A 119,332-nucleotide genomic window follows, 5' to 3' on the forward strand; every position below is an offset into this window, starting at 1 on the left:
AGTAAGCGACGCACCTCCACGTTATCAGTGCTAGTGTACAGTAATTAATAAATTATAAACAGCATAGTTTGTGCCTGTATAACGTTGCCCATAGGAAACCGTTTCATGGCCGAATATCTCAAGAGAGCAGCCAGACGCCTCTCGAATATCTTCGGAACGGCTCCAAATTACCAACAACAAGCAGGGGTGAGTAGAAGATCATGTTATAATGTGAAATCAAGGGCCCAATGTCAAAAAAACGGTCTTGTCCTTTAAATATACTGCAGAAAGTAATGTGTGGAACCTAAAAATATGTGTCCTAAGTGATCCAACTGGGGCAAAAAGGACTCCGGTGCGTTTTTCTCCATAGGCTTTAATAAGAAAACACAACAGCACGCCTCAGAAAACAGTTGTGTGTCAGTTGCACTGACAGACAGTAGAAGCATAACACAAAGTTTATTCAACATACAAAATGAACAAACACACGTTACACACACCAGAGACCTGACCCGAGGTGAGAACTCCACATCAGCTTTTTACCGGCCGTTACACTGACATCACAACAACACAACGTAATGAATTTGCTAAAAAACGGTAGCGTTACGATAACGTAAAACTCACAATAACAGTCATTTAAAAATATTGTGGTTTCAGATGCAGTTAACCGAGAACCTCGCTCTTATTCTAAAGGCGAATGTTATGCACGTGTTAGATGAAAACAAAGTCAAGCCAATCTAATATAAACAGGGAACAAGCAATTTTGAAACAATTCATTTTCCGCTCACGTAACAAAGGCTTTCTTTATTAAAACGTTTTGGTTTTTTTTGTTTTGTCTCCACGTCGCTGAGGTCAAAGGTTACGTTTTCTTTGTGCGGCAGCGGTAAGAGAGGTTATAAAACAAACGTTTGCACACGATTATTGAGGGCTCCAAAATAACACGGCCAAACAAACGTAGACTTATAAACTGGAAAGAACATTCACCACATGAGACTGAACCACCTGTTTCACCCGGTGTTTTATATCTAAAACCTGTATTTCAGTTTATGCAAAAACAAGAATGAGCTTGCGTTGTATCTGACTTGCAGTTGACAAATGAAATAGCAAAAAACTGACCTCTGACTCGACTATAACAAAATACACCACCATTTCCTTTGTTTCCCAAAAAGTTCAATAAAGTCAAACATGCTAAATACCAAAACAAAAAAACATCTCATACCAAGGGCTTGGAGCCAGTGAGGCTTACATAAACCCCAAAGAAATATTGTCGATAAAATTCTGGCCCGATATAGGAGATATCAATTTCCAATTTTCCAAGTCCATGATATGTTTTTAATTTCATTTATTGCACCACGAGATAATATTGCATAGGATGTAAGCTGATACCAGCTCCTCATTGCCCAGCCATGATACTGTGTGTGTGTGTGTAAAATATTTTCCACAAAGCTCTGATGCAGACAAATTTACAACTGAGAGCCAATTTGTTTCAGCTTGAATGGTTGGAAGTCCATAAATGCAACTGAAAAACAATGTATTTCAAGACATCTCAGACATGTATGCCAGCGGGCGTTTGTATTTACACAAGCCCCAATGTGCCAGTGGGATCATCGCAGATGCACTGTGCTATAAAGATTTTAAAATAGAAGGGGGGGGGGGGGATGCGTTGTGCTCATTGCATCCTCAGAGAGATGGAAAGTTGGTGACCTTGTCAGAGTCTATCTAGCACTCCTGATTATCGCTGCAAGTGGAAGTTCTTCCGGCCTTGGAAAGGAAGAGCTTCCCGCTGGGACAGACGCAGACCTCGTAGAGACTCTGAGTGTTTCCAGAAAGCTCTTCCTTGCTCAGGGGCAGGTTTGGCATGCGCACCGTCTCAGCATCCAACACCAGCTGCACAGCGGGGAGAGCAAGGATGTTTAAAGTATTCATTTAAAGCAAGGCCACACATGCGCATCAGGACAGACAGTATGGAGTTACCAACAGGGTTGTGTCCAAGTTGCAGACTAAACAATGCACTGGTAACTTAAGATGTTATGATAAACAGAATGTGTCGGTAAATAAAGCATAGAAACCATAGAGCATAACAACTTAAACGACTTTTGATATTATCATGTACAACATGCACAGCTGAGATTAACACACAGTTATCTCCCAACTGGACTTAATGCACCACAGAAGTTAATCAGCCCTGATTCAGTCAGACTCGATTACCAAAACTTGTTGTTCACAGACATGGGGGGGGGGGCCCTGCACCAAAACAGGGCCCACATCAATGTCTAAAGACACTGAACTCACTTCAGCCTATAGACGAGGAGCTAACTGTTCTTTTAATGGCTAGATTATAATCTCATTTCATAAATACAGGATAATGTTGCTGGAAGTGCACAGATATACCAAAACATAGTGTAGCATGAGGCGGAAGTGGTGAAACAAGCTCTCTGAAGACAATCTCTTCAGTATTTCGGACATAAGTGTTCAGTAAATGTGAAGAGCTAAGATCTTGCACCAGAGCTCCAAAGCGAACGAGCCTGACCATGGCATGTGGCAGAGTGAAGTGGTGTTCTTACCAGCCCCGTACTTGACTGCAGGATAACGTCCATGGTAGAAGCTGCTTCAGTGTTTCCAGCCAGGGCTTTGATGTGAACTCCTCTTGGTGCGTCCATAGTCAGAGAGCGGGTGGGGCACTCCAACCTACAGAAACACATCTCAGCTTAAGAAACATATCTGTGTGCTCCAGAATCCAGAATGATGTTACAGAATAAGACTAAAGTGTGCTGGGTGAGCTTAAACAGACCGCAGGTCTTTGAAAAGTTCGGACTTGAGCTGGGGCACCTCCACTGAATGCTGGAACAGAGCTCCCTCTGGACCTGACGGACAAACACACGCAGACAGCGAGACTCGGTCAGGATATGCTTTGTTGTTTTGCCCACTGCAGACTGAAGGCGCCTGCTTGCAGACGGACCTTTTAGACACCTATGCGTAACACTTTTCATTTCTGATCTGCCCTTGACTGAAATACTAGGATTTTTACCAGATGAAGATGAAGGTATGAGGATGAAAGGACTTAAACGAGTCGTTCGCATTGGGAGCCACGTGTGATGGATGTAAACGCAAAATCTGTGTTTCGCAAGTTTGGTTGAAGAATTTGAGAAAGCAGCTCTTGGACCGCTGCGGCCGGCTGCACCCTCCATATCAGGCTGACCGCAGGCGATGTGAGGCCATCAGCTGACTCTCTGTTCAGCATTAATCAGTCATCACAGTGTGCGGTCAGTGGCACAAACCACCGCCAAGAAACACTGACTCGGAATGCAGGACGGAAATATGTGAAAATATTTACCCTTCAGCTCCTTGCTGTGTAATGTGATGTACTATGTGGTACTGTCACATGTTGGCTCAAAACTCAGGCGGATCCCATTTCCCCAGAGGTTAATGAATACGTGCATATTAATTCAGTGAGACCAGCCAACGGCTCCAAAACATTCTCTAACCCACCAAATTAGGACCATTTTGGCAAAAAGGTCAGACAAGTGTTCTCAAATAGCTCTCACTGGAAGGTTCCAAGGAGCTCAGAGCTTTCAAACAACTGCTGCTTTAAAAACCATCGACACAACCATACAGACATACAAGTTATTGGAAGGGGGCTGCCACTTTACCAACATCTGGATGAAGACCAAAAGTGTCATCCATAGCTTTGTTTGATTTGTCAAGAACAACCGAGGAACCACAAAGGCAAAAAGAAGGAGGACCAGTTCTGAATTCTGAAGCAAAACCAACTCTATAACACAAGATGGGCACAACGAGACTGATCTCCGACACAGATCAAAGCTGGTTGTCGAGTGGATGAAGCAGGTTAACTCTGAGGTTCTGATTCTTCACAAAGTGGGCACCCCAAAGAAAATGAGTGTTTAAAAGTCTAATCTGTGCTCGGAAAATATATATAGACAAATAATAAAAATAAACGACCAAAAATAAAGGAAGATTTATACAAATGCATGTTTTTCTGTATTGAATAGCCGAATAGCTATATAGTTACTCTAGATGGTATTTCCTTGGCTTCTAGTTCTACAGTGAGGAACCTTGGAGTTATTTTTGACCAGAATTTATCATTTGACTCGCATATAAAACAGGTTTCTAGGACTGCCTTCTTTCATCTTTGTAATATTGTTAAAATCAGGAACATCCTGTCTCAGAGTGATGCAGAAAAACTAGTCCATGCATTTGGTACTTTAAGTTTGGACTACTATGTACTCTTTATTTTTGGGCTGTCCCACAAATTCTCTGAAAAGCCTTCAGCTGATCCAAAATGCTGCAGCCAGAGTTCTGATGAGAACTAACAGGAGAGATCATATTTCTCCAGTTTTAGCTTCTCTTCATTGGCTCCCTGTTAAATTCAGAATAGAATTTAAGATTCTTCTCCTCACATATAAAGCTCTTAATGACCAAGCTCCATCATATCTTAAAGATCTCATTGTAAGATATTTTCCTAACAGAGCATTTCGCTCCCAAACTGCAGGTTTACTTGAGGTTCCCAGAGTTTCTAAAAGTAGAATGGGAGGCAGAGCCTTCAGTTATCAGGATCTCTCTTGTGGAATAAGCTGCCAGTAAATGTCTGGGAAGCAAACACCCTTTCCACTTTTAAGACCAGGCTTAAAACTTTCCTTTCTGATAAAGCTTATAGTTAGGGATCGTTCAGGTGATCATGAAGCATCCCATAGTTCAGCATTCATGTCCATGATGAGCGGACATCAGCTTCTGAGTAGGGCTGTACTGTCTTGTGTTCTTGAGAGACATCCATGCTCTAAACAAATGATAATGAAAATGACTCCATTAGTCTTTGCCCTTGGCCTCTTGATAGTTGCGCAGGTATCTGCCTCCAAACCAGACTACTATTGATTTAACATCTGACGTCGGTGTTGTGTTTTTCCAAAATGTTTCCAACACACCCCCACGCCAACAGGTGTGCGCCGTATCCAAGGTAACAGCACGTAGCCTGCGTTGGTGTACCTGTGACTCGTAGTTTGTCTGGTCCGATCACAGTCTGGTCGCCATCTGCACTGAACAGCATGTTGCCATTGTGGGAGTTAATGAGCAGATTTTCCGTGTGTCCCTGAGCCTCTTTTGGACCTGCAACAACAGCAAAAATACCTGAAGGGGGTTGGCAATAATACATACATAAATCTGAAAATACATAATCTTCCTCTCCCCGTGAGTCTTTTCAATCAGCAGTGCTGAAAAAGTTATGTGACGCAGTTTCACAGTTTGCAGCGGTATTGTGGTTAAAAAAAAGGGTGAACAAACAGCCACCCGCTGAGGAGAGTTGCATGGATTAGTTTGTCTAAATTCAGGAGGGAAATGAGAAAATAACCTCGTGCGAGGCTGTTTCACTTTGCCCTTCACTACATCTGCACACAGATTTACAGCCGGTAGATGCCTCTTTGAGATACCCACATCTGCACCTACAGCTGTGAACCAACACGCAGTCTACCCTAACAAGCATTTCAGTTTTATGCTCAGAGGGCCGAGAGCATGCCGGCTGCGCTTTTTACAGCTTAATGATCAAGGACACATAATGGCACTGTGGAACACAGTAATTAGTTAGGTCATTTGCTGGCCTTTTAATTATGACAAAATACCCTAGCGTGGCCATTGGTGAGCCATAAAAGATGTGCATGCACGACCCCCCACAAGCCTCAGGCCCTCGGTGTAAGATAGAAAGATCCAGAAGCGGGGACAGACAAAGGAATGCTGCGTATGATGGGTTTTAAATGGAAATTTTAGGAGATTTTAAATTGAAAGATGGCCTCTTGTCACTCCTAATGAGGGATGAGAAATGCCCACAGGACAAGTATATGAATGTCTTTACTGTCGCGCTCATACATCAAATGGATGTGAGGCGTGAGCGCTGTATGCGTCTGTAGTGACATGCGAATCCTTACCCACAGATATCCTTCCTCTAACATCACCGTTCTCATCGCGGGCATTAAGGGAAACATTTTCCGACGAGCGTGCTACAAGTGAGGAATCCTGTGAGGGGGAGGGAAAAACAAAACTGCCACATTAGCTTGAATCTGCAGCAGGAAGATGGCAAAAATTTCAAATGGTTTTGATCACACAAAATTGTGTTTAAAACTTGGACAAACAGTGTGGCTCTGTTTTCGGGCAGGATGAAACACCCGAACAGCTTATTAAAGGCCAATGTCTGTCATTTTGCTGAAGTCAGGTTCGGTTACATCAAAGTCTGGAAAACTAATGACATACCCATCGGCCTCAGCTGTTCTTTGCCTCTTCCTGAGCCTTTTAGCATGCTAACAACTGCATTTCACAAATAATTAAAGGAATGTTTCTCTCTACATCTTTAGTCTTGTGCTATGATAGAGATGCCACACAGAGCTCCCTCAGCCAATGCTAGCATGCCTATCTGTGTGGTAGTTTAGCATTTAGCACTAGCTCATTCTTGGACTCAATTAGCATGATGCCGCTGAATAATAATTAAGTATTTGAATAATTAAATTTCAGTTAAGTACTTGTACTCTGCCTTATGGCAAACACATTTGAAAGAGCCATTTGATGGACTGGCAGCCTGTCCAGGGTGTAGGCCTGTCCAGGGGGCTCCAGCCCCCCTGCGTCCCTGAGTTGGATTAAGCGGGTTAGAAAATGGATGGATGGATGGATGGACATAGAGATACATAATAAAGAGATAAACAATGAGAACGTCGACACAAATTGTTTTTGCTGGAATGAACAGCTGTTTTGTCCCTTAGTTCATCAAGAGTTTTCCTCTGTTTCATAATTGAATTGGAATCATTTGAATTATACATTATTAGTTCCCAAAAGGGAAATTATTTTTGCAGCATGAAGAATCAATAATTGATACTTACTAAACACTAGTCACTGTAAAAAAGTAATAGTGTGGATCTATTGCTGTGGACAGGAATGACCTCCAGCACTGCTCTTTGAAGAAGCTGAGCACGCTCGATCACTGTGTTGGGATGAGGGTGTGTATTGTTGTCCAATATATGAAGCACCTTTTGCAACATTCTCCTTTGCATAATCATTTCTACGGGGTCCAGAAGTGCCTCTAACACAAAAGATGCCTTCTTTATGTTTTGTTCAGTTATGTTATGTATTAGATTGATATTAAATTTTACTGCAAACTTGCATTTTGCTCCTTAATGTTAACTGATGACTGCTCATTATTATCTAACATCCTGATGGAAGAGTACTAGCAAGACAAAATCACTGTTAAATTAAGGCTTTAGTCTGTCTACTCTGGATCTTCTGTCTTACACAGAGGACTTGTCGGGGTTCATACTTTTATGGCTTTTATGGTTCACCAGTTGCCACACAAGAGTATTTTATCATAATCAAAAGACCAGTACAGCTACGACCTACTGCTTATAAACTCAGTAAACTTATAAAACAATCAGTATGGTAACAGGTGAGCGGAGCTTGTAGAAGATCATTGTACACGTAAGCATAGCTAAAGTCATTGCACAGATGTTGAACAGTGATTTTGTCACATGCCACTGCAGTTTTAACAGCAGGATTTTATGGGACCGACAGTCTGGAAATGCTTTAAGTGACCGCTAGTCGATATTTATTCTAATCACAATTTCTGTCGTGCTTAGCTGTCTGACAAAAGATCATCGAAAGATTTCTGATTTGGGTTGGACTAAACATGTCAACATCTTTAAAAAGTCAGATTTTGGTCAGACTAACACAATAGTTTTTTTTAGTCTTATGTTAACGTAGTGAGTCATGAAACATAATGTGATTAAGATTGAGATTAGGATTAAATCTAAGGCCAACTGGGGTGACCCCGAACTATCCCTTTAGTTATGCTGCTGCAGTCCTAGACTGCTGAGGGACCTCCTATGATGGACTGAGCACCTTTACTCTTTACCCTCCATGTATATATGTTCCATTTATGTCGTCATTAACCTCCCTTTCGCTTTCTTTTTTTTCCCATAGCAGGTGTCAGTGTCTTGGTGTTGTGTTTATTTGTGTAAGTGTCCTGTTCCCAGTGGGTTACGGTGGTTTGAAACTGGTTCTGCTGGAGGTTTCTTCCTGTTGAAGGGGAATTTTTCCTCCTTCCTTTGTTGCCAGCAGCCCCGTTCAGGGCTGGGGATTGAATTAAACTGATGATTCAGTGCAATTCTCTGGTTTCCTTAGCTAGGCAACTTTTTATGAATAGGCTAGATACGAGTACAATCATATCAATTTGACTGAATGAGATTCTAATGCAATGAATTGGGCCGTTTATAATTTCTCAAAACAAAACAAAACTAAGCGGAAAATAATGGGGTCTTGCTTTCATAAAATGTTGAAATATGTCAGCAAAGCAATAAATCACTTCTGTTCCTGTTTGGTTTTGAGAAAGACATGTTCATGAAGAATAATTTGAGCAACTTACTTTTCATATTGAAATTGACAGGTTTAGTCACTAAAGACTAATTCTCATAAGAAAGCGATATAACGCATTAGAGCATATGTCCATCCATAAATGAGTAATCCATTGCTTCTTTAATGAGGGCCATGAAGTAAGGATAAAATGCTTTTAAAAAATTGCTGTTGTGTGCAAGAAAAGACATAACATGTAAACAACTGCAGCAAAGTGTTCCCATCTGCTGCAGACCATAAACTACTCCCCACCACAAATATCCCTGAGGTAGGTTCATGGGGAGCCGAGCGCTCCACCATGTGCACTGTGTGAGACCGCCAAATCCAGTTTGTTCTGACACATCCCTCCCAAAAAAAGAAAAGTACAGAACAGCTTTAGAAAAAAACTGTTTGAGTGTTTGCAAGGAATTAGATTAAGATGATAAAAAGCACATACCATCTGCACACATCCAACTCGCACGCAAGTTCTACGTTTTGGTATGCAACAAGACGTTACAATGGCCAGGCTGTCGAGCTACACTGAAGCAAACAGCTGTTTGAGAATTAACTGGGAAACAGAACGTAGAGATCTACGGTGAAAAAAAAAAAAGTATAAAACAGCAAGGGAGACTGTGGAAAGAGGAAAGTGTTTTTGATTATCCTACTTCTCTGGAGTGGATTTCCTGAGCGTAGACGGGGAAAAGAAATTCAGAGTCGCCCTCCTCCAGCTTGACCCCATCAGCATGTACTTGTAGGAGTCCCATCCCCTCCTAGACACGACACAAGAAAATGGATTCTTCATAAAGATTCAAAGATAAAAGGTCTAACAACAATGATCCACCTGAAAACAAATGAACAGCTTTGTCTTCAGGCCAGATTAATACGCATGTAGTAATGATCCTTGTCGCATTTAAGACTATCATACAATAGAATAGTTGCAATGGGCTCCTATGTAAGCTCTTCACTAGATACTGTGTCAACATATGTGTGTCTGTGATTGTTGGCTTGTTTTGTTGCATCTTTGTTTTTGCATAAATCCACAGTTGCCATCTGGACTTGAGACAGGAAGCTGAAATAACAGATGCAATGTCCTGTTTAGACACCAAGTACCAGCTAATGATGAATAATACTAGTGTTACGACTGCAATATCAATAAGCTTGTTATTGCTACACTTTGTTAGTGTAGTATAGCGATGATATAGATCATAGATTGCTTATACTAAAGACAAAAAGAAAAAAGGCCAAAGATCCATCTGACTGTGCTATTTTCTATGTGAGCCACACGTACCGTATTGAACCACATCACCCGGAGGATCCAGATGGTGAGGGCAAAGTTGACCACCAGAATGACGATGAGCAGAAGCACAAACAGGTAGAGGCAACGCTTCCTCCAGCCATAGATGCCGATCTTGTAGATGTGGTCAGGCACCGACCTGGGTGAGCTGCTGCCCTGGGTGGTGGTGACATACTGCTCTCGTACCATCTGTTGGTTGAGCACAACACATGCTGACAGGTATGCAGGCAATAGAAACAGGTGCTTTTCAGTGAGATTGGACATGGCATTCCACAAAGTTAGTGTGGTGGGGGATCAGAGTGAGGAGGCCATGGAAAATAACTTTTTATACGCGTTGGTCAACTGGTTAAAGCTGCTGGGCTCCACATAGAAACTTTACTTTCAAATCACTTCAGTGAAGCTGTTGCTTATTTAGACTCTTGCAGATGAACAAGTATAATTTGGTGTAATTTGAACCCTGTATTCGGTCTCTTGCTATTCTTGAGAGACTAATTTCAAACTCACCAGCTGGACCCATTTTCTGCTAAACAATGCACCATGTTCTTCATCTGGTCATCAGTCAGTGTCTTTTGGTACCAACACAGACAGCACTTGCCCCCACGTTTTGCCCTGCTCACACAATAACCTCAGAAATCTGTTACTGGTGTTACTGGTCACGGCTCAGCTGGCTGAGTTTGCTAGCAGGCTCATTTAATTGTCAGCTTGTTTCCTTAAAGATATTTGAGAACTTCATGAAGTTTTAAGAGATGTTGTTTTTGACTGAAAATACATACAAATAAACCATTCAACAATTCAAACTTTCTTCTTCTTTTCTTACTATGAAACGAGACGGAATGGCCGGTGGGTGATCTTGCCATTGCACCAACTGTTAGTGAGTGCTGCAACAGCACAGTGAGTTATTTGCAGATCAAATCTTGAGAGTTGTTAAAAGTCTTTGTGAAGATTAGTGCAACTGCTGCAATATAATGACATTTCCTTTTTTTTAACAACCCCCCCTCCTTACTTGTAAGGCAAGGCAAGTTTATTTGTATAGCACAATTCAACTACAAGGCGATTCAAAGTGCTTTACAGATATATTAAAACAGTAGAAATAAAAAGCATGATTTAAGTTTTAAACAAAAAAGAAAGAAATAAGAACAATAGATAAAATCAGATAAAATCAGTAGTTAAAATGTGATTAAGTTTTGAAACTCAAGCTTCAGATCTGGAACTTTGTTCAAATGCAGCTGAAAATAGGTGTGTCTTCAACCTGGACTTAAATACACTGAGTGTTTCAGCTGATCTGAGGCTTTCTGAGAGTCTGTTCTAGACATGTGGAGCATAGAAGCTGAATGCAGCTTCTCCATGTCTGGTTCTGACTCTGGGAAGACCAGATCCAGATGACCTGAGTGGTCTGGAAGGTTCATACTTGGTCAGGAGGTCACTGATGTATTTTGATCCTAGACCATTCAGAGCTTTATAGACCATTATCAGAACTTTAAAGTCTATCTTCTGATGGACAGGCAGCCAGTGTAAATACCTCAGAGCTGGACTGATGTGGTCCACTTCTGTGGTCTTAGTGAGGACTCGAGCAGCAGAGTTCTGAATAAGCTGCAGTTGTCTAACTGACTTTTTAGGTAGACCTGTAAAGATGCTGTTACAATAATCAAGCCTACTAAAGATGAATGCATGGACTATTTTTTCCAGGTCCTGCTGAGACATCAGATCTTTTAACCTTGATATATTCTTAAGGTGATAGTAGGCTGACTTTGCTATTGCCTTAATGTGTTTTTCCAAGTTTAGGTCTGAGTCCATCACTACACCCAGATTTCTGGCCTGGTTGGTAGTTTCTAGGTGTATAGATTGAAGTTCTGCGGTGACCTGTAATCGTTTCTCTTTGGCTCCAAAGACGATTACCTGAGTTTTGTTTTGTTTAGCTGGAGAAAGTTGTGGCACATCCAGTCATTAATCTCCTCAATGCTTTACCAAGAGCCTGTACAAGGCCTCGGTCTCCTGGTGACATTGTAATATATATCTGCCTGTCATCTGCATAGCTATGGTAGTTTATTTTGTTGTTTTTTTATAATCTGTGCCAGTGGGAGCATGTGTGTTTTTTTCTTAAAAGTTACAAAATTCACATAAAAGGGAGTCATTCCCTCTGACAGAAGACTGCTTGAAATGTCTGAAACACACTTTTGGTGGTCTTGAGTTTTCTTCATTTACTTATCAACATAGACATAAAACCCATTCAGATCATTCCTACCAAGTGGCTAGTTTGGCACTTGTCAAATGTGGGATAAGCAGGTGCTTTTCATCCAACTTTTGGCCAATCGGCCATGAGGGGGTCTTAAAGACAATGAAGCTGATAATATAATATATATATATATATATATATATATATATATATATAATATAATAATATAAGAAAAAATAAAGAAGCACATAAACAGGCTCAAGAAGGCCACTATGACCAAATCATGAACATATAAAATGATCCAAATATGGGCTCTGAATATAAAAATATTGATAACATCGACAAAATTTGAATGATTTGCAAGAGCAATTAAAAGAGGTGGCTTCATAGAGATGAACACAGAAGTACAAAAAAATGTAAATCATTTCAATCTCGCTTCATTTATTCCAAAGAAAAACTGTGCAGACTGCAGCATTCATCAGACTTGCTTTGTAATCATCTTAAACACAAAGAACATTACAGAGCCTCAGTTCGGTCGCATCAATAAATCACAGGAACTTCTACAGAATTAGAGATAAAAGAAGGCATATTTTTCTGCGAGGCCAGAGTGAGGTGCATGACGTATTTAGGCAACAAATAGCTTTTGCTGTTGACTGTAGCAGCTTTAAGTGCACAATCAGTGATTAATAGCATACTTACACATATTTCCAGAAAACTGTTTGCCAGTTCCAAATAGGACTTTTCATTTAGTCAGTTACTATATCTGATGTTTGTCTATTTTTTTTTTTTTCCCCATCTAGGGTCATATAGAGGACTCACGCCATATATCTGCCACCATCATTAGAATGAATGCTGGCATTTAGAAAAACAAAATCAGACATGAGTAAAATGTGACCAATGATATTGCAAGACAATAGATGCATGCGATCAGAGCTTTTGTTCGTTTGTGGTCACGGGTTTCTTTCCAGTTAATCAATAAAGTTGTTTGGTGGCTTTATCATTGCTGACACTCTGAGTTTAGAGTTATGGCAGCCTCCAAGTAAACACTGCCCAAGGCCGCCTGCCTAATATGCATTTTTTTTATGAATATAACCTGCTTAATGGCACCTTCACATAATGCCTTGCTCACACAGTGTGCAGCCTGTGATTTATGATCCCAGAGCTCATGCACAGACGAGGGGAATATCTGGATCACTGTGCCAGTGGAAAACTTGACATAATTTCCAGGAGTTTCTCAAAAAGGCAAAGAAAAATGCCACTTATTAAAGAGCAGAGGCGGTGTACTTTCTGGTGACGCAGCAGCAGGCTATCAGTGACTAAAACCTTGCTGATGAATGTCAGCCTGTTTCAAAAAGCAGCGAGTATTATAAGTTATGGCACACGAGTTGTTTTCTGTGTCCTCCGTGAGGGCAGAATGAGCTCTAACTGCAGAACCTGTGAGTAAGCCCCCCGGTCAGCACATTAGGACCATCTGAAACAGTGACAGCAGGGACCCTTGGGGAAAGATTTCACGACGACAAGGAAAGCATGTGTCCGAGGAAAGTGGAGCAAAGTAGGGCTGCAAAGAGAGAAGTGGTGTCACTTTCTGTTGAATAATCTGTGTTAATAACCAGAAACAGGCTGCAGAGAATGATTCTGTTTCTCAGGAGAAAGCCTGAAGAAAATGAAGAAACTGTTTTCAGTTTTAGGCAATCATAAGTCAACAAAACGCCCAGAACAAGCAGAAGCACGAAGACAAAACTGCTCCAGATCTTCATTAGTTCTTTAGAGCCACGAGGCCTAAATCTTGTAGAAAAAGTGTGCAAACATATTCCCGTCTTGTCTCAGCAGTGTTTTGTGAACTTGACAGGAGCCAGGCTGGAGAGACTTGACTGATTTACATACAGATGTACAGACATCCCAGATGTTGCATCCTAGAAAGGGAGTTTTCCATCATGTTAAAGGAGACATTTCTCGAACCGAAAGGCTATTCTTCTTTGGCATGAACAGATGTTCCGCTGAGCACCTTGCCCTGCCTGGACCTCATGTGGGCCGAGGATGATGCAGGCAGGAGACGGAAACTAACAGAATCTGCATGCATTGGCAAACTGCTGAAACAATCTCAAATAAGTTTCTGTGAATAATGAAGGTATGCGCCGTTCCACCTGCACTCCAAGGGGTGATGGATAAAAGCAAAGGAGCTTGCTGCTGCGCTCCGAGAGGTCTCTGAGGTCCAGGAGAAGAAGGCGCGCGGCTCGTCTCGTGCTGTTTGCCGTAAACACTGAGAGCAGGCGTGATGGAATAAAAGGCTGAGAGAGTTTCTGTGACCAAATCTGCCTCTCCACAGGACCTGTCACATGGCTTGCAAGCCTGGTCGTGATGAATAGCCTCTATTTCACAAGCAAACAAATAAATGCTGCCTGCAAATAGGAGGGAAAAATGACTGAATGTGATATCTCCACAGGGGCAAAGGAGAGTGAAGCTTGATAAGGAATAAGTTATTGTGGAAATGCTCATTTTTCTAGCCTATATCTCACCTCATTTATATTCATTAATCAGATGTGTACGGGTGAGTTATAATGAGAAACTGAATCCCAGCACTGCTGCAGAGCAACAGCAACTTTTAAGAACATGGCTTAACTCGGCTGAATGTGTGAACGCGGATTCATTCGAGTTTTAATGTTAGGTGGGTTTTTTTTTTGGTTTTTTTAAGGGAGTCCTCCACTGAGGCTTGAAAGAGGAAAAAGAGTGTCGGTTTCAATTAAACCACTTCCAATATCCCCACACTGCACCTCTTAACAGGCACAGACATTTGTGTGCCAACATGTAGATCGACTCGTGCACTTTGAGCAAGTGAGCAGTCAGCATGAAAGAGCTCTTGCTTTGTTCATTATGATGTTAATGAATTTGCCGTAACCCGGTCTAATTACTTTAAACAAACACATTAAGAGGCCTCGGTACCTCTGGAGCAGTGCGAGCAGGAGGCAGCTTTGAGGCCAGATCTTCAGCTCCAGTTTCAGTCTCACTGTCAGCCCTTCAGCCACAGACAGATCCTTCCATGGCAACCCAAATAAACACTGCCTGAACAACTTCCCAGCCCAAGTGCCAGGAATGCTCAATGTGTGGGATGTTATAACCGGAATATTCACTTTTTTTTTTTCTTTAGTTTTCAAGCTTCCTTGTGACCGATTTCTGGTTGTTTTAGACAAGATTCTAAATCTTGACATGACATCATAAAAAGAGGCAGCTCGAAAGAAAGAAAGCTCCACACAACCTGTGGAGATGAAAGGTAACTGGTTCAGCACAGTTAGCGGGGCTGTTTACCCTGAGGCACCCTGACCTCTAACAAGTGATGCCCCCTGCCTGTTTTCCGTCTCTGGCCCAGGGATGAGAATGAGAGCCGGGGACGGGTTAACGGCTCACTTATAATCCAGAGGGCCAGGTTGTAATTTAGAATCCAGGTTTACAACTGAGTCCAGAGCTTGAGCTGATGGCACGCCACAAGTTTCAGCCAGTCAAAAGAGCTCAAAGTTAGTTTAGGCAAAGGACGTTCACAGGGAAATACTCAAGAGGGGCTCTGGGTTGGAGTTTCTTTCTGTCTGCAAAGTAAGTGCCGACCTCATGTCTCCACTCTGCTGTGATGCCTTAACTTCTAAAAATAGGACACAGCAGTGTGAACTAAATTTAAGAAAGCACTAGAAGAAACAGACGTACAGGACTTGTCGAGTTTCAACTTATGGACAATGACAAGACAGCAGCGTTAATCGTAACACACAAACACAACATTTCTGTCAAATTATTTTGTGGTTGTTCTTGTATTTCAGCACTGCTGGCCATGTATGGTAAAAAACTGCTGACAGCTGGCTGACTTAAAGCATATTTTCCGAATCCCAAGCAACCTCTGAAAAGGATTGGAAAGTAATCACAGTACAATATAAAACACAAAGGAGGACAAAAACTGAAAACGTGGACAGTAGGTGAAAGGTTGCCACCACAAAGCCCTTAAAGTTTATCTCTCAGCGAGGCTGTGGGAGACACAGATGACTAAATGAATATTACTGGAAGAAAAGGCAAACTACTCACCGTTGTGTGCTCAAACGCAGCAGCCCTCTTTCCAAAGCAACAGCAAGCACAGCCCGAGCTGGTGAGGCAGCTTGAGAGGCAGCAGCGCCTGAGCTCCTCACACGTCTGTCAGCCGCTCAACAGCTGCGTGCCATAAATCCGGCGCTGGAAGTGCAATGGCTGGTCGCCATGAGACGGCGCTCCCACTCCCCAGCATGGCCACTCTGACTCCCTCTGCCTTCTGAGCTGTACTCCACACATTATCAACAGAGTAAGTGAGAGAGACAGAGAAGAAGAGAGGAGGAGAAGGCAGAGGTTCAGGTTCTCTACCACAAACACACACACAGAGAACCATCCATACTGAACAGAGGCAGATGTTTGTCATGCACTGAGTCCCTTTCACTGCCCAACTCAGGGCTTGATGCAAGTGTGGGCTCATATGGGACTACAGTCGTAGCTCTGATCATGAAGCATAGCTGGTATCTCAAACACTTCTGCCAGGTGGTAAGTCAGACAGGAGCAAGAGACAGGGAGCAGGCACAAAAATGTCATTGAAATGGAAGTAGTTTGGTGGCCACTTAGATATGCAGTATCTAAAAACTTCTTTTCCAGACTTGATAAAAAGCCACCAGTAACTGAAAGAATAATTGTATTATGTGTATATAGATGTAAATGTATATAGATGGATAATCAGGTAAAAACATATTCCATCCTAATTCTACCATTAAACACTAAAGAGTTTTTTTTTTTTTTTTTTTTTTTAAATGGGTGACCTAGTAAGTTATGCAATATTTACATGTATTTTGTTTGTGAATGCTCCTGTTTGAATACTAGTAGGTGGAAATCAATTATGACAACGCTTAAACAATTAAATTCAAATTCAAAAACACTTTAGGGAAATTATATTGCTGCAGTTTTAATTATTATCAAAGACATGCTATTGTTTTAGATAGATAACCAAATAGAACAGAAATCGGAGGGGAGAGGGGAAGGTGTGGCAGAAATCTTCAGGGGTCCCCATCAGAAGGTTGGGGTGTTCCAGTAGAGTGGCAACAACTCAGTTGATGAGTGTACAGCTCAACATCTGGGGTGCAGAGACGCTCCCTCTCAGCGACATGTCCAGGATCACACCGTTAACAGGCACTGTGATCCTCCTCCTTCACTGTTACCTCTCTGTCTGCAGTCTCTGTCTGCCTGTAGAGTCTTAAAGCTGAGAAGAGAGGTGTTGGAGTTATTCCTGCAGCCGTGTCTCAATGAAAAAATTAAATTGCCTTCCTGAACTTCCTGCTGTGTCCTGTCAGGGGTCCAAGCTTGTCCATTTTTTTCTGCCAGTGATATCACACTTCCCATGATGATCAGGGAAAAAATGGTTTAACCCTCTTTCATCTTTTTTTCTATTTTGTTCCTGCTCTGTATCCTAGACGTCTCCCCTTCAATAAATCTGGATTTGAGGTCTTATTTCAGGCATCACTTGGGCTTTGGAAAGCTCATTTAACTGCTCCAACAGGTTAACAACTTTCCAGTTAACGTGGTTATGCATCATAACAGATGTTAACAAAAATAATAATAATAATTCACAGCGTTACCAGCAGAAATCCTTCCTGCAGCACAGCATCCAAACGGGACAAAAATGTTTCAGAAATTTGTTTTCTCACAGAAAAAAAGCTCAGCAGAAATTCTGAAGAAGATGCAAAAAAAAAAAAAAAAAAGACACAGTATGTCCAGAGCCACTGCAGCCGGCTGCCTGCCTCTAGGTTGGCACCACTCAATAATACAGGGATTTCCCTATTTTGACCCTCAATTATCATCTCAGTTCCCATACTTGTGTTTCCTCATCTTCTCACTCCTCCTTCTTTCCACCGATGACCTCAGCGCAACAAAACGAAGGATGGGTGCGGTCAGATGGTCAAAAAATGATTTCCATGAGGAGTTTATCTTACTTTCTACCCTTAATACCATTCCCCCACTGTTTTCCAACGTGGTAAAGGCAAAGGGCTTAGAAAAAGACGATAGCAGGTCATTTTGCTGTTACTTTTCGCCTGGACTCCGCCATAGCAGGAACAAAATCACAGGTGTTGCTAATATTAACGATGGCTTCGTTCTTTTGAAGCGTTTTACCATGAACAGCCCGCAGAAACTGGGAACCTGAAACCGAGGCAGCTAATTGGAGTTTGGCTTTCATTAATTTAATTTCTTACAATTGTATGGAAGTTTTTCTGTGCCATCAGAGTTTGAATACGAATTTCTAATATTGAATTTTTACAGCATCAAAATCAGACTTTGAATTTGAAAAACCAACAGTGTAAAAAAAAAAATCAATTTCTAAAAACAAAAATCAGTGTAAAAAAAATCAACATCTAATATGAGTGGCCGTACAAGCCATAAATCATACTGCCATTCCCATATACATATATTTTACCTCTCACATACGTATATTCTCCTCTCACATACATATATTTTATGTCTCACATGTATGTATGTATGTATGTATGTATATCTTACGTTCACATATTTGATCTCCTCCATACATATATATTTTGTCTTACATTCACATATTTTAGCTCTTACTTACATGTATTTTATCTCCTAATATTCATTTATTTTATCTCTCACATACATGTATTTTATCTCTTACATAAAAATGAATGAAGGTGTTTGAGAGTAAGAATGTATGTGTATGAGAGAAAGTATAGTAGAAACGGAAGTTGGAAAATTTAGTGAACTCTGATTGGCTAAGATCACACAGGGTCATGTTCATCGATTCGCAGAATGCCACTCAACATGGAGAGGCCAAATGAGCCAGGAGCCCTGCTGCAAGCCATTGGGGTTTTAAGAAGTATTTTATCATCTCCTGAAACTGTCACAACGTTGTCCTCATCTCTTGGGCAACAAAGGGCAAGCTCATCTGCCTCTAATGTCACTCAGAGCGCGATTGAAGACGAAATGAGTAAACTTTTCAGACCCAGCAACGCCTCAGGCGGACAATCAATCCAAACACCAGGCCAAACTGCAGGGATGCAGCAGTCATTATATCATATGACTGGATGATCATCAGATATCAGAGTCAGAGACACTTTGGAAAGTGGAGCTCCCAACCGAGGAAAAGGTAAGAAATAAGTTACTGCATTTTTGCGGCACCGTGTGTGGGTGTGTATGTGCACGCATCCGCTGACACCGTGGTGAAGTTGGTTTGATATTGGATATTCGACAGATATTCACAATAAGGAAATAAGGTGTCTTTTTTTTCCAATACCTCCCAAGCCATGTGACCTAGTGACTCCAAACCAATGCAGAATAGTTCCCCTATGTAGTACCAACCACACACACCTTTTTGTACACCAATTGAATGCACACTCTATTTTATATTAATTTCTTTAAACGAACTTTGTTTTGTTAATTATATTTTTTGTTTCAGATCTAGGAAAGGACACTGGCAAGATTATTAGTGCCACATAGCAGAACAGTTCTTCATTGGTCTGGGGTGTTTGGGTTCCATGACATGGAAGCTATTGAGCAAAAAGCTGTTTTCCACAAGAAATGAATGGAATTCTTAAAAAAATAGAGGATGCAAACTATTACTTCATATTGAGGTGTCTATGGCTGGTACTACATAGGAGAACTATTCTGGATTGGTTTGGAGTCACTAGGTCACAAGGCTTGGGAGGTATTGAAAAAAAGAGACCATTCCCTATAGGAAATAATGGCTTTTCCTTAAAAAAAAACAAACATATAAAATAGCGTGTGCATACAATTGATGTAAAAAAAAAAGAAAAAAAAAAGGTGTGTGTGGTTGGTACTACATAGGAGAACTATTCTGCATTGGTTTGGAGTCACTAGGTCACAAGGCTTGGGAGGTATTGGAAAAAAAAGACACCTTATTTCCTTATTGTGAATATCTGTCGAATATCCAATATCAAACCAACTGTCATGGGATTCTGGAAGTAGAATATTAAATAGGCTGTTTAGGAAAAATAACGAAATCTGTAGCTCCCTCTGGAGCCTGTAATCATGCTTGCAAAAACCGAGCGCTCCCGGCTGTTTTTAACCAATCAAGTTAGGGTGGAGGAATCCTACCTGTCAATCACAGCTTGTGCACACGCTGCTGAGCGTGAGTCTGCCCCAGCTTGTGTGCGCTCACACTGGTGTGAACTCACGTGCACAACCTCGTCCACAGAGGGGGAGGGGTTTGGGGGGCGATTCGGAGCTTGTTAGAGGTTGGGGGAGGGACCTGAAAGTTGTATCAGTTCGAATTTTCCGACTTTAGACTCGCAATTTTGAAAACCTGCCGACTGCAGCTTTAATGATGAGCCATCAACAAAACTAAAGCTAGCGCAAATTTTTCATGAACTTCTGAATGCAGTCTATAAAGTTCGTAGTGTTGTTTGTTAACTATACTTTCCACTGCATTAATATTTCAGAATATTTCACTATTAGATTTTAAATCATGACGGCGTCTGTAAATGTGCTTTATATATCAGCTTTGAACAAATTAAAGAGTCGCTTATGCCTATTATATAAAATCCAACAACTTTTTCTTCTATCTATTTCAAGATCACAGAGAGACAATCTTTTGAAGATTTGCTAACAACAACAGAGCCCCTTGAGGAGTATTTGGCTAATGCTGGCTGTCTGAGACCGCTGAAGAGACTGGAAGACAAGGATCGGCTTGTGGATGACATTCTAATGTTCCAAGTGATACACAGAGTACGTGGACCTTTTGAGAGGTACGTAGTTATTCCCTCTAATCATTTCTAAGTAGCTAAATTCTGAAAAAACAACCACTAAATATAAACTGGACTGAATTACCTGTTGAATGCATCAAATGGTATGGAGGTTTTGCGTTTTCCCTGAACTTAATATGGAAGAATAAACATAAGAAAATTCTATTTTTTGAAGTTTGCAGCAGAAGTTTCTATGATTTAAGTAAAAGTGATAAATGCAAGATGACACTGGATGATAATTATAAACCATTAAAAAAAAGTTATTATAGCTATCATATGTAAACCTGTTACATTTGATGTTAAAGCAAACAGTTATCTAGCTTCATCTGGAACTTATTTTAATTAAAAAGTGATTCAAGAATACTTTTAGTTTGTCTTCCTTTTTGTTTAAGGTTTCGGGATGGACTGAGGACACTTGGAGTGCTAGACAAAATTCAAGCTCACCCAGAGAGTTTTCGACCACTTCTGTACCGGTCTCCTTCAATCCTGTCAGCTGACCTGATTGACACTCTCTTCACAATCCACGGTTGGCAGCAACAAAAGAAATGCTGAGGAAATTGTAATCCCATTCTGGAGAGATATACCTTTTTGATGCTGAGGGTAAATTGACAAATTATTGAAGTCTTTCTTATAATTAAATATTTTGTTTACTTGATTTCTCATCTATTGTATTTTCTTTAGATCAAGAGGGCACAAAGAAACCTGGAATGATTTTGGCCTTTGCCACTGGAGCTAGTACTGTTCCAGCAATTGGCTTCTCTCCTCAGCCGTCAGTTGAATTTCTTCACCATAAAGCTGGTTCTGGAACCCCGTCTAAGTTCCCCAAAGCAAACACTTGCATTAATTGCTTGAAATTACCCTTGCATACATCCTACAAAGACTTTCAGGAACATATGGACTTTGCATTGGGCAACACCCATAGCTCTGGTATTGTCTAATTTCTTTTCTGGTCTCCACCACAGTTGTTTTAACTCTTAAGTTTGCACACTAAAGAAGTACTAAATGTAAAAACACTAAATGTTACGCACTGATCTTAAAGTGGAAAATCTTTTTTCCCTTTTTTTTTTATTTGTGAATGTTTCAATGTATGAGCGTTATTGTCACTGAGCTGGTTAGTATTTACAGTGTTTAACCAGGACAGGGATGCCCCAGGTCAGTCCTCGAGAGCTACTGCATCCCTTTTTCTACCCCTCTGAATCAAATAAAGGCTAATTACCTGGCCTCTGCAGGGCTAAAAGAGCCATTTGATTCAGGTGTGTTGGAGAAGAGTTGCATCGAAAAGTTACAGGATGGTAGATATTGAGGACTGGACTTGACCTTTTCCTATTGAGAGGAGTACCGTATTCAGGTGTTTTTCAAAGTATCTTTACATTTCATTTGCAATACATTCACTGTAAAATTGTATCTGTTGTCAATAGTTTCTAACATTTGTTAACTTTTCCATATAGCACAAATTTTAAATTTTTTTTTTTATCATTTTCTAGTTTTCTAGAAATTCAGATGTTTTGCTTTACTTATTTTTTTCCTTTTTTTGTCTTTGATTCATCCTCACAGTCCGAGGACAAAATGGTCCGTGTACCTTCCGATCATTCAATTATTCCATTCATCTGGCAAACAGAAAAACGAGTCAAAATTTCGTTTTTCTGTTTAACCAAAAAATGGAATATTGGTGTTTGTTTTCCTATTTTCGGCTCAAAACGGAACAAATAATAAACAGGGAAACCAAAACGAAATAATAAATCTAATTTACGTTTTTGGGTTATTGGTTTCCCGGTCATCCGCTCCACTCAGTGTAATCTGGCTGGCTGGCGCAATGAAGTGTCAGCTCATTTAATCAATCATAACTCGCTTGAATACAAAACTGATTTTCGCGGGGGTTTTGTTTCTGCAAAATTCATATATGTAGGCATGATACGAGACACATGATTCAGCGTATTTTAATATTCATAGTAGGCTTAACAGTAATAGAATATCCTGGTATGTAACATATGTGATGTAAGATAGGTTATTTTGCAAAAGACATACGATATATAAAATATAATACACACACACACACACACACACACACTGTAGAAAAGGCTCCAAAGTTGAGACATGTTATGTTTAAAGTGTGACGTTTATAGACAGTGTTGGTCAGTTCATAGCGGAGCGGCCCCCTGCTGGTCATGTAGCGTAACTGACGGCGCTCGGTTAGAAAGGCGTGTGCTCTGTCGAGTCCACAGAGTGAGGATCGAGCAGTTAATTAACGTCCCGGCAAGTGGTGTGTGCGTGTATGAAACAAAAGCACACATGACCTAATTGCCTGCAAAGGAAAGAAATAAACCACCTGAGCCATCCCTAACCTGCGTATTCATTTGGACCCTCTGGGAGTCTGATTGGCCTTAAGGTGTTCTGGCCGGGCGGCACCCCAGTGTGAACTTTGTGTTAACCCCTGAACTAACGCCTGATACAGTTTAGCCCAGTGTCTTTACTACACACACAAAAACATATACATATATATAAATAAACACTAATATATGATAGAGAAGCAGATTGTGTACTACTCAGCTATTTTATTAAGTTGAAAAATGAAGAAATAATACATTATACATATAAGATCAAACACAATAGACAGAAGTTATATATCAGAAAAAATAATATCTATATCTAGCCTACATATATCTCAGAAGAAATGAAAATCTATATCTATATCAGGATTGATTCAAATTGTCTTTATTAGATTTCTCAGAATCTGCCGGACAACAAACCCTGCGATGTAGACCAGAGCAATTTCCACTAGAGCACCAAACCTAGTGGGAAGATGGCTCATAGACATTTCCTCCTCAAAGCAACTTCCTACTCTTCCTCATATCTTTGTCTTTGGGAAACCTTCAAAATAAAAACGTGAGATTCGACAAAGTCAACACAAAAACATTTTAAAAAGGAGGTCAAGCTTATTTTCTTCCTTCTTCTGCCTTCACATTTCTTAAGAGGGTTTGGGTCAACAAACTGTTGATAATAAACCAAAGCTGCTGAAAGTGTAAGTAAGCTTGTTTGCAAACTATTCTACAGTCAGATGTTGTGTTGTCTGTATTTTTAAGTAAGTGGGGTGGGTGTGAGACATGAGAGGTATCTTACTCTTGTTAGGATGAAAGAATTACATGTGAATAAACAGCCTGTGTCATCTGTAAAATTTGCTGATCAATGTTATACCACCAATATTTGCATTATTTCTACAATAGCATTCTTGTGTCAGTTGTAATCTAAGCCTGTGTTATGGAATTTATGATTCATAAAGTCTCCGTTGGCCTAATAGCCGGGTGAACACCGGCTATAACCATAGCTTAGCTTAATGTTTGCTGGCTACGATTTCGCTGGCGGACATAAGTACAATACAATAATATTTTATTCACAAAATACAACCAATAATAAAGTTGAATCTTACTTGTGAAAAGTAATCCCCCGAACCCTGTTCGCAATCGTCTGCCGATTTGCACAGGAATACGCCGCACAGTGCTCTGGCATGTTGAATACTCTATGGGTGTCTATGGGTAGGATGACCGGTCCAAGAATGCTGTTTTTTGCAAGCAGTCTCCGGACACTGCTCTTAGAGCATCCCCGCTGGACACCCATTTCTTGCCATTTCTGTGAGATATCATGATGTGTCTCTCCATTCATGAACATATCATTGATTATATGGATGTATGGCTCGAGTGAGGCCATTATAACGTGCTCTGGACCATACCGTGGAACTTTCTGTAGCTTCCACTTTTGGTGCGAGGACAGGTCTGTTTCATCTTTCCCCATGGTAACTGTCGCTTTTGTTGGACATGTACAGTTAAGCCAAAAAAGATTCATACCCCAGGCAGATTTAGGTTTAAAGTAGTCTTATTTTAACATGTTTATTGTGAATTGAAGAAATAACTTTTTGGAGTGGCCCATCCAGACTTCTGACTCAGTTCTGATAGAGATTCTGTGGAGGGAGCTGAAGACTAGAGGTTCTAAGAGGGCCATCAAACCTCAAAGAGTTGACGTTTATAAACTAAGAAATCATCAACATACCAGTTGTAGCATGCAAAAAGCTGAGGGAAAATTTTTATACTACTTTTACACCATTTTCTGTTTTGAGAAATGTCTTATTTCCTATCGAAACCATTACAGTGAAGATCATTTTTAAACTACATCTGCCATGGGTAAGAACAATTCTAGGCTCATCCATATTTGGCATGAGTGATTCTTTATCTCCTTTATGGAAATGGTCTTAGGAATGCCTTCTTTCAAGGAAACATACTAAATTGCAAAACAAATCTATACCATAGTTTCCATCATCTTCAAATGCATCAAAGGTTTGTTAAAGAGAATCCATTATACGATCACTGATGGTGATATTAATAGATGGAACAACAACATTATTACGACTCTGTAACTGACAAATTGGTGTGTGGTCATCAAAGCCATGGTGACTGTATATGTCACAAATACCATTCATACTTGGATTGTGTATTCCTACATTGTTGACTATGCCCCTTTGCCAAAGTTGAAGAGGGGTTTGCCCTCCTTGTGTTGAAAGTCCATGGTTATTCCACTGATTCTCAAATTCAGTTGCAGCTCTCTGAATCCGTGGCAGAAAGATGTAATGAAGACAAAACAAATGCAGTTCATTAAGTGAATCTAATACACCATGCTCCTCCATGAAGTTAAAAAGATGAATATAATGGAATGACACAACTCTATTTAACTCTGCCCACAATCTCTCTATTCTCTGATTATGCACTGACCGGCCAGTAGTAACACTATTTCTGTTTAATCCTCTCCAGTAAAGCATGAAACGAGCAACTCCAGTGTTTTCTAGTCCATGGTCACATCTTACTCTGGATGGTATTCCAAAGTTATGAATGCCACTAATAAATAGTGACAAAATACTTGACGCTCTGTTGTTGTCTAGACAAGCAAGATAGATGATGGTCCGGCTGAACCCGTCTACACATCCATGGAACACCATTCTCCATCTCACAAGTTTGTGGTTTCCATCTATGTGCCTAAGAAAACAATTAAACCAAGGTAACTCATAATTGAAAAACTTAAAGCCAAAAATGTCACAATCATTTAATAAAACAAAATAAAAAAAAATTCATATTTGACTTGTTTTATTTTTGGTTTTTAACAAATAAGGTTATTTAAGTTAGTGAACTATAACAAATTTGTTCAACAACAAAAACTGAAAATATTAATCAGCAGTACTGTAGAAGACTTGTTTTTTGGTTAAAAAAAAAAATTAACAAACTTCTCACCATAATTGATTAGAAGTTGAAACATGGTAAATCCGTTGTTATATTGCATGGCGTCTTCTAAAGCATCGACCAACAGGATCAATTTCTAGCAGACTTTGTCTAACACGCCATCTTTGAATGCGTAATCCATGTGACCTTAAGCTCCCATGTACATACGTTTCACCGGCTGCGTTGGTGGTTGATTGAAGAATTTCTGCAACAAATCTATTAAGTTGGACATCAGAGATTGCTGTATAAGCCAGTGGTTGAATTCCAAGCCGATCTCTGTGCCTATAGAGGGTCCGACTGCTTACCCCTAAGCATATTGCAATATTTTGCCAGTTCATTCAGTAAATGAGATATTTGCTCCTCTGAAATGTTGTAAGGAGGCCGGCCTTGGTGTCCTGTCATGACTCTTGGGGGCAAAAAGACTTCACTGTTTTCAGATCTGCTCCTTTGATTCGATTCAGATGCTGCCAGCACAATCTGCAGACTTGCATGCAAAGACTGTAGTGTATTGGCTACTTCTCTGTTCCTTGAATCCTGGATGATTCTTGATTGTGACAGAAATACAGATAAAATATTTACATGGTCACAAAGTTCTCTTTGGAGCCTCTCATGAACAAAGGAATCTGCAGAATCTTGTTGCATTCGTTCCAAATAAAATATATGTATGTGAGAGGTGATATGTGTATGTGAGATGAGAATATATGTGTGTGAGAGATTAAATATATGTATGTGAGAGATAAAATATATGTATATGGGAGTGGCAGTATGATTAATGGCTTGTACGGCCCCTCATAATCTAAAAAAAAAAAAAATCCAGTGGAAAAAAATTCAACATCCAAAAATTCAGTAGAAAAAAAATTCAACTTAAAAAAATTAAATGGAAAAAAATTCAGTAGAAAAAGAACCAGACTCAACATCCGGGTAAACAGGGAGAAGCAATCGAACCCTGTCTCATCATCCTAATGGTTATATAAGGTTGTTATTTAATCACATGGACTTTGTATATGGTTAGGGTTGATTCTTGACTCTACTAAACTACTCTACTAGCTGACTTCCTTCCAAACCTGACCAATGCTGACCAAACCTGTGAATGACTTATTTTTCCCTCGTGTCTGTAACTTGCCGTCATTCTGCTTAAAATAACAATGTCACAGGCATGCTCTCTGACCTTCTGAATCACTCGTATCCTGGTAAGCACACCCACCAAGACTGAAGCAGATTAAACATTTGTGGAAACAGACACTTTGATTTATGTGTGATTTTGTAATTGGTAGTTTATTCTGATTATGTCCTATACAGAGTTATCAACATTCTCATCTGCTTCACCATGAGAAACAGAAAGTGCATAATCAAACCAGGACCTCATAATAAATAAAGGTTTTTAACAGTGTTTGGGAAAGTAGAACCGTATAACAGGCTGTAGAGCGACACTGAAAGTTTCCCATCATTTGAAAACATTCCAAGTTTGCGAAGCGATCACACCGTCTCTCTCAGACATACTTTCTTTCTAATTTATTGGTTGCACTTCTGCAATCTTCCTGTGACCCAGAATGCATTGCATATTTCTTCCAATGTGAATTATGTCAAAAAGAACATTTAACCAAGTCATTACTGACAAACTCTCTATCAGAAACAAAGCTATTAGAAAAAAAGCATGAATATATAAGTATGTATGTATGTATGTATGTATATATATATAGATATATATATAGATATATATCTATATATAGATATATAGATATATATATAGTAGACAGATTTCTAAAAAAAATATTGTTTTTATTTATATTTATTGATTTATTTTTTGTGGATCCTAAGTAACGGTTGTGCTTTCAGGTAACTCTCCTGGTATGGTCATTAAAAACAGCAGTGCTGCTTTTATTTGTTTATCAGGGCTGAACTACCTTATGTGCAGTATGACCTGCAAATGTCCTAACATAACATCAGGAACGCAATTTTAATGGGATTTAATATAGATTTTTTTTTTTTTTTACATGTGAATATATATTCACACTGAAGTTTTAACTATCCAGTCTTTGAAAGGTGTTTCTGTAAGAGATCAATACTAACAATACTAACAAATTAACTTTACGTAAAGCAAACTTGTCAGTAAGAAATCATAGCTTTCATCATTGGTTGAATAAGAATAATTAATCACCACTTCATAGCACCATAGAAAAAAGCCTTACTATAATATCCTTAGTATCAAAGCAAAACTCCTATACTTGGAAGCTACTTGGTGGTGAATTTCTCTTGTTGGAAATTATTGGGAGAGGGCTGTAATGATTTAGTGTGGGGGAAATTGGTGGGAGTTTGATTGTCTCTTTGGTCTTACTTTTAAGTAGCTCCTCTACTCTAAACCTCTTTCTAATCGGTCCTACGAGAGGTGGCAGATTGTTGAGATTTTTGTTCGGCAGATGGACATTCATGCTCTTGAGTGCCTGACTGTATTTTACATGACGAGTCTGGTCAGTCCCAAGTAGGGGTAATGGGTCCCCATGCGGAAATGCACCACGAGGCAGGAAGGCACTGTAATCCAATTCAGGATCTTCTCCATTGAGAAGCATCCCGTAAGATCCCACATTTGTTGAAAGGAGAGGTTTTAGATTTAGTCCACTTTTTTTAGCCTTGGCAAGTTCAGACTGCAAATATGCCTTCAGGTCCTTGGTTTTTTCATCATGCCGTTCTGCTAACTTCACTGCGGCTTCCTGTTCAGCCAGTTTCAGTTTCAGTTTCCGGGCGCTTCTTTCTGCAGCGAGGGCGATATTGTCGTAACCAAATGAGGCTACATGTTCCCTCTCAATTTGATCCTTTTTCTTTTTTTCAATTTTGTATAATCGATCAGACTCAAATAGGGCTTTCCTTTCCTGGAGGTTCATCTGTTGTTCTGTCTTCCTTTTAATCTCTTTTTCTCTTAACTGGCCTTCAATATTTTTAAAGTGGGCCTCTTTCATCGCAGCCTTCTTTTTATTCTCCTTCTCCTGTCGTTTTGCGTCTTTGTCATTTTGCTCCTTGGAAGCCTTATTAAATATCCGCTCCTCCATCAGAGTTGTCCTGTCAGCCTCTTCTCTCAGAGTGACTGCCAACTTTTCTGATGCAATTTGTATCGGAATCTGGTGTTTTTTTAAGATTTGAGCTCGACCAGTGTTTCTGTCCTGCTGTTTCCTCTTCATTACCCAACGAGCAAGTTTTCTTTGAGCCTCTTCATCATTAAGAGTTTTCTTCATCTCTCTTTCTTCATCTCTTTTGAGCTTTATTGACTCATTTTCCAGGAGTGCTTTCTTTGTTGCTTCCTTTTTCTGTGTCACTTTTGCATTGTAGTTTTGCACGTCTTGTACATCCTGGAGCTTTAGTTTTTGAAGTTCCTTCTTCTTCATTTCTCGTTCCTTCTCTGCTCGTTCTTTCTTTTCCCTGCTCAGCTCCACGTTATGCTGAACAAAAGCCCTGTCATTAACTCGTCGTTGATGAGCTTTATCTTGCAGTTGTTTCCAAGATTCGGTATGTCTACGTGACAGCTCTTCATCGATCTTTCTGTTGTGCTCATTTAGATTTTTTTCTCTCTTTTTTCTAAATTGTATTAGCTCTTCATTATCTTTTTTCAGCCGTTCGCTTTCGAGAGCTCTGTCAAACCTTTGGACACACGGATCTAGCTTTAAAAACTTTGGTTTGGTTATTTCATCATGGGTACGCTTATACTGTTTTTTTAACTCTATTTTCTCTGCGTCAGACGTCTTCTTCACTTGCCGCTGCTCCCTAATTCCTTTCATGGATAGCCCATTTTTCCTCGTCGCTTCATTTCCATATTTTTCCTCAAGTAGCTTTTTTTCAAAAATTTGATAATTTTTGTCAACAATTTCCTGTCTTGTTTGCTTTGCCTGGGGTTGGGCCCGAGAACGCTGGATTCTTTCCCAGGTAGATCTTGACAAAGTGATCTCTTCTGATTCAGCCATTTCTGTTTAAGCAGATTGTGTTGATGTAGTTTTATGTTGCAGTAAGATATTTCTGTTAGGTTAATTTCCTTGTCTTACTGTTAGTAAGTTAGTGTTAGTCAGTGACTTGTAAAACAGTACTGGAATCACTAAATGTGCGTAATCTGTGAGCTACTGACTCCTCAAATAGGTGTTCAGAACCCCTTTTCAGATGACATCACAAGTACATCACGTGATGACATCACATAACTTTGATGTGGACTAGATTTTTTAGGCCCCGCCCACATGGTTTGGGAAGCCTTCGATAACATCTGCAATTGTTCTAACAAAACATTCTAAATGCATTAAGATGAAACAGTTATATATGTATATGATTATGTTGGTATATCTATATGTATGTGTTTATAATTTTGGAGATTTAAAGATTCAAGAGATTTTAGATTGAAGAGTTGGAGTTGAAGACGCTATCATACACCTGCTTCAACAAACCCACTGTCATCTGGACAAAGCAGGCAGCACTGTGAGGATCATGTTCTTTGATTTCTTCAGTGCATTTAACACAATCCAGCCTGATCTGCTTCGTCTGAAACTCCAGAAGACTCAGGTGGAGGCCTCAACAATCACCTGGATTAATGACTACCTGACAAACAGACCACAGTTTGTCAGACTGAAGAATTGTGTGTCTAACCAGGTGATCAGCAGCACAGGAGCACCACAGGGGACTGTACTCTCACCATTCCTTTTCACTCTGTACACTTCAGACTTCCAGTACAAGTCAGACTCCTGTCATCTACAGAAATATTCAGATGACTCTGCAGTTGTCGGGTGTATCAGAGATGGACAAGAAGCTGAGTACAGAGAGCTGGTGGACCGCTTTGTGGCATGGTGTGGGAACAATCATCTCATCTTGAATGTTAACAAAACAAAGGAGATGATTGTAGATTTCAGGAGAAACAGGGTCAGATCAAACCCTGTTTCCATCATGGGAGAAGAAGTGGAGGTGGTTGAGGAATATAAATACCTTGGTGTTCATGTGGACAACAGACTGGACTGGAGACACAACAGTGAATCTACAAGAAAGGACAGAGCAGACTGTACTTCTTGAGGAAGCTAAGGTCCTTCAAGGTTTGCAACAAGATGTTGCAGATATTCTACAAGTCTGTTGTTGAGAGCGTCATTTCCTCTTGCGTCATCTGTTGGGGCAGCAGCATCAGAACCAGGGACCTAAAAAGACTCAACAACCTGATAAGGAAGGCTGGTTCTGTTCTGGGGACAACTGTGGAACCTCTGGAGACGATAATGCAAAGAAGGATTTTGCATAAAATCAAGAGAATTATGGACAACCCTGAACATCCTCTCCATGAGACTGTTATCGGAAAACAGAGTCTCTTCAGTCAAAGGCTTCTTCAGTTTGGATGCAAAACAGACCGCTACAGGAAATCATTCCTGCCCACAGCCATCAGCATCTATAATAACTCCTTGATTTAATTGAGCTACATCAACATTTAATTTCCCTCAGGGATAAATAAAGTATTTTTGAATTGAATTGAATTAATCTGTTAAACCACCTGTCTTCTCACCAGAATGTGTACATTCTACACATCCTGGAATGTACACATTCTGGAATGTGTACATTCTAGAGTGCCCCTTATTTGTATCTGCAGATAAGCACACAAAGTGTGTATTTAGGTGTAGACTTACACACATTTAGACAGATTTGGTATGTTCAAGTCTGTCTAAATGTGGTATGTCAGGACCTGAAACAACAGCGGTGTGTTTCCTCCAAATCAGTGTTTCAGCTGCTTTTCAGTTCTGTTCAGGAGGTCATGATCACACACGGCAATCTTCAGTTCCATGTATGGGCAATTTTACGCGACAAACCCTGGGCGGCGCCATTACCCTCCACAAATGCACTTCATTTCCGCCGGAAGTAGTTTGTGCAGCGTTTGCCAATGTAAACAGATGATGCTAGCTTTGACAGCCCACTCGCAGATCGTATAGCTAATAATGTCCTTACAATGGGAACAGAGTTTAAATACGTTAACTGGAGATGGAGTTACTATCCCCCACCCGAATTCGGTACAGGACTAGGAGGATAACGTGACGAGCAACAACATGGAGAATATGGACAGATCAGCTCAATAGATATAGAGTAATATCTATTACTCAATTTTACTAACACAAATGGCAAGTAAAGTAAACTCACTCACCGAAGCACCATCACCCGTGTTGGTGGACATGGCTCATCTGTCCAATGGAGCGTAACTTGATTGGCTGCCATTGGATGAATTGAGACAGGGATCGATTGCTTCTCCCTGTTTACCCAGATGTTAAGTCTGGTTTTTTTTCCACAGAATTTTTTTTTTGAAGTTGAATATTTTTTCCACTGAATATTTTGAAGTTGATTTTTTTCCACTGAATTTTTAGATGTTGAATTTTTGTCCACTGGATTTTTTTTTTAGATGTTACATTTTTTTACGCTGATTTTTGTTTTTAGAAATTGATTTTTTTTTTTACACTGTTGGTTTTTCAAATTCAAAGTCTGATTTTGATGCTGTAAAAATTCAATATTACAAATTCGTATTCAAACTGATGGCACAGAAAAACTTCCATACCTTTGAGCTTTTCTGGCTTTTTCCAAGTCTCTTCCCCCCTATGTTCAACCCAATGCACTTAATTAGTGTCCTTCCAGCAACTCTTGTCATGTATTGTACAGGTTTTTTTTAACATCCTGTTTTAATGCGGATGACTGCAGGGCATTTTCTTGCCATTCAGTTTGACTGAATCCTTTTTATGAAGTCTGGTGGTGCACGTTTCATCAAAGGCAACACACGTTCTACTTGTGCATATGACAAACAGCTGTCTAGATGTGAGGCATTCATGAATATATTACATTTAGAAAACCTGAGCACTGATTTTGAAAGCCAAGATTTTTTTTTAGCAGTGTCAGTGTGAAAAGTGATTTTCTGAGCCACACGGACAGGTTCCCTCTGCAGATTGTGACCACCTCCGACAGAGGAAACAAATGCCATTTCATTCACAAAACAAAAACACCATTTGTCGTTTGGCTTAAGAACCTTCTCCTGAACAAGAAGCTGACCTTAAAGTAACACTAAGAATCCATCTGAGGTCATGAAGAGTGTGTTTAGAGAGCCACTCGCGGGGCCATCAGTGAAGACAAACAGTTGTGGGTTTGTTTTCTCTCAGGCTGATGCACGGCCGCATGTTGGGTGGCGCGAACCCCGCACTTTGTTTTTGCACTTGCTGCTAGAGGTGGTGCTGTGTGGTGGTGACAAAGAGACGGCTTACGGCATCCATCACAAAGCTCCCGTGGATCTTGTGCCCCGAGCAAATGTTTTGACAGTAAAGACAGCTTCTTTATTTCAAGGCACCCTTATCAATATCTCATATCATTTTGCTGCCGGCGGCTTTTTAAAAGACAAATGGAGAACCTAAATGATGAATCTCTCAAGCCAAGTGAGAAACGATCCATCTTAACCCTGAAAGCAACATCAGCCGAGTCAGGATTTGAAATTCACAGCATAGTGTTTCACAGTAGAGAACTGAACACAATCATCAGGACACCCACAACATCGGATTGCGTTAAATGACGTGTCCCAACAGCCAAAGTGCTTATTTTCTGCATCCATTTTTAGTAGACAATGAACATCAATGAATGTCGACTTCACGCTCACATATGACAACACTTATATTAAATAAGTGCTGCCATCAAAGTAGACAACCACACCTGAATTTTGCACTTCGACACATCTGCCTACACTTGGAGAGGACTCTCAGATCAGAGGCACTTAAATTTTAAGGTTTGTCCCCATCGCTTTCAAGTGCATCCTCATACAAATAAAGAAGAACACTAGTTTATTTTGTCCTAGAGCTCAACTTATCCCAACATTAATGTGCACCTGCCACTTACTCACCAATACATCTATGTAAAAGACCTGAAACTTGCCAGTCAGTCCCAGTACTGGCGACTTTACGCTCTTCAGAATGAACAAACGAGGATATAAACAAAAATTAAATGTGCATATGGTGATTTCATGGAAACTTTAACAAGGACAGATTGGTTGACTCTGGGCAGTGGGATGTAGGGCAGAACTCAAGTGTACACTTACCGATTAGGGTCGTCTCTTCACTCAGTGGGGTTACATGGCACTGAAAGAATCGGATCAATGGCTAAATTACAATAAGACAAGAGTTATGAAGTTTGTGTATACACCTTAGTTTGACTAAAAATTGGACCGGATCGAGTTACTCGCAGTCTAAGACCCCGAGATAACTCGGTTGATAGTCACACTAAACGTGCTTGTAGACGGTGAAGCACGTGGTTCTGCGCATGCTCGAGATCTTTTCCCAGGGTCATGACCTGGAAGTCAAAGGAGACGATATTACTGTCGTTGTCGCCGCCGTCGGAAAGAAACAAACAACGCGATGGAGAACGCGCCGTTTGTGCAATAAGCATGTTGAGAGAGTTTCATAGAATAGAAAAATACTTTATTCATCTTGCCGGTCCAATTTTTAGTCAGACTAAGGTGTATACATGAACTTAATAACTGTCTTATTGTATTTTAGCCATTAATCTAATTCTTTAGTGCCATGTAACCCCACTGACTGACAAAGTAATTAACTTATATTTCATATACCAATGGTGTATGAAACATGAACAGCAAACAAATTAAGGACAAGACTCGTGTTTTGTCTTTACATTTTTATTACACCTTTCATTACAAACAGCTCACAGGAGAACCTGCAAAGAGGGGAAAAAAGTAATTAAATTAAAAAAAAAAAGCTGATCAGGGCCTGAGAACACAATATGGTGAAAAGTCAAGTCTTTAGCTGTACCTGATTATGCCTTCTCTGCTGCTGCTGCCTCCTCATCTCCACCCTTGGTGTTACGAGTGTAAATCAGCTGTGCTCTGTGTTTGGACACCAGTTTGATCATGCCTAGAAAGAAAAAAAACGGGTCAGCGCAGTCTCAGTCAAACCCATCTATATTCATTAATGCAGCCGCTTCCCCGTCAGACAGCACAACAAAGCGGCAGGAAAACAAGTCTCAAAACACCTTGGTTTTAAAGCGCAGAGAGAAATAAAAGGTAAATACTGTCTGAATAACTTATAAGTGCTTCACAACCAATGCAGTCAAGTTTCATACAGTTGTTTTGAATGTACTGATAAAACTCATTTACTTTTGGAACATTCAATAGGCAATGGAAATCAAAGCTGGTGCCGCGTATGCTCACACAGGACAGTAAGAAATGAGAACCGGGATTCATCAAGACAATCGCACCAAATAACCATTTGATGATGTGAGACGAGGACATGCTTCATTTATTTAATTTAGTTTTGAAACAGCAAGTTCTCTGTGCCGCCTGCCAAATTTTGGATTTTAAGAATTTAAAAGAGGAGAGGCTAAATGATCTCAAAAGAAATAAAAAGAAGCAATGCTGCAGATTACGTGCGTGATTCAGTGTCATTTTGGTGCACACAATGAAATGCTGCAGAACCATTCTGACCTAGATGCATTCAGCATTCACATTTACACTGAGGGGCACATTTGCTCAATGTAGCGTCCCAACATTTTTACGAGGCAAAAGATGCTACTGTTGCCATTTTATAAAGCTGGACCCACAATCATCTCCACTTATTACAAGACGTACACATTCTGCTGAACGAGCCTTCTCTGAGAGTGTAGAACAGTCCATTTAAAGCTTAAAATGGCCTTTTCCCCCTAAGGGCAATTTATGGTCGGAAACCAGGTCGTCTGCGTGTGTCGCAGTTAACACAGACATGCCCCCCGCCCCTTACGCAGACACTCTGGTGCACCTCCACAAAATTGTAACTAACCGCAGACAGTGCCGCAGATATCGTCACAGGGAGGAGAGAAAGGAGGCCTCTGATTGGTCAACTCTACATCCGCTCTACACTATGCGTATTTCCGGTTTGCTAACCGGCTAATGGTGACACCATCCGTGCTAACCGTGACGCTTCTTTCGCCGCTCTGCCAGCTCCAGTAGTAGCAATATTTCTTCTATTTCTAGATCGATCAGCTGCATCTCAATCAAAGTGCGCATTTGTCCAGTCGCCATTGTTGTTGAATGACCTCCGTAACCGGAAGAGAAACGCGCCACCCACCACACCCACAATCCTAGCTTGTTCGTGATTGTCCCTCTTGCGTTGTGGCGTGGGATTAACATAGCGCAGGCCGCGCTTCAAAATTGGGCATAAATCAAAAATAACTGCGTCATGTCTGCGACAAGCTCACTGCGACACACTGCTGCGAGAGTATACACGGCCCTTTATTCCAGGGAATAAATCATGCAGACACCTCACTTCCTCGCTTTCAAAAATAACTACTGGAACAACAAACATGCGAAACTGCCCCCATGCACAGGTGTTACACATTGTGACGCCGGACCGTTTCATTTCATCCCATTAAACACGTTTCATTTAAGACCTTGAACTGAAGGCGTGCGGTTCACCTTTGGCGAGCAGTTCCTGGAGGGCGTTCCTGGCCAGAGAGCCACGGATCTTCAGCCTTTCTGACACAACAGCGGGGGTGATGAGCTTGTAGTTGGGAACTTCTTTGTACAACTTCTCGTAGGTGGCCTTGTCGAAGAGGACCAGGTTGTTGAGCTTATCCCTCACTTTTCCCTTGGACCACTTCTGCTCACAATCAAAAACACATTTTTATTTTAGACAAAAACCTTGCAAGCGCTTAGCATAAAGGGTGAGATGGATATTAACTGCTGCGTACCTTCTTCTTGGCTTTGCCTCCAGATTTGTTGACTGGGTCTTTGTCCTTCTTGGACTTCCCACTGTCCTTCTTCTTATCCTGCTTAGGAGGCTGGAAACATAGACATCACATTATAGCACTTTACTCCCGCTCAGACTCAAGCTATACGTGACTCTGGTGGAACAAACCATGGGTGGGGATACTTTTGAGTTATGTTGAAGAAATGTAAATACCCTTTATTTTACATCTCCAAAGATGATAGGCCATATATCTTACATATAAGGATTTACAAACAGTAGGTATTTGACATTAAAACAGCTCCTTATGTAGGTACAGGCATTCGAGGCTAAAATCAAGATGAAAACATTGGCAATAAATTAAACGGCCCATCAAGCCACAAAGTGTGATGGGTCACAGCATCTGGTGTTACACCGGCATGGGACGGCCTAGTCTTTTTTTTTTGTCTTTCCCCAACTGGAAATCATCGATGGCACATCTTGTGATCGTGATCATTAGCGGAAATTGCTTTAAGTATTTACTGCCATCACTACTACTTGAGCATTAGCGGGTATGGTTGTGTATAATGAGCAACTACTGGTGACTACTTTGTTTCGGCTTCGTGTGTGCTAGCAGAGCAGAGCTGGAAGCATGGTAGAATTAGCACACTAGCTACCAAGCTAGACGCTAACTCCGCAAAATATAGCGATTGGTGGCTTCGTTCACATTCTTTCGGAATAGGGAAACGGCATTCTTGCTGAATGGTTTCAAGAATTATTACGAGCCTTTTTAATCAAACGCAAAACGAGAGAGGTTCACTTTGCCACACAAAATGTGGAATAACTGTCCTCACCATGTTTCCTCGTCAAGATGTCGGAGCGAAAGGAAGTTCACCCGTGCAAAAACCCCTTAGACAACCTGTATATGCGGAAATGACGCAAGGAGTTATGGGAGTTGGCGTTCTCTCCTCTTTTGCAGTCTGTCTTGATTTTTTTTTATGAATAAATGTAGCCTCGGAGAACAACTTCACACACCAGTGGGTAAGACTTTGTTAAAACGACAAAAAATGTTTTAACATCAATCAAACGTGGAAAGAAGAAATTTGGTTGGTTGTGGGTCTTTCTGCCCGTGGAGATCACGTGACAGTTTAGTCAGCTGGGAAGGACGTCGCAAAGATGGTGATATTCAGTGTGTACCTGGTGAATAAAGCTGGAGGTTTAATTTACCAGTATGACAACTATGTCCCGAGAAGTGAGGTCGAGAAGACCTTCAGCTATCCTTTAGACTTGGTGCTAAAGCATCACGACGAAAAGGTGATTGTATCGTTTGGACAGCGGGACGGAATTAAAGGTAACGTTTCAGAGCACATCGTTAGCTAGCTACCCTTAACCCTGTGTTATCCAATGCTGAATGAGCAACAAGGCTATCTATGGTCAAGTTATCTATGTCATGTTTGAACTCAGCAAGTCCATAGTCATTCTGGAGAGTTTTCTGTTCACTAATTTGGCTCAAATGTTTCTCCTTTGCTGTCTTACTGTCACATTCAAAGTGGCCTAGATGCTAAAACAGATGCCTGTTAGTCCATTGTTACTGAATAATCTTTTCTGACCGAGCGACTTAAAACCGAATCGTATGAAAACTGAAGCGCTTGCCTCGTTGTTTCCTAGTGGGACACGCGGTACTGTCCATCAATGGAGTCGATGTGATGGGAAAGAGTACAGCCGATGGAAAGGACATCCTTGAATATTTAAAAGACGCCTCAAATTACCCGGTGTCCATTCGTTTTGGACGTGCTCGCCTGAGCTCCAACGAGAAGCTGATGCTGGCATCTATGTTCCACTCGTAAGTCTGGAGTTGTTGTTGTGTGTGTGTGTAACACAAGGTCTTATATGAGTAGCTTATTTTTTCTGGTCGGCTATCTTCGTGTTGTGAGTGACCGTAGTATCATAGAACTTTCTAAATGGATAAGTACATTTCTACACTTTCACAGTTCACTTTCCATTTTGAAAGTGAACTGGAGCGGAGTGAGCCTCTGATGACAACACACACTTGTCTGTCACCCCCCCCCCTCAAGGTTATTTGCCATAGGTTCACAACTGTCTCCTGAAGTTGGCAGTTCGGGAATTGAGATGCTGGAAACTGACGTCTTCAAACTCCACTGCTTTCAGACGCTCACGGGTCAGTGATGCAATGTAACAAACACCAAACACTGTATCCAAACACTGGATGTGTGGATGAAGTAGGAATAGAAGTGCAGAATATGGATTGGTGATCGGAAAAGTTTGAATCCAAACGCTTCTATTGTGTTTTTGCTTGGTGATGGGACGCTTGTCTGGGAAAAGCAGGGGATAACATCAGCCACAACAAGAAAACCATATGCCTTGTCGTGTTCCTTGACACATTTTTTTATTTATTTTTTTACACAAAATGACTGTTTTGTGCCGAGGGAACATGCACTTAAATGAGAGTGGTTTTAATGTTGTGGCTTATCATTATATCGTCCCAGAAAATACGTCCCGGCTCGGTGACCTTCATCTGAAACGCGTATATATCTTAGCGCTCGCTGTGCATTTAACTGTGATCGGTTTTGAACTGGGCTGTGTCTCATTGCTGTTCCATCTCTGCTCTCTCAGGCATCAAGTTTATTGTGCTGGCAGACCCTCGGCAGTCTGGTACCGATACGCTGCTGAGGAAGATCTACGAGATCTATTCGGATTTTGCTCTCAAGAACCCGTTCTACTCTCTGGAAATGCCGATCAGGTGAAGGAGAGATTATGTTGCCTTCTGGGATTAGATCTAACATTGGCGTTTCCCGCAGTTCAGAGCTAGAACGCCCACATTCAGTGCCTGTGTTGTTTGGATTTCAGGTGTGAGCTATTCGATCAGAATCTGAAGAGTGCACTGGAGGTTGCAGAGAAGGCTGGCAACTTTGGAGCTGGGTCTTAAGGCAGAGAAGACAGGATGTTGACACTCTGGACAGAAATAAGTGCTTTTTTTATGTTTTTGTTGTTTCTTTTTCATTGTTGCTTATTAAGTCATTGTAAATACTTGACAGAATAAACCCCATACTGTACATAAATGTTCCATTTCGCCTTTGTTTTTGGCTGTATGTGTATTGGATGTATACGACTGGGTCATGGAGCTTAAACTATGAAAATGACACAGTGTAGTTTATTCAAGCCTCTGACTGTCTCAGAATTGAGACGACACATTTGCGCTCTCTTCTGAAAAGGCTGTGTCAGTCTTGCACTTCCATTCAGGATGGGTAATGAGAGCATCGTTAAACTCTGTTAATGTAGAATTCATTGTGACGTTCTGCCGTGTCATTTTTCACATTTCATTGTTAGAAACACGACGTGCAGTTATTTCCTTCCCTTTGCCGACACCGATGGCGCTAACAGACACGTGGCACAACAGATTCTTCAGGAAAAAAGTTTTTCAACTTCTGAGCTTCATTAATGTCAATGTCCTGTAATGGTGACAGTGGAAATACTGTGGTGTGTATATATAAAAAAAACAAACAAACAAAAAAAATCGAGTAAGAAAATGTGAAAATGAGGTCATGTTAGTCTTTCTTCTTGGACACGTGTCCCATCTTGGTTCGGATGTTGCGTAGCAGGAAGTATCCGACGGTGGTGACCAGACAGCTGACCTCTGCTACCCAGAAGGCCGTTTCCCAGCCATGGTGCTTGGCGATGGTGCTGAATGGTAATCCAGAAAGGAAACCACCGACTATGGGAAACACAAATGAGGAAAATAAAAATGGCATCGCATGCAAAGCACCGTTTGTGTTACTTCAGGCTAAATTAGTTTTTTTTTCTTTTCTTAGCTGTGCAGCAGGTGAATGTGGTGCTAAAAAAAACAATAAACTTACTGTTGGCCATTAGGGCAACTATGGCATGTGATGTCCCACAGTAGTTGGATGGGGCACTCTCATTGGCTATAACTCCAAACAATGCTATTGGTCCATAAGAGGAGAAGCCAAAAACAGCACCCAGGCTAAGTATCCACACCTGAATGAACAGATGAGGGATGACTGGGTCTGACGTGAACTGTGTTGAGTGAAATTCTTGAATCTATTACGTTGTGTTGGTGTTACCTTCGAGCTGTCGGGAGTGACGGTGACTCTGAACAGGTACATGGATACAAACATTCCAGCCATCATCCAGATCAGGATGAAATGGCGGGGGTTGCCATAGACTCTCATCCCTTGCTGCACAGAATAAGGACACGATGAGACTGCAGTTTTGCTGGCAAAAGGAAGGATTTTGTATAATAGGTTAATTGTGACTGTATTTTAAAGTCAAATTCCTGTAGTGACTAATCCACTAAAACCTCATCTGTTTTCCACAGAAATATGCAGTCTTAAGTTTTTCCTATAAAAACAGCTAATGGCCTTTAAACGGCATGCAGTATGAAAGCATACCCTTTTTCTTGATTCAGTAAACAGGGATGGGATGATTATGCTAATCTGTCCAAAGTGACAGTGAACGTGTCAGGCCTTTTCAGCTCTCCTCAGTGCTGATCATTAACAAATGCATGTATTTGTCAGAATAACTAAGAGGAACAATTGCATGGCTTAAATCTTTGGTGTTGTATTACAGGAAGACATCTGTGTACAATCTGGCTGGGGTTTGATTGAATCCAAGCGGTTTTGTAACCCTTTTCGGCCTTAAAAGCATCAATAAAACATTCTGGGCGAGTTAACTCGTTATTATCGCATTAACTCGCTAATTATTTAACAGCGATAAGTATTTTTTCGCGCAATAATGCAGGTTTTATTATTTATTTTATTATTGTAAAAGTCTGTTGCTCACAGGCTTTTATTTTGGAAAAGTCTGTTGCTGTCTGCTGTGGAACAGGAAAAGAAAGTAATCGGCGGATCCACCAAACATGGAGAAGGGTACGGATCTTTTACTCGGCCATTTTCATTTTAAAGTTCTTCCAGACGGCGGAGTCGACAGAACCAAAGTCATCTGTAAACACTGCCGAGTTGAATTGTCTTATCACCGTAGTAGTTCCAGTCTAAAATATCACTTAAAGGCAAAACACACAACTGATAGCAGCAAGTCATTCAAGGAAACAGACAGTGGAGCGAGGCTTCTACATAAAAACTACATAAAGATGCTGATGTTAAAAGTGTGCTTGCACAACAAATGTTATGGCACTTTCATTCATATGGCAGCACATTTAAAATAAAACTAAATGCTAAAAGCTATACACTACTTTTGGATCATTTTTGGATTTTGCGTACAAATGCGATTAATCGTGATTAATTAGGGAAATCATGTGATTAATCAGATTACAAATTTTACTCGTTGCCCAGTCCTAAAAAAGAAAATGGAAAAAAACAGATCAAAAGTGTAAACTCACTTTAGCCACGGCTTTGTCGGAGAGGTAACCTGCTGCGAGACTACCTAACAGGCCTCCAACCTCCAGGGCGCTCATGTATGAGCTACCTACGAGGAGGAACACAGCCATTAACACGAAAACAGAGGATAAAGTCTCAGCCTGGAGGTGTGCGTCCACTCTGTCCCACGTGCATACCCATGAGCGTCGACTGGCCCTTGTCCTGAATGAGAAACAGCTGACCCCAGTCCGTGCAGGCCGTCTTCACGCCGAACACCACCAGGTAGGACACGGACAGCAGCCACAGGTACGGCGACAGCAGGAACTCAGACAGGGTGCTTTCACTGCTGGAGGACCCTGAGCAGGAAACAGACAGATGAGCACTCATTATCTGCAGCGTTCCCCCATGACTGCAGAGGACTAATCAGACCGATGCATTTCACGCCTCCTCGCCTTACATGCCTCACTCGGCTATTTGTTTTTGAGCTCCTGACACAAGTCGCACGTTCAGGGCACGCTGGGAGCAGAGTCCACCCAGTCACTTACCTTTAGTCCCAACACTTGAGGCTCAGGCCGCATGACAACACGCACATCTCCCACAATCAACAGTTACTTGTTATCTAAGAAATGCCTGTGTTGAAACAGCGGCCTTTGTGAGAAAAGCAGCGGCTCAAACCGGCTCCAAACTGTCGGCAAACTTTCTCGAACAGTCGATCTCACCTCCTTTGCTCTTTTTGGCTGAAGTCTCCACGCTGGGCAGCCCCACGTCTTTCGGCTCGTTCTTGATCACCAGCAGGCAAACGAAGGAGACGGCCATGCAGATGGTTCCAGAGACAGACAGTATGGCCCTCCAGCTGTAACTCTCGGCCAGGACTGTGGCAATGATGGGGCCCAGGCTGCCGGCCAGATTCATGCTGCAGGAGAGAATGGCCCACCACGTCCCGAACTGAGACGGCTCAAACCACTGGCAGCAAGAGGAGCACATACACAGACATGAAATCAGGACAGCGCTTGGCAGGAAGGCTCAGAATCTTATCTTCCGTATCCACTAACACGAGCTCCCCTGCTGCACGTTCTAATGGTTGGAAAGCAACTCGGTATATGTACTCACATACTGTAAACGATTTAACTAAGTTTAATTTTTGACTCGTTTCTATTTCACTATTTATTTTGAGCGTTTACTTTTGATACAGTTCAGAGGCAAATATTGTGCTTTTGGTGCACACTGCTACATTTATTTGGCAGCTTCAGTTCAGGGTTATTTCACAACGTTTACTTTGATGCAACACAATACAACAATGAAATAATTATTAGTGGTGTTAAAGATTTAGTTCAAACTTAAGGTGAAGCCTGTGGGTAACCGTGGCTCTTTCACAGGCCTTTTAATAGCACAATAACAAAAGACATTAGTAGATATCAGCTGGTAACATCTTCTGCATCTGCATCTGAAGCTGTTCTATCTGTTTAATCTTGCTTGCTTGTAAGCCAGAACATTTATTCTAAGAGTACAAACTTGCTTTTTTCTCAAGTGGACATAATATTTATTCTGTACTCATCTCACTTTGTCACGATTGTGTAATGGATATAAAATGTGTCTCCATGGCAACTACAATTTTAAGGCAACATGTTCAACATGTAACGCTTTCCTTTCCCCATTTCATTCGTTTGATTTGGACCAGGTTTCTCAGCCCACGTCATACTGTGTGCTCCCAGGTTTCAAGGACACCATCGTTCCTGTTTCTTCTTTACGACAGGGAGGAGACAGATGTATCTTTGCATTTATTTACTGAGACGGAGCTCAAATACCTTCCGCAGCACCCTGCCGCACGGGGGCCAGCCCAGGCCTTGGCCCAGGCCGTTCAAAAACCACAGGGCAGAGAAGACGGCGACAGTGGAGGACCAAGAGAAGACCACGTTGATGCCTCCCACCACGAACAGACCAATGGAGAAGAGCCAGCGGGCGCTGATCTGGTCCGAAAGCACGCCGCTGATAAACTTACTGATAGCATAGGCCAAAGACTGACTGCTCGTGATCATTCCTGGACAAAGAAAACAGCAGCAGATGCATTATTCCGGTCCTAAATATCTCTGACAAGTAAGATGCCGAAGTTAGACATGGGCCATGTCTATGATGTTTAAGGGATTAATAAGAAATATAATAAAGAAGGAACGTAGTTATGTTGTTAACAGTGTTGTTACAAAGAATGCACAAAATAGTTATTGGCTTATTGCAAAGGAAGGTGTATCATACCCAGGTCATCCTTATCCAGCGTAATTTCTTGCATCAGAGAGGGCATTACAAAGGAGAAGGTCTTTCTGTTGAAGTAATACAGCGTGTACCCAACAAACATGGCCAGAAATATCGTGCTTCTGTAGTATCCGTAGCCTGCCGATGCCATGTTTGCAGCTGTCGTCCTTACAGATGTGGAGAAAAACAGAGAGATTCCGGAGAGGTGAACACGCTCCTGCCTTTTGACAGACCTGCGCTGCCTGTGACACTGAACTTTGCTTCAGGATCCACGGTGCAGAAGCAGCTGCTCGAAAGTGAGGAGGTGTTTGCAATCAGTGGGAGGTTAATGGTCAACTTCTCTACCCTGAAGCCTATTGAATTCGGGTCGCTACCATGTGTTGCAAGACAGCTGAACAGAAAAAGCGTCAGTCTGAGCCACCAAGAAGGAACATGCTCTGTTGTGTCCCCGTCTCTTATCGGGCTGTTGTTGTCCTTTGATGCTGTTTGTCCATGTGAGCATGTTACTGAAGGAGTCCTGGGACTGATGCGCTTAATAATTTACCAGGGAGTTCGATGCTTATGACACAGCAAGAGAAAGGATCCTGTCCAAGTGAAGGGGTGTGTGAACTAATAACCCTCACCAGGAAAGAACTAACAGGCAGAAACACTGTCTGCAACAGGCACCGTTTGTAATATGATGATGACCTCAAAAATGCTCTTAAATTACAAATGTGAGTTGCAGTGAAATGAATCCAAAAAAGGCACACAATATATACAGCATTTATGTTCAGTTAAAGTAAGATCAAATCTCAACTTTTGATCGTTCATTTAAAAAAGTAGGCTGTGTGCAAAACTTTTTGGCCTGGATTGCAAATGAAAAAAGAGAGAGAGAAGCATACGACCACCTTTGTAGGCCAGACTTCCTGTGCAGGGACGCAATTATTCGCCCGAGCCTTCTCACAAAAAAACTTTACCTCGGCTTGTAATAAAGTAGTTCTGAATGAAAGTGCAGCTTATATCGACGCTGACAGGAGAGTGTGAAACTTCCGCATCACGTGGTGGGTGGGAGCTAGGATTTGGCGGACTGGCACCGCCCAGCTGCCAAATAATGTTAAAGAAAAAACAAACAAAAAAACATACGAACCTGTCAGGGACGAATCTACGGAAGAGTATTAGGGCCAGGCATAAGAAAAAATAATAATATTTTGCCTCTCGAGATTAAAGTCGACATGTGGAGAATAAAGTCAGAATGTGGAGAATAAAGTCAGAATGTGGAGAATAAAGTCAAATTTTCGAGAAAAAAGTCAACTCCTCTGGTCCATCATCTAATTACTTTATTTTTGACATTTCGACTTTAATCTCGACAGGCAAAATATAAATATTTTTCTTATGCCTGGCCCTAATACTCTTCCGTACGAATCCATCTGCAGCAACGTGGAATAAACAGTGTCACATGTACATAATATCGTTTGCGAAATTAAACGGTGGAAAAAGAGAGCAAAGTGAGGAAAGGCGTAGGCCTATAGCAGCTTAACTATGGGATGTTTCAGGATCACCTGAATAGAATAGAATAGAATAGAATAGAATAGAAAAATACTTTATTTTTTAGCCCAGTCTTAAAAGTGGAAAGGGTGTCTCTGCTTCCCGGATATAATCAATACTGTCCTCAAACTAAAGTAACGGTATAAAAAAGCCGGCTTTATCTATTGTACTGATGTTTGGAGGGTTTTAAATAATGAAACCGTTCATTAATTAGACCATAGATTCATGTAAATGCCGGAAATAGGGTCTAAATCCATATCTTACACGTGCATTCTTGCTAATAGCCAGCAGAGGGCGACTCTAGCAGTAACAAAAACAAGTTCTATTTCAATAATAATTCTGTTATACTCCTCGCCTGATGTTATATCTCAGAAAGTGTATCTCTAATGAGGTGATAGTATCAGTCCCTAAATCATTGTCCTCCTCAACACACAATGGTGTCAATGTCGTAAGTTATGTAGACTAAACATGACAGTAAGGATGAGTTTTTAAAGAGGGTGGCTACTGTGTGATTGACAGGCCATGACAACGGCGACCTGTGATGCAGTAGAGTCACGTAGCCATGCCAATGTGCACATTTGAAAATAGCCTTGGACTGTTTTTTTTTTTTTTTTTTGAGTTTTAACTTTGTAGTTCAAGAGCTTTATCGGTTACATTGCGTTTTAGTTAATTAAAGGTATCTGAAATATTTCCGTGGGGCCAAAAATGTCCCGTATCGAGGCGTCTGCTCGTTATTCCCCGGTGAGTATGAATAAACAAAGGCTAACTTCAATTAGCATCTTGTTTAACGACTCATGTAATGGGACTTAGGTGCTAGTGTTAGCTGTCAAAGTAGCGTTTGATAACGGTGCCCTGTTGGGTTAAACATGCGTCGGTAGGCTGTGAGGTGTTGCAGTCGGTTAATATCACGATGGCTGTTTACTCAAAGCCCGACAGAAAGGCAACACGAAGCTAACTCGGGGCTCTATTAGCAAACGCGCCACTTGCGTCCACTGCATTTGTTCCCATGACAACCGACAACAAACATCAAAACCGAGGTCATTTAACAGAAGCCTTGCACTTCAGTCAATGGGAAACAACGATGGAGATTTCCTTGCATTATGAGTCCTAGAAAGTCTAAGATAAAACTAGAAAAGTGAACATTTCGTCATATATCTAAGTTATTCCTCGCTGCCACAGAAAACGACAGAGGGCCATGGTAAGTTCTGCGTTACCGACGACGTAATGAGGCAGTACCGTGCTTCTTCTCACTCCGCGTTACACGTCAAAGGCAACTTCATTTTTGATTTTGTTTGTTCGCCAATGATTGTCACACTCTCCGCAGAGCTCCGCGTCTTCAAGGACCAGATCTCTTCACGGCAGGTACCGCACGCTGGCCCCAACATCTCGAGTGGACGAAACCCTGTTTGGGAGCCCAAACCGAGTAAATGTGGCCCAGCCGGTATGTCAGCTCAGTCTCAAGTTATGCCAATTTTGATACCTATGATATATATATATTTTAAAAAGTTGAGGCACAGGGTAAAATGTAAATAAGAACCGAATGCAACGATTTGCAAAGACTTGAAACCGTAGTTTATAGCTGTGGCTGCAAAGGTGGAGAGATCACAGGTCAGGGGTGGTTTTGTCCTCGTTGCCATTTGTCACACATCCTCATATTCCCAGTGCTGGACTTACAGGAGAACAGTTCTCCACAGGCCAAGGACTCATCCCAGAAGAAAGATGAAGGAGAGAATATTCGAATCATCACCAAAGACTTCATCCGCGTTCTCAGGTGGGCCATCACTTGCCGAGACCGTCTTGTCGGTTTCTTTGTGTCTTCGAAATGCATATTTTGTTTTGTGGGGTGATGAAGAGCAAAACAGTATTGTCCGATTACAACTCGAACGTTAGGATTATATAAAAGGGGATTGCAACAGACTGCACTGAAACCCATAACACACAGGGTACACCGACGGGATCCTTCAAAAGAGTCCATCATTCTTCCATCTGCTGAGTTTGCGCGAATCACCTCAACAACACAGGCTCTTTGCAAGGATGACAGAGAGGCCTTGAGAATGGCTTCTGTGAGAGAGAGGGAGGAGAGGACGGTAGGGAACATTACTCAGATTTAAAAACAAAAAAAGTAATTGGCTTTACAGGTAAGTATTACATCTTTACTCTTTTTTTTTTCTTTTCTGCTCCTGATTTAGAAAGCTGCAGATGAATGGAAGAGACAGCTCCACGAGGCAGACCTAAGCCGCAAGAAAAACCAGCCACTGACCGACCTGGAGCTGGAGGCCCGGGACCGCGATCAGGGCCTGGTGGAGCGGGCCGACGCTTTGAGGATGGAGCAAGAGGTTGAGATCAAAAAGCTCAACCAGGTGCGACGCTAATGTAGACATGCAGATGACACAGATAATGAGGCTTAAAGTTCTGAAACCTGCACGGACATCTGTAATTCTGTGTGTGATCTTCTCAGTTGATTCTGGGTGCTCAGTGTCAAGCCACACGTGACGCCCAGATCCAGGAGAAGACGCAGATCCAGGCCGAGCTCGCTGAGGAGGAGAAGCGCATGGACATGATGATGGAGGTGGAACGCCGCAAGGCCGTAGAGCGCATCGAGATGCTCGATGAGCTGCGCAAAGAGGCGAGGATGAAGTAAGGAGAGCACACACACACACGCAATTAGATTCTGAATGAAATTCAAATGTTAACCTGATTGCACACCGTTTCAGAGAGCAGCTGGCGTTTATTTACATCGAGCCTCGTCACCTCTTGTGTCCGTTCCATTTCAGAGGAAAGCAGCATATTGACAACCAGATCCAGAAACATCTGGAGGAAAAACAAATCCAATACGAGATGAAAGAGGTCGAGAAAATGCAGGCCCGTGAGAACCAGGAGAGAATGGACTTGGAAGATCTGAAGGTGCGAACGCAGGCCACGCAGAGACAGAGCACACGTTAAAACACCCGCAGCGCACGCTCAGATAAACACGCAACCGCTTGCACTCGAGTCAGTGTCCTCTCTGAAAGCTCGTGTTCTTCCAGGCCTCGGAGAGGAAGAAGATGGTGCAGCAGCTTCTGCAGGGAGACGTCATGCGCATCAATGCGGAGACCATGCGGGCCAAGGAGAGGAGGCTCGAAGAGGAGAAGATGGCCGACATGAGAGACATGGAATACACCAAAAAGAAACTGGTTAGATCAAAAGCAAATGAAAAGCCACAAATGATCACTGTTGCTTTTGGTATCGGCAACATGTTTTTGATCCATTCTGATCTCTCAGGACTGCGCGCACTTAGTTTTACAGTGACATTTTTTATGACCTCTGCAGGAGCGGGAGGAGGAATACGAAGCAGAGCAGAAGCGACTCAAGAAGGAGAAGGAACTGGAGATCGCCCGGCTGAGGATGCAGCAAGAAAAAGCAAAAGACACCAAGGCAGAGCAGGTCGGTGGCGGCCGTGGCACCCGCTCGTTGGGACCTCGCTGCGGATTGAATTGCTAATGTGCTTGTTTGCTTTTGGAAGGATGAGATCCGCGCTCGGAGGAACCATGAAATGGTTGAGAGAGAATGGAGGCTTAAGCAGAAAGAGATGGCTGCAAAGAAGGCGCGCGTGGAGGAGATGCTGAGGGTGGACCGCTTGGAGCAGGTTCAAGACAAAGAGCAGAGCCGGCTCATCGAGGCTGGCCGGGAGAAGGCGGTGTTTGAGAGGGAGCTGAAGTAAGAAGTTTTTTGGTTTTTATGAAAATGTATTCTCTTCAAATTTCCTCAACTTCTCTCTGCCACTCCAACCTCTCGCCACAGGTTGCAACAAAAAGCAAAAGCCCAGCAGAAGGAGAAGGAGGACAAGCAGCGTCAGGGAGCACAGCGTCATGCACAGGCCCTCCGCCAGCAGGTGAAGGAGCGCGAGCTCTTCGCTGCGAGTAACTCCAAAGAAACCTTCGAGGAGGCCGACCGGCTGGTCGAGGCAGCCCGGCAGAGACGCATGCGCCTCGATGAAATCAAAGAGAAGAAGCTCAAGGAGCTCAGGTGAGCACGGGCAGGTTGGCAGACAGTCCAGGGTTTTATTTATTTATTTATTCAATGTGTTCATTAAAAAACGAGTTGTGTTTTTTTTTTCTGATATGCAGGGCAACGGGGCTCTCTGAGAAATACTGCACAGAAGTGGAAAGAAAGGCCGGCTGGATTAAAAGTAGCAGTGGATTAAAATACTGAGACGATCTCAGGCCCAAGTAACAAACTACCGATAGGAGCTAAAAGGAAATAAAGATTTATATTGCACCTGTTCAAATTTTTGGTCATTTGATAAATCCACATTTTATGGGTAGATATTTAAGAATGGGGTTGTTTTGTTTTTTTGCAAAGATAAATCCACAAGATAAACTATTAAAACAGTTTGATACCTTGTTATTTCATGTCACACAGAGAGGAGACCGGAGACCATTTTTCATATTTATTTAGGCTAGTATTTCCCTTTCAGTTAAGTCATATTCTTTCACATATCAATGACAGAACCCCTTTTATCATTAATATGCATGACAACATAAAGGAATGAAACTTATGTTAGGGTTAGGATGACACTTTACACACACAGCTTAAAGCATGTAAGGAAGTTAAGTACATCAAGGTAAATAACAGGCTCTTATTCCACACCATTCCTGACAAAGAACTGGATGAACAGAGACCTGATTTCTTCATCGTAACCATCTAAACACACAACCTACAGGAGTGTTTATGGATCTTTATCAAGCTGTCATTAGAACACCAAAGGTTCCACCAGCCCGCCTTCTTCCGCCTCGTTTGTCGCTGCTGCAAAGCATCAACAAAGGAGGGAACGGGACAGGGGAGTGGGTGGAGGACAGACAAGGTGGGGGTCTCCATCTAGAAGTGTTCAGTTTGTCATGTTCACATCTGTACACGCAGGGAGAAAGGAAAAAAAAAGAAAAAAAAAAGGTATCGGTGACCAAGGGAAACACCACGACACCTGGCATACACGGATCTCAGCACGAGGAAGGTTCAGAGTAAATACACACACGCACACACACACACGGTTAGGGGGTCCTGGGGTTTGGTAGCTGTGGTCCCGTCCTTGCACATACACAGATACAGTCTCACACAAGCACTGTACACGGCACAAGAGGTCACCTCAATACATGGAGCGGATGAAGAAGAGCTAATATCTAGGGTGGGGTGGACAGCCCCATACAGGCTGGAGGGAGGGTTAAAATTCTTATTTAGACCTTCAGGTCACACACACACACACTCACACACATACCACCAGTCACACAGTGACATACGTCCGTATGCATTTAAAACTCCATAAAGCTACACACTTGTGCAGAATATACTATCATTACTTAGTGTTGCTAGCTATAGCCATTGAAATGGCAATATATGTTCAATATTTTACGTAACTTTTTTTTCCCCCCTCAGAATATACAACGATGAAATGCATTTTACAGACAAACGAGACAATGGACGCTGTTCACATGTTCAGTACATCGAAAGTAAGAGCTTCTCTACATTAATTCTTCATGAGTGCAAAATCCAATGCTCCTCCACCTACTTCAAAGGTTCGTTGCTGAGCTTTAGCAAGTCCGCTTTTGCACAAACCAATAAAAAAAAAAACATGACATTAACAAACGCAAACAAAAAAAAATTCTAAATAAGTCGTCATAAATATGGAATGTGAAAAAACAAACATGTGGTCCAATATCTTTCAAACAATACAAATAAAAGTCCTTCGATGCCATTAACTGTTTTCTCATGTAACAGGAGAACAGAATAGAAAAAATAGAGTACTCGAAGCGAGAGTGGGCTGTCGCTCGCTCGTGGCCCCCCGTTGTGAGTAGAAGACCATGGGAAGCCGGTGAGAACGCAAAGAGAGGGCGAATGGATGGAACGGGGCTGGGACACATTTTTTTTTTGTGGGAGGTTGGAGCGGTCGGGTGTTCACATGCCGTAACCGAAGCTGGCCTGTGGCGGCTGGGCATAGCCCGGCGCTGCTGCTGCCGCCGTGTAGCCGTAGCCGTACGCCTGCTGAGGAGGCACGGCCACGTTGGGTCCCGCTGTGAGCATGAGCTGCGGTGTGCCTGCAACAGATAAAAAACAACAACAACAACTTTGTTTTGTCAACCGCACTCTCGTTCTTTAAAAATGCAAAAACCAGAGAAGACCGGACCACTGCAGGACATTCGTGAGACAGCGTTTTACCGTAAACAATGGGTTGAGACTCTGTAGCCTGCTCCTCCTGTTTCCTCAGAGAGTCGGAGGCTTCGAGTTTGTCCACCTGTGGAAAACACAACATCGAAAAAAACGCGTCAGACTTCGAGCTAAACTGCTGGCGACGGGGCTCTTTAAGAGCGAGGGCTGAGAAGCCCGCTTTGTAAAAAAACTGACCTCGAGGGTTAATTCACTGGCTGACGGATGGGACCATTCCTGACAGGCGAAGACGAATACAGTCCAGATTTATATATAAAAAAAAACAGGCCGCAGGAGGCAGGCCTTGCTAATGTGTTGGTGCCCCTCCATTAGGCAAGAGGAGTAACTACAAATATGGAGCGACTGGCTACTCTAACAAGCCTGGCTACAGCGGTCTATGAGAGAGACGTCCACTTATTTATGGAAAGAATTAGGGAATTAGGAGGGAGTGAAAAAGACAGACAAGCTACTGGGCAATAATGGTCCCACCATCCAGCCACCCAAGACATCTACTCTAACATACTGGACATGTATGAGTATGTAGAGAACCAACTCCTTGCCAGTCAAATAACATTTCTATTTTTTTTTTTTTTTTTGTCCACATCAGAGCAGAAGGTCCAAATATTCTGCATACTCGCACATCTGGACGAGCCACAGGAATTCATTGTGATAAATGGTGTAAAACTACCTTCAGCCCCAGGTGATGCCCCCCCCCCCCCCAAACGAATCACACAAGTTGCCCGTTTTGGTGCTCGAGTCTTTGCTAAGCAGCTCAGAGGCAGGCGATGACAGGGGAAGGACAAAAAGGCAAGAGAGTTAAGCAGCCAGCACAAAGCTTCAGATATCACTGCTTAGCCTCAGAATGGCAGAGGGAAATGTCGATGAGATACAGACCGTGCTTCCCTCTTGAAGTGGTTTCGGGTTCAGTTCTCTACATACCGTCTAAATGCAACTACTTCAGAACAATCTGGTTAAGCAGGCCGTATCAAGGAAAGACAGGCTGTCGTGTCATTTGAGAAGAGAAGGGGTTGAGGGGCATGCTGAAGCAGCAGTTTAGTCATTTTCGTCTTGACAAGTGCATGAGAAGGAGAGAAGGAGAGAAGGAAAGGCAGAGAACGAGAGTGGAGGGAGTGTGAACGAGGGCAGAGGGGATGCTTTTTTCCCCCCAGCCAGTGGGAGGTTTCCAGAAGCAGGCACAGCCAACATGGACGTCTCCAAGCCTGGCCTGAGTGCTGCTGATGCCAACGAGGGAAGGAAGGGGTGGGAGTGAGGGGGGTGAGGGGGTGGGGGGGGTGGGGGGGGTTGCATGCTCGTCGTTCGACTAGATTTTTTTCTTTCCTAAAACAACGTGCTCAGATTGTTGTATTTTGCCTTCATACTCTCATTTAGTCGATCACAGAGGCCACACTTTGTAGCAGCAGCGGATAATCAGACGTGCGGTGTAAAAGCAGGAATTGTTCCGAGATAAATGACGCAGACAAAAGGGAAAGTAGAAGGTCTCTGAAAGGATGCCACATCATTACGAATAATGCCTCAGCGGCTGCTCTGTTACTCAGATTATGTTGCACTAAGCTGCAGTCCAAGCTACGGCCCCACATACAGCGATAATAATACCCTGATATAAGCCCCACCCACTCTTTATTGAAATACGTAATTAAGAAACGGCATTGACCAAACTTAACCACCCCCTGCGGTACATTTACAAGGTCTGGTGTGTGAAAAACATGCTTTCAGAGATTCTGCTGAACCAGGTTTGAACCAAGTAGAGGCAGACTGCAGCTGAGTGATGGTAACAAGTCAGTTCACTGTTAGAATCCATCTGCAGGTCTGTGAGAAGGGGGCCCGACCACAGCAGGTGAGGCAACTACCCAGAGTGGCGCTCTTCACCCTCAGCTGAGTAAAGCTGCTGGGCGTGCTGGCTCGGTCGTGTGGCTCAAATGTGTCAAATGTGACAGAAACATGTTGAAAAAAAGAAAAAAGTGGCAAAATGACACAGAACTAACAGGAGACCCTTTCCACTCGTACAGGAGGCCAGAAAAGGTGATAATATCTGGAAGACGGATTGTTTCCCACTACCTCAATCAAAGTTGAAAAAAAAAGAAAAAGAAATGGAGGTTGGATGTGAGCCTTGTAACAACACAAGCTACCAATCAACAAAGTTTCAGTGTGCAAGTGTAACATACTAAATCAACCATCTATTAAAATAAAAGCAGCATTAACCACTGATAACCACGGCTGGCTCGTTATGTACGTTATCCATTAGATATGGAACAAATGTGGGTAACTGACACTAACCGTAACAAGAACATTTAGTGCAATCTGTTGGGCACCTGGCATCTCACCGAGGAAATCTTACCGGAAAATGACTGAAGATGAATTTGACCTAATGCCACGGAGATCTCACGTAACAAAACTAACTCTAAAAGTAGCGTCCTGAAGCAGAAAAAATAAAACTCTGAGCGATCACGGACACCAGCAAACCAAGCAGAGCCTCGAGGGATGGGTGTGAAGAGCCCCACTCTAGAGTCCCGCGGGTGGGTAGGTGGTCCAGTGGAAATGTGGAGTTCACAGTCAGAAGCAGCAGAGTGATATGAGGAGGGGTGGAGAGGCAGAGGGGGGAGAGAGAGAGAGAGGGGGGGGGGGGGCATGCAGTTTCTGCTAATTTTACACCTGCCAACTACAGGCTATGGGACGGGGGGGAGGGGTCAAAAGTAAGATTAGAAAATGGATTCGACTTTCACCTTTTCCTTTATCGCATCAACCTGGAAAGGAAATTCAGAGAGGCAACTTAAGGAGGAAAAAACAAACGGGAAGTCTCCCAAAACAGAAATTGACAGAGAGAAAAAGAGCAAACAGAGGACTTGTCACTTAAAGAGGAAACACAAAAACCCTCAGAGCGATGCGGGTAATTAAACGCCACTTTTGATACAAATGCTGACTTGAGATTTCTAAGTTGACGTTAATTTTTTTTACTTTGTGTTTTACACAAATGTTAACAAAAAAAAAAAAAAAAAAAAAAAAAAAAAAAGAGAGAACAAACTAAAACACCAGTGCTGACGTGGGGTGCAAATCTAAATGCCTAATATCAGATCTAAAAATACTGCACAGTGTTAAATATACGGTGCCGATACTTTTAGAGAGGCTTCGCCCTGGTCTGCCGTCTTTTATGGAAGCAACACAGGTTTGTTTTCCTGCCATGAAGCAGAGATAAATGGCGCGATGAGCAGCACAGCAGGTATGAATCTCCTCTAACACATTTGTATGGAAAAGTAGCTTGAATGGATGGAAACCCAAATGAAAAAGGAAACACCGGTGATGACACATGATGACTGACAGAAGCGTAGGAAGGGGGGCATGAACAGAGGAAAGAAATGGAAGCACTGAGGCAGAGGGAGGGGGGGGGCTTTACCTTTGAAAGTGTGACTGCTTACTGTCAAATAGTATTTGCAAACGCACTTTGGCCCTCAGTTTGATGGGAAATCAGTTCTGTGGTACAACAATGGAACTTCAGACATTTAGGACGGATGGTACAAGTTTGCAAAAACTATCCGACGAGTCTTCACATCTGTCAGCGGGAGGACTAATCTATCACCGACACGTAGCTCATCTTTCTCATCTAGAAACGGAGTCAATCGTTCTCTCTTTCGAGTCTTAACAAAGCCGCGTGCGTTCCCATGGCACGCCGCTCGTACTGGCAACCTCCGTCCAACCCACCTTTGAGAGATACTCTCTCATGACCTGGATGAAGTATGGCATGGAGAAGTCCATGATGTTGTGTCGCCAGGCGGTTTCCAGCACCACATCTGGCCGCAGCAGGTCGTAGCAGGTGAATAGGCAGGCGGCAAAACACTCCTTCTTGTCTTCCTCTAGGAACCAAGCCAGGAGCTCCTCTGCCAGCTCCGTGTCTTTGGACTCTGATGCGTACTGCATGGCGTCCTGCGAGGGGACAGAAAACAGGTCGGTAAATCAGTTTAAGGGAGAGTGGCTGCCGTTTAATTCCCCCCCCCCATCACTATCAGCTCATTTCTGGTGTGTTATTATCAGTCTATAACCTTATAGAGCTTGTCTTTCTTGCAGAGCTCGACACTCTGTTTCCAGCGGTTGTTGCCCTTAAACAGGTACGCTGCGATCCTCCTAAATTCAATCAGCTCGTGCTTCTCCAGGCCCTGAGCCAGCGAGATGTTGTCGAAGTTATCGTACGCGTCGATGGATGTACGCAGCGCCTAATAACAAAGAGGTGAGACCATTAGACGGAGCTGAAATTTCAACGGTGTGAAAACAGTCATGAAGCTACGGAAAGCACTTTATTTAGGCAACGCTTTTTCTTTTCCTTCAGCCAGCATCGAGATAATCACACCGCATGCTAAGATTGAAAAAAAAATAAAATAAAATGTTGGCACATCGTACCGCATAGTCTTCCTCAATGATGAAGAGGTTGTTCAGTGCCTCATTCACCGACTTGTTGTTGTGATTCTGGACGGACCTGAGGTAAGGTTTAACCAGGGGCAGCTGCTTCACCTAAACACAAACACAGTGTGATCGTCAGTGTCACTGGCAGTTTCCACTTTCTATCGCTCGTCAAACAAGCGGCAGAGAGCTGAAGCCTTTTCAACAGCATTCACTCATTTATTCCCCCCCCCCCCCAGGGAAGCAGTGACAGCACAGAACCTTGCTGAAGGAGATGACGGCGCGGGTGTGATCCAGCCGTGGAGAGAGGACGATGAGCAGGTCGTTCAGCAACAACGGTTTGAATTCCAGATAAAACTGGACGGCCTTGTAGTACAGCTCGACGTTCGCCACCTGCAGCGACAAACAGACATTCAGCTTACCATCCACAGTCCAAGTCATTTTTACCCCAGTTAAAAAGAGCATTGGTTTTTTCTTCTTTACTTTAGTGACAATGTCCTTGAACTGGCCCTCCTTCCAGGCATCAGCTGGATGGCTCATCATGGTGATGATGGCATTGTCATATTCCTCATACTTGTCATAGAGGAACACCAGCTCTGCCCAGAGGTGGGCCTGCTCAGCTGCCCTGAGAACCTGAAACAGACGCGCACAGTATTTCATGAACTTGGTATTTTTATGCTCACAAACCGCTTTATATTCAAAGGTTAATAACAAAGATTGGTTTCACGCTCCTACCTTTGGAATGTTGACACGGGACCAGAAGAGCTCCAGGTGTTCCCTCATCTTCTGGGGTTTAAATTTGGAGTAGAGGATTGCCAGCTCGGTGAACATGCCCATGTGGGCACGTTCCAGCCCCAGAGCGGCCTCCAGCATGGTGATCAGTTCTTCAAAATAACCGCGATCCTGCAGAATACAGATGCGCGGACATAATGGCGTCAACGGAATCTCTCACAAGGCAACTCGTGTTCGCACATGCTGAAGATAAACCGACTGAAAAGTGCAGCAGAATCTTCCTGTCCTCTTCCTTACGTGTTCACTTTTACAACTTGCATGCCATAAATATGATCACTTTGATCACATATTTAACTCTTCAGGCAAGAAAAGAAATTGGATTCTATTACCTAAAGTAAATGCTAGATTCATAACAGCGCACGCACTCAGTAATTCCTCACAGCAGCTAACCCGTTTAACACCAGCACCAGTACACACCTGGTAGTAGTTGATGAGTTCCTCCAGTTCATCGGCATGGACGACAATATGCAGGCCACACATTTGGGCAAGACGGAACTCCTTCCCATCCACACAAGCAAAACACACCTGGAAGAGCAGATAACCCAAGAGCACAACTTGTTTCATGTACTCACAGAAGAGAGGATTCTTTACGGTACTTTTTTCTTCTCAGAGAGTTAAACTGTTCCTCACCTCCTTCCAGGTGCGGGTGCTGTTGGCTTTGCGAGCTCCATCCACAGCTGCCTGGTATTCTCCCAGGTGCACCAGCGTGGAAGCCAGACGGCCAAAGTTGGACACGTTGTTGTAAAGCAGTTTGGCTGCTTCGTACATCTTGTCGTCATAGCAACGGTCACCCACCTGAGGGGAAGATGCGCAGAAAGTGAGGGCGGGAGCAGTTAAGGTGAACAGAGAACCGAGCGTCTGCGAGTGTGTGCTGCATGTCCGTGTGGCTCCAAGCACCTACTTGCTGAATGTGAGCATTGTTGGGACCATTGATGAACTCTTCCAGCTCAGCCAGGCGGTTGGTCTTGGCCAGGGCAAAGATCAGCTCCGTCTCAACGTATGACTCGCGGGCCTTCTTACGGGCCATCTGCAGAAACTTCACCAGGTCCTCCCAGTTCCCTGCACACAACAACCAGCTCCCATCAGTGTCACGTTTCACCAAACGCCTCTAAAGTGTCTTCGGTGGATAAATCAAGGAGAGAGTCACAAATCAGATAATATGAGAAAGATGTACTTACCGCTTTGGGCTGCAGCCTGCCCCACCTCCATGTAAGCAGAGGGGTCATCGGCCTTGATGTAAGAGTCGATCGCCTCTTTGACCAGACCCTTCTGAAGCTGGGCCTTTGCCAGCTGACTCCACACCGGGGGCTCATTGCAGCGCTCGGCAAATTCATAAGCTCTGTCTAGGTTGCCAATGTGTTCAATCAGAACCTGGAAACAAGACAAAATCCTAATGAATGAAGAGGAACTTCTGTAACACTTCTCTGGTCATTTCAACAGGGCTCTTAAATTAAGGTTGAAGTCAACACAGCGCATTTAAAACACATCACAGTCGATAAGAAACGCACTCACCTGCACCGCAGAGGTGTTGACATCGAATTTCCTAAAAATAGCAAAAGCCTCCTCAAACAGCTCATTGCTGATGGCAATGTTAGCAATGTCGGGGGCATCGTAGTTGTCCAGGCGGTTAATGTACTCCATAACACGTGTCCGATCAGCTTTGATGGCTGTCAGAATGAGCAGATTCTGGAGGTTTCTAGAATAACCAAGACGGCAGCTTTTCAGTAAACAGCTTATAAATAATATATTAAGACACGTTTAGCCAGCGTTTAGATGTCAGACGCATCACCTGTGCTCACTGAAGACAGAATTGTCCAGAACAATCTTTTCCAAAAGCTCAATGAGCTCATTGGGAAGGTCGGCAGTCATGAAGGCCTTGACTGTGACGGACACTTCCTCTGGATCCTGGGTCTCCGATAAGGCTGTTTGGACAACCTACAGCAGAGAGGAACGACACACTTGATGCACGACAGCTGACGCACACATAAACAGAAAAATAACACAGTGATATCTGCCTATTAATGTCTTAAAATTAAATTCTGGCAAGCGGTTCCCCTCGCTTCACAGCAGCGTGCGTCCCGCCGGATTTCTATTTTGGCTCGGCCCGAAACTAAGTCCAACTCAGTCTGGAATTTCTGGAACTTTCTAGAATCAGACAAGGGTCAGACCTGGTCAATGAGTGGCCTTCTGTAGTTGTTGGTCTCCAGCAGCACGCTTGCCCACAGCTCCGGGTTCTTGCGACGCACAAGGTATCGAGACAGACTCTTGAACAGCGAGTTCTCATTGCACACCTAAAGCATGGGGTAGGAAAGTAGTTACCGTGAGCAACGACAACAGCGCAGAAACACGACTAAAAGAAAAATAGCCAGAAGACGTTAACAGCTACACTGAAGCTTTAAACTTACATGAATGAGTTCCTGGTCACATTGTCCTCGTTCATAAGCCACACAGGCCAGGTGGGGGTCTCTCTTCTCGCAATACTTGCCCACCACACGGCTGTCATAGAAGGGGTTCTCCCTTAAGAAGCGTTCAGGGTTGTTGTTGCTGTCAATGTAGATCTTGGCCAAAGCGTTGTGGGTTGCAGGCTCCTCACAGCCTTCGTGAATACGAGCCTCCAGCCAGGGCAGCAACAACTTCAGTCTGCGCAGAGACAGAAACGCAGTCAAGAACAAACAAAAGCAAACAAAAAACTTTCAAGGTGCAACACCGTGGTTTGAGTGAGACATGGATGATTCTCCTCTGCCTCGCTGCTTCAGTCTCACCTATTTCTTTTCTCCACTTCGGCAACAAGTTCATCTGTAGAGAACTGTCCTCTCACAACCAAGATCAGGTTCTTAATCACATCCTCAGCACAGTCCACATCCAATAACCCTCCAATGACTACCGGCAGGCGGCTTGGGTTTACCTGGAATAAGTGAGAATAAGATTTAGAGGATTTCGGTCCAGCGGAGGAAAAAGACCAAAATCTTCATCTGAATGTTGCAGCTTACCTTCTGCACGTAGATCTCGATGTATTTCTGCAGGCTGTTGCGATAAAGGTACAGAACCAAGTCGTGGACAAAATCAAAGCGGTCACACACGATGATTAAAGGCAGCTGGTCAGTAAGCTTGGCCTCCTGTTGGGGGGAAAATAATCAGAAATGTTACTGGCAAAATATTCTTTGCATTTGTTGAATGTCAGAAAAGCTTATTAGGCTACTTCTTACCTTGAGGAAGTTCTTCACACGCTCGGGATCGTAACAGTTGCTCTCTCTGCAGATTCTCTCCACCTCTTTGATCTGGCCTGTTTTGCAGGCTGCCTGGATATACTTGAAGTGGACCTCCGGATCCTGGCTGAAGTTCACAATGGAACCCAAGAAGTAGAATAGACCTGAGAGACACACACACACACACACACACACACACACACACACAAACACACAAACAAACAAACAAACAAACAAAGGAAATCCAAATCAACCGGGAAACTAAATGCAGTTATTTTATTTTTTTACAGCTCTAATACATGAACTCTGGACGATGGGCGTTTCGCGAGCCCCACAGTGTCCATACTGATGACTCATGTTTTCTATTAACATTAGAGGTGTTCACAGTTATTCAGAGTTTGTTTTTCTGCAGGTATAATCTCTTGATCACAAACTAAAAATAAGATGTTAAGCAGACAGCTTTCCCCATACCAGCATGTTTTAAGCTTGGTTAATATGCAAAAGCAACAACAAGCCCATTACCAAATGCTTCCTTCATATCTAATTAACAAGTCATTTCTCAGCCTGTATTCACACTTATATGCTTTCATCGTGGGCTGAGTGGAGCACGAAGCAGCAAATCTCATCAGTAATCAGCACACACTCTTGTTTCCTGTTAATCCCCCAGAGAAATACCTGCTCTGCCTGAGACCTTACACCAAATAAGTTTGGACCTTTTAGGATGGAGGTGATGAAGTCCAACTAAGACAGAAATTGCTTATACCTTGACATGTCGGCAACTTACCCTCGAAGCTCTTGAATGACTCAAAAAGTTCAGTGAGGGATTGAGTTGAAAGCTGTTCGTGGTACTTGGAGGCAACCTGCACGCAGATCTGCAGGTTCTGGCGGATGTTGGCAGACAACATGGCCCTCAGACACTCCAGAGAGTCCTCGACCGAGAGGGAGCCAAAGAAATTCACCAACCACTGCAAAGATGAACAGAAAAGATTCAACAAGGCAGCTGCAGCGATCGTAGTTCTATAAGACATATGCAGTTCTGGTAGTTTGGACGTTTTCTTTCTGTGTTGTACCTCTGGATTTAGAAGGTGTGTGTGCACCACAGCGCGCTTTATGTCATACAAATCAGTGTAATGCTCCAGCGCCCTCTGCAGGAGACCAGCCTTCTCACACAGCTGTGCCACATGGGGACGATCGTAGTGGGTGAACATCTGATTGCCCAGGATGGCATCTGCAACCTTTAAGACAAGACACGGGGACGAACACATTTCATTCCCGGCTGAAGCTTTCAAGCCACGAGAACATGTTAAACCGGGCCAGGAAAAGTTTTAATTCAAGAAGAAATAATTAAAAAACTTAGTAACTGCAATGCAAATGAAAATTCTGATTAATTCATTCAAATCAAACTCATCTGTGTTAGTTCAATGTCACCAAATGGTCGCTGGTACTTCACTGATATGTGTGTGTGTGTGTGTGTGTGTGTGTGTGTGTGTGTGTGTGTGTGTGTGTGTCTCAGAGTGTATACCTGTGGTGCGTGGACCAAATTCATTTCCAGCAAACGCGTCTGCAGCGGCCCTTCCATGGGCCTGTTGTTCTTCAGGGCGTCTAGTAGGAAGGATGTGCACTGCTGGATCAGGTTGTACTCCATGAACACATCAACAATCTGGAGAAACAAACAACAGAGATGTTCAATGGTGTCCTTCGCCGTATTTGTTTAGGATTTGATGGTAGGGCTGTAGCCACTGCCTAAGTTTTCTAGTTACAGGGTCTACATTTTAGGCTACCACTGTGAAAATAAGTCCAAGTATGTACCTGTGTAATGTCTGCAAGTGGCTCTTCATCCTGAACCAGCATCTGGGAGAACTGGAGGCCCTGCTCTGGACTGATCCGCATCACGTTCCTTAGCAGAAAGATCCAGTCTGGGGTGTAGCCCACCTACAGTAATGACATATCCTTAGCTCTGATCACAGAATCCCATTGTAAAAGCAAATGTGGACATTAGTGAACTTGGACAACAACCGCTCCTCCTCAATTCCAATATTGTGTCAAACACAATCAACTTTTACTCAAATTCAGTCACAAACCTTTTTGGCGTAAAGGACAATCTTCTGGAACTGTCCAGTCTCTGCAAAGCACTGAATGACTTTATTGGGGACGTTGGCTCTCAGGTAGACACTGAGGGCCAGAGTAGGATCTACAGACTTCACCAGGTCTCCGAGCTCCTCAGAACATTCCAGCTAAAAACACACACAGCAGGCGATGTTAAAAATAAAGCCAAGGGATTTAGAAGAGAGATCAATCCAAGACAAACTCATTCATGAACCAGCTGGATGAACAGCATAGATGGCTTTAAAACTTTTTCACACAAACAAGCCTTTGGACTTAATTTTAGAAAAAAACAAAAAACAGTTTTAACTGGTCACATTTAGACTTCTTTCATGGGCAAATTTTACACAAGTTCAGCCCTCTGAATTTATTGGTACCATATTTAAGGGCAGATTGTAGTCTAGGATTTAATTTTTCCCTCATTGCAAAAACCACTGGACGCATACCTTGTCTTCCTTCAGCCATTTCTCGAGTAGCTGCTTGCGGCCTTGCTGTAGAACAGGTCTGCACAGCTCCAGAGACTCAAACTTATTAAGCTGGCCTTGATCCAGCAGGATGCCGAAGTACTGGAGCAAAGGTGAAGTCTGGCCTGGTTGGGCTGGAACGCTTTGGAACCTTCGGATTGTGTCTGGGGTCCGAAGAATACCCTTGAGTTGAAAGACGGGGGAGATAAGAGGATTTCTATAGAAAACCTTTTAAATGTGTACATATATATATATATATATATATACACACACACACACACAGGCTAAACCTGTGTTGTGCAAAGCTATAGAAATCTACTTAATCTGAACAGTCTGAGCTTTCATGTAATGTTGTTGGAGTGCATGGAAGCAGGCTGGCAGTACCTTGGGTGCATTGGCTGCCACCTTAGCAGCTTCCGAGTAATTCCCTGCTGCAAAGAGGGTGTTGAACTTGCGAGCGAAAAGCTCCTCAGCACCGGCAAGGTTGTTGCGTACAGCCATGCGAAGCGCCAGGTCTGGGTTTTGGAGCACATTAGTGATGTAGGGAATGATGTTCTCCTCCTCAACGCACACTGACAGCACCTGGAAAAGCACACGGGCACGCTCTCTTATCTGTAGACACCAGTTAACCTGATGGATGGGAACACAGCTTTGGAGTCTAGTGCAGTATCCAGATTATTTTTCAAAGAATTATGTGCATTGGTCCATAAAAACTAATGCAAATGAACATATGTGTTGAGAATATTCTGCAACGAGCAGTTGTGTTCAAATCCAAATGGACCATCTTTCCTCTTCTTATGGTTACTTTAATTGGACTTCATGATTTACTCAAATCTACGTTTAATTTAGAATATCAAACGAACACCAAAGTCAAAAGGTGCTCGGTAAGGAAAGATGAAACACCTTCAAACCAATCACGACCCAGGATTTAAGGTAGCCACGATTTAGGTGGTATTAGAATCTGAAAAGTGACACTAAGTAGCGGAGAATGTTTAGTCATCCTTGTTAAGCCCGACACCAAATGTGCTTCAAGCACAAACTGAGTGAAAAATCAACACATAGTTTGTGATTAAACCTCAAGTTCAAGCTCTGCACACACCTCTGAATGCAAAAGCAGATTTAAGTTCCTTCCATCCTAAGACGTCGACTTGTAACATTGCTAACCTGCACATAAAGATTGACTCATGTTTGTGGTAATGAGCAACACACTGAGCTGTGTATGAAGGACCAGCAGCTATGGGCCAAAAGAAATAACAGGATTAGATCGTGCAGTCTGCCCTGCCAAGCTTAGCCTCCCTGCCGTGGTTGTCACATGCTGCCTGACACTGGAAATGGTGCTGCAGCGTGATTTCTTTTTCTTTCTTTCTTTTTTTTTTCCACAGTCAAGGTCACACCCAAGGACCGACGCTGATACAGAGAGGGGCTGACATGCCAGAGGGAAAGTGAATCGCCAACAAATGTCGAGCATGTGCATAAACTAGAGTGTTGTGTGGGTCTGTTACTGCTGAATCTCAGGCTGGCACCGATTTAGAAATAAATTGGTTTACTGTACAGTGATTTTAGATGAATGCTCGGTTTTCAGAGGATTAACAACAGGACCTATTGTACAAATATATGTGAAACTGTATGATGAACTTGGCCATTTATTAAGAGTTGAGTGCCCCAAATAAGGACATAAGCACATGTCATTTATTCTCCAGGCACAAATAAGATTCACTCTGCAAGACTGTAATTACTGTCAGTCCTTGATAATTGACATTTAATCTTAGTGTTAATCTTATAAATACAGCTAGAGCTACTGGGAAATGGGTACAGTGATGCTGTCTGTGCACATATACTAATAAGCTTTTGAGTTAACTACTTTACGTCGAGCATCTGTCTCAAGATTCAGGTGGGTGAAGTTAAAGCAACGCTTTACTGTTAACGCGAGTGAGCGCATGGTTTTTTGTTTATATCATTTAATCGAGTGTATGTGTTTGTTGTCCAATTTGGATTTGAAGCCTCAGTAGCTGAAAATAAATAACAGTTCAATGACTAAACTCCAGTTCTGAGAGTTTTGAGGCACCTTGTCCTCCAGTAGGTTTTACTTGAGATGGTGCAGCTCTACCCTCCATGAAAAAAAAAGAAATTAAATCTTTTTTTTTTTTTAAACAAATGAAAAGAATTATAACAAACAATTGGCCTTCCTGATCGTGACCCCCAATCAAATCATTGAGGAGTAATATCAGCTGATAACAACTGGTGCACCCATAATATTTGACCGTAGGGCCCTGCTTTAATGCATTTGCATATTTTAAACGTATTAAATGTAGTGATGCTCCGATCGATCGGCTGCCGATCATGATCGGCCAATAATGCCCAAAAATAGCCTGATCGGCGATCGGAAAAATATGCCGATCAAAAAACGATCACGTGACGTAAATTACTAGCGACCACTTTCTAATGTGGTACGTAACGTGTGTACAGAACCGAACAGGCAAAACCTCTACAGTGCATCTCGACAGCATGACCTCTCCTGTCTGGAATTTCTTCAAAGTGTGTCAGAAAGATGTGAAACTTACTGCGGTCACGCCATCTGCGCTTCGGAGAGGCACGGTCGCGCTAGCTAAACTTGAAAATCGCGTGCCCGTTTACATCGCGTCGTACGGTAAAGCGCATGAGCGGATTTATGGTGCATTCAAGTGCACCCCGTAAACTCAGTAATCTATATCGAAGTTGATTTTTCATTTGTTGGAATACATACACCTGTCATTACTTGGTTGCTTTTTTTACTACATTCTTTTTAATGATTAAAACAAAATGATAGAACAAAATTATTGAAGCATATTCAGAATCAAACTCTTTTCTGCATAGTCAGATTTGAAAACTTCATTTAGAACCAAATCAAAATGTTCTCTGCCGACTCCACCAGATTCTTACCTACATGTCCCCAGCTACCTCTGTGGTGATTTTCAAGTCATTTCACTGCATCATTGTTTAATAATCTGATGCTGAAATCATACCCAATGGATGATGTATATGGGCAGATTAAAATATTAATAGAAAATAAAAAAAACAATTGTTTTCTGCAAACTCCACCAGATTCTTGTTCTACATGTCCCCAGCTACCTCTGGCGGTTTAATTTCTATAAATGGTGCACTCTCTGCTAGATGAAAGGCATGGAAATGTCCGATTCCTTCCGTGATTGGCAGTTATCGGCAATCGGGCAGATCATGATTTTGGTGATCGGTCCAAAAAAATGCTGATCGGAGCATCACTAATTAAATGCCATCATCTCAATAGAAATTCAACTTTTTTCCAATGTAAAAAGTACCTGTCCTTTCCTGTTTACTCCGATGATACCGGCAGTGGGTTCGTGGGGGGCTGTGACAAAAATGGTCTCCCCACTGATCCTGTTCATGTAGATGCAAGTTCCAGTCTCCAAGTCATACAGGTGGATGTAGCCGTATTTGGTGATGAGAAAAACGACATCTTGCTTGGAACTGATCTAGATGGACAGAAAGAGACATGAGGTTATACATGAAGCTTATTACTAAAACGCACTGCAGCCGAACACTGAACTAAAAAAATAATGAAATATTGACAGGCTCAAGGGGCAGTTCAGAATGGCTAATGAATAATATCATTATCAAAAACACTCCCTTCCAGAAAATCCTGATGGTAACGATGATAAATGAAGCAGTTGGAGATCACAGTTTCCCATCAAACTCGAGTTTTTCTTCCTTAAAAGAATAAAAACAACAGCCCCCACACATTCTATATAGTAAACTGCATGTTTTGTACCTGCATGGCCACCGGGAAGTCATTTTGGGCTTCTGGGGGAAAGAAAACATCCACAGCTTTCTTTGGAAATGGCTGGTTCCCAGTTGGTGGAGTCCCCACTTCAATGATATGAAGCTAGAAGCCACAAACAGTGAAGGCAAAATAAGGAAGTGAGGCTATTTTGGTACGCGCTTCAGCTTTTACATACATTAAAATCTGGATTCTGTTTGCATGCAAACACTTTTCAATGCATTCCTTATTTCTACTTCCAAAAAAACAAACAAACAAGTGAGTCCTGATCCCCTTATCAAGGCTTTGCACTGCTGGCTCATACTTTGCCTCCTGCCTGTCCGCGCACAGCAAAGCAAAACAGGGTCGACTCTTCGGTGTTGCCTTCCATCTTGAACTGTGCAAAGCCGGCAGCATGCCCCTCAATAGGCTGAGACACCTTCCTGTCCACAGAGTACAACTGCATGGCTCCGACAACGCGGTTTTGCTAAAAAGGAGAGAGAGCCCACAAGTCAGGCCGCAGGATGTTATTGTGTGCGATTCATTGTGGCATTCAGATTCTTCTTTTTTAATTATTTACCAACTCCTTTAATTTTAAGGTTGAAGCGACTCTTCAGACAGTGTTAATCTACCTGTGCTGAAATGCCAATGAGCAGCAACCACTTCTGTTTGGCATCGGTGCGGTAGTTGATGATCTGGCAGCCTGCCAGGCTGGAGTGACGGTCGAAGACTTTGATTGGTTGAGAGTCGCCCTCCATGCTCCAGTGGTAGACCGCGTTGTCTGTGACCAGGGCAACGGTGTTGAGGGATATCCACTTCCAGAAAGTCACGTCATCTGTCATCGTGTGCGCCTTCATCTTGCTCTTCATCTCAATGTTAAAGATCTGCAGGGTCTTTGCAGCTGAAAACACCAAGAGCTGAGGTTCACACACCATCACAGAGGTGAACACCATGAACCCCACCCCCACCCCACTGCCCGCTTACTGAACTAAATCAGTCCAGTGATTTAAGCTACAACACACGACCCACAGCAGACTTTTGGGATTAAACAAACCACTTGGGCGCATCTATTCCAACTGCTGGAGAGACATTGGTAGTTGGGGTTTTGTTTGAGTTACACTAATGGACAATACAAAAAAAATACAAAAAAAACAGGCCAGCGCCACCGTCAGTACAGGAAGCAAGACCAGCAAAAGGGCAACTGAAACACCATAAGAAGGCTGCAGAAATTTTTTAGAAGCTGAATGTTTCATAACAATGCGAAGCAGCACCATAAGGTGAGGCTAAAATTTGGAGCTCATGAAGGTTCATTTGGTCGCTGATGATCTTTTCGTGTCATATCTTTGATTCCTGACTATATGCAATGCTAATGCGGAATTATTAGTTCCAATCTCTTGGATACAGTTTCATTGTCTGAACAGTGTGTGTAAAAATGCCTGCAGCAGTGCATCCGGCAGCATTTTCTAATGCAGTGCAGGAGCTTGTTGGCAGATATTACTGCTAAAGCACTGTGTGTGCATCTCAAAAGGATGAATAATCATTTCCCATGCCGTTTTTGGAATTTCGTTTAAATTTTCTACCAGCCTTCTTAACCAAAACCAGATAAGTTTGGAAGTGTCATCTGCAGAAAAACAAACATGGTGCCCAGTGCAAGTCAAAGTGAGAGACTTTCTCAAGCCCTCAAACCCCGATAACTACCAGCAGCATGAGACTCCAAGCATGTTGTTATAGCTCTAAACGGATTCACACTGAAATGGAATCCTTCAACGGGGAATTTGTGAATTTGGGTTGGATGTGAAGGCGGATTAGCAAAATAAGAGCACAAAGAGGACAAACGGGTGTGACGATGAAGGGGATGATGTACAGATGCGCTCACATCTATTAATTTTATTTTCCTCCAGTTAAGTATCGGGGGAGGAAAGAGGCGCCATTGTTTGGACCCAAGATATACATCTTAGATTCAATCTGGCGAAAGCAAGCCCCAACTAAAATAAACTGAAAATCAACTGATAATACAGCATAAACAGCAGAAGAGTGATGCTTCGGAAAAAAAAATACTTTGGATTTGCGGTGTGATATTCATTTTCTCATAATAATCTTAAAGATTTATGGTGAGGTTCGCCCAAAGTACAGGCGGTTTAACACACACGGAGGCTTTTTAAGCCCCTTAAAACTTGGACATATGACCTGTGAGTAGACCCAGTCACTTTACCTGCCGTAGCATAAAACTTAAAAATGATTCATTAGTCAAATTTGTACAATTGCACGTAATGTCAGTAGCTATATAGTTCACACAAATCAAAGGACTGCATGTTGTAAATCTATACCAACTCATTCAGTGGCTCAATTATTTCGTCTTTATGTCTGATTTCATGGAGATTCCCATGATTATCATAACCAAAAAAACTGACACTGCAACTGTCAGTGCACTGCTAAAATGTAATAGTATCTTCTTGGAGAGTCCCACTGGGGGCACTAACATTATATATGTCTACATTAGATGTATATATATATACATATAAAGAGGAATGTGATCAACTTATTCGATCACAAGCCAACAGCAGATAATTCTATCTTCTATTCCATTCCACCGGTTCGTTAGTTAAGACTGGCTAAAGGTGTCACCGTTTTTTTTTTTTTACTCTGCATGTTTTAGCGCTTTTACTACAGAAATATCTCCCATGTATTACCACTGACCATTTCCCAAGGTAACTAACATCTCCAAAATAATCAAACTCAAAACACTTCCGCAACAATTCTCTTACGGCTGACACAACAACGTGACTGAATGCTGCGGTTTCTCTAGTTTCTGCTCTTTAATGTAATTTTAAGTCAACTTCGCCAGCTACAATACCATCACGTGTGGTTTGAACACCACACAACAAGAGCGGGAAATACATGCAAGCAGGGTGTTGTTTGAAAATAATCTTTTTCAGGGCTCATTTTAAGCCTTTTAAATTTTCATACTGTCCAAAATTTCATGAAAAGCAGAGGTACTTAAATATATCCAGTACAGTATGTTTTGGAAAATGGTCAGCTGTAATAGAAAATATATGTACAGTATAGCAAACGAGACAAACACACAAACAAATCAAATAAACACACTCCTTGAAGCTATGATAACTGTGTTACGGGCTGCTTACGCTATTATTTTTATTTTTTTCAAGCATCAAATAAAACGACTGTCGGTACAGTGCAAACATTTCAAGACAGTGCATACAGAATCACTTTGAAAACTCATGATATGTAAAGTTCAACTCACCGTCTGCAAACATAAGAGAGCCGGAAGAAATGAAAAAAAAGAGCAAAAACAAGCAAAAATAGACAAAGCATTCATGACAGCATAACATTTCTCTAATACGGTCTTAAAAACATCACTGTGTTTAACATGGAAATCTGTTACACTATACTTCAGTCATTGTTGTCGACAAACAGAGATGGGGTGGCCTACTTATGAACATCAAAATGAAAAGCAGACTGTGACAGCTACGTAACTGACGACACAAAAAAATTCTACACAAGTGACCCAGTGTATAAGAGAAGCAAAGTAGCAACAAACCAGCCCATAATGTTAACGGTTAACTTTTAAGTTTATGTGCTTTGACAAACCTAGCACACTCGCTACGTGCTAACAGTGCTATATGCATTTGAGCTCCGGCTTACCTTTGAGGGCAATGACTTTGCTGGCCGGGTTCATGATGGCGCTGTCGGCAGAGATGGGCCGGCGGATGGGATTGTTGGGGTCGGCCAAATCAATGATGACAACCTGGGCCTGCTCGCCCACTTTCTCCCGTACGCAGATGAACTTGTCGGACTCCATAGTTAGAGTGCTAAAGCCAATGTTGGCCGGGTTGATGCCCAAGTTCTGGAGCTGTCAAATCAACGCAACAACCGGTTTAGTGGTGGCACCACAGCTTACACGGCTTACAGTGAATGGATTTTTGAATGGGTTCCTGACTCATTTTCAGTATGGAAATACATTGAACTACGTCAATATAACAAATATGAAAAATTCCAAGTGAACAGGAGACACTGTATGACAAATAAGTCCAACATAAAAAGTATGACCAGGATTATAGACTTAGCAATTGTGTACACAAAGTTGCCTGTTTATTAGGAACGCACGTCCCAAGCTAAAGCAGCCAAAACCAATCAGTCTTTTACTCGTTTATTATGGTTTAGTCTTTTACTCGTTTATTATTAAGCAGTTTCCTAATTTTCTTAAATTAGCAAAATGTTACATTAAATTAGTTTAAGGCTTTAAGATGGACTGATGGACTGTCTGGTTCCATCACTCGAAGGGACGATGGCGTTAAACTAGAATCAGAAACCGCTACTGAATGACCTCATCCTCCCTTCAGCTGTAAATGTGTGTGTCGTGACAAAACCTTTTTGTATGACGTCGTATGGTATTAGTTTAAGACAGTGTTATGGGCATACTTGGGATATGTTCTCTGCAGTGAAAATGAAAACCACCATAATTAATAAAAAAAGTAACCCAGGTTCCTGATCTCCAGCACAGGTGGGTCAAACCACCGGCAGAGAGAGTCAAGAATGAAGTGTTTGGACCTAGAGCGCCTCGTAGCATATACATGGCAAAACCATTACGAGAATGTATGCAGGCTAGTAAAACCCAGGCAAAGATAATTTTCCTTTACACTGGGATATTGTAAAAATCATATCTTTGTCATAGTGCATGGAAGCACAATCATAGTATGAAAAGGTTAAGTGAAGGTGGTAGTGAGATCCCGAAGTAAATTCGAGAACCCAAAAAGATCAAAGCTGGGATTTCAATTTGACTGAATTTACTCATCATGATATGTCATGTTGTCATGTATGTGCGAGTTACTTTAATTCACACTGATGGACCGTCTGGTTCCATCACTCGAAGGGACGATGGCGTTAAACTAGAATCAGAAACCGCTACTTAATGACCTCATCCTCCCTTCAGCTGTAAATGTGTGTGTCGTGACAAAACCTTTTTGTATGACGTCGTATGGTGTCAAGTCTCGTCAGACTGCAGCTGACCGTGGTTTCACAAATACTAGTTTAAGCGCATCGCCTAACTCATGATCATCCCGGCGGTCCGTGGGACAGTAGCGCCATGGCTACATTATGAATGCTTATCCTGACGATAATCTATGATAGCATCCCAGTCAGAAACTGAAATGTCTAGCGATGGTTATGATTAAATTACGTGACTCCTTCATCCCTCACGACCCAGAAACTGTAACGGTTAACAAGCTAATGCAAAAGCTATTAGCTAATCTGAATGTAGCAACGCATTCATCGAACGTTATAAGAAAATGTACATTCGTAGAGGTCTGTTGAAGGAAGTAACGTTGCATTAGTTTCAGCCACCAGTGCGTGAAATACTTTATCTGACAGCTAACGTCGAGTCAACTGGGAAAAGCGTTTTAGTGTGATGAATGAAAGGTGCTAGCAAAGGAAGCTAGTTCTTAGCTGCTGGCTAAACGGGGGAGGGGAGGTCATTCATTCACTGAGGGTATTGACGTTTAACATTAGCTAAGCTAGCAAGCTGTCAAATGGTTATTTTGCGGTGAAATCGTCGAATAATGTGAATGATGAGATTTATATAGCTAATCTAGCGGTTATATATCTCCACATACCTGCAGGTGCTCCTGGAAGCGGATAGGCAGGATTTGAGCCATGTTGTTTTTCTTGAGCTTCTCCGGAGTCCTGAAATTCTAGCCGTGCAGCTAGCTAGCTAGGCAGTAGCACCGCGCTAGCTACGACCTCCTCACTGTGCGTGTAGGTCGGAGCCAGTCAGTGAAAATGGTATCACGGTGGAATAAAAAGCGATGTGTAATGTTATTATTCGCGTTTCCGATATCTCGCGCCAGTGAAAATGTTCAGTTTATCCCCCCGTCTGTGTATGCTTTCTGCCCTGCATCGATGGAAAGCAGCGGCTATGGCTGATCTTCTCGCTGAAATCCGCAATGGCGGCGGAAGCAGCTCAGAGCCGTGAGCTTTCCCAATCCGGAAGCATCCAGGGAGCTCTGGAAGGACACTGGCTCTGTTCCCGTGTGAACAATTTTAAGTTTGTAAACTTAACCAAGAATAACTCGTTTTATTTGAGTTTTACAGACTGTATCCTGTAAAACCAACTTAGAACTGAGCCAAGAACGTCAACCATTTAGTTTTCTTTTAACCTTTTAAGACTCATTAGGTCTGAAATGAGTAACTCTTCAAAGAAAAATATTGCAGATAAGATAATACAGGGAAGGAAAGTCAAAATGAGTAGAACAACAATAATAATAATAATAAATCCTGCTAATGAAATTGTAATCTAACTAGACACTAAAGACTGATTGCACAGATTTGCTATTTTGAAGCTAAAATTTCACCATGAACTAAACAGTAATGAACACTGGTGACCCTTTGATTTACACCTTTTATACTACCAGGTTTTTTTTATTTCTTCCATCTGTAAACTATATTTACTTAAAGTTGTAAATGAAGGGTTCATTTAGTTCTTTTTATCCATACAATCAAAATGTCAAAAGTAATTTGCTCTCTTCCTTTAGAAATGAATGAAAAAGCAACCAAACTGCTTTTTTTGTTTGTTTTTTTATAAATAAAATGCCACAGAGCTGTTTGAATATCGCTGCTGGGGTTTTGGACCGCTCATCTTTTGCAACAGTGTTGAAATCATTGAGGTTTAAAGCTTTAGTCTCAGGAGGAATTTTTGGATTGGCTCAGCTGTCGCTGTAATTCCGCATCTAATGTGACAAAGGTTTAAAACTTCTGAAGCCGGACAAGTCTAAATGTTTATCCAAGTCGTTGAGTTAGGACTTCAGTGCAAAGAGCTTTGTGCGGTACAAGCCATGATTGATAAACTTTTCCCAATGTTAAATTCAAAGAAATCATCAAACAGGATGCGAAAGATGACTCGGGACAAAGTAATGCATTTCAAGAAGCAGCTGTATTCGACTACAAAGGCATTTCTAATCCAGTGTCTCTAAGCTGTTTTCTTTACGTTTCAGTGTAAAAAGCCTAGACTATTAGAAGGAAAAAAAAAAAAAAAAAAAAAAAAGGAAACCCAAAATAACATTTTATAAGAAAACAATCATTGAAAAAAAAAAAGAAAAGAAAAGAAAACAGAAATCCCCACTCACCAGTCATTTCAATTAAAATAGAAACACCATTTCATTTTTGCTAACATTTTTTCCCTCAAAACAAATATATATATTTCCTTATATATAGATATATATATTTATATACTTATTCTCAAGGCAGTTGGTCATGGCCAAATTAAATGACCTCATCATGGCCATTTTTCATGTTTCAAAATTAGAAAACAAAAGCTAGAATGGAGGAAAAACAACTGGCGGAGGCACAGCGTACAGTAGGCCCACTGCGCCGGCCAACAGGTACTATCTCATTTTGAGTGAGAGGGAATAGTCCATCAAGGCAGCGTGGCACACAGTCACACATCCTCTGGAACAAGTGCAATGCAAAAGAGAATAAAGTTCTCACACGTTATAAAACTACAGCACACTCCTCTTTCACAGCACTCGGGTTGTTCATCAGATTCCCTTTTGCTTGTCTCCTCTTCCTCTAAGCATCTCTAGGTTGCAGCAGTGAAGGCTTGCGTTGGGCTGTTTTAGTTGGTGGCAGTTGCTGGGAGCTCAGAGTCCATTTGAGGGAGACACGCTGCAGTAGTGAACGAGTTGGGTTTTCAGATTCAACGTCAATTATTGTCATTCCACCTTCAACGACGATGAGGGACAATAACCTACGAGCATACGTGTGAACAATACCGCCAAAAGACAAAAAAAAAAAAAGAAGAAGAAGAGGATCCCAGCATCTTGCCATTACAGTAAAAAAATATGAATACACTGTCCCTGAATACTGAAAACTGCTCTAGGAGTAATGATGCATCTGATGTGGAAAGTAGAGGACACAAGGAGCAGGATTTCAGCCGCAAAGAGGGATATAATGAGGAACTATAAGAGCGACCTAGCTGTAGCCATGCGCTCTCTCTTCAGATGAGAAGATCACAGAGGACACGAGGGGACGGGATGACTGAAGAGGGGCGAGATGGTACACAGACGCCATCATTAGTGAGTGATCGTCTGGAGTGCTGGATGGCGACGTGAGGAGGTCCCTGGGTTACCGTTTACATGAAGTGAATAGGTTTGTTGTACAAATAAGCAAGAATGCTCAGGTGTGTTTTTGTAAGAGAGATACAGAAAAGAGGAAAGGTGTAGGACAGAAAGAGAGAAATCCCTGGGCTACATGAGAGGGGCGCAGTGGAGGGGAGGGGCAGACGTCCCTCAACCACCTCCATGTATCGCACCCCTCAGTTACACCTGACACTCAGCGGAACTATGTGCTTCTCTTTTGCAGCTCCTGAACAAAGGCTGTGAAAAGGGGAGCAGAAAAACAAACGGTAAGTACCTGGAATGCTTCATCCTGAAGCCTAATGAAACATTTTTGATCATTTCTAAGAGTACAAAGTAACATCACCTCCAATAATTTCCTCTTTGACTTTTTGTAGCTCTTTCCGCACCTCCTCCAAGATCTCCTGCAGAAATATGACAGAAAACATGGTGATTGTGCTCAACTTTGACTAATTTTGGAATTTTTTCACATTTTTAGACAAGTCGATTAGTCTATTCTTCTTTCCCAGTTTAACATAGCAAGACCCGAGGCTCCCTCTAAACATGAACATCCAATGCTTATGTAGCATCAGATTTTAATGGGTTAAAGCTGGGAAAGGTGACAATGAGAGGGAAAATGAGACAAGACACGCTTTGTCTTACCCTGAGGAGACTGATTTCTTTTTTTCATTTTACCATTAATAATACTAATATTCTGGTAGCTAAAGGGTGAAAAATGGCACCCTTTTCATATAGTGGTTGAAAAAAGTGTGTTAAACTGCTGCTGTTCCCCTTTGGTAATTTACACAGATCAAATAAGGGCAGCTAAGTGCCGCATCAGAGTGTGCTTACGCAAATACGCCAAAACATTGGAGCTTATCGATAATCTGATTTAAAAAAAATAAATAAAAAATTTTAATTTAAAGAAATCCTAGCATCAGGGCTTGTTTAATGTTGGGATTCGGAACCAATTCCCATTAAATTACATGTAATCACGCTCTTAAGTTTTAGCGATACATTCAAGTTTGGCCATTCACCTGTTTCATTTTCTCTAAATCTGAGTCATCACTTCCACCTGCATCATTATTGTTGCTGGCACCCTTTGCTCTGTAAGAAAAAAAAAACAAACAAACAGACAAATATAAACGTGTTTTATGTCCAAGTCACAGAAAAATCTCTGCGTTGTCAGGGTAACAGCTAATAAAGCTCATCACTGTAGTAAAAGAGGGATGAAGGAAGAGTGAATGGGAAAAAAAATGCAGAAATGTACACCTGGAGTGGCAATGAAGGTAAGCCTTTAATGAAAGAAGAAAACCAAATGAGCATAATTAGTTCCATTAAGAAAACAACCTTTTTCCCCTAATGGATACTGGCTGGGGTTTATCCACCCATTAACCACAGCAAATGTGTAATCATGCCTCAACTTCAGTTGTGAGAGAAGCTGTGTCAGAAGAAGGTATAGTCTATCAGAAGATGACAGCACAAGACCCGGCGATGAAAAACCAACATAAAAATAAGTGTAAGTCACACAGCCAGGCTTCCATCTGTATGCAAAGAACAACACATACAGATGGTACATCTACACGTCCCCTGGGTGTACATGTACGCCATTCTCTGTTCCATTAGATGGTGCTATCAACTGTAAAATATGCTACCCCGGCACGTAGGCTGCAGTGATGCTGCGCTGGCCTGAGAGGGAAAAGAAAGGCAAGAGAAACCGAGGTCACGAGGGAGCGGGACAGCACGTATACCTTAAAACTTGGGGCAATGAGGGAGTGGAGTCCATGTTCTTGGAGATGGAGTTATTCCTGTTAGTGAAACACATACACTCTCCTCTTAGAATGAAAATGAACAGCAGTCACACGAAAATGAGCACACTTGTCCTCAGGCAAAGACAGATATATACAAATAGAGCAAAAGTCTAAAAGACACACACACAGACAGACACACACTCACACTGATGAAGAACTAGTTGTGTGGTGAGTTCAAACATGAGACACCTGGGGGGGGGGTAGTTACAGATTTACTGATGGGCAACTGCAGAGAAATAACTGAATTTAGGATTACCTGGGCAGGGTCGATTTCTCCCAAGGTCTTCTTAGTGTGTCTAAGAGGGAGGATAAAAGAAAAAAAAAAAAGAAGAAAAAATTATAAGTTGCTCATTTTAATTTTGTATCAGAGTGATCAGTGTGGGCGGCATGCTATGAATAAAACTGTTCACTTCTCACCGCTTTGACCTTGAGGCTCTGAATCATCCTATGCAGAAAAGACAAGCGAGTTCTGTAAATACTGAGTCGTGTTCAACCATTTCTATTCTTTAAGCGCCCCGTCTACAGCTCTTCATGTGTAAAACACACCGTTTGCTTGGAGTTAGACAAAATAATGTGACATAAAAGCAGCCCTTACATTGTCTTGTGTCTTCGCGGGTACCTTCTCTCCTGTATCTGCCGCTTTTCTCCTGATAGGAACAGAATCAGTTGAAGTTAGAATGAATGTTTTCTTGTTTTTTTTTTAAAGGGGGTAATGAGGCATAAACAAAGAGCAAAACTTGTCGATAAAAAAAAAAAAAAAAAACATTATGGGAATTGGATACTTTTGAAACTTTTGGAGTCACCCACCTTCGTGCCAATATGGCACTCATCTCACCCATCAAACCACCTCCACCACCACCTCCACTTCCAATAGAGGAGTTACTGCTGCGGCTAGAGTCGGCTCTGCCTATTGGAGATGCAGGGATTCCATCATCCTGCTGAGGGCAGCAAATAGCAATAAAAAAAATTTAAAAAAGGATATTGGCGTGACACAGCTCTGCTAAGCTCAATAGGAAAGACCTGATCAATAAAACAGCCAAATACAATCTTCATAATTAAAAAAAGCACCAAGACTTGTCATCACAAGAGTAGAGAGTATGAAGGTACGGGCTGCACCTATAAGGAACACTGCCCTGTTATCCAACTACAACCTGGTTGGTTTTTTTCTGACCAAAGGAAAAAAAAAAAAATCCAATTTGGTGGCGAGAAGTGAGGAGATTCACTGTGTTGATAAAGACGTGTTTTAATCTTTTAATCGTTTAAAAACGTTTAGTTTTTTTTTTCTTTTTAAATTGCAGTGGACAGATGTGTTGGAGAGTAGAAAATGGACCGTGATACAATTTTAGAGGCTGATCCTAAAGTGTGATTACAGCAACGCTATCCTTAAGTCAGAATTCAGGGTTCGCGTATACAAGTCGCCCTCAGGCCAAGGGTAATACGACATGGCATCCAAACAAACCCAAGGGGGATGTTGACCTCAAACTCTCCATACAGCAGATGTAATTCATATCATTAAAAATGACTCGGTTGATTTAGGTGAGGTAACTGAGGTAGCCTTGTTTTGTGAAGCCATCATTAACAAAGCCTGCTTCACCTGTGTTGTGTCACACAGAGACGAGTCAAAATCTCTGCGGTGAAAAGGTCACAGGTCTGTAGTGGGAGCTCAAACTAAAAGCATCAGTGATGAAATTAGTTAAATACTCACCTTGGACGTTTTGCGAAGTTTGGCTCCTGCCAGGGCGGCTGCTAAGCCCCCTCCTCCCCCACCTCCATTGCCATCTCCTCCTCCACCTGCAGTGGGCAGGGGCGGGGCTGGCGGAGGTCCTGTGGGTGGTGGCCCCGGAGGAGGAGGGATGATGCCAGCGGCTGGGGGAGGTCCAGGGGGTGGAGGAGGAGCTGGAGGAGGGGGAGGACCTGCAGAGGCCATCGGTGGAGGAGGGGGAACAGGGACTAAAGACAGAGAAAACAGACTCTTACCAGAGGAGAATCAAGATGTACAACACGGATGGTGATGCAGCGCACTGCACAAAGAAAATAACGTGTCAGGCTTCGGCCCTCAGTGGAAAAAGATGTATTTACCGTTCATGTCCACTACAAATAACTTAACTAGTTTGTGGTATTTATAGGCTCAGGCATAGATTCACATGACGTACCAGAAAGGCCGATAGATCATCTTTATAAGTTTACCTCAGTGTAAAAAAAAAAAAAAAAAAAGGAAATACTTGCCAATTCTGGAATAAAAGAGTAATCAAGGTAAGATGTGAGTTTAAAGAAACAAAATACTGGTCCGATATCCTGTTTGCAGACGGTCGCTGCAGAACCTGTTTAGTGCAGGGCTATAAAAACACAGGCCAACGCAATCTTTTTGCCTTTACGTCAATGCACTATGAATCAAAAAGTTTCTATTAAATCAGCGTGACAAAAACCCGAAAACCGCTTCCATATAAAACAAAACAAAGTCGAACTCTGAGGGTCAGACATGCAGCAGGATTACTTTTAGCTTGACCTGGTTCTGCACAATTACATAAAGAGAGTAATGAGCGAACTACTGAGACCGCACTGCACTGTAGTTAAGTGCAGTGGTGCTGAATACCAGGTGTTTCCTGACCTGCAGCAGCTTGTCTTTCTTTCTCCAGTCTCTCTCTTTCCTGACGCTCCCGCTCCTGTTTTTCTCTCTCCTGCCGCTCCCGTTCTTGCTGTTCCTGCCTCTGCTGCTCCAACCTGTAAACAAACGCACACCTCTATTACGATCCCACGGAGACATCTTCAAAATAAAATCGCTGGTTTTGAAAATATCTGTCCAAACGCCTACAGAAAGATTAGACACTAAATAAAGCTGAGAAAGAGAGGCGTGACGGGAAAGTCGACACAACTTTACCGTCAGCTTACATTGAAACTTATGTTACTTTCTTAAGGTAGAAACATCAAATCAAACAACCCAGAGGACCCTTTGGTCGTCATTATGTGGGAAGTTGCAGCACATTTTGACAGAGACGTAACAGGGCAAAACAGGACAATTTCTAAAGAAGCTCATCATCCCGATAGGATATGGTTAGCAATGATGACTGAGAGAAAAATGTCCCAGGTGTCGAGCAATAACCTTTGAGCAAATAAGAATTTGACGATATGGTTCAAAATATATCTATTTTCTATCCAGCTGAGGCATGCTTTCCTCACTCTTTTGCAACAACAGCCTGGCTTCTCTCCTTTGGCTTGCTACCTTTAAAAATTCTGCGTAGTTATAATTTTTTTTTGGCATTTGTAGAAGAGAGAAAAGAACGCCACAAATTTTATACACCGAATACTAGATTAGTCCTCGGCTGGACAAAGTGGCCTAATTCAAGCAGCCTCTCTTTGCCGTTTCTCCCTCCCTTCTCCCACTTAACATCTGGGACTCTGCGTCACAGCTGTATACAGAACAGTATGCAGACAATGCACATGCACACGCATGCAAAGTAAGGGTCGTTGTGATTGAAGCTAAGAAAGGACGCTCAGGAAAGAATAAAGGGAGACATTCCCATTGTCAGATGTCAGAGAATATTCTGAACGTTCACCAGAATGTCAATAAGAATAACACCCACAAACACCTGCGTCTGTGAAGGAGATCAGAGGTTTTAAAAGCTCAGTAAGGCACTGCATGGCCGCAGCCAATGGGACAGCTACTAAGTTGACGGACAGCCCCAATAGGCAATCACAAAACCTCCTCCACTGGGCAGTAAATTACCTTTCAGTCCAAATGGGATTAAAAGGTTAATGCCTGGTCTACCTTACAGGTCTCTGAAGGAAAAGATAGATGGATGGTGGAGGAGATGCGAGAGCTTTGCTATCCGTCTAACCTTTGACCTGACTGAGGGGTGGAGTGAGGGTTTAGCAGCGTCAAGTTAATGCCATTAAATCCTTTACATATGCCTGTGTGCAAAACTGTGCCAAGAGGGCAACTGCAAAGTCAGGGCAGCTTGACTAAGGCTGCAGGACAGTTGGCTTCTGCCTGGAGTACAAATTTCACACGTACAAGCACACCCACTCAGGTGCCATCAGAATACTTAAAAATCGATTGTGTACATGTTCATTGATGAAGTAATGATGAGGGAGCACAAAAGCAGCAACTTGGAAAAGCAGAGGTGAAGCGCTCAAAGCGTCCACAGCATGAACAAGATGACCGAGTGAGAAATCCGACCACCGCCATCTGCATTAAGAGTCGGCACACGGAGGAACTTTGGGATCTGTGAAGACGAACTAGGTGTTTTGGAAACTTGACAAACATCAGAAAGCACATTGCATATTTCCAGCAGGGAAGAATGAAAAACAACTGGCTGCAGCTGCTGACCAACCAGAGGAGCGTCGAACAAGTGATGCGAAAGCTTCATCCCAACTCTGAATGAGTGAAGCAAAACACAAACACGTCCACAACGTTTAATGTCGAGGATTTGTGTCCGTATTTAGTCAGAGATGCGAGGCGCATTGTAGTGCCCAGATCTTAATCAAATCGTGAGTTGCTTTGAGATTCCCACCCCACGTGTCCATTTGCTCATCAGCCGCATTAAAGAACATTTTTTTGCTTATTTGGGGCGGCGGGCCAAATGGAACTTCAACTGTAGCTAAACGTGTCCAGCTGTTTTCCTGACAAAATATCACAGCAAAGCAAAAGGGTCACTCGTCTGAAGGTACCTCCGCTGCTGTTCAAGCTCTTCTGGAGAGGGTCCATTTGACACTGGGCGGGGGAGAGTTGCATAACCTGCCAAAACAAGATGGAAAATACACTTAATGTAAACATTGGGTTAGATGATGCAGTAAATGGGTTTAATTGCTCTCGAACAATCCATCTTTGAACTGTATCCTTCTGCCCGCGTGCTTTTATTGATGTACACGCCTTTTGCACTCTTGCTGCGGAGAGTACAAAGTCTGGACGCCTCCGATGTGACAGAGGAGCTCGAATGGTTGGAAAATACCAATCAAGCTTCTACAGTACAGTTAGACTCAGTTGGATTAGATACAGTCCAAATAAGTTCAGTAAAACTTCAATGAAACAGTGTGAACCGAGTGTGTGTGTGTGTGTGTGTGTGTGTGTGTGACCAATCTTGTGCTCTACTTTTTCTGCCCAAACCCAGAGCAGACTTAGCACAACCGTCTATAAGACCAAACAAAGGGCCCCTCCCCCCACCTCCACACAACAGGATGGGCCTTGCCAAAGTATCTTGTTTTGATATTTTCTAAGACAACTAATTAATTTCCCTTGCATCTCCCACCTTGTACACGCGAACATTGGAATTTTGTGGGAAATCCTCCTTCATTACCGCCAAAATAGATCAAATCCATACAGCGCCGTGAACACAACCAGGACACCCAAAGTTCCACGGTAACCGCTAACAAGTAGTGCTTGCTTTAATATTTCCTAAAGTACTTATACTGACAATCCTGAGGCATTTGCTCTCATACATGACCTCCCCTCGCTGGTCATCGTCTTTGTTAGTCTACTGATAAGGTGAAAATGAATTATTGGAGTGTTATGATTTATTCAAGATTCAATACTTTATTGCCTTATCAACATAGCTGAATGGAATGTGTCATGAGTTCAACCAGTGCAAGTAAAGAAATCCCTCACACATTAAATGTATAAAACATCAGAGAATGCTAATTTGAAAAATCTAGCCTACAAAAAAAAAAAAAGAAAGACCCATACACCCTCAGCTTACCATGTGCCATTTCGCCATTTGTGGATAGCAAAACAGGAAAATACGTGAAGTAACAACAAATGCTGATGTAACAAGGAGTCAAATGAGGAGTCCTTTACCTGCATCTGCCATGGAGTTGAGGACCTCCAGCGCATGAGCCATACCGTTGGCGAACAGAGCGGCATCCTCTTTGCTGCCAAAGTTGAGTCCCCACACCTGTCGGGCATCTCGCCACTGGTGAAAATTGGGCGTAGCCTGGTTGTACTTGAGCCCTCTTACAATTGGACAGTTTATAACCACCTGAGGGAGGAGAACACACGATTGGGTTCACAATGGTCGCTACGACAGAGCATATAATAGAACTTTCAGCCGTCAATATTCAAAGAAATGGCGTCGGGTCAGGAGGGAGAGCCGTCATCCAAGCAGAAGATCTGTGGCTCATCGCTGGCTTCCCCAGTCCCCATCCTGAAGTGTCCTCACTTTGCCGCATTATGTGTTTATTCATGAATGTGAGTAAGTCACTTATATTTGGGTAAAAGTATTGGCTGTATGTAACGTAATGTCAGCTCTTCTGATTAAAGCACAAACCAAACTTGTACCTGCTGTGGAGAAGTTTCAAATAAAGGCAAAGATATGACAAAAAAAACTGTTATATCCATTGAGCTATATCCTTTTACTAGAAAAACTACTGAAAGTGCCCCATAAAACCACATATCTGCTCTTGCCTAAAATGATGCGTGTACTTTATTTTTTACGAGTATCATTCTGGTTTATATTCCACCCAGCAGGTGGCGTAAAGCCTTTTAACCAGAAAAAACTCTGGGTTTGAGTGTTGTTTGAATGTGCTGACATGCCATTTTGCTATTTGTTTAACAGCCTCTGGATTCCACTGGGCACCAGGGGAGGAGAGGAGACCCTGTCAGGCTGAATATCACAGGGAGCAACATGCTCTGAAAAGAGAGGGCAGCAAGGTCAGCTGCCACTGCAGACAGCGGCATTTTCCAAAACTATTCGCAATCTTATCGAAATGCAAGAACACGGTGAGAATGAGAGCGGAACCCAGGGAGAGAAAGGAAAAAAAAAACAAAAAAAACATCATTCTCGATATCTTATAAGTGAAGGTCTGAGAAAAGAAATCCACTTGTTTAAAAAGCCAGAAAGTCTTCAGGGAAACCTTGATGGCATGGCCTCACGAGTGTTTTCAGTGCCGTTTTGATCATTCAGACACAACAAGATGAAAAAAACAAAATGAAAACGCGAGCCTGACGACAAAAAAAAGTGAGGAAAAACAATGATGTGAAGAAAATGGGACCAGAGAGAAGATGCGGCTGCGATCGTCTCCTTGTAATTTACCCCCTGCTGATCTCATTCACCACAAGTCTAAATCAAGTTGCATGTCTTCATCAGAGACAAATATAGAGTCCTTACACGCTATCAGGCTTCTTTTTAAATTGTCACAGGAAATGGCTGAACATGCCAACTATCTTACAGGAAACATCATCCACTTTAGGTCCCGTCTCTGGGGAACAATTCAGAGTGCTGAATGTTTAAAGTAGAGAGGCTCTGTGGCAGCAGGGACAAGAAGGGCTTAGTCAAGAATAGACCCACGGAAAGAGAGTTTACCCAGGTTTCAAACTTAGAATCTGACCACTTTTATATGAGGAAATGACGCAACGATGGGTCTAACACAGTGATACTCACTATTTTTTTCACAAGAGCCACATTGGCAGAGCAAAATCAAGGGAAGAGCCACTTTTACGACAACATACTAAGTCCCGTTTTGCAAATATGCATTTCTACATATAAAACATCCCACAAAAAAAAGAAACAACACAACCAATACATTTTCAATTAAGACCACATTTGCCTTAATACTGGGATGAGCAGAAGCTGGCATGCATGTCCTTGACTTTCTTCATGTTGTATTTATAGTTTGTTGTTGTAATCATAGTGAGACATTTGAGATGAGCATGGTTTTTGCCCTTTTTTTAATTAAAACCCCATCCATTGTCCCTGCATCTCGCGGTACACCCGACGTTTGCCTGCTCGTCCCCTCTCTGGCATCTTCATCCTGATTTTCGTTTGTTTTTTGTGCTGGTTTTTGCCCTTTTTTAATTAAAAACCATGCATTGTGCCTGCATCTCGCGCTGGCTAAAGGAGCTAGCGTGCTCTGCGGTCAAGTGTGACGGTGGTTTAAGCGGGCTGCGTTGCCAGGTTTAACAGGGCCCCCTTTAGGAAATACCATTAAGCCTTAATTAATACTTAATACTACAAAAACGTTAAACTCAATAAAAATACTAAATACTGTGCAGTATTCGCTGTATGTTATTTGAAAAAATGTATTGTTATTGTTACCATATTGTTATAAGCTACTATGCGAGTGCGAGCCACCAATTAAAGCTTGAGGAGCCGCGCAATGAGTATCTCTCATCTAACACGTCCTGCCTGTTAACAGTCCGTGCTTCAGAACATTTAATGAAAAGAATTGAAACTCAACTCAAAACATAACAAAACGATAAATCCATCACATCATTTGCAGTGAATGCTCTCCATATAATTGAAATTTCAAGCTCAACCAGCAGCACCCTGAACTTAAAGAGGCTAAATGCGTTTGAGTTGGTTGCCAGTCAAACCAGGAAGCGCACCTGAAAATCTGTTAATGTTAAACATTTCTACAGGCTGTTGGTGCTTTCATTTGTGCCTCAGAATGTTACGGCTGTGAAACAATCTCAAATATACGTTTTATTGCTTTGATTCAGGGCCTTCTTTTTCGGTCGCAATTTGATTAATCTTCTCTGGGAGTTATTCCCAAATTCACTCAACCATCGCAGTCTGCACTGTGCTGCATTTGACTTTTGTGTTTTCAAGTAGGACTGGGCAATAAAACGATCTCAAAGCTAGATCAAAATTAAATCTGTGTCAACCTTGGTGACGAGCGCTTCACATTTTCAGTTGATCCACTGATGGGCCGAGCTGCCTGTCTCCCTAAGCCCAAACAAATGCGACAACAGCCAATGTGTCTGGCCACCATGTCACATTCACACCCATTTATCACAGCAAAACACTGTTGGAGCCAACAGGAACTGAATGCACGTGGGGGAGAATGAGTGGACCTAATTCTGTTCCTGTGGTTCATCTTTACACTTATCAGATTTTATGACCCATTGTGGACATAAAACCTAAGATGCCTGAAACAGAAAGGCTGAAAATCTTTTTTGTGTAACTAGTATTCAGAATAGGACCTACCCTAGTACAAGAGGAACCATCTGTGATCCAGCTGTAAGCTGATTGGCCAAAATTAGATGAATGAGCGCCAGCACCCAGCATTACAAAAAAACAAAACAAAAAAAACTTGTAAATATCACTAAAAAGTTAATCATATTAGCCTCTAAAACCTGAACAAAACAAAGGAACGGAACAACAAGAAGCCCAGAGGTTGTCGAGCCTAAATGCGATGGCGGGATTACGACTGATTTTCACCCACCGGTGGGCCATAACGTCACTCCAGCATTCCTATCTGCTGTGTAAATACAACCAGGGAAAAAAAAAAAAGCCTTTGAAGGTTTGTTGTATTTTGGGAAGCTGTGCAGGCCTCATAACCCTCAGAGAGCCCTAAGAAATGTTTGGTCAGATAAAGATAAACCATCTCACACGTATTTTCGCACCACGGGCTACACAGCTGTCGCAGAATAACTACAAAGACGTGACCCAAACACACAAAGTTGGTCAGGCGCATGCGTCCAAAGCCGGCAGATGTACCTGCTGGTCTGACTGCATCTTGCGTCCCACTATCCTGAAGGCATTGTTGGCGGGGTTGTGATAGATCTGGACTCTGCTGAAGGCTTGGGGTCCAGAACCTGCTGGGAGCCACTTCTTATTGCCATCGTCGTAGATCATCACAGTAGCCCGAGCCTGGCAAATACTTGACTCACTGCAAGACAGAGGACAAGACAAACAACAGAATAAATACACAGCACAGTTGGGGTGAGTCTTGAGAGCCAGAGAGGAGCTCTCGCTAAGAATACAGATATTAAACTTCATATCCACGTTGGTGGGGTTTTAAGTACCTACAACTGAGCTTCATGTTAAAACTCCTTTTAAGGAGCTATGAAAACAAGACAGAAGCTTTTGCAGAGTTCAGCTCAGACCACATCAATTTTTGGAGATGACAAACCTAAGCTAAAAAAAGAAACTTTGTACGTGTTAGAACAAAGGTAAGTACTTTATTTGGCTGATGACAGCCACACAGAGTTAATGTATAGTGATGACAGATCTTTATGCCTTCATTTTTTTGGTATCAAAACTCCTACAAATTAAATGGTGATTGTACAAAGGATCAGGTTTGCAGCATTTTGACATTATAAGCTACAATATGCGTAGGTCAAAATTCAACTTCTGTCAAAATCGTTTGTGTAGGATGCAGAGTGGGGAGCAGCTGGAGCGGACGAAGTAAACACACGGATGAGGGACGGAGGCTGGGAGCTGGAGACACCGGATGGACAAATGAATGAAAAACAGTGGATCATAAACAAAGCCTGCACAAAGATGAGAGCCGGTCCATCAAGACTCGCCTGGTCTCATTCTCACTTCATCACAAAATCACAGCGGAGTCCACCTGCATGTTAGCTAGGACTGGAAGAGGCAGGGCTGGCATAACCAACACCAAACCGTGTGTAGTGTAACATGTTTAATAGGTAAAACGCAGAAAGAAAAAAAATGTTAATTTCTGCTCGGAGAAGCAGTTTCGTTTGATCCCAGACAAGATGGGAGGTCAGACAACAATGGAGAATGACAAAGACAGGAAGCTGTGCCGAGCTCCACCAAACAAACGAGGCCCTGGAATCTTCCACCTGCTTTACACCAACCTCCTCCTCCACATACACACACACACTTTGTAAGAAAACAGTCACATGAAATGCTTTGAAATCCGTGACAAAATGTTGATTTATACATCTGTGCATGCAGGATACACACAGCCGCATGCCAGTCAGGTATTACCACTGCAGTCTGTGTGTCACACGCCAGACAGTTAGAACCAAAAGGTGAATATTTGCTTGTACAGATGTAGCCATATCACAACAAAAGCTGCCCGTTGAAATAACTCACAGAGAAATATTTCTAAGTTTCAATTATTTACCGATTGGTAACAAAATGGTTTTGGTAAAAGAACACATTATATTCTAATCAGCCCTTCATGAAATTTGATTTAAAAAAGGAGAAACGGCAGAAACCAAACCAGTGTCCAATAAAAACGGTTAACAATGAGCTCAGGAGTACGACGAGGGGGGCAGAGACACAGAGGAGCAAAGGTGGCTGCCAACTGTCAATTCCAATTCTCTATTATTCCTCCCAGTCCTCTCCTCATTTGCCTCCCATGCTTTCCCAACAGTCCCCTAATCCATCTCTTCCAGCTCTCCCTCCATCTGTCCCGCCCGTGATACAATCTGCTACTTCCTGTGACAAGGCACTAAAGACACAACCCACTTCCTGCTGCCAACACTGCCTAATAAGGACCGCTCCAGTCTGAACAATTGATGCTTGCACAGACAAACAGGTCCTGAATTTTCCTACAAGTTGATAACATTTAAATTCTGTTTGCATTAACTGGGAAATGCCCCTTTGGCTTTGCTGCGAACAGCATAACAGGGGGAGAATAACGTGCAACAGAATTAGGATTCCATCAACTTTCCAGGTATTTGGGGGAAAAGCCAGCATAACCAACCAGGAAATGCTCAAATGTTTAGGCGAACAAATATCCCAAAAGAAGTGGAGGGTTTCGTAGAGAAACAACGAATCGGTCTGTGGTTGGCGAGCTCAAAACAAAATGGATGGTTTTGGATTTGCTGTCAATCACATTATTTCTTTCCTAAAAACATCAAAAAGCCTTCCTGTGATTGTGTTGTTTGGCACTCATCTTATAAATGTGCGACAGACACAAAGACACCGCCGTCCATTCAGTTTGTCCATTGCAGCTTTCTCTTCTCTGTGCTTCTGGGCAGATCGCTGAAAACATCCTGCACTTCAAACATTTCTCAATAAGTCTTTGTTCGACTTTTCTTTTCTTTAAATAATCACAATTTCCATATTGCCAAACTACTCCTCTATAACTGCCCTAAAGCATTGTGGCAGGACACACGTCAGCTGTGAGAAAACATTTTAAAGCAGAAAGTGAGAGAAGTCTAACAGCCACTTGTAATGTCTGTATTTGGACAATTTCCCTAGACGACAGTGACAGAGCTTTATTTAATACGACCAAATTGATTAGACGCGGAAAGCTTAAACACTTGACTGAACACAAGTTTTCTCAAGTCATGTTTTAAATGAACCCCTCTGTGTGGGGGCTTCACATGCACAAACATCTACTTGTTGCAAGGCTTGCTGCCATTTATGGGCAATCTCAGAAATATGTGGAACGTGTTGGCGGCGTTGTTGGTACTTTAGCTTTGCTCAGCTTTGGAAAAGACAAAAGTCAGTTAGGACAAAGATCCGCTTAGTGATGGACTGCTTTTGGACAAAGACGAGGAGCAGAATAACATGTTTTTTTTAAGACTTTGAGGGATAATTGGTTTAGTCCACACCTCTACAATGTACTATATGGACCTATTAGACGCCCATACGTGCAGCTGCCCCAGTATGCATGGGACTGCAAATATGCCTATACAGCCCCAATCGGTTTGTGCATGTGGATTCAGAAAGCATGAATTCCCTGTTATTTTCAAAGTTCTTCATTCCTTAACCTCTCTGTTCATTGGCTTGAGTTCTCATTTGATCAAAATCGTGAAATGCTTTTAACAGCACAAACAGGGGCTGTTTATGTGACTGCATTGCAGAGCTACTAAAGTGTCAAGCATATAGATTATTTTGATTTTAATAACTTTAATGCACGTGTGGTGTGTAGCTTGCAACTGTGTGCTGTAGGAAAATGCAAGTGTCAGACCGAGACTTGGAATCTGCAGATACTTCATCTTAAATGACCGCTAGCTCAGATGTATGCTAACTGTAGATCGATCGCAAGTAACAATAAAGCACACTAAAGAAGACTTATAGATTTGTTTGAGATCATTTCGAAAAAGCGCAACATTAAAACACATCTGGTCTAATTAGCTTATTTTTCACTTTTACAAAGTCAATGTTGGTATATTTTAAAATAAGGAACTAACCATGTTACATCATCACTATGAAAACTGAGATTAAAGTGAGCATTTTTACCGAAGTATGCAAACTCAAAACCCTCCGAGCCTTGACTGTAGCGTTTACTCCCTCAGTAGGCAACAGCCTGCCCATCATTCACTGCAGGCAGCGTCAAAACACCTATGATCGAACTGGTCCTGCATCGAACATGGCACTGCATGCTGTTGATGTGCGGGGCAGAGAGGGCATATGGGAACTGGTAGGGGGACAGAGACACAGGACTGGGAAACAGATGCATATTTAATGGCAGAGAAAGCGATGGCTGAGGAGTGAGACTAAGTGAGCGGCTGCATTATTGATAGAAATACGGACACAGACTCTAAAAGGGTTAGTGGCACATGTGCATGAAGACGTGGACTTGCAAACATCCTCACACCTGTCAGCCTGCCAACACGTGTGTCCGTGTTATCCCAGTTCACTGGGCATAACGGGCTGCAGAGAGTTGGACTGGATTAGACTGGACTGTGCTAGTACTAGTGGAATAAATGACCACAGACGTGGTCATAAACTATCTATTCCTGTACTGGCTCAGACTGAGACCACCAGTTAACAAATGAGGGAACAAAAGCCATCTGTGTAACCAAATGACCAGTCGACTTAAGGGGTTTTCTCTTAAGCACAGACAGGTCGCAGGCTGATGCTCCAGGAGGGATTTCGAGACACCAGCTTTTAAAACACTTCAAGCAGAGGACTTTATCACAGAAAGAAAAACAACAAAAAAACAAAACAAAAATCACCATGATTGCATGTAAACTGTGCTCTCGCTGCACTTTAACCTAATCTACTTAATTTCATTATCACAGCCAAGGGGAGTACCTCATCCTTTAATGATTCTGTCCTACCGGTCGGTCAATGAGGAGTTAACAGGAAATCACTGCATCGCTGGGGCACGTGCTCTCTTGGAAATGTCTGTATAAGGCTGTGCTCTCACAGCTTATTTTCCAAATGTGCTGGCAAGTATATTCAAGCCCAGTGGCTCTGCTTCTCCCCCCTCTCCTCCTCGTCTTACCTGACCCTCCCACTTCGCTGCTCAGTCATTTTTTCTCTCTCTCCGCATCAAAACTTTCAGCATGAATACAGTATAAATACTGAGCTGAGATGCCTCTCGGTGGTAACCTTGTAGCGACGTGTCTTATGTAATACTGCAGGATCTGCGGCCACAGAGATCAAGTATATCTGATTTACAGCTGAGGAATAACTGAGCACAGATGAACGACACTTTTTCATAGGAGTATGCTTCCATTCCATTCCATGCATCACGATAACAGTTTACTAAACAAAAGGACAATAAACACAGACTTCCTTAAGTCCATACAAGAAAGACAGAGGCTACATAGTGCTGTCTGGACAGCAGAGTAATAAGGTTCATCTCTGCATCCTCCATGAGCCCATAATACCACTCTATGAAAAGCTTACACCCCGGCCTCCTAACTAAAGCCAAATATAATTTCTCAAAATGATGTTCAGGTTTTTTTCCCCCCCAGTTATTGTTGCCTTCAGGAATGTCTTTCTCCGAGGCCAACAGACACTGAAGAGGACTTGCAGGAATATCTCATGCAAAACCATTCATGGCATACGACTGCATGTAACAATAGTGTCCATTCAGCGCCGTGTCTCTTTAAAGCGTTTTTTGAGCATCGAGGAATGAGTCACACACCATGCACGGCTGAAGAAGAAGCACAAAAGGTGAGAAACAGAAGTCGCATTCAAATTAGTAGCCCTGAGGTGGCCGGGCTGCACTTTAGATGAGTAAACGGTGATTCATTAGTTATTTTCTTCTTTGCGAACATAAAAATAAACTTAAAAACCCACCACACACTCAATCCAGACACGTACTGGCAATAAGTCACTAAATAGTCTATGCGGTGTGTCTCCTTCTACTCGATGGCTTGATAAAAAGGCTTCCTATCCTTTGTGAAATATCGCATTGCATGATTCATACCGAAACGCTAAGAGGGGAAACAAAGCTAAAACCTAAATCTGTTTACAACTGAATGCCTCTGTCTTTTTTTAAATGCAGCTATGGTCAACTAAAAATTATTCAAAGCCACATTTCACGCTCGATATTTTTGAAAAACTGAAGCCGGCGCTCACGCGACGTAGCATGCGGGGTGAAACTTTCCACCGCAGCACCTGTGTGGGTGACAGTCGTGTTCCAGACATGCACACAGCTGCGGACAAAAGTGAGAAGAGGAAGTGTCATCAGTGAAGAGGCAGCATGGGAACACCCAGCATGTGCCTGTGGGCACCCGGGCTGTGCGTGGAAAGAGAAAGAGAAGTCAGATAACCAACTTAAAATGGTTCCGAACCACTCCGTTGCACTTTAAGCTAAACATAACTGGAATATTTATCGGGCACTGCACATCACTACAGTAAATTAGATACAATATGCCTGGTAGACAGGATTAAACCGAGAGCACATTTAACCGAGGTCACGATGGTGGCAGGAGTACTTGACCTCTGATGCCGACTCGGGTATGTGAAGCCCACACAATAGTCTGTTGATACTGGGCCCAGTCATCTGACACTGTACACTGTCCTCACCTCACCCTCAGGCCATGTATGCAGTTGTCGGTTCAGCACATGACTGAAGTAAATACATCCAGAGACTAACCCTGAGGTGCAAGATAAGCTTTCGGACTGCAAAGAACAGCTCCTGTTCTGGGATACAGTAAAATGTTAATGTGTAGCTCAACATCCAGATGCCCGAATCAAGTTTGTTACTCATGTGGCTTCTTTTCTTCCACTGGCAAGATAGATGAGGTTATGTTGATCAACAGAAACTGCTAATTCTTCGGGGGATTACACTGGTCTTCTCTGTTTATTTGGGGAAGTGAAAGATTCTTTGTTTTCATTTTTTATTTTTAAAGAAAAATATTCATCACTTTAAAAAAAAAATAATAATAAAAAAAAAAAGGATGGCAAAGCAGAACTAATTTAAAAGAAAAGGCATAACTTTTGCAAAGATGGCTACTTTTTTCCAAAGCGATGAACTTTAAATGAGTCAGCATCTCATTTAAAGAGAATGTTCATCGTTTCCGTGAAACATTGTAATGCTCTGCCCTCACAACTGGGGACATAACAGGAAAAGTACATCTCTGCCAACACTTTTCTCTTAACGCGCTTTAAACTTGAATAACTTTGTCTTTGTCCTTTTTTCCTCTGCTTCACTCTTCTCACACAGGTCCTGGCTTGCTGCTACACTAACACACACACACTAACTGCAGGCTACTGCTGTCTGCCTCCCCGAAGCAGCCACACAGACACAGGCATCTCAGCTATTCTTAAACTCTTGTTCTAAAAATCTCTGAATGAAGTCAGACATCTTAAAACTCTCCAGCTGAGGAAACGTTTCAGCATTCCTTGAGTGCTGACTCATCACTTGCCAGGCATTGGAAAGACTCAAAGACATCAGCTTGGGTTTTGACCACTTCAAGAACAGAGACGAATTCCTTCCTGCTTTAGAGGCAGTGAAGGTTGTGTGTGTGTGTGTGTGTGTGTGTGTGTGTGTGTGTGTTTGTGTGCGAGCACATAGGTGGAGGGGCATGACTGGCACACTCGATGCCCATATTTGGAACCATCTCACCTCTGTCCTCCTCACTGAGCTCAATTCCTTTTACAGGTTGGAGCACATCCTTTTTGACTCAGGCCAAGGAGGAGGAGGAGGGCTCGCTCCCCAAGCAACTCACTGGGGTAAACTACACTTTCTTGACTTGTACACGCCTTTCCTTTGCATTAAAAAATTAAAAATTAAAAATAAAGATGTCCCTTTGTCTGAACTTTTGGGCCAAAGCTGAGGGGAAAAAAAGAAGGAAACGCCTAAAATCACACTTCCTTCTGATAGCAGACTTTGACCTTACCTTAATTTACTTTGACGACCATGGTTACCCGGTCAGCTTAGTCAACTTTGGATTAAACTCTCGAGTGGTAATGTTATCCATAATTACAACTCACCATACAAGTACTGCTTAATGATAATGCCAGCCAAAAGTCTCCTCCCAGACTCCTCCATCTACTGCAGCCTTTGCCCATCAGCAATCGCAAGTATCCCTGATAAGGGAGGCTAAGATTCAAGGACTTGACTTATAGGAATGTTTACAATGGCTGACAGCTTAAAGCTGTTTTTATACTAACTCGGGTCCATTATGCTCCATTAAGCAGGGAACTCCAGATGAATCCATTGTGTCTTCATGTCCATTAGCTGTGCTGACCATACGGTATATCACTACAACATCTATACTCAGAACGAGCTATGGTTTAATGACATAAACGTTAGACCAAAGCTCTCCCTTAAGCTTCGATGATGTCACTCAGTTTGAGTACTGCCGAGAGGACCACAGGGGGATTATATGAGACTTTGACTTCATTTGATGACAGCAAAATCCTTCCTTCTGCTCAACTTCAAGCAAACGATGGCCAGATCTTTGCAAGAAGAGAAATCGAACAAGCTGAAATACAGGTAACAGCCCACAACATACTGGTTTAGTATGCTAATCTCAGAATTAAGTGTTTTATATACCCATAGGATACTTCGCAAACATTTTAGTCACTTCAATTCTGAGAATTTCGTCCATTTCGCAGAAACCGCTCTAATCGGCCCCAAAATTCTCGGCATGACAATAACACCTTATATACAGCCCTACTCATAACGAACCATCCGAAATTAAGAGAGATGGCTCCCAGAATCTTACAGTTAGCAGTCAGAAACTCAACCCAGAAAATTATGCGCACCAATTTTGAGAGGAGCTGGCAAAGATCAGGCTCGGCCAAAACCCAAACGGAATAATATCGGAGGGAGGAAGTGGCGCCACAGGAAATTGTGTCAAGTTCACTAAAGGGCATGCGGCTCCATTGTTCCCGACCAAGAACCAAACAGTTTCTCCAAAACCCCCAACACCTCCCAAAGCTCACACAAAAATATAAATAATGCAATTGCTCAAGGAGAATCCCATCAAACAACTATGACAACTCCTAAAGCTAGGAGCTAGTTCTGGAACAGCACTTGCAAAAGATCACAATCAACGTTTTTCTCTCATTTTCCGGGAATTTTTAGACTCTAAAGATCGGAAAGCAGAATCGAAAGAGTCGGCAGTGACGCAAGCGCAGAACATGATAACGAGCTTTTAATTATAACCCACTGATGAGTTTCTGATCTCAGCAGAAAAGTACACGTTGTTGCATCGCGCATCATGAAATCATGTGACTTTTCCTACCTCACTGGCACTGAATTGTGGGTGGGCCATTAGGGTCACGTTACTGCGATAATGAAAGCTGAGATCGTCGCCTGGTGCGTAAAATCCGGGTTGCAAGACTGGCAACAACAGATCCGAGGAACCGTGTATTCCCTGACCCGGTTAAATGGTAACTGGAGAATGTAAAACATTAAGATGCATCAAGGTGCATTGTTAATTGTTGTGTATGGACTGACAAGTGAATCACAACCAAATTGTGAGACCAGTGAAGATGCACGGCACACTTCGAATATTAGTGAGTGATATTAACTGTCTAAACTGTCTAAAATGTTAAAAACGGTTCCCAGCGCTCCAAAGACACTGACCGATTTAGGGCTGCGTACTATTTCCCTTTTAATTAACAGAAAGTGTTTTGAGCGATCAGCAAACTATGCAATATTCGATTAAATTGGTTACCTTTTTTCCCATTATTCACTCTCTATGTTCAAGCTAACATCCAAAGTGTTAAAATGGTTGTTTACTGCGATCACACGGGCAAACAAAGAAACAGTACTCACATTTGGAAACACGAATTTGGTTCAGACTGAACCGGTTGACGAAATCTGGGTTTCGAGGCTGACCAACAGCGTTTCCAACATTTTAAGCCATGCTTATGTGTATGGTGGACATTGCTCAGTCCCTAAGAAAATGTTTACTTTCCTCATCCATCTTTAGCAGGAACAGCTTCACCATTAGGGCCTGGATTACTTTACATAAATCGAGCAAATCCCAGCTCATACCTACTAGAATGAGGGGTGAAATGCAGATGAAATGATATAGACGGAGGCAGTTGTTACTTCAAAAGCTCTGGTTTAAGAGGACTGTAAACATATTACACACATTACTTTTACTTAGCACTTAATTACCTGGGTGATAAGTTCCAGCATCAGTTTCAGAACACTAAGCTGACTAACAACAACAACAAAAAAAAAAAGTGAGAAATGACTAACAAAGCAGTTAAAGTAAAAATTTAGCTTACAATAAATGACTACAGACAAAACACAAGTGCCTGAAGGCACAATATAAGACAAAAACAGCAGCTACCACCAAGGAAACCGGCTTTGTCACGAAGTAGACAATGGAGGATTTTGTACGTTGAGCAACTCCTGTAGCAAAGCGTCTAATCCAAGAGGCGAGCCAGCATAATGGCCTATTTATGAGTGCGAGAGGTGGGAGGGCCGAGAGGGGTAAATTGTTCCAGGGAAGGGGGTAGCAGTCATTGGGTGCTGTGGGAGACAAACTAACGAAGCAGGACCATTTGGAAAAGAAGGTGGAACGGCGAGGCATGTGCGCCTTGTCAACATTTGAGCTCGCCGTCATACAGCAACACTCCGAGGAGTCCCTTTGAAGTCAGTATCAACATGCAACTCTTTATGATGCATGAAATTAAGACATTATTCTTAATCTTTAATGGATAAGAATTCCCAAAAGCACACCCCAATTACCTCAAATTGTTATTGCTTCTGGGGTGGAGGGGCTAAGAGTGGCTATCAGGAGGCATGTGGCAGGAAAACTAATTTTACCACTTTGTTCATGCTACAAAGTGCAATTATCCTTGGATATAAAGAATATAAAGAGAGGCACAGTCGGCAAAAGATTAGACTGATGGTAAATCAGAACTTTGCCTTCCGAGAGAGAACAAATTCACCTGGTTCAAACAAACAAACAAAACAAACAAAAAAAACAACACACTAATGTTAACCGACTACATCTTTGATATTTTCAATTGTACAATAAAGACTGAGCTCAAGCTGAAAGACTTCAAACAAACAAGCAGAAAAGAAATGACTATGCAAGGGATCGTGAGCAAGTAGAGGCACGAAATACGAGTATCCCAACACATCAAACACACACATACACGAACATTACACAACAACAAAGCAAGAACACACTGCTGTCGCAACCCCGTAATGTGTTTCATTGAGCTATCCTTACAAGGGCATATGCAATAAATATTGCCAAATTCCTTAAATAACAGCCTGTTGGGACATGGGCTGACAAAGAACATCTTAATTCCGGAAAATGATATGACAGCAATACTGCAAAGGTCACTGTTGGAGCTGCATTCCTTTCTAGCTACTGCCAAAGCAGAGAAAAGTGGTGTCGAGACACAAAGGAGACCGGCGGGGGGGGGGGGCGGGCTTCTCCCTGCTTTTAAGAGTGATCAATAATAAGCTCTCGCCAGAGTACAGAGGAGGAGCCCCGTTTGCCATCACTTCCACACATGTAGACTGAGAACAGCGCTGGCGAGTGGATGCACTGCACCCGTCTGTGGGTACAATCTCATCACAAGTGTTAATTCTTCAGCCCAAGGCAGACTTACTGCAGGTGTCAATCGGGACAGGGTTTTTAGTCCCAGACCTGTGAGTCAACTTTCAGTGAAACAGATGCACTTCCTGTGGCACCTAACTCAACCCAACCCCCAGGCCTGAAGTGCTGACGTAATGATCTGAAAAACAATCATTGTTATTGTTCACTGTGACGAGGATGCAAAAACAAACAAAAAAAAAAATCCCCCAAAAAAAACACAGAAGAGATGCCTAGTTGTACGTCTCATAACTGGACATTCAAAACCGAGCGTTAAACGACTTTTCAAACGTTTCCCAGTCATCAGTTTTCATTTCAGGGGGGCAAGCCTCGGGTTCCCACAAATAAAAGGTGCACTGGCAGAGGTTAGTGGGTTTTGCTCTGTACGACGGTGACCCGTCATGAAGCTTCCCGGAATCACTTTCTCGACCAGATCGATGGCTGAACTTTTGACCAACCGACTGCACTCCCCGTGTCAACATTTACATTCCACACTGACAATGAGCACGACAGGAGCCGCATACCAGTCATTACCCATTATGCAAGGTTACATGAACCGTTTTGGGTCACACCGGAGAGACAGTCAAAGCTGCATCCATTTAGAGGAAGAATCCCCCCCCCACACTCAGCAGGCAAAATGTAACCTTCCCCATGCCAGGAGACGCAGCTACACATGCAGCCAAGTCGCCTTCAAGTTTCATGGTCAGGAAGATATTTCGTCTAAGTGCTGTGGTGTTGTCATGGTGAAGTGCATCTGTGTCGCCAACAGTAACTTTTTGCTCATAACTTGTATATCAAAGATGTATTTAAAAAAAAACAACAACAAAAAAAAAAACAACAACAGATAGCATCCCTGCTAAAGCCACATTACGCACTACTCTACATCATATGGAAAGAATGCTAGCAGAGTGCTCCTTGGTGATAAGAGCATTACCTTTATCAATAGCCAAATTAATATGGTATGCCTGATGCGATACTGCGACACATTTTTCATTCAGGTCAAGCGCCACCTGCTCCCACCGCTATCAGAGTTACCACGCAGAAATATGGGCCAGACAAACAGAAACTCCAGACCAGCCCTCAAACTCAGCCGAGGTATATTGTTACAGAAAAGGGCACTGCAGAAGGTTTGAGATAAGAAAGAAAACAACAAAAAACTTGTTCCTCAGGTTAGCAGCTCTGCTCCACCTCAAGGTCCAGAAATTAACCCTCAACTGGCAGGCTTTCCTAAGACAAAAAGCTGCTCCTTAACACCAGTGATGGCTCATCCTGTTTAAATGTGAGGGCAGAGAGTGCTGACCTCCAAGCGCGTAACCGCACTGGGCTGCAACAGGACGTGGAGCCTTGTAACACGGCGAGTTTTTTTGGCAGTGCCGGTGCAAAACCCTGCCATCCCCACAGGGAGGAAAACAGTGGAGCGGGTGGGGGTGGGTTTCATGTGTGTCTGTGGAATGCATGACATGTTATAAACAGCACATGCGTTTTGCGGAGCGACCAAGTGATCTTTGTGCAGCTCAGAGCCACGAAGTAACCGCTCAAGTGCCTCTGAGCAACACACTGGGACCCCTTTAATGTGCGCTATAAAATCAAGCTGACCTTTGACCTCTTTGGTTATGAATACACTTTTGTCCAAACCGAGGTGTTCGCAGCATTTCCTCTTTTTCCCCTTTTCCATGAAAGTGGCCGAGTTCACTTACATGCACTGTACTCCACATTGTGGGGGGAAATCTTATCAAAAACCATTAAAGTTTTTTAACGCACAAAAGTGTGTCGTTGTCAACTGGCCCACTCAACTACCTTAACTTGTTTATACTTCTTTACTTGGGGGGGGTGCAACATGTAAGTTTTCACAAGTGAAGGTCACAAAACCCTGCCCGAGTCCATGTAGCTGGAACTACACCAAAACAGCCACAAGCTCGAGTTATTCCTGAATGAATGTGCCATTTGGTGAGCTGGGAAACGCCGCTGCGGAGATTAACCAGCAGGCGGACCGAAGAGGTGTTACGGGGTCATCTTTTTTAACGGTCGCCTTTGATTAAACTCGTAGCCGAAAACAAAACAAAAAAAATGTAGCCTGGAAACACAATGAAGATGAAGGGATTTGAGCCGCTTTACCAACCTCATTGTTCGGCCAGAGTGGAGATCCTCTCCTCGAAGGCAACTTCGGCTTACTTCAGGGCTGAAGCCCGGCTTTGAAAGTCACGCTGGTGAAATAAAAAACCGACCGAAATGGGAGGAAAAAAACAGCGCATCTACACCCGCAAACGGGGTAGCCACCAGCGAGATAAAGAAGCACACCTCGACGATTTCCTGGTTGTGTGGAGCGGGAGAGGAGGAGGAGGAGGGTGAGGAGGAGTAGGAGGAGGAGGAGGAGGCGCGGGTAGATACAGTAGTGGAGCGCGAGCTTGTCAACTCCAATCACTATCCCACAGTGGTTTCTACGAGCAAAATAAGTAAAAACCGTGAAGAAGCGCAACTACACAAAAAACCCCACTCTTCGTTTCACACTTTCAGCTGGTTTACCGCTGCTCACAAGACCCTAGTCCTGTGCCTCCGCCGGTCGTTTCTCGTTTCTCGTTTCTGTTCGGTCGCGCGGTAGGACTCATTGGAGTCTGGCCCAACCCGCGAGCTTCAAAGCAGGCTACAATCCCACGATGCGTTCATGTGTACCTCGTAAAATGGCGTTTCTGTCTTTTGTTAAATCAGTTGAAAATCAAAGATTTAAAATCTGTAACGTGGTTATATCAAGACGTAGCAAGTAACACATTCGTTTACTCTTACCACATCCTCAAAACCCGCATTTAACGAACGTATCATTTAATTGAGAGCCACAACCCAATGTTGTATTTTACACATTAATTCATCAACAGCATCTATCAAAATACATAATATACTAACATGCCAGGTTCATTTTTGTCTGTCTGCAGCTAATATCACACTTTGCTTTACAACAATAGGATCACTACCTCATACACTACATAAAAAATAAAAAAAATTGATGGGCTTGAGTTTATTCCTTGTGGTTCTTTAAACCATCAAATTGAAAGACATGACATAAAGACATAAGACTTTGAGGCCCTGTGCTGGGGAATACTGTGGAGCCCTTAAAGCCGATCGTCATTTCCCCCAAAGTTCCAAACTCAAAGAACACCACTACTCATTATAAACAAAATATGCTAATAAAACAACAGCGTCTTCAGTCAGAGGCTTCTTCAGCTGTGCAGCAATAAAGACCGTTACAGTCATTCATTCCTGACCAGCGCAATAACCTTTTAAGATGTCTCTCTTTGCCAGGAGAGGAGTCTCCTTTTGGATCAGATTTTATAAATAATACACTGCAACAATCTCATTTATCTTTAGGATTATTAAATTACTTCAATTTCAGAAATCTTCCTTGATATTAAAAATTGGTTGAGGTAGCAGTGACAAACAATGAGTGCGGTATTTATGTTGTTAAAGAACATGGTGATTAGAACTATTAATAGACTGCACATTGTTTTGATTATTAAATGGTTGCTTTAGCGAGACACTCCCCAGCGTCTCAGCGTAATGTTTCACACAATGATGCTTAAACTTTATGTTCATGCCCTTTGTGCTCATATTGGCTTCACTGGAAGTCACAAAGACCCTGTTTTTGAAGCATTTTATATCACAGGCAACAATAGTTCAACAAAAAATACTTTCAAATGCAGTTATATTGCTCCTGCCTCATTCCTGCCACGGCTGAACTAGCTCAGTATGGCAGAAAAGTCCCAAATTCTAGAATGCGTTTAGCTTTATTGACTTTCCAAAAAGCACTTGAAGGTAGCATCTTATCCAAGCTATGGGGCCTTTGCCAGGCCCTCCACCTCGCCCTACTGGCTGTTTGGGTAACTTCAGGTTCCTACAAGCAACAGACCGTTTGTCTTGTTCCGTAGAAAAACTTTCTGAAGTGTTTAATGAGTAATACTTCTGGAATGAGAATAAAAATCCAGTTTGATTCACGGAGCTACAAAATGTCCATATTCAAACAGAGATTTTAAGTCTCTTGTGTGGTGTGGGAAAAAAAAAACTATGAATGGAAACAATGTTTGAGTCCTCACATGACCCAGTTTTTAAGTAGTGAGATAGTGCACACTGTACACATAAGTGGAAGAGAGGATATGAAAGGAATGCATTACGTCTGCTTGGCATGTGTAAACAACCAGAAAGCCAATGTGCCCAGTTTCACTACATGTGTACTCTCAGGTATTAAAATCTGACGGCTCTGAGCAAATGCTGGTCCTTTTTTTTTTCTTTTCTTTTTTTTCGTCCACCAGCGCACAGGATTCCAAGTAAACTAAAACGTCCTGTGCGAGCCTTTGCACCCTATGTGGACGGGTTTGTGTGGCTGCTCAGACTCAACAAGTCGGTTCTGTTCCCGTAAAGCGGCCTGTAAAAGAATCAGAAACAGCCAGCTGAGGCCTACCCCACGCTCCCCCCCGTTCACCACAGCTTTATTTCCACAGCTTGACGTCAGTTGGTCAACACCAACCCGCAGCTGCCAGAGAACTTGGGTGACAGCGGCAAAAAGCAAAGTGGCCGCAATAGCTGCTCAGAGGTGTTGACGTGAGTTGGAGAACAATAAAAAATAAGATGCTAAAGAAGCACGCACATCAGCAAGGTTTTGACTAACTTTGGCCAGCCAGGCTCGATTTCACCTCCAGCTATATATCTATTCATCACTGTGAGACTGTAGAGAGGCTATTATGTAAACAGGCTGCACTTTGGCAACCTACATCAGCGCGTCCAGGACTTGTTAAAGGATATAGTCTCGAGGCAGCGTCTGAAAGCCTCAGTCCCCACTTTTGGTTGAATAGGAGACAAATAGTGAATTATACAACTGGACCTCAACCAAGGAAACAAAGAGGCAGTCCTCAACCCAAGGTTGGCAACGGTCGGACAGAACAGGATTAAATATAACAGTATGAGCAGAGAGAACCGAGTGGACACAGTTTTCTCCTTACGCATTTTAGAATCTCCTTCAATCTCTTTTTAATGGGGAGGGGATGTGACTGGAGAAGGGTAAACTCTCAATGGGAGCATGACACAACTGTTCACTAAGAGTTCCGGGCTGGAGTCCCGCCAAATAAAGGGCGGCAGAGGGATTTTTAGAGACGGTTCGGAAATGTGGGCCCTGAACTCCTCAGAGGGCAAAACAGCGGCATTACACACTGACAATGAATGGCTGGCTACCATCCTTAAAAGTTCAAAATAAAAGTACAAAATATTAGATTAAGCTCAGCTCAGGTCAGCTTAATTCTTTAAGGCGCAAATAGCAGTTTGTGTTAAGACAAATAGCCTTGCAGCAAAAGCATGAATAAAAGTAAGCAGAAGACAAAAACGAGTATTTTTAAAAGAAGTGGTGCACAGAAGGGAGCAGTGAGTGAAATCTAAAGTCAGCTAAGCCCAGCTTAGATTTAGAAGCAGAGAGAGTGTCCGTGTCCCGTCCTAAAAACTGGCAGCTGCCTCCACAAGAAAGGAGCCTGAAAGCGAAAAGACCTGCCCCTCATTCTAGTCTCAGAAATTCTGGGCACCACAAGGAGGCCGCCTTTCTGTGAGGCCTGCTTGCATTTTCCAAACCCAAACTTTCCGTTTTACTGCCGGAGCACTGAGCTACAGCCTACATACGGTCAATATTTGGAAGCACGTAGCCAAGAATCTCATAATGTTTTTCACAGGCATTTGTTGCACGTTTTCTACATTGTTGCATAGAGTCTCTTTGTGTTCTGTGCATGAGGACATCATGAAAAGAAAATCAAAACAAAACATCCTGTCCGTACCAGAGGTCCGTTTCACGTAGCAGGATTAGTGAAAACTCTGAGTTGGTTAACCCTGAAATGAGGGAAACCCTGAGTTTTCACAAAGGGAGGTAACTCAACCCCGAGAAAGAGGGGTAACTCTAGCCTGTTTCACAAAGAGAGGTAACTTAAGCTCTCGGTCAGTTACCATAGTAACAGACTCTCTGAACCTAACCTGGTCGGGACCTAGCCTGGCTGGTCGGGACCAGGTTTTATTCAAGAAACCTTGAGTTTCTTTCTGTCTCCGCCCTCTTTCAGCCACACACGCCATTTGATTTCCTCATTCATTCATTCAGCAGAGCGAGTTCTTCTACTTCTATAAGTCCATTAGGCACAGTAGGAGGCAACTTTTTTCACGAACATGTCCTTTTGACAACGATCCGTGGATGAAGGTGCAGCATTATTGCGCAGAGAAATAAATATTCGTCGGAGATGGTTATCAGACCGCGCATAGATTTTTGCATTTACAGGCAATTATCTTTTTGAGCGGCACCATCAGAATGTGTTGGGACAAAAGAAAAAAAAGACATAAAAGACAAATAAATATTTGTATGAATAGGCTTAAAAAAGACATATATAGGCCTATTATATTTTATAGAGGCACTCGTGTCTTGGGGGTGGATTCCCTCCGGGGACTCCCTCAGCCACTGCCTCCCTTTAGAGGTGGCGGTGCTGGGCACCACCCGTTTTACGGGCATCTGCCTTCTTTCTGTTGGCTCAGTAGAAGTCTGTGTTAGTTTAAATAGGCTTAATTATTTAACAGAACATGATATAGATGATGACTCTAAATAGTCCTTCTGAGTCACTGTGAGTGTGTGTGGTTGTTTGTCTCGTTTGTCTCTATGTGGCCCTGTGATGGACTGGCGGCCTGTCCAGGGTGTACTCCGCCTCTTGCCCATTGACCGCTGGGATAGGCTCCAGCCCCCCCGCGACCCGACTGACGGATTCAGCGGTATAGATAATGGATGGATGGATGATATAGATGAGAAGACATAGTTTATGTGTGTGAAAACAGCATTATGTTGGGGATAAAATAACTGCACAGTCAAATAGCCACTTAATATTTATTTTACAGTGTAAAACATGATCAAAATGAGGTACCTCCATGCCGAGGTCTCACCTGTTTGAACAATATTTTTATATTTCATCTTAAACTGCTGCCAAGAGCGCTTCTCCCCTGCGGGATTGCACCTAAATGAAATAAATGAATGGGCTACCATTCAAGCAGTTTCCCTGTAATATTATTGTGATTGCTAAGGACTACATTTAAACTTACACTTTTGCTGCCGCAGCGGTGTACTTATTTCTGAAAACGTATTGAAACTCGCCGTATGCGCATTAAGATTTCCAATTCGAGGTTGGTGAAAAACGTAGCCCCTCCTCTTCCCCGTTGCCATGGTGACTCGTCGAATTGGCACTCCATTGATGCTGGCTTTTTAAAATTGTGGTGCACGCGCTAAACTCAAGGTGAACTTACTCAGAGTTGATTAACCTCACTCAAATCAGCGTTTCTGGAACCGAAAACTCAGGGTTTTCGGTCTCAGAGTAGATCAACTCAGAGGGCAGGAATAGACTCAGAGTTGGTTGAACCTGCTACGTGAAACGGACCCCAGGTCTTAAAATCAGGTAGATATAACTTTGGATGAAAGACAACACACGACATATTACACTGTGTCATATTCATTCAACTAAAAACCAAGCCAAAATGCTAAATAAGTGGTACACCCCATGATTAGTAGCCTGTGGAACCACCTGTAACAGGAATAACTTGAAGTAATCGTTCTCTGTGTGATGTTATCAGTCTCTCACAGTGTTGTGAAGGAATTTTGCCAACTATTCTTTAAACATTGCTTCAGCTCTGAGGTATGAAGGTATTTGTTCATGCACAGCTCTCTTCAGGTCCCACCGCGGCATTTCAATCGGGTTGAGGTCTTTACTTTGACCAGATCATTGCAACACTCGGTTACTGCGAGGTGCCCAGGTCCTGTAGCTGCAGAACAGTCCAAATCATCCCCCCCATGAGGCGTCGATGCTGACATGTATTTGTTTTATGTCAAAACTGAAACCGTATGATCTCCACTTTGCTGTCGTCTGTCCAAAGGACATTGTTGCAGAAGTCTTGTGGTTTGTTCAGATACAACTTTGTAAACCTAAGCATGTTCTTTTTAGAGAGAAGAGGCTTTCTCCTGCAACACTTCCATTCAAAGCCATACTTGTTCACCCTTTTTCTAACTGTGCCGTCATGAGCTTTAACATTTCACTTGCTAACTGAGGCCCGTAGAGTCTGAGATGTAGCTCTTGTTTGTTTTTTTTGCAGTTTCTCTGAGCATTGCACGAACTGACCTTGGGGTGAACTTGTTGGGACGTCCACTCCTGGGAAGATTGGCAGGTGTCTTGGATATTTTCCATGTGCAAATGACATAAAGGGAGTCCCGGTTGTTCGAAAATGGCCTTATAACCCTTTCCAGATTGATGGAAGATCATTACTTTATGTCTTTCCCTTTTGGAATATCATGTGAAACAGATGTCATAAAAAATTCCACTTGAGTAAACGTACTCGAGTATTTCATGAGTAGCCTACAAAAAGTTTTAAAAAATGCACCTTTAGTCCTTGTGCTTTTTTTGTTTTATGTGACTACAGATTGCCAGTAAAAGGTACAATGTTAGCGGCATATTGCTGTTAAAGCTGCTGGGGTTGGAGTTTTGAACGGCTTTATATTGAGTTTTATATTCAGAGACACCAGAACACTGTGACAGACAAACAACTGTTTTCAGTTTTTGTATTTGCCCTTTAATCAATCTTTTTTTTCGGTGATACGTTATATCATTTGATCATGAACTGAAATGACACCATGTGAGCAGTTGAGACCAAAAAGTCGCTGTGTGTTGGAGCTGTCAGCAACTTCCGGAAATCTGAAACATGACCCCAGCCTGTTGCTTCTTCTTAGACGCCAAATAAGTTGCTATCCACTGATTTAATCCTTAAATGTGTTTTAAAAGTTAATTTCATACATTGTATAAACTTTCTTCCAAGTTTCTAGAGTAGAGCGGTCCAAATGAATGTAGTGGAGATAATTATTTCCCCCCAAAATACCTCAAAATTGTGCTTAATTAGCATACTTGAGAAAATGTACCATACACTGTAAACCCGGAATTTGTTTTCAATTAAACGTTTTAGTGTTCATTACTTATTCTATTATGTTTTGTAAAAATCTATGTAATTACTAAATCAAATTAGTTATTTGGATTAGAAATGTGAAAATATACACTGCAATGATCATGTTAAGCAGAGATTACATATAAAGTTACGTTCTGTGAGGGAGGGGCGGAGCCTATTTGAAGTTCAACTGAGAGTCAAGACCCGTCCTGTGTGAGAGCGTGACCAGCTCGATTTTTGGAGAAAACTGAATTGTGTATTTAAAAATAAACTGTGGATGTTTTAAAGTAGTTTTAACGACACTAGGTAGACGGAAGAGTGTGTAAAGCAATTATTAAGATCGGTCTGGTTGCTAAACGTTTGCTAAAGGTTAGCTTAAGACTGCACCAGTCTTAATTCATTATTGCTGCAGTGAATTATTTGTGTTAATTTTTATTTGTTAATTTCAATGTTTTCTGAAATAAAATAACTTGAACAATTTAAAAGTATTTTTTAATTTCTTCCTTCCCATACAAATTTCTTTTTAAACAATATATTGTGGCGTGCTGTGGGTGTGTTGCCGCATTGCATTATGGGTGCTCTCTGTTCCCCGTTTATGTGCTGTATTTAGTGCTGTGGTAGAGTTTGTATGTGTTTTATGTTTATGTTCTGTACGCAGTGACGGTGTAGTACAAGGTTTTTGTTCGTGTTGCATTTTAACTAAATCTGCACCATAACTGAAAGTGGTGAGATAGAAAGTTACCACCACTTGTTCGAATACATGTGGGTTGGTTGAAATTCACTATTGTTCCTGTGAATTGTCTGTCAAGATAAAAGTGCTTACTGCAGGAGGAAGTCTGGACTAAGCCTTTTCTTGCCTCCACCTCTACCATTACTACAATGGTATATACAAACTCTAAATCAAAACAGTATAAATCATTAATTAAAATTTGAATACAATACATTACTTATATCAACAAATGATGTTAAGTAATGCCTTTATATATATTTATGTGCATTTGACCTAAAATGGTTGGCTAGACCTCAGAAAAGAGATAAGTTATGTGAACTAATGGTTTTGAGTAAAGGTTACTAATGTAAACTTGAATATGTCTAAGTTATCTATGCCAATACAACTTAAAAGGTTTAGTTTCATGTTTTGTAAAAACTTAAACGGGATAAGGCAACGGGTTTCCACGCGATTTTCTAGTAAACTCAACTAGTTCGGGTTAAGAGTGTATATATTCTGCTGCTAGATAAATCAGAGGGATTGTGAAACAACTGAAGATTACCCCACCCCCGGAATCTTTGATTTTGGTGTAATTCTGGACTGTTAGAAAACACTTACTGAAACTAAACTATGTGAGAAAGTCAGAGGGAAGACTCTCTGTTTGCTGGAGCTATTTATAACTTACACACATTTAGGGTGTGACTCCAACAACAGTTTCTCTTCTTGTGAGCCATCGGGGATCAGAAAGCATGGCAGTCAATAGTTTGATCTTAACTCTGGGGTGTCTTTGAGGAACTTTTCATATCATCTGCTGTGTGGTTTTTTTTAATCTTAGAATTAACTCCCCCCCCCCCCCCCCAAAAAAAGCTGTCAATTATTCTTAAAGAGAAATATGAAATATGTTCCTCCGAAAAGAAACAAAAAGTGGAGACAAAAAGTGCAGCACCTGAAAATCATACTGAAGTACTTTAGAAAAAACTCTTTTAAAAACTCACTTATTCTTTCTGTCACCAGAGTTCAGGTTGTGCTATTTATAAATCAACTGCATTTCTTCTGTATATATATATATATATATTGTCTATAATTTAATACTCTGCACTACCTACACCAAGTGAAAATGTCTTGTTAGTGCAAACCTACTTGGCAATAAACTTGATTCTTATTCTGATTTTCGATCTTGTTGCAATACTATTGTAATCCAGCAGGTGGCAATATGATCTCATAGTCAGCGGCAGTACTGCATCTGTTCTGAAGTCCCTCACACAATCCCGTGCAGAGGTTCTTACACACACATGATTATTTGAAGCTTTTCTTTATTCATTGGTGCTTTCTGCTGTCTATTTAATCACACCAACCTTAAAGACCGAAAAGATTAAATGACTGTAAATTGAAACGTTGCTGAATTCAGTTTATGCCAAATTCGTTAGAAGCATATTCTACAAATGCAACATTCAGGCTAATTGGTTCTGACATAAAAAAGAAAGTCAATATGATCAGTGGGTGCATAGTAAATGATGATATTGATGATATCACACACGGAAATGTACAGCTTCTTATTCCAGTTTTGTTTCTTTTTCTTTTCTTTTTCTGCGTACACTTTCAATCATTTGCACAACTTTGGCTGATAAAGAAAAAGCGTTAAGCCCGACATTTCATGTAGGGTGAATTCTGGTTTGCAGACACCAAAGCTTTGGTGTGTTTTATTTAAAGTTTTAAAAAGGTAAAAATAGTGATAATAATAATCCACAAACTTCACTTTTACAGTAGGTTGTCACATCACCAAAAACTTCACGAGGATGCTACAGAGATTTAAGCTCCTTAAATGGTGGTCTATGTCCATTTTAGGGCTCCCTAACTTTGGGACCTACACTGATATTTAATGCTGGTTGACAATGTTCAGAATTATTCTTTTCTTTTCATTTTTTAGTCAATTTAAGAATTTGTGAAAAAAGAATTGTTCACGTTGTTGAAGTACCTGAAAAAAAAGAACTGTAAAGCCAATGTTAATATAGACTAAATGAATTAGCCTACATTTGTTTTAAACAATATGAAATATAAGTCTTTCCAACTTTTTGTCTTTTTTTTGCGTCTCCACAATCATGTCATTTATGGTTAAACTTGGCATTCACGAAGTCATGTAATTTAGACTTAAAAATGGCAAATGGACCCCATTTATTTGACTTTATATGAAAATTTTCTCCTGGCTGGGGGAGCCGGGGATCGAACCATCGACCTACCCATTGGCAGATGGAACGGTTTTCTCCGGATTTCCGGCCATGTCCGATATAAGATGCGTATGCATGGTCAACTCCTATTGTTTCTTTTGATTTAGGGAACATGCTACATTTTCCATGAAGGTCTGATCTAATGCGAAACTAACATGCGTTTTGACAAATCCTTTTCTAGAATAAAATATTTGCCTCGGCTTATTTGAAATAAATGAATGAATAAATAAATAAATATGTGTGTGTGTGTGTGTGTATGTATAACTTTGGATGAAATCCCGTTAATGTACCTGTTGGCTTGGAGCATCACCACTCATCCACAACCACTTTATATATTCATACAACCATGATTAAAAAACAGTAGTGACATAAAAACCGTGGCCCACGTCCTTGTCTCGCCCCGTATATTATGTCTATGGTCTCGCCATGGATGTACTATAATTAACGGGTCTAGCGCCCTTCTTCTCTACACTGGTGTTCGCTTGTAAAGGGTCGGGGTGGACGAGCATCCGACCCCTTCTGTTCCGCTCTGTGTCGTCGCACAGTGCGCTTAGCGAGCGACGAGCTGTTTGTATTTATTGTATTTGGAGGTGATACCGCCTCCTCCTTCTCTCTCTCACGCTTCCATCGCCACCCTCCCCTCTCCTCCCCTCCGGCCCACCTCCCCCACCTGACACCCGGACCGCGGCTCTGCTTGAAAACAAACTGCGGCGGCGGATCCGGTTACGGGAGGCCGGTCGATGCGCTGCAGGGTGTCGCGTTGCTCGGAGGGTTGGATATCGATGCATGGCCGATCGCTATCATAATCACACTTCCCCCCCTCTTATCGCTTACCTCTTGAATAAAACATCTGCCTTCCTGCTCGTGGATCGTTCGCCCCCAAAATCAGGAGGGAGAGAGGCTTCTCGAGGCGCCTTGGAGATGAGTGCAGTAACATGAGAGAAGTGCGCGATGATAGCCAACAAATGAGGTCCTCAAAGTTGTTCTCCAAAGAGACCCGCACCGGCTTTTGACAGGATCCTGTCCCAGGATGCTGCAGCTAAGTTTCATTGTTGAGATGTGTCATCTGACCCAAAACAACCTTTAAATGTCCAGTTTCTGATAGAGTCACTCTGAGTGTGTCAGTCGGTGGTTTGGGCTCTTCTCAGCTTCGGCCACACACACAAAAATGACAGATTAATGTAGAAACTGTCTACGATGATGTTAGTCCACTGTGCGCTAAGGCCCAGTTCTGCATTTACACACCCAGTTACTCTAGTTTTTATTTTTCTAAAACTCTTTAGTCCCCACATCCACTAACTTTGGGAAATCTTTAACGCAGAACTTTTCTTCACCATCATCACCACCATCATAGCTGCTACCTTTCGTATCACTTTGTGCTCGTTTAGCATGGTTTTTGTGGTTGTTTAGGGTCACCTTTTGTCCAATTTTTTTTTTAGGTTTTGCATCCCCTCTCTGTCTGTGGTCATCCTGCATCTAATAATGGTTGTTTAGTGTTTATCTTTAGTAAATATAAGCTTTGTTTTGTCTAATGTTCACTTTGGATCTAACCTCACTCATTTTGTGTGCCAACTTGGCATCTTTGGCATCACATGTGGGCTGTTTAACATCCCTGAGTTGCATCCCTAATCTAATTTTGGGAAATTTTGCACCTGCTTTTTACCTTTTGTTGTCATTTGATCTCTCATTCATCTCTCCATTTAAATTTGAATTCCATCTGATTTTAGTTGCCTCCTTTGATTTACATTTCCAGGATAAGACCTTGCTCAGCAATGTGACCCTGATTGGATCCCATCTTTTAATTCACTTTGGATGAAATGACATGATGAAATAAAGGTTCAGTATCACCTAGGAAACACTGTTACAGTAACCAGGCGATAGCCCAGGTTTTGAAATGTTAATTTATTCACTTAGTTGCCCGAACGTGAAATGTGTCGCGCCAACTTTGATGTTTACGGGGGCAACTCAAAACAAGAGCATTTTTAACTAGGTATTCAAAATGCTTCTGGGGTTAAATGTAATCAAACATTTAGTATAGCCCTAATGTTTCACTCATGTTTCCAGCGTTAGTGCCTGGACATGATACAGAGCTTCAGTTCTCCAGTGTTCAGACTAAACAATAATATCTCCTTAAATGACTTAACGTCTATCAACAGTGGCAAAATGTACAGTACAGTTATTATAGAAGTGAGATTAAAAAAAAAAAGTGAGAGGACTGTGGGAGGCCACAGAGCCTGAAGCAGCTGCTGTGCAACAACTAGTCATGTTTTCATGCTCCTGCTACATGATCTCCTTAAACACTTAAGGCTTGCCTTAAGCACAAGAGCAGAAAGTATTCCAGCAGTTACAAAGGTTCACTGCATTTCGGCGCTCGGACCAGCTCTCCCGGTGGTGCAGTCCTGCCCTCTGGCAGGCCTCACCTGGAAGCTGTAAATCAGAACGGCCCGCACACAGATGCTCTACAGGTGCCGGCCTTACGGGCACACTTGGGCTCACATGATGAAGAACGTAATTTAAGATTCAAATGTGAAGATGTTAGGGCGATAGGACACCACAGTGGGGAGAAAAAGAAAAAAAAGAAAATCGGGGTTACTTACATGCCAGAAATTTGTTACAAATTAATATATGATGTCCACCCTGGATATAAAATCTGCATTAAAACCAGAGGGAATACAAAAACCAATTAAGAGAAGAAAAAAAAAATAAATCAATGGCAATCAATTCTGCAAAACAGAAATTTTATTTACCTGAATTTGAGAGCACCAAAGCACAGAGGTTAAATGTTGGAGGGATGTAAGGAGACACTCGCTGTTGAGCTATTAGGACAATTAACAAAGTGGTCAGGAGGGGCCGGAATGGAGAGATGAGGGTGTGAAGTGACAGTCAGCACATCTGGTCTCATCAATAATGCAGCAGGCCTTTAAACGGCAGTTTGTCACATATTGAGCGCTGCTGACTGAAATCTAACCTGACACCCAAGATGCTGTCAGGGGAGAGTGAAACGATGGCAGCGGAGGGAGGGGGAGGGCGAGGAAGGGGCTGGCAGGGATACTGAGGAATACAAAAACTTTTCACTTATATACGCAGGAGAGGTGAAATAAACTCTCATGGAATGGCGGTGAGGCAGGAATCGAAACGTGGAAGAGACAATCAAACTAACAGCCGCGCAGCTTTCAAGTCCATCACTTTTATTATTAAAAATGGAAAAGCAATAATCAGACGCCGTTACGCCCAACTGTCTAAACAGTGGAAAGATACATTTGTTGACACTATTTTTCTGTCTCGATAGTGAAGGCAGAGCTCCAAAAGCAAAAATCCAATCAAAATAGTTAACATAAACGACAATCCACGACCTTTAAATCTCTCAAAAGAAAAAAAAACTGAGCTGTTCAACTGAGTGACTTTAAAAAACTAAACAAAAAAAACCTCAAAAACAAACAAAGTTCATTTTCCTGTGATCAAAGGATTTCTCAGCACGACGATGACAGAGTCCCCCCTGAGGAACATTTTAGAAATGTAGCGGTCTTTGTTCACGGGCTTCGACTTCTTCTTTCCCTTCCCGCTTTTGGGAACTTCCGTCCACATCTCCTTCACGTTCTCCAAGACCATGTTGCAATGCCTGAAATGACGGTCGGGACAAAAGCCTGTTAGAAGCTCATCTCACCGAGACACACAGACAAAAAGTTGGAATCATCGTGCGTCGCTGCACCAACACAGTTAGACAGGTGGGCAATTCGGGGCCGTTGGGGAACATTCTCGATGAGCAGTGGTATTTGTCATCTTTTCATTTAAAAAAATAAAAATAAAGTCACAACTGGAATGCTTTCAGTTGCCAGATAAATCATCCGCAGCACACTGCTCTGTCATATTCCCCGGCTCATGAAGTCAATAAATGTATCAATTTCCAATGTCCAAGTCTCCCTCCCAGTGAAACAAATGTAAATGTAAATTCAGTAAGACATCGGGGAAGATTGTGAACACAAAACCAGACAAACCCGGCACACTGACGATTAATACTTCAACGCCACTTCTTGAATCCCGCTAGCAGACGAGCTTGAATGGGAATAAAACTTAAATATTCCACATCGAAAAAAAGTTTTAACCTTTAAAAACCATTACAAACGCAATGCAATGTAAGAATAATTTCACAGCAACTTTCATTAATTCTGACAGTCTGATGGGTGCCACCTTTTTCCCCCTGTCGTCTTTTAATGGCAGCGATTACCATGTATGAACTTAGCTGTAGTGACCAAAGCTGATGAGTGTCATCAATAAGCGTTGTGCTAAAGGTCTGATAAACTTTAAAAAAGTCCGCCGGCTTTCCAAATAGAAATGCATGCATGCATGCATGCAAAAAAAAAAAAAAAAAAACACACAAAAAAATGCAAATAGGGAAGAGTAAGCACGTTGTTTTGTTTCATTGGCATCTTCCTGAAGTTTTGCTCACAGTTTCCAGCATTTTCTACGAAGCTTCTTCCAAAAGAATCAATTCATCCTACCGTGACTGAAACTGCTTGTAGTAAAAAAAAAAAAGTGTCAATTTTAACCAATCATGTAATGTAAAAGATGTATCCTTTCCAGATGCCCGATTAAGGGAGCACTGTTTGAAACTGCTCGCCCTCGTCTCTACTGCTTTTATATAGCAGATATAAAAGACCGGATCAACTCAGTTTCCCTGAAGCCCAAAAGATACTTACTGCTTCCAGACATTAAAATGTTTTATCAAACCAGATCTCCTTCCAAATTAAATTTATCCGCATCAAATGAACAGAAACGGCATCAAACTATTCATCTGAGTATTACTTTGCCACAGATAAATTCACACAGTTTGCTTTGATACTCGTTAAGTTTTATGTTGTTTCGGTTTTCTTACTACATGATTAATACTAATAATAAACGTACAGATAAAAAAATATTCCATAATCTTCATTCTCTGTGGTCTTTGGAACTGTCAAAAATCACACCTGTGACCTTTTTTTGGTCCTAAAAGTCAGATTAACAGTTGAGATTGTGACCGTTTTTAAAGCAGAAACCTTGATTATACCCTTAGGCCCGTTTAACAGTGAATCAGTAACCGACTCAGTACCTGTCAAAAGCTTTGACTCTCCCGAGCAGCTTCTTATTGTTGCGACAGTTGATGAGGACCTGAGTGTTGTTTTTGACCGACTGGGTGAGCACCGAGAGGGGGCCGGTGTTGAACTCTTCCTCCTCCCTTTTCTGGAGCTCCTCAGGGGTCATCTCTGACTTGGGCTTCGTCAACAGACTCCTGGAAATTACAACCAGACAAAAACAGACTTGTATTATCAGACCAAATAAATGCACACAGAGGATACGTGGAAAATCAACACCAGTATTATTTTGCCATGCTGGTTAAAAAAAATAAAAAATAATAATAGATCTGATCAAGCTAAAACTAATAGTAAAGATATTATGGCTGAGGATGTCTGTTGGCTAGCAAATTTATGAACAGAAGCGAACAAAAGAAAAACATCCAATCAAACCATAAAGTACGATTTGCAAATGTCCAAAGGTTCCACTGAACTGTAGAAAATTAGAATTATGCATTATGACAGGGTTTAGTTGAGAGGTTAACATTCAACTGCATTTCTAATTTGTATATTTAAATAATCATCCAAACGCAGACGCAAAAAAAAAAAATAAAAAAAAAAAAAAAAAATCAAGAAAAACACGCACGCTGTTAGCAATTAGCAAACAGAGCTCATCGATTCCTAAAAATAACTTTCGACAAATCAATATCAACATAGTACATACGTAGTTTTTTATTTTTCTTTATAGATATAACAACGTAGCTGTGAAAGAGCAAAGTCGCAAAAAACGGCTTCAGTCAAGAAGTAAGAAGCAACACAGCTAAAGCTATTTAGCCTGGGTCGGTGAATAGGCTAGCAGGGTTAGCATTCTTACTACTAGATGCCTCGACTCGTAGCTTAGCTTCTGAGTTTAAAAGAGAGTACATTTCTGAAGAATGGCTCATTCTCCAAGATACTTACATAATTGCTGGTCAATAAAAACCGTTTTCTCAAGTCCTACTGTGCTCTTCTCCACGGGTGCCTTCGTATTCGCAACGATTCAAGCTCGACTCGCGTGGACAGGGTTACTTCCGGGTCACTTAGTACGCGCTTCAAAATGTTGTTACAACTACCGGGTTATTATAATACAGCCATGGTTATTACAGGTGCAGACCGGGACTTTCTCTTATTCTTCTCTCCTCCCTTTGTTTAGCAGGGGCAAATGGTGTGGACATCGATTCATAGATAGAATACAAAGGAGATGTCATACAAACAGGTTTCTGGCCATGGTTAATTTGCATCCCCTGTCCCTGGCTCGACTTTAAACTCTAATAAATATAAACATAAAACTTAAACAGAATACAAAGCATGTAAAAACATTACAATAAACTGCAAATGAAGTGACTGAAATACATTAGGAACAGCAATAATAATAATGGATAATTTGTAAATTAAAGAATAGCTAATGCTCACATACCTGCTTACTTATGTCTCTCTTTCAATCTTTTTTTCAAGTTTCTTCACCATTTTGGAACCATGATGCTCACGTTAGTTTAATCACATTTCTTATCTCAATATATATGTCAATACACTGCAATCAAAGCAGTCAATAAATGTCATTTTGCTGTATGGTGCTTAGAAAGAACGAAGCAATATCTTTTGTTGATTTAGTTGATCAAGACTGAATAATGATGACGATAATATGAAAAGTAATGACAACAATAGCGATAAAGATAATGATGATGATTCTCTAGGGTGTGTGATTCAAAGTAAACCTTTTCTCCAAAAGACATTGTCAGCAGGCAAAAATTAGGGTGAGGGAGCTGCCACTCTGATACTGCAGACCCAACAGTCAAGTCTTTGTTTTGCTATTAAATGCTGTAGGACAGGGAAGTGTGTGTATGTGTGTGTGTGTGTGTGTGTGTGTGTGTGTGTGTGTGTGCACGCATGTGAGAGAGAGAAGGGAATGTATGCTCCACAGCAGCAACGAGACACTAAGAGATTGGCTTTCTGGCAAGAGACAGACAGACGCCTATGGGTGCACAACCCTCCCACCTTATTCCAAAGGTTACAGATCTACCTGTGGAAATCACTTGCTGCAGATAATAGCAGCCTGTGTGCTGCTGAGAGAGTTGAGTGGGTGGGATTGAGTTCCAGAGAGCTACTATACCTTCGTGAAGCAATCCCGGCCAAGCAGAATAAAATGAGCTCAGCGTTACCTTACATGTGATGGGAGCGCAGCGGCTAATCTGGAAACACTTTGCCGCCACCCAATTTAGGGGGCAGCAGCCGTTAAATCAGATGGGCAAGACCAAGATACGTGTAGGCCTGTTGGTTTGGCACAGCTTGAATAGTGTAAGGCTGATTTGTAAAACATCATTTCTGAATCTCAAGAAGGCCCAAACGGTTTGCCGTTTTTCAGGGCTTGTGTATCGTGACTGGAGAGAATAGAGAGGCTAAATGTTGCACAGTCCATTCTGTTTCTAAAAACTTTTATTAGGTCTTCAAATTGTGTTTTGTTGGCGGGAAAACCAATCTCTGATTCAAAACAGAACCAGTGTCCTCTGCACAGGGACCAAACACAACTTGTAATATTGTTATGGGTGCTGAAGCGCCCTTAAATCCAACCTTAGCACCTCTAAGATGGAAGACGGACGTTTCTAACACTGTCTTTTAGAGACAGGCGACAAACACTGCAACAATAACGGCTTCAAATTTATTTATTCATCAGAGCGAATCAGTGACGGCCAATATTCAAGGGGCAGTTTGCGATTCAGATTTTTGATACAGTGTTTTTATAAAGGGATGCTTCATTTGTAGCCATGATGCCACAGAGACCGTACCTGGAGAGAAATCAGAAAACGAGATTCAAAGATTTCAAAGTTGTTTTCGTTCTCAGATTGTTGTGTGACCGCTTTGCTCCTTTGTGGTGCACAAAGAGGAGATTAGAGATGGAGATGCCCTGATTTCACAAAATCATTATCAATTTGTGTCGTTGGTGTTTTGTTATTTGTTTCGTTGCTTGAGGACATCTCACAGCCCCCCCCCCCCCCCCCCGCCCCCCCCACACTAGTTGTAAGTGATAGTAATTTATTAAAAACAATGGGGTTGTAAATTAAAGTACCAAAATAGAAAATATTTTGGAGTTTTATAGGGGAACGTGTAATGTAGCGGTGAGGGTAAACTCTTTTGTCAGGCACTGTTAGTAAGTTAATGTGTTTTCTTTGTTTGTTAAGCCACTTAACACGGACCTATGAATCACTGAAGCATAAAAAGACACCTCATTCAAGGAATGAACCAGTGCTTTGTCTACACATAACAGACAACACAACAAAGAACCAGTTTTGAATTCCATCCTCAGACACTTTGTTACCGGCGGCCTGTCACAAAGACAGGCAATTTGTTCCCATTACTACAGTCACATCCACAAAAATGCCAACAATAACACGGTCTGACAGACATGAAATAGTATTTTGTCACCACCAAAGGGATTCCCGACGACCTGAAAGAGCTTTCAGCTGAAAACTCGGCATATCTCAGCATGGTGTGCAATGTGACCTTTAAAAAACGTGAAGACACTGGACAAATGGAGGACAACAGATAAAACTATCTACACTAGATGAACAGTGTGTGAAAGTGATGCACTTGAGAAAAGGGAAAATATCCAGCAAAAACCCGAGAGATGCCTGTGGACCTTCAATTGATCCATTTACTGTTTACCGAAGCTTTATCGGAAATGGTCTCCATGGAAGGTTGGCTGTCAGGAAGCCATTATTAAGGAAGGTAAGCAGGCATTAAAGACAACTGTAAAATGGATGGAGGCTCTGTTGTGGTTTGGAGGCCGTATTTCAGCCAGCAGTGTTGGGGATCTTGTCAAAATTGGCATGATTATGAATGCCTTCAGATTTGGATCCTGATCAGATTTTGATCATGCAATAACATTGGCAGCAGCTTTACCTTTCAGTATGGCAATGATCCCAAACACACTGCAAAAGCAATAAATGCACACCTGGGTTGAAAGATACAAGAAGCACGTGTTTAAAAACAGAATATAAATCAGGGACAGTGAAAAAGATTGACTGATTGATTATTTTCCCCTTTAGTGAAAGTCCTTCCCCTCTTCTATAGAGCTCACACAAATTCCAACTTGACCACTCTGCAGTTTTGCTGCTGATTTTGTGTAAAAAAATAATAATAAAGAAAGTCTCATCACTGATCGGCGACAGATAGCAGCATCGGCCCCTGTCAATCCAAATGGAAAAAAATTCTAATGAAACCATACTTCCGTGATTTATGGTCATTGGCAAAAGCTTCAAAAGGGAAGAGGATCGTTTATTACATACAGCAAAGAAGTATCTTCTTACTCCTGCCTCAGGATATAAACATTGGCCCCAGAAACCTGTTGATTCACGGCTCTGTGTGTGTCCACCCCCCACCCCCACGCTCTCTCTGCTCTGACGGCCACAATTACTCATGCCAGTGATGAAAATATTAGACTACCATCTACGTCTCTATCTAGACGGTGAGTTTGCCAACATTGAAGTTACCTGATCCGGCCCTGTCTGCTTTAACCACAGGCGACTGTGACTGTGACGGGCTCAGGTGTTTCCACACAAAGGGCCTTTTGTTTGGAAGAGGCAGCCGTTCAGAGAGGTGCTCTAATCCGTTTCCTCATACATATTTATATGTTTTTAGTATCAATTTGTGCCCGGGAGTGGGGGGTTAAGGAAAGTTTAACATGAAGCGATCGCGTGGAACACAAGATTGATCAATAAGATGTGCCGCATTGGATACCTGAGGTGTACCTGTTGAGGTTCCCTCTCAGTCCTCAACAGACCTGTGGCTGCGCGTGTGAACTGTTGATCCTATACACGCACCAGTTTCCCCTTCAAACGCTTAATTTAGTCCACTTATATATGGTCCTTGTGCTGGCTCAAATCTCCAGAGTGAAACGTTTAATAACACAGCCAAATAAGAACAATCAACAACAGTATAAGGCTTTAATGAGGCAAAAGGAAAACACAATTAGAAATGCATTATTTATCGTTTAATTACATGTAAGATAATTAAAACAAGAATGTCTTTTTTTTTCTTTTTATAGCTGCAACAACGGAATCGAAGACAATAAGTGCAGCAAAGCAACAGTTTTAGTGTAATCTCTCTTTTTCGTTTAACATTGTGATTTTTACTCACTCTTAACTGCAGCTCTTTGGACTAATTCAGGCATATTTTTGCTTTTCGAATAAAGTTACCCGGGACGCCTTGTCGTCGCGTTTTAAACATTTGGTCTTTAAATGCTGGTTAACACGTTGGCTAAGATCAATCAGTCCAAGTGTTAATGTCCTTTTATTTATTTATTTTAAAATTTCATTTCTGAAAAGGCACCGGGCCTAAAATGCAACATGCGCACAAAGCATCACTTTCAACCCAGTCTCACAAAAAGTCAACTGGAGATAATTGTCTCTTAAAAAGGAAACAAATAAGGAAAAACTAGATGCAGAC

General features: G+C 42.1%; 9 protein-coding genes across 13 annotated transcripts in view; 2 read left to right on the forward strand and 7 right to left on the reverse strand.

Annotated features, from left to right (window-relative positions):
• Nucleotides 1-334: 334 nt before the first annotated feature.
• sgcg (sarcoglycan, gamma) lies at nucleotides 335-16,034 on the reverse strand. The gene is made up of 8 exons (XM_075473799.1): nucleotides 15,882-16,034; nucleotides 9,641-9,835; nucleotides 9,018-9,122; nucleotides 5,910-5,997; nucleotides 4,978-5,097; nucleotides 2,768-2,840; nucleotides 2,541-2,664; nucleotides 335-1,863 (listed from the first exon to the last, which is right to left on the reverse strand). The coding sequence occupies exons 2-8, from the start codon at nucleotides 9,833-9,835 to the stop codon at nucleotides 1,696-1,698; spliced, it is 873 nt and encodes a 290-aa protein (XP_075329914.1). The 5' UTR covers nucleotides 15,882-16,034; the 3' UTR covers nucleotides 335-1,695.
• Nucleotides 16,035-34,476: 18,442 nt separating this feature from the next.
• On the reverse strand, nucleotides 34,477-37,459 carry rps25 (ribosomal protein S25). Its single transcript, XM_075473802.1, has 5 exons — nucleotides 37,367-37,459; nucleotides 36,538-36,627; nucleotides 36,263-36,446; nucleotides 34,626-34,727; nucleotides 34,477-34,530 (listed from the first exon to the last, which is right to left on the reverse strand). The coding sequence occupies exons 1-4, from the start codon at nucleotides 37,367-37,369 to the stop codon at nucleotides 34,630-34,632; spliced, it is 375 nt and encodes a 124-aa protein (XP_075329917.1). The 5' UTR covers nucleotides 37,370-37,459; the 3' UTR covers nucleotides 34,477-34,530; nucleotides 34,626-34,629.
• Nucleotides 37,460-37,474: 15 nt separating this feature from the next.
• trappc4 (trafficking protein particle complex subunit 4) lies at nucleotides 37,475-39,597 on the forward strand. The gene is made up of 5 exons (XM_075473801.1): nucleotides 37,475-37,863; nucleotides 38,181-38,355; nucleotides 38,588-38,691; nucleotides 39,147-39,273; nucleotides 39,381-39,597. The coding sequence occupies exons 1-5, from the start codon at nucleotides 37,689-37,691 to the stop codon at nucleotides 39,457-39,459; spliced, it is 660 nt and encodes a 219-aa protein (XP_075329916.1). The 5' UTR covers nucleotides 37,475-37,688; the 3' UTR covers nucleotides 39,460-39,597.
• Nucleotides 39,598-39,947: 350 nt separating this feature from the next.
• Nucleotides 39,948-45,111, reverse strand: slc37a4a (solute carrier family 37 member 4a). Its single transcript, XM_075473800.1, has 8 exons — nucleotides 44,114-45,111; nucleotides 43,669-43,901; nucleotides 42,583-42,826; nucleotides 42,061-42,219; nucleotides 41,887-41,972; nucleotides 40,613-40,726; nucleotides 40,388-40,526; nucleotides 39,948-40,245 (listed from the first exon to the last, which is right to left on the reverse strand). The coding sequence occupies exons 1-8, from the start codon at nucleotides 44,259-44,261 to the stop codon at nucleotides 40,079-40,081; spliced, it is 1,290 nt and encodes a 429-aa protein (XP_075329915.1). The 5' UTR covers nucleotides 44,262-45,111; the 3' UTR covers nucleotides 39,948-40,078.
• Nucleotides 45,112-46,217: 1,106 nt separating this feature from the next.
• On the forward strand, nucleotides 46,218-49,869 carry cfap45 (cilia and flagella associated protein 45). Of its 3 annotated transcripts, none has more exons than XM_075473806.1 (12): nucleotides 46,218-46,375; nucleotides 46,959-47,075; nucleotides 47,311-47,405; nucleotides 47,577-47,721; nucleotides 47,824-47,994; nucleotides 48,093-48,271; nucleotides 48,409-48,538; nucleotides 48,661-48,807; nucleotides 48,944-49,057; nucleotides 49,137-49,330; nucleotides 49,415-49,639; nucleotides 49,741-49,869. In XM_075473806.1, exons 1-12 carry the CDS (start codon nucleotides 46,340-46,342, stop codon nucleotides 49,823-49,825), a joined length of 1,638 nt encoding a protein of 545 aa, XP_075329921.1. In that variant the 5' UTR covers nucleotides 46,218-46,339; the 3' UTR covers nucleotides 49,826-49,869. The 3 variants fall into 3 exon arrangements, with proteins under 3 accessions (XP_075329921.1, XP_075329922.1, XP_075329923.1); XM_075473807.1 differs by having other exon boundaries at nucleotides 47,329-47,405; XM_075473808.1 differs by lacking the exon at nucleotides 46,218-46,375 and adding an exon at nucleotides 46,391-46,832.
• A 180-nt stretch (nucleotides 49,870-50,049) lies between these two features.
• On the reverse strand, nucleotides 50,050-72,558 carry LOC142388486 (clathrin heavy chain 1-like). Of its 2 annotated transcripts, XM_075473803.1 has the most exons (33): nucleotides 72,186-72,558; nucleotides 70,219-70,426; nucleotides 67,188-67,456; nucleotides 66,881-67,042; nucleotides 66,568-66,681; nucleotides 66,098-66,271; nucleotides 63,168-63,365; nucleotides 62,766-62,966; nucleotides 62,298-62,450; nucleotides 62,026-62,148; nucleotides 61,739-61,876; nucleotides 61,287-61,451; nucleotides 61,001-61,181; nucleotides 60,217-60,380; nucleotides 60,001-60,126; nucleotides 59,773-59,915; nucleotides 59,416-59,650; nucleotides 59,179-59,301; nucleotides 58,800-58,945; nucleotides 58,523-58,706; nucleotides 58,189-58,381; nucleotides 57,912-58,069; nucleotides 57,641-57,805; nucleotides 57,428-57,535; nucleotides 56,954-57,121; nucleotides 56,702-56,851; nucleotides 56,480-56,611; nucleotides 56,219-56,329; nucleotides 55,864-56,034; nucleotides 55,526-55,747; nucleotides 54,553-54,573; nucleotides 51,824-51,899; nucleotides 50,050-51,702 (listed from the first exon to the last, which is right to left on the reverse strand). In XM_075473803.1, exons 1-33 carry the CDS (start codon nucleotides 72,225-72,227, stop codon nucleotides 51,563-51,565), a joined length of 5,064 nt encoding a protein of 1,687 aa, XP_075329918.1. In that variant the 5' UTR covers nucleotides 72,228-72,558; the 3' UTR covers nucleotides 50,050-51,562. The 2 variants fall into 2 exon arrangements, with proteins under 2 accessions (XP_075329918.1, XP_075329919.1); XM_075473804.1 differs by lacking the exon at nucleotides 54,553-54,573 and having other exon boundaries at nucleotides 72,186-72,557.
• A 924-nt stretch (nucleotides 72,559-73,482) lies between these two features.
• Nucleotides 73,483-99,501, reverse strand: vaspb (vasodilator stimulated phosphoprotein b). 2 transcript variants are annotated; one of them, XM_075473809.1, is made up of 14 exons: nucleotides 99,013-99,500; nucleotides 85,924-86,095; nucleotides 82,284-82,464; nucleotides 81,161-81,227; nucleotides 79,101-79,213; nucleotides 78,198-78,442; nucleotides 77,300-77,430; nucleotides 77,088-77,139; nucleotides 76,910-76,937; nucleotides 76,749-76,788; nucleotides 76,433-76,489; nucleotides 75,719-75,788; nucleotides 75,049-75,106; nucleotides 73,483-74,942 (listed from the first exon to the last, which is right to left on the reverse strand). In XM_075473809.1, exons 1-14 carry the CDS (start codon nucleotides 99,015-99,017, stop codon nucleotides 74,908-74,910), a joined length of 1,254 nt encoding a protein of 417 aa, XP_075329924.1. In that variant the 5' UTR covers nucleotides 99,018-99,500; the 3' UTR covers nucleotides 73,483-74,907. The 2 variants fall into 2 exon arrangements, with proteins under 2 accessions (XP_075329924.1, XP_075329925.1); XM_075473810.1 differs by lacking the exon at nucleotides 76,433-76,489 and having other exon boundaries at nucleotides 99,013-99,501.
• Nucleotides 99,502-111,974: 12,473 nt separating this feature from the next.
• Nucleotides 111,975-114,935, reverse strand: snrpd2 (small nuclear ribonucleoprotein D2 polypeptide). The gene is made up of 3 exons (XM_075473811.1): nucleotides 114,812-114,935; nucleotides 113,890-114,069; nucleotides 111,975-112,422 (listed from the first exon to the last, which is right to left on the reverse strand). Coding segments are annotated over exons 1-3 (357 nt in total). The 5' UTR covers nucleotides 114,814-114,935; the 3' UTR covers nucleotides 111,975-112,247.
• Nucleotides 114,936-118,925: 3,990 nt separating this feature from the next.
• The window catches only part of foxg1c (forkhead box G1c), a 1,901-nt gene continuing 1,494 nt past the window's right edge, over nucleotides 118,926-119,332 (reverse strand). The window contains exon 1 of the mRNA XM_075474457.1: nucleotides 118,926-119,332. This exon is cut by the window's right edge and continues 1,494 nt beyond it. The gene's annotated coding sequence lies outside the window, so the exon portion shown is untranslated.

Source organism: Odontesthes bonariensis, chromosome 9 (genome assembly GCF_027942865.1).
Source record: "Odontesthes bonariensis isolate fOdoBon6 chromosome 9, fOdoBon6.hap1, whole genome shotgun sequence".
Classification (NCBI taxonomy): Eukaryota; Metazoa; Chordata; class Actinopteri; order Atheriniformes; family Atherinopsidae; genus Odontesthes; species Odontesthes bonariensis.

Bases quoted from the DNA above. Each gene is read 5' to 3' on its own strand.
- rps25 (XM_075473802.1), bottom strand. The intron at 36,447-36,537 runs GTACGCAGCAGT...GATTGTGAGCAG, and splicing joins GAGGCAAAGCCAAGAAGAAG to AAGTGGTCCAAGGGAAAAGT. The intron at 34,728-36,262 runs GTGAACCGCACG...TTTTCTTTCTAG, and splicing joins CCAGGAACTGCTCGCCAAAG to GCATGATCAAACTGGTGTCC.
- LOC142388486 (XM_075473803.1), bottom strand. From the start codon at position 72,227: ATGGCTCAAATCCTGCCTATCCGCTTCCAGGAGCACCTGCAG. The intron at 56,330-56,479 runs GTTCTGTGCTGT...GTTTGTGTTTAG, and splicing joins CCGTCATCTCCTTCAGCAAG to GTGAAGCAGCTGCCCCTGGT. The intron at 51,900-54,552 runs GTGAAAGTCGAA...TGTTTTCCACAG, and splicing joins TTGATGCGATAAAGGAAAAG to GTGGACAAACTCGAAGCCTC.
- cfap45 (XM_075473806.1), top strand. From the start codon at position 46,340: ATGTCCCGTATCGAGGCGTCTGCTCGTTATTCCCCG. The intron at 47,722-47,823 runs GTAGGGAACATT...CTCCTGATTTAG, and splicing joins GAGAGAGGGAGGAGAGGACG to AAAGCTGCAGATGAATGGAA. The intron at 49,331-49,414 runs GTAAGAAGTTTT...CTCTCGCCACAG, and splicing joins GTGTTTGAGAGGGAGCTGAA to GTTGCAACAAAAAGCAAAAG.
- trappc4 (XM_075473801.1), top strand. From the start codon at position 37,689: ATGGTGATATTCAGTGTGTACCTGGTGAATAAAGCTGGAGGTTTAATT. The intron at 37,864-38,180 runs GTAACGTTTCAG...GTTGTTTCCTAG, and splicing joins ACAGCGGGACGGAATTAAAG to TGGGACACGCGGTACTGTCC. The intron at 38,692-39,146 runs GTCAGTGATGCA...CTGCTCTCTCAG, and splicing joins CTGCTTTCAGACGCTCACGG to GCATCAAGTTTATTGTGCTG.
- vaspb (XM_075473809.1), bottom strand. The intron at 82,465-85,923 runs GTACATCTGCCG...CTCCTCCCTCAG, and splicing joins AGATGCAGTCAGACCAGCAG to GTGGTTATAAACTGTCCAAT. The intron at 76,938-77,087 runs GTAAGGGCTGCT...TTTTCTGCATAG, and splicing joins CCGCGAAGACACAAGACAAT to GATGATTCAGAGCCTCAAGG.
- slc37a4a (XM_075473800.1), bottom strand. From the start codon at position 44,261: ATGGCATCGGCAGGCTACGGATACTACAGAAGCACGATATTTCTGGCC. The intron at 42,827-43,668 runs GTATTTGAGCTC...TCTTGCTGCCAG, and splicing joins GCGGCAGGGTGCTGCGGAAG to TGGTTTGAGCCGTCTCAGTT. The intron at 40,727-41,886 runs GTGAGTTTACAC...TATTCTGTGCAG, and splicing joins CCGACAAAGCCGTGGCTAAA to CAAGGGATGAGAGTCTATGG.
- snrpd2 (XM_075473811.1), bottom strand. The intron at 112,423-113,889 runs GTACTGAGTCGG...CCGTCATTTCAG, and splicing joins AGAGTCAAAGCTTTTGACAG to GCATTGCAACATGGTCTTGG.
- sgcg (XM_075473799.1), bottom strand. From the start codon at position 9,835: ATGGTACGAGAGCAGTATGTCACCACCACCCAGGGCAGCAGCTCACCC. The intron at 5,098-5,909 runs GTAAGGATTCGC...CTGTTGTTGCAG, and splicing joins TAGAGGAAGGATATCTGTGG to GTCCAAAAGAGGCTCAGGGA. The intron at 2,665-2,767 runs GTCTGTTTAAGC...GTGTTTCTGTAG, and splicing joins GAACTTTTCAAAGACCTGCG to GTTGGAGTGCCCCACCCGCT.